The sequence below is a fragment of the Mirounga leonina genome, unplaced genomic scaffold (assembly GCF_011800145.1).
Source record: "Mirounga leonina isolate KUSES-001 unplaced genomic scaffold, KU_Mleo_1.0 Mir_94, whole genome shotgun sequence".
Taxonomy (NCBI): domain Eukaryota; kingdom Metazoa; phylum Chordata; class Mammalia; order Carnivora; family Phocidae; genus Mirounga; species Mirounga leonina.
In genome coordinates, this window is record NW_023270855.1 from 56,254,347 (window position 1) to 56,388,401 (window position 134,055).

The 134,055-nt window shown below is 60.1% G+C and overlaps 8 protein-coding genes across 17 annotated transcripts in view; 4 read left to right on the plus strand and 4 right to left on the minus strand.

Moving 5' to 3' along the window:
- The first annotated feature begins 6,419 nt into the window (after positions 1–6,419).
- Positions 6,420–56,594, plus strand: PIP5K1C (phosphatidylinositol-4-phosphate 5-kinase type 1 gamma). Of its 4 annotated transcripts, XM_034997445.1 has the most exons (19): positions 6,420–6,538; positions 28,613–28,644; positions 30,130–30,222; positions 31,315–31,445; positions 32,151–32,268; positions 35,228–35,380; positions 36,663–36,962; positions 37,576–37,781; positions 39,445–39,528; positions 41,000–41,048; positions 42,949–43,033; positions 44,721–44,882; positions 45,673–45,811; positions 45,925–45,957; positions 47,120–47,224; positions 49,482–49,596; positions 50,898–50,975; positions 53,601–53,684; positions 53,879–56,594. In XM_034997445.1, the coding sequence occupies exons 1-19, from the start codon at positions 6,445–6,447 to the stop codon at positions 53,879–53,881; spliced, it is 2,064 nt and encodes a 687-aa protein (XP_034853336.1). In that variant the 5' UTR covers positions 6,420–6,444; the 3' UTR covers positions 53,882–56,594. The 4 variants fall into 4 exon arrangements, with proteins under 4 accessions (XP_034853336.1, XP_034853337.1, XP_034853339.1 ...); XM_034997446.1 differs by lacking the exon at positions 50,898–50,975; XM_034997448.1 differs by lacking the exons at positions 50,898–50,975; positions 53,601–53,684.
- A 1,522-nt stretch (positions 56,595–58,116) lies between these two features.
- Positions 58,117–71,843, plus strand: CACTIN (cactin, spliceosome C complex subunit). Its single transcript, XM_034997437.1, has 10 exons — positions 58,117–58,324; positions 60,801–61,272; positions 64,011–64,106; positions 64,610–64,755; positions 65,648–65,810; positions 65,894–66,008; positions 69,403–69,595; positions 70,169–70,291; positions 70,424–70,707; positions 71,021–71,843. The coding sequence occupies exons 1-10, from the start codon at positions 58,158–58,160 to the stop codon at positions 71,509–71,511; spliced, it is 2,250 nt and encodes a 749-aa protein (XP_034853328.1). The 5' UTR covers positions 58,117–58,157; the 3' UTR covers positions 71,512–71,843.
- Positions 71,844–72,365: 522 nt separating this feature from the next.
- Positions 72,366–86,508, plus strand: TBXA2R (thromboxane A2 receptor). Of its 2 annotated transcripts, none has more exons than XM_034997495.1 (3): positions 72,366–72,499; positions 80,470–81,338; positions 85,705–86,508. In XM_034997495.1, the coding sequence occupies exons 2-3, from the start codon at positions 80,553–80,555 to the stop codon at positions 85,948–85,950; spliced, it is 1,032 nt and encodes a 343-aa protein (XP_034853386.1). In that variant the 5' UTR covers positions 72,366–72,499; positions 80,470–80,552; the 3' UTR covers positions 85,951–86,508. The 2 variants fall into 2 exon arrangements, with proteins under 2 accessions (XP_034853386.1, XP_034853385.1); XM_034997494.1 differs by lacking the exon at positions 72,366–72,499 and adding an exon at positions 76,005–76,562.
- Positions 86,509–86,692: 184 nt separating this feature from the next.
- On the minus strand, positions 86,693–94,526 carry GIPC3 (GIPC PDZ domain containing family member 3). Of its 2 annotated transcripts, XM_034997436.1 has the most exons (6): positions 94,302–94,526; positions 93,273–93,458; positions 92,955–93,135; positions 91,109–91,221; positions 90,770–90,851; positions 90,406–90,640 (listed from the first exon to the last, which is right to left on the minus strand). In XM_034997436.1, the coding sequence occupies exons 1-6, from the start codon at positions 94,524–94,526 to the stop codon at positions 90,489–90,491; spliced, it is 939 nt and encodes a 312-aa protein (XP_034853327.1). In that variant the 3' UTR covers positions 90,406–90,488. The 2 variants fall into 2 exon arrangements, with proteins under 2 accessions (XP_034853326.1, XP_034853327.1); XM_034997435.1 differs by lacking the exon at positions 94,302–94,526 and having other exon boundaries at positions 86,693–90,640; positions 90,757–90,851; positions 93,273–93,642.
- A 2,906-nt stretch (positions 94,527–97,432) lies between these two features.
- Positions 97,433–102,886, minus strand: HMG20B (high mobility group 20B). 2 transcript variants are annotated; one of them, XM_034997497.1, is made up of 10 exons: positions 102,813–102,886; positions 102,477–102,532; positions 102,024–102,132; positions 101,332–101,535; positions 100,602–100,722; positions 100,216–100,259; positions 99,873–99,945; positions 99,364–99,579; positions 98,665–98,797; positions 97,433–98,112 (listed from the first exon to the last, which is right to left on the minus strand). In XM_034997497.1, exons 2-10 carry the CDS (start codon positions 102,512–102,514, stop codon positions 98,100–98,102), a joined length of 951 nt encoding a protein of 316 aa, XP_034853388.1. In that variant the 5' UTR covers positions 102,515–102,532; positions 102,813–102,886; the 3' UTR covers positions 97,433–98,099. The 2 variants fall into 2 exon arrangements, with proteins under 2 accessions (XP_034853388.1, XP_034853387.1); XM_034997496.1 differs by having other exon boundaries at positions 100,216–100,262.
- A 9,028-nt stretch (positions 102,887–111,914) lies between these two features.
- MFSD12 (major facilitator superfamily domain containing 12) lies at positions 111,915–122,685 on the plus strand. Of its 3 annotated transcripts, XM_034997471.1 has the most exons (10): positions 111,915–112,216; positions 116,239–116,449; positions 118,107–118,245; positions 118,339–118,521; positions 118,718–118,810; positions 118,891–118,983; positions 119,451–119,621; positions 119,697–119,791; positions 120,566–120,696; positions 120,803–121,022. In XM_034997471.1, the coding sequence occupies exons 1-10, from the start codon at positions 111,919–111,921 to the stop codon at positions 120,823–120,825; spliced, it is 1,437 nt and encodes a 478-aa protein (XP_034853362.1). In that variant the 5' UTR covers positions 111,915–111,918; the 3' UTR covers positions 120,826–121,022. The 3 variants fall into 3 exon arrangements, with proteins under 3 accessions (XP_034853362.1, XP_034853363.1, XP_034853361.1); XM_034997472.1 differs by lacking the exon at positions 120,803–121,022 and having other exon boundaries at positions 120,498–120,586; XM_034997470.1 differs by lacking the exons at positions 119,451–119,621; positions 119,697–119,791 and having other exon boundaries at positions 120,803–122,685.
- Positions 121,420–124,588, minus strand: CUNH19orf71 (chromosome unknown C19orf71 homolog). The gene is made up of 4 exons (XM_034997605.1): positions 124,187–124,588; positions 121,915–122,153; positions 121,694–121,819; positions 121,420–121,598 (listed from the first exon to the last, which is right to left on the minus strand). The coding sequence occupies exons 1-4, from the start codon at positions 124,267–124,269 to the stop codon at positions 121,420–121,422; spliced, it is 627 nt and encodes a 208-aa protein (XP_034853496.1). The 5' UTR covers positions 124,270–124,588.
- A 1,463-nt stretch (positions 124,589–126,051) lies between these two features.
- FZR1 (fizzy and cell division cycle 20 related 1) overlaps positions 126,052–134,055 on the minus strand; it is a 21,002-nt gene continuing 12,998 nt past the window's right edge. Inside the window, exons 3-14 of one of the 2 annotated variants that reach the window (XM_034997468.1) lie at positions 133,008–133,133; positions 132,838–132,901; positions 132,627–132,754; positions 132,092–132,174; positions 131,527–131,710; positions 130,754–130,819; positions 130,167–130,269; positions 129,887–130,071; positions 129,540–129,773; positions 129,169–129,273; positions 128,475–128,576; positions 126,052–128,078 (exon numbers count right to left, since the gene is read on the minus strand). In XM_034997468.1, the coding sequence (XP_034853359.1) occupies positions 128,037–128,078; positions 128,475–128,576; positions 129,169–129,273; positions 129,540–129,773; positions 129,887–130,071; positions 130,167–130,269; positions 130,754–130,819; positions 131,527–131,710; positions 132,092–132,174; positions 132,627–132,754; positions 132,838–132,901; positions 133,008–133,133 (1,422 nt within the window). In that variant the 3' untranslated portion in view covers positions 126,052–128,036. The remainder of the gene's footprint in view (positions 128,079–128,474; positions 128,577–129,168; positions 129,274–129,539; positions 129,774–129,886; positions 130,072–130,166; positions 130,270–130,753; positions 130,820–131,526; positions 131,711–132,091; positions 132,175–132,626; positions 132,755–132,837; positions 132,902–133,007; positions 133,134–134,055) is intronic. The other variant, XM_034997469.1, reaches the window with a different exon arrangement.

The following is a 134,055-nucleotide window of genomic DNA, read 5'->3' on the forward strand; positions in this document are numbered from 1 at the left end:
TTCCTCTACCAAAACTCAAGCCCACAGGAGCAGGGGATCTTCGTTGGTCTGGTTCCCTGCTGAATCACCAAGGCCCGGAAGGACACCCAGCACACAGTAGGCGCTCCTTAATTCAAGTTCACTCCCTGGGCAGCCCCTCCTCCCAGCGGCGTCTCTGGCTAAGCTCAGCCCATTCCAAAGGGTGTCAGGCTCCTCCCTGAGCAAACACTGCCCGTCTGGCACGAGGCCAGGCTGAGGAGGAAGAACAGGAACCCAAACTGGCCTCAGCGGACTTTCGCCAGAACTCGGGGACATGCAGAAGCCCTGCACCATGGAGGAAGGACTTTTACAAGATGCTGAGCTCAGAGTGTTGGGTGGGGGTGGGCAGGGGCAGTCCCCAGACCTCCTGCTCTCCTATCTGCCTGACATCCCTACTTTACTGTGCAGCTCTAGGCAAGTAGCTGCCCCTCTCTGAGCCCGAGTGCAACCTCTGTCTAACAGGAAGGCGGATGGGACATTGCAACCAGCTTGTCATTCTGAGTTCTGGTTTGGGGTGGGACCGTTTACCCCAACGCCCCATGACTGAGATTTGATTACTCACACCCTCCTTTGCTGCTCTCAGCCGCCCTGGGTCATGCTGACTCGAATTGTACCCATTTTACAGAGTGGAAAATTGAGGTTTTGATAGGCAAAGTGGCTGGCACCTAGATCTATCTGACTCTGTGGGTTTTCTCTCCAAATCCCAGGCAGGTGGGATCCGACAGTCAAGATATATCCCCTTCCAACCCCACAGACTCCAGATTTGAAGTCTCTCCACTCCCTGGGAGTGACCCCCAATTCCAGACCAGCTATATACCCCAAGACTCATATGCCTGTGCCTCCCTGGCCCCAGAGGGCCCTCTCCGTCCCAGACAAAGAGACTTGAGGTGCAATCGGACACCTGGCTGGCCAGGAAGCTCTCTTTGTCTTGCACTTTGGGAAGCAAATGACCCAGAAAAAACTCTTTCCACCCCAGCCTGTCCTCTGTAGGTTCTGGGTTTCCTTTGCCCTGGGGACCATCCAGCACCTTGCCCACAGGAGGCTCTGCACACCGCCCCCCCTTCTTACTTTTCTCCATTGGCAAGTTTTAGTCAGAGAAGGAACAAGTGAGATAAGCCCAGCGGGACCCCTCCCCGGCACCCTGCAGGTCCCAGCAGTGGGCGGAGGTGGGTGCCACTGCCTGGAAACTTTGGGAGTCTCTTCAGAAGCTCCAGGAGGAGCTCCCTTGCCTGCCACCTCCCTACCCGGGCCTCCCCTGCTTGGTTTTGGGGGATCAGAGACCAGCCGGTGCCTCCTCTGCCTCCCTGGCACCACCTGGGCCAACAATGATCCTTTTAAGTCTCTGGCTCTGGCGTCCTGGGCAGGTTGCCAGGGGGTGATAACTGCCAGCCAGATAATCCCTTAGAAACTATGTCAAATGCCCACGCAGAGTGTCAGTTTCCTGCTTTCCGGGCAGTAGAGGGGAGGTGATGGGGGTCCCAGGACCCTGTGGCCAGGGAGCTCGGTCTGAGCAGAGCAGGGTGGGGGGGAGGGTGTGTGCTTACCTGTCTAGGAGGCGGGGTGGCCTCTGGGCAGGCGGCAGGAGCCAGGGCTTGGGTGCCCGCCTGGCATGGGGGTGGGGAGGGGCCCTGCGATTTGAGCTCTGTCCTCCCCACTTGGTTCCCCAACTTTTCCTCCCTCGTGGAGGCAGCAGTTCTGTCCCGAGGCAGGTGGAACCAGCAGGACGAGGTGCACAAGGCCAGTGAGAGACCAGCAGCTGGTTGGGTGTGTGGCTTTGTCGCAAGGTGCTCTCACGTGGGAGCAGCTGGCCTTAACCCCTGCTTGCCCAGAGGCCAGGGATGCCGAGTGATTGCCTTGCTCACGCTGCTGCCCGTGAGGCCCTGGCATCGGCGTGGGGACTGGAACCCACAGGCGGGTCCTCGGGAAAACACCTCCTGGCTCCCCTTCTCACGGCCCTCCTTGAATCTGGGACTGACGAGCCCTTCCAGCAAGCGCGCCATCCCACAGATTACCGCAGAGCTGGCTCCTTCCCACCAGACAGATCTGAGCACAAATTCTGCTCCTTGGCTACCAACTCACCTGCTTGGATTCCTATGCTAGGAGTGTCCAGCCGTTTCCCTGCTGGGCAGCTTTGGGCATGCCACGAGTCTCTTCAGTTTCCTCAGCTGAAAAATGGCAAAAACACCAGCCCCAGCTTCCTAGGCCTGTTTCAGAAGTTGGATAAATGAATGGATGTCTGGAAACTGCTTATGGAACCATGCTGGGTACACAGTAGGTCCACACCCTCTAGCCACTACCCATCCACAGGTTGGAAAGACTAGGGTATGGGTAAGTGTAAGACACACGTCAGGTTGGGGCACCGGGTGGCTCAGTTGGTTAAGCGACTGCCTTCGGCTCAGGTCATGATCCTGGAGTCCCTGGATCAAGTCCCGCATCGGGCTCCCTGCTCGGCAGGGAGTCTGCTTCTCCCTCTGCCCCTCACCCTGCTCATGTGTTCTCTCTCTCTCAAATAAATAAATAAAATCTTTTTTAAAAATTGCTGGGCGCCTGGGTGGCTCAGTTGGTTGAGCGACTGCCTTCGGCTCAGGTCATGATCCTGGAGTCCCGGGATCGAGTCCCACATCGGGCTCCCTGCTCGGCAGGGAGTCTGCTTCTCCCTCTGACCCTCCCCCCTCTCATGTACTCTCTCTCGCTCTCTCAAATAAATAAATAAATAAACTTAAAAAAAAGACACATGTCGGGTTTGGAAGGCTCGGCATGCAAAGAAGAACGTAAAATAACTGGTTATTTTTAATACTGATTCCATGTTGAAATGATCGTATTTGGATGTTTTGGGTTAGACGACACATATTGTCAAAATTAATCTTACCTGTTCATTTTTCACTCTTCAAAATGTGGTCACTAGGAAATTTAAAATGACATTTTAAGTTTTAAATTTAAATTGGCTTGCGTGATAGTTCTGATGGACAACGAGGAGCAGGTGCTTAATGCATACTAATGCGTTATCTGTGGAGCCCGCCTTTATGGACCACTTTCCTCATAGTTGTATCGCATCTGTGTTGTTTTCCAAGTATTTATTAGCACCTGAAACTGCCTTGTGTCTTGTGCCTGTTTATGTCTTTTCCAGAATGTCGCCTCACTGAGGTTAGGGATTTTTGTCTTGCTCATTCCTGTGTCCCCGCGGCCTGGAACAGTACCTGGTACACAGTAGGTTGCTCAATAAATATTTGTGGCATGAATGAATAGATGAATGAATGAATGAATTATGGGGAGGGGGATGGAGGGATGCATGAGTCCCTACCTGCAGCATCTGCCACTAATGGTAACAGCCATGGCGGGGGAGGGGTGCAGGAAACCAGGTAACCTGCCCCAGCGGGGGAGCCTCAGTTTCCCAGCCTGCAAAATGGGAACCCAGGGGCAGGAACCTGAGAGGATGAAGTAAGAGAATCAGAAGTTGCGACCGCACCCTGTGACCGGCCTGGATCCCTGCGCCTCCTCTCCTTTCCCTGCCCAAGCTTTCCTGCCTCCCACAACACAAGTTTGGGGTTGTTTTACCCAATAATGCGCGCACTCTAAAGGGTCAAGTTGTCATTTAGGTTGGCTAAAATCAGCAGTACCATTGCCACCCCACAAGTTCTCCCTTCCCAGAGGCACCCCCTCTTTAGCATCTTTTAACTGATTATTTTGACCTTCACTTCCGCATGTCTAAATAAGACCTGTTTTGCCACTTTTTGGTTTTTTCAGCCTTAGTATTGACTTCCCTCCAGGAGACATTCAGAATCAACCTGAAAGTTGATTTTCCTTTTTTTTGATTTGGCTCCTTTCCATGATCCTTATGATTGGCCCAGCCCCAAGTCCTTCTCCAGTTGGAGTCAATAGTTGTCAAATTCAAGCATCTGAACCGCCTGGAGTAGGGTGCCCGGGGTTGGGGGGTGTTCCTTGAAATTACAGATTATAGGTCCCACCCGTGGACTGTTTGATACAGGAAGTCTGAGGCTGCCTGAGAATCTGCATTTCTAACAAGCTGCTAGGTGAAGCTGCTGCTTAAGCAAGGACCACACTTTGAGAACCGTCTCTCTAATTTTTCAAAATAGATTTAAAATGAGGGGTGCCCAGCTGGCTCAGTCAGTGGAGCGTGTGACTCTTGATCTCGGGATTGTGAGTTTGAGCCCCATGTTGGGTGTAGTGATTACTTAAAAAAATAAAATCTTAAAAAAAAAAAACCAGATTCAAGATGATTCAGGAGATCTATCCATGGCATGTGTCCAAAGGGCTCTTCCTGGAGGCTTTTTGTTATTGTTGTTTTAAACGGTGGTAAAATGCACACAACATAAAATTTACCACTCTCACCACCTCTAAGTGCACAGCTCAGCGGCATGAAGCACACTCACACCGTCCTGCGACCGCCCCCACCCTCCGTCTCCAGAACTTTCCATCTCCCCACACGGAGACTCTGTCCCCACGAAGCACGGACTCCCCACCCCCACCCTCCATCTCCAGAACTTTCCATCTCCCCACATGGAGACTCTGTCCCCACGAAGCACGGACTCCCCACCCCCTGCTCCAGCCCTGGCTCCCACTGTCTCCTCTCTGTCTCTGTGCACGGGACTAGTCTGGGGACCTCCTGGGAGTGGGGTCCTGCGGGATGTGTCCTTCTGGGTCTGGCTCTTCTCGCTGAGCCCAGTGTCCTCGGGGTCCCTCCGAGTCGTGGCAGGTGTCAGGGTCCCTTCCTTTCTGAGGCAGAATAACATTGCAGTGTGTGAATGGACCACACTGTGTTTATCCTTCATCCTTTGATTCCCTTAAGTCTTTGGGCTGCAGTCTGGGTTGGTTCTCTTCTGATAGAAGCTGGGGATTCCTTTTGCCACATCCTGAGTCCTGTTCTCCATCCTTCCCTTTCTTGATTTGTCTCCTTGTTTTGACGGAAAACATTTCAGAAACATCTTTCTAACCTCTGGGTGTGGCTGTGACCTGCTCCATCTTCCTGATTCCCCATCATTCCATTACCAAGCACCCCAGAGCCCAGTCTCCCACCTACTTTGCCAGCACCCCAGACAGTGATGAGGGACCATGTCTCCGAGTCAGACAGGCCTGGGTGAAAATATCCTAGGTCTGTCCCTCACCACGTGGGTACCCAGACTCCTCCACTCACCCCCCAGCAGAAATCGTTAGTCATGAACAAAACACATATAATACCAGCATTTATTACCCCCGAATCATGATCTCAGAATTAGTAAACACCTAGCCATATCATTAATAAATTCACCATTAAACTTTAATGACAATATGAACACAGTAATTCTTAACACTGTACGTAAATATTCGCAGCATGATTCTTTGTGATTTCCAGTAAGTGACTTCAACGTTCTGAGATACTGTTTTCTTTGTGTGTAAAACGGAAATGATAATAGTCCCCATCTGGTTGATCAATACTGTCAAATATTTATTTTCTTCTAGGCGTTATGTTTTATATTAGGTACTGGGAAAGTATTAGTAGTAAAAAAAAAAAAAAAGGCAAACAAGAAATAGATCCCTGACTTATGGAGAGATTGCTGGGAGGCTTTTGCATCTAGCCTGACATTTTAATTACATTGTTACTTATAACTTACTTTCCATTGTATTATACATAGTGTTTTATATTATATATGACACTCATAATTATATACCAACATTATCTATTATAACATCATACTTTTTCTAGCAATGATATTAGTATGCCTATATCGTAATAACACATATTTTATATCCTGTGCCTATTAGTACAAATCAAATTTTTTTAAAGATTTTATTTATTTATTTGAGAGAGAGAATGAGAGAGAGAGAGAGAGCACATGAGAGGGGGGAGGGTCAGAGGGAGAAGCAGACTCCCCGCCGAGCAGGGAGCCCGATGCGGGACTCGATCCCGGGACTCCAGGACCATGACCTGAGCCGAAGGCAGTCGCTTAACCAACTGAGCCACCCAGGCACCCAGTGCAAATCAAATTTATTTTGACTTATTCCATCACTTATTACGTCATTATAACGACTACTTATGACAAAGCACATACCATAAGTAAGTGTCATCTGCAACATGATGTTAAGTAGCTGATTAACTGTAGACAGCGCTTGGGTTTACCACGTGTGACTGTATTCTAGCAAGAGGATTAGACGACGCGCATGGAGCCGCCCTTCCACCCCCTGGGCGCGAGGGGGCGCTCGAGACGCGGGGACGCACGCAGGCCCGCCCCCGAGCCCCGGCCGGCGGCGCGCGCGCGCGGTGCGCCGGCGCACGCTGGCCCCGCCTCCGGGCCCGCCCCCCGCTCCCCGGGCCCGGCCCCCTCCCTGCGCCCTCCAGCCGGCGGCGGTTGTTGTTCGGCGGCGGCGGCCGCAGCTCGGGTGCAGCCTCCGGCCGGCCGCCCGCCCGCCCGCCGGTCCGCGCGCGCGGCCATGGAGCTGGAGGTGCCGGAGGAGGCGGGGAGCGCCGAGGCGGGGGCCGTGACCTCGGAGGCGGCCTGGGCCGCGGAGAGCGGGGCGGCGGCAGGTAACGGTGCCGGACCTCCCTCCCTCCCCGCTCCCCGAGTGGGCCCGCCCGGCCTCCCCCGGCCGCGGCCCAGTGGAGCCGCCCGGGCGCCGGAGGGGCGCCGGGACCCGCCGCGGGGAGGCCGGAACGTTCCACTCGGGGGCGCTCGCGGGGGGGGATGGGACACAGCGGGCGGGGGGCTCGCGGGGGCGCCGCCCTGCCCGGGGGCTCCGGGGGCGCGTGCGGGGCCCGGGTCTGGGAGGCCGTGGGGCGAGCACCCCCTTCGGAGGCGTGCGAGGAACGCGGATCCTCACCTCGGGGCGGGGCGGGGCGGGGGGCTGAGGCCACGCGGTGGGTGGGCGCGCTGCCTGCGGCTGAGGGCGCCTGGGGACGGCATCCCACCCAGTCTTGTTGGGGGTGGGGAGCTGCTCTCCGAGTGTGGGACGGTGCAGCACCCCGTTCTGGTGAGCGGCCATGCTTCTGAGATAGGCATGGCCGGGGAGGTGACACTGTCCCAGATGTGCCTCCGCCTTCCTGCGCCGGCCGCCTTGCTGGGGTCAGCTTCTTGGGATTCCCCCCTGTGGGCCCATCTGGGTGGAGAAGGGCAGGAGTGGCGGGGGGCGGGGGGCGGGGGGTCTTTGAGGCATCTGGGCCAGCCTCCTGACTATCCCATCTCTCTTCGTGGGGGTCACCAGCCCCGGCTTCTAGTGCACTGGCCATTCATTGCCGTTCTGGGCCTCAGTTTACCTCCTTGTGACAGGAGGGGATTGAGGACATGACATCTCGCCATGCTTTCAGGGCCAGGGCTCTCTCTGCAGGCAGGTGGGGGGAAAAGAGTCACCCCCCTCCCAGCCTTGTCCCTGGACACTGGAGGGCGACTGTTGGTGTGTAGGGCACTGTTTCCTCCCTCGCCCTCCGGAACAGCAGGTGTGAGGAGCGACGTGGCCTTCTCCTCCAAGCTTCCTTCTGGGTCACATTCTCAAGCTTCCAAGCAGAAGTTTCCGGATCTGCAGGATCCTCTGCTCTCACCAGGCAGCCCTCGCTAGCAGAGGCCCTGCAGACACCCACACGGACATCCGTCCTCCTTCTCCCCCAGGCCTCCTGAAGCTTCCTTGGCAGGCGGGATATGCTGTGTGGCTGAGGGGGGGCGGGGGGTGGGCGAAATGTCTGGAGAGAGAGCACTGGGGCCAGCGAGAGTCCCCCCCACCCCCTGCCCCGGGCTCTGAAAGGCTCCCGCCGCTTCTGTCCCTACTGCCATCTGGAAGCGCTCGGTAGATTACCTGCTTCCTTTGACCATCCGGTTGCCTCGCCCTTGTTCTTGGCTGGGGATTGGTGCCCTGGCCTGGCTAGCCCTAGACGTGGTTCCGGGACCCAGCCACCCTCCTTTATCAGACCCCTGACCTCCACCATCAGCCCTCCAAGTGGGGCTGGTCAGAGACAAAACAGCCCAAGACTCAGTGACCACAAGAAAGCCGCATAGCAAACATTTATTTTATTAGGGGCTCAGTGAGCCAGATGAGGGCAGATAAGGTCCCAGGCCCAGCAGCAGCTGGGTCTAAGCATGGGGACCTGGAAGATAAGGGGCCAGCCCCGACTGCCTGTCACCAAAATCCGCAGAAGTCTGACTCCCCTGGGAAATCGTTTAGCTCACTCACTCTAAAATTAAGAGCGGCTGCTCCCTTTCCAAACTCCTTTCTCCTGATGTAAATCCTAAGTTTGGGTGAAAACCGTCCAGGCTTGTCGTGCTGCTCATAGAAATGTAGAAATCCATAAACACGTCTGCTTATTTTTTGCCAAGATGGTTCCGTGCCCCACCAGGGGCTCTCTGCCTCGGCGCTATTGACGTTTTGAGCTGGAAAATTCTGTTCTGGAGGTAGCTTCCTGGGCACTGGAGGGGGCTGAGCAGCATCCCTGGCCCCGGCCGTTCAATGCCAGGAGCACCGCCCCTGAGTTGTGATGACCATCAATGTCCCCAGACATCTCCAGGGTTTCCTGGAGACACAGTCACCCTAGATGAGAACCTTTGGTCTCACTCTGTTATTCCATAATTTGGGTTGCTTTTTATCTGCAATAATCTGAACTTCCCAGCCCCTTGTTGGTATCAATTACTTTCTTCAGAGAGAGAGAGTACGGGGCCATGGTTAAGAGGGGGCAAAGCCCAGTTATACTGCCTGGGTTCCACTCAGTTGCTGTGTGACTTTGAAGGGCAAATGCCTTGACTTTTCTGAGCCTCTGTAGCCCCATCTGTAAAATGGGGTGATGTGTATACCTGCTTGGGGCTGGCTACGATGAGCCTCACCTGAGTTAGTGAGCGTCAGCATGTTGAGAGTGCTTGAGGAAAGACAGCCCGTTTTAGGCACCAGCCATTACTAGTTCAACCAGCCTCCTGCTGAGGACCATTCTGGCTGCTTCTGGAATCCACCTTTTGCTGTTACCAGCGATGCTGTGGTAAACATCCTTGAACATGGCCCCTAACTGTGGCCCTTTAACTTCTAGCAGTTGAAGTCCCTGCTTTGGAATGGCTGGGCCATGGTGAGCCGCTTGAAAATTGTTATCTGATGATGCCTCCTGGCTTTCCAGAAAGGTCTGGCGGGGGCTGAGAGAGACCCTCGCCACAGTGTTGCCAGCTCTGAATGTTACCAGCCTCCTTAGTTTTGGCTAGTGTGATGGAGGTGAAATGATGTCTTGGTGTTTAGAATCTGGTTACTTTAAATGCCCTGATCTTTGCTCCCGAGGCCTGGTCCAGAAAGGGCCGGATGGAGTTCTCCGCTGGCTTTTGGGGGCTTGGATGCATTCACGGGGTCAACTGTTGGGACCTGTGATCTGCCTGTGGGCTTTTGGCCTGAGCTGTGGTCTGGTTTTCTGAGCCATTTCCCTCCTGTCCTTCCGACTTGCATGATATCACAGAACAGTTGGCTTCATTCCCAGCCCCCTCCAGCCCCCTCCCACATCTAATCTGGTGGCAGATTATGCTGGTTTTGTCTTCAGAATGGACCCAGAGTCTGCCTACTTCTTCCCGTATTCTCTGCCCCACCTGGTCTAGCCCCATCATCCATCGCTGGCCTGGTACCCCGTCTCTTCCTTGCTCCCTACAGCTCATTCCAGAAGGCTCCCATTAAAAACTGACTTAGGTCCCACCCTTCTCTGCCCATAGCCCTCCAGGGCACCCACCTCCCTGGACGACCTGCTCTCCCCTCCTCCCTCTTTCCCCCTCGCCCACTCTGCTCTGGCCACACAGGCTCCTTTGCTGTTTCTCCCACCCACCAGGCGTGGTCCTGCCCCAGGGCCTTTGCACATGTGCTCTCTGTCTAGAACATTCATCCTTCATATCTGTGTTGTTTGCTTCCTTAGCTCTTTCAAGTTTTTGCTCAAATATCTCCTTCCCAGTGAGGCCTCCCCCAACGTTGCAGGAGGCCTGAAGAATGGAAAGGAAGATGGCGCCGCCCAGGCAAAGACCTGGTGCACTTGAAAAACAGCAGGGGCCCACGGGGCTGTGGTGGGACATTGTCTTCGGAGGCCTCCTCGGTAGTTGTGGGCTAGTGGTCCCTCCCCCCCTTGTTGCCTGTCAGCCGTGTCCCTTGGAGGCAGAAAGCTCCCAGTTGGAATTCTGCCCTGGATGCTTCTTGGCAGTGTGACACTTTTACCTCTGACGGTTCAGTCCCCTCCACGGAGAGGCCTTGGGAGCTAGACTGCTCGGTTCACATCGCAGGTGCATCCTTGGCCAGCTAGGGGGACACGCCGCCTCAGTGTCTCCATCTGTGAGATGGGTCTGATGCGTGTACCTGTCTCATGGGGCTCCATCAAGTGGACGGACTTGCAAGCCCTGAGAAGCGCCCCTGGCAGGTAGCCAGCTCCATGTGGGTGCTGGGAGTTTCCCTCCTCAGAGGGACAGGTGAGTTCCAGGGGGCCACATGTGGTCTGCTGTTTCTGTGCAGAACCTGGAACAGTTACGGGTCTACTATCAGACTCCGGGTACACAAGGACACGCGGGTGCTTCTTACTTTGTCCTCGAACAGTGCTCATTAAACCTTGATCACGCACCTGCCGTGGACCAGCGGGGGTTCTAGGTGCAGTGACCTGGGCCACTCCCTCGCGGCTTTCATGGCGAACAAGTAAACAGATAGGATCAGGGGTCGGCAGCCTGGACCTCTGGGGCCAAGGCCCATCCGTCCCCAGTTTCTGTCAATGAAGTTTTATTCCCACACCGCCACACCCACCCACTCACATGTTGTCTGTGACGACTTTTGCTTGTAGACCTTATGGTCTGCAGAGTCAGAAATACTCACGGTCTTGTGCTTTACGGAAAATGTTTGCCATCCCCTGAGGAGAGCGTGCTGGTCAGTGGTGAGTGCGTAGTGGGGAAAGGAACAGTCGTGGTGATGCCAGTGCAGGGCTGGCTGCAGCTGGGGTGGTCAGGGAGGAATGCAGCCGTGGGTTGAGTGTGCCAGGCAGAGGGATTAGCCTGTGCAAAGGCCCTGAGGTAGGAACAAGCTTGATTCATTTGATCCAAGGAAACAAAGTCCGTGTTTTGGGGGACCCTGAAACAGGCAGGGCCAGTCATGTGGGGCTGTGGCGGGGGGGCCCTGGCGCAGTACTCTGGCCGGTTGGTAGGGAAGGAGCTTCCCACGGCAGGTGGCAGGTGAGCTGTGCTGAGCCAGGCTGGGGGCCTGAATGGAGGCTGTGGGGGTTGAGGAGGGTGAGGGAGCCGCGGAACCCAGGAGGGATCGGTCTGTGCCCTGGAGCTGGTGGGGGGGCGGTGGGGAGGGCCCGGGAAGGAGCAAGTTCCAGCAGGCTCATGCTGATGTAGGAGGGGCAGCCTGGGTCTTGACCCGGGGCTGACCCTGCCTTGCCACAGACACTGTGCCTCTGAGCAGGTGAAGTTCCTGCTCCCCATCTCGGCCCCTCTCAAGGTGAGGGCAGCGAGGTCCCAAGGATTCAGGGGACAGGAGCAGGGCGAGGCCTGCGGCCGCAGGGTAATGCTCACTGAATGACGGCCCTGTGACGTTGGCTCCGGGGATCTCGGGCTCCCAGGCCTTTCTGCCCACATCGCCTGCCACTGTGACTGAGCCTCGTGTCACCAATCATGACAAGGCCGGTTGAGACCCCACTGGGGATTGCCTGCCGTTGCCAGCTGGACTGCCTGCGTGTGGGGATTAGAGATGTGGGGGATTAGCCACGGGGCCCTGCACCCGCTCCTCCACCAAGCCACCCTGGAGGGCTTCGGGTCCAGCCCGAGGGGCCCCACGTGCTCGAGCCAGTGTGAAGGCATTTTGGCTTCGGTTGGAAAAAGGAACCCCCAACATTTTGTCACAGTTGCTTTCTGTCTTGTGTGTGCACCATGCACACATTTCTTGGCCTTTATTCTGGATGCGTGGGGGTTGCCGTTGAAGGTTTAAGGAAGTGGGGTGCAGTTCGGGCATTTGTGTATGAAGGACACCCCGAGGTGCGCTTGGGCTAGTCAGTCCCCTTCTCGTTGCTCATCCCCATTCCCACATTTAATAATATTCACATCTCAGAACTCCCTTTGTTTTCTGGGAACTGGGTAGTTGTATCTTTCCCATATCCAGTTGGTCTCTCAGGTCTTTTTCTTATTTATTTGTGGAACCTCTTTATATATCCTGAAAGGTTTTTGTTTTTGTTTTTAATTTATGACATAGCGTGAGTAGTCTTTTCCTATCTTCTCTTAAAACGGTAATTAATGCCAGGCAGGTATCTTTCTATTTATGTGGTCAAATTTATCAATCTCTCCTTTTATGGTTTCTCAGTTTGGTGTCACGGATGGAAAAGTGTTCCCTGTTCTGAGGTTATAATTTTTCTAGTACCTCTGTAGTTTCACTTAAAAAAAAAATCCTTCAAAGTCTTGCTATATTTGGAATTTATCCTCACACAAGGTGTTAAGAGAGTTTACTGTTCCATGTTTTTCCAGGTGGCTCAGGGTTGTCCCAACTCCACTTTCTGGATAATCTGCTTTCCTCCCCGATTTGAGATGCCACCTTCATCACATACCAGATTCCTGCACGTGGCTGGTCTATTTCTGGACTTTCTATTCTGTCCCACTCATCTGCCTGGTTCTTGCAGCAGGCAAGTCTGTAACTACAAGTAATAACATGTTTCCTTTAAAAAAACAACAATCAGACCTGTGGTCAGGAGGAAGGGAAGATTTCTGTTTCCTGCTCTCTGTTTCTAGGAGCAGATAACCACCATTCCAGGTGGTTTTCCGTGTTCATACCTACCTTTTCTTTTTTAACATCTTACTTTGAAAATTTTCAAGCCTGCAGGAAAAGTTGCAGGCTTACTGCAGCATTCGGCCCTTAGCCGAGATTCACCAGCTGCTGACAGGCATTTCACCACGTGATGTTATCTTTTTACTGAACGTGTATTATCGTGTGTGTGTGTGTTTGTGTGAGGGGGAGAGAGAGAGAGAGAGAGAGGTGCTGCGGGTCATTGCGAGTCAGCTGCAGACATGATGCCCCTGTCCTAATACGTGGGTGTAGCCGGTTCCCCATGATTCCCAGCAGTTCTGTCCCGTGAAGTCTCCACGAACACGGAGTTCGCGAATATGAAACAGGCCTCCTGCAGGAACACAGGGTTAGGTCCCCGTGAGCCTCTGGTCTCGACATTTTCAACATGGAATTTGTGTCACGTGTGTGTGTGTTTCTATTTAGACTCTTTGTAAACTATGTATCGTTGATTCACTAACACTGAACTCAGGGCAGCCGGCGGAAGCTGGTCTAACGTGTGTTTTTTTTTTTTTTTTTAAAGATTTTATTTATTTATTTAGTTGAGAGAGAGAGACTGAGAGAGAGCACATGAGAGGGGGGAGGGTCGGGAGGGTCAGAGGGAGAAGCAGACTCCCTGCCGAGCAGGGAGCCCGATGCGGGACTCGATCCCGGGACTCCAGGATCATGACCTGAGGCGAAGGCAGTCGCTTAACCAACTGAGCCACCCAGGCGCCCTAACGTGTTTTCTGAGGCGCATCACGCACAGCCTTCTAGGCTCAGGAGCCCCAGACCATGGCAGCTCTACACTCGGGGGCCGCTGTGGACACTGAAAATCACCGACAGAAAGCACAGACATTTAAAACGTGTCCCCTCAGTAGGCCATGGAAAGGGCCCTTATCTGTAGTACAAGAAAGAGAGACCCGAAGGCCGAGTGACCTCTGCTGGACACATGGGCGGGAGGTGACAGATTTTTCACTCCCCTGGTGTGTCTATGGGTGACCTCGGAAGGCTCAGGAGTATTGATTTGGGGCTGCAGATGGCCAGTGGGTAAATTTGCAGGTAAGGGATCTGCAAATAAGGAGCAACTATGTATCCTATAAGCAAGGATATTCTCTTTGCTAAGTGTGGGGATCAAGTTTAAGAAGTTTAAATCCGGTCCGCAGTCAGGATTCACGTTTTATCAGTTAATCCAAAATTGTCCTGGATGGCAGTCTTTGTCCCCTCGCTAGGATTCAGTCCGGGATCACACTCAGACCTGGGGCAGCAGGTCTCCCAGGGCCCCGACTAGACAAGACTTCCTCCCAGGCAGACGTGCGCTCTGTGGACCCGGCCCCACCACCTGAGGCCTTCCACCTGAGCTGTTGTGAGTGAGCCACCCCCTGCTCCAGTCCCTTCAGTGCTGGCCCTCTGCCTGCCTCTTCAGGAAGCCCACCTGATGCTCTCCAGCCTCAGGCCCTGGACTTTGGTGGGAGGCCTGCGTCTGGCATGGACATGTGTGTAACCGTGTTTGTGGCGAGGGTGGTGAAAGTTCTGGAATCTCCTTTCTCTTTTTCTTGAATGCTTGGACTTTGGAAAACTGTCTACTGGCCTAAGGCCTGCTAAGTTCTGGATTAATGGCCTCCCTCCCCCCCGTCCTTTGCAAGGCTTCCTGTTTACCACTCTGGAAACGCGCATTTGCTTTGTGCTGTGAGATTGAGATGGGGGGAGTAGGACAGATCTCAGGATTAGGGAGGAAGGGTAGGCTGCTGGTCAGGGCTCTGCCCCCGGAGACTGCCCCCTGCCTCCATTCTCGGCACCCCCAGGTGTACCTTCCCCTCCAGCCACACCAAACCCTTTCTTTGCTGTTCCACAAAGGCATCCCATCTTGTTCCCACAGGACCTTTGCATGTGCTCTCTCCTCCTTAGAATGCCTTCGCCCTTCACCTCCCTCATTGGGTCCGTCCGTGTGGTAGTTTGTGTGGGCACCTCGCTCTTCTTCCTGGCTGAGTGACGTTCTGTAATATGGATAGAGCGTGTTTTGTGTCTCCATTTGTCTGTTGACGGACACTGGATTGTTTCCACTTTTTGTCTGTTGTGGATAGTGTGTCCACGAACATGCTCAGGCAGGTTTTTGTGTGGATGGATGTTGTCATTTCTTTTGGGTGGACACCCAGGAGTGGAAGTGCCGGGTCGTGTGGAGACTCTAAGTTTAACCTTTTGAAGAACTGCCAGACTTATCCGCAGCAGCTGCCCCACTTTCCATTCCCACCAGCCGTGCCTGAGGGCTCTGATTTTCCTCCATCCTGGACATTACTCGCTCCTGTGTGTCTCTTTGACTCTGGCTGTCCCAGTGGGCATGAAGTGCTCTCACTGTGGTTTTGATCTGTGTTTCCCTGACCGATCAGTGATGTGGAGCATCTTTTCATGGGCTTGTTGGCTGTTTGTACATCTTTTGTGAAGACATGTCATGTTCAGACCCTTTGCTCATTTTTCATTTGAGTTATTTTTTTTTATTGAATCGTAAGTGTTCTTTATGTATTCTAGATACTATTCCCTTCTCAGATCTGTGATTTGCAAATATTTTCTCCCATGCTGTAGGTTGTCTCTTCACTTTCTTGGTGGTGTCCTTTGATGTGCAAACATTAAAAAATATATATTTATTTATTTATTTTTAAAGTAGGCCCTATGCCCAACGTGGGGCTTGAATTCACGACCCCAAGATCAAGAATCGCATGCTCCACCAACTGAGCCAGCCAGGCGCCCCAAAGTACAAACGTTTTTAATTTTGAGTAAGTCCAGTTTATTTTCCCTTGGTTGCTGGTGCTTCAGTTGTCATATGCAAGAAACCATGGCCTGACCCAACGTGATGAAGACTTAGGCCTATTTTCTTCTGAGAGCTTTATTGTTGCATCTGTTACGTTGGTTTAGATTTCTCCTGCGTTTTGAGTCACTTCTGCATATGGTGTGAAATAGGGTCCAACTTCATTCTCTGTGCGTGGAAATCCAGTTGTCCCAGCGCCGTTTGCTGAGACTCTTCTTTCCCCTTGGAGTGGTCTTGGCAACCTTGTCAAAATCTGTGGACTGTGGACGTGTACGTTTACTTCTGGTTCTCACTGACGTATTCTGGACCACTCCCTGATGTCTCTGTCTGTCTTTATATGCCAGGACCACACTATCTCGGTTACTGTGGCTTTGTAGTCAGTTTTGAAATGGGGAAATGTGAGAGGCACCTGGGTGGTTCAGTAGGTTCAGCGTCTGACTCGGTTTTGGCTCAGGTCATGATCTTGGGTTCAGGGTCGTGAGATCAAGCCCTCCGTGCTCAGCGGGGAGTTGGCTTGAGGTTCTTTCTCTCCTTCTGCCCCTCCCCCCTCATTCTCTCTTTCTCTTTAAAATAAATAAATAAATCTTTAAAAAAAGAAATGGGGAAATGTGAATTTTCTAACCCTGTTCTGCATTTTATACTTTAACGTATTCAGTTTGGCTTGGCTCTTAGTTCCTATCAGTGTAGCTCAGAGCCACCATATTCTTTTATTTTATTTTTTTCCAAAGATTTTATTTATTTGACAGAGAGATAGTGAGAGAGGGAACACAAGTAGGGGGAGAGGGAGAGGGAGAAGCAGGCTTCTCATCGAGCAGGGAGCCCGATGCGGGGCTCGATCCCAGGACGCTGGGATCATGACCTGAGCCAAAGGCAGACGCTTAACGACTGAGCCACTCAGGCGCCCCCACCATGTTCTTTTAAACCCATATAATATGCCACTCTGCACACGCTAGTCACTCATTCCTGTTGCTCATCAGCTCGTTATTGAGCACTTAAGGGGGAAGTGCCAGGCCTGGGGGAAGCCCGTCGCCAGGGGAGCCCAGAAGGAGCACAGGAAGAGGCCAGCACCCAGGGGTCAAGGATTCCCACCTTCTCCCGCTCTCTTGAGCTGCACGGGTGGCATGGATATTCATTCAGCAAATGGATCAGACTCCAGCCCTGGCCTGGCCTCCAGTCGTAGCAGGGGCCAAGGTGGATCCCGGGCTTGCCTCCAGGAAACCCCCAGTCTGGAAGTGGCTGGAGACAGACCTTCATCTTAACAGGCCACACGTGGGTCCTCACAGTGACAATGGCAGCAAGGCCTGTCCCATCCCTGTCCTCATCTCCTTACTCTGTTCCAGCCACTGGGGCCTCTGTGCTGATTCCCCAACTCTGCAGGCACAGTCCTGCCCCAGGACCTTTGCACTGGGTCCTCCTTCTGCCTGGGAGGCTCTGCTGGCTCTAGCATGGCTGGTTCTTCCCCATCTCCTTCCCTCCGTGTGCTTGTGGCTCAGGCTGGAGCCTGACTGCCCGGAATCACATTCATCCATTCCCACTTTTTCCTGGGTAACCTCAGGCCAGTGACCTGACTTGGCCTCTCAGAGCCTCGGCTAAATGTAGGTAGCCATAGTACCAACCTCACAGGGCTGTGGGGAGGGTTTGATGAATCACATGTAGGTGCACCAGATGGTGCTGGCCCCACATTCAGCAGAAGTCAGCTCTTTGTTACTGTGTCCACGTTCCTGCTACTTTCTAGCCGGTCGCTGGAGCTGACTGGAGCGTCAGAGTTGGTGGCTCAGTGGTTAGCGACAAAAAGCAGGCTGTGCCTGGAGGCTCCTGCTCCCCCATTTGCCTCCTGAGCCAAGCCCTTAGTACCCTGGGCCCCAGACCTTGTCGTGACTCCCGTTGTCACCACCAGGGAGAAGGGAGCAGGTGCTGGTGGCCCTGTCCCGTGCCCGGCACAGGCCTCCCTGAGCCGTAGCGGTGAAGCAAGACGTGACTCCTGCCTCAGGAGGCTCCTGGCCTCTAAGAGAGCAGCCCCTGGAGGACCAAAGGCACAAAGAGAAGGTTTGAACTGAGCAGGGGTAGGAGTTATGATAGGGGGTTGGAGAATGGGTTAGGGAGCCGTCTCAGCCAGGCGTGCAGGGAGGGTCTCTCTGAGGAGACTTTTGATCCAGGCCTGAAAGGTGAAATGGGGAAGAGCATCCTAATCAGGGAAGTGTGTGCAAAGGTCCTGGGGCAGGACTGTGCCTGGCACATGTGAAGAACAGTGAGGAAGCCGTGTGGCAGGAGTGCAGTGAGTAAGGGCACAAAAGGTGGAGGGGAGGGCAGGGAGGCCTTCTGTGTAGAAAGCCCCCAACCCACTGTCCTTATCTGTGCTCAGGGGCCATGTGGAAACCCCAACCATATCAGGTAGCTATTGCTGTGAAATAAATTACCCCAAAATGTAGTGGCTTTAGACAGTGGCACATGTTTACTATCTCATGGTGTCTGTGTGTCCGGAACCCGGGGGTGGCTGACTGGGGGGTTGCGGCACGGGGTCTCGGGGTGTCTGTGTGTCCGGAACTCGGGGGTGGCCGAGCTGGGGGGTTCCGGCGTGGGGTCTCAGATCACGGTGTCTGTGTGTCCGGAACCTGGGGGTGGCCAAGCTGGGGGGTTGCGGCGTGGGGTCTCAGGGTGGCTGGGTGTCTGGAACCCGGGGGGGGCCGGGCTGGGGGGGGGGGTGGTGGCGGGGGCTCTCTGCTCGGGGTGTGTGTGTCCGGAACCCGGGGGTGGCTGAGCTGGGTGGCTTCAGTGCAGGGTCTCAGATCAGGGTGCAGGCAAGCCTCCTGCCTCATCTGAAGGCTCGACCCGGGCTGGAGGAGCCGCTCCTGAGCTGCTCTCTCATGTGGCTGGTGGCAGTTGTCCTCGGTTTCCCAGGCCACTTACGTGTCCTCACAACATGGTGACCACTTGTCCCCCAGAGAGCAATCCAAGAGCAAGGGAACACGGTAGTGTCTGACCTGTGTCGGAACTCACACGCTCTCACTTCAGCCGTACCCCATTGGTCATACCCACAGCTGCTGCAGAAGCATGTGGATACCAGGGGGCCCAGCCCACCGGAGCCCATCCTGGAGGCTGGCCACCCCAGCGGGCAGCTCGCTTGGCTTCGGAGCCTCCCTCTCTCATCTGCAGAATGGGGCCGTTGTGGCCCTCTCCCCACAGGGTGGAATGCAGCACCAGCGAGAGCTTGAGCTGAGCAGCCAGCCCATGCCTGACGCAGAGGGACCCTCGAGGGGCAGGGGCCCCTGTGGTAATCCCAGAGCCCAGCGGGCGTCAGGGGCCTGGTTCCAGCCTGGCTCTCCGCCAGCTTACTGGCCCTGCCCCACTCAGCCTCCATGTAAAACAAATCCAGCCCCCTGGGATTCTGGAAGCCTAGACACGCCCTGCTGGGTAGGCTGGCCCACATTGGGAATTTACTGCCGTGTTGAGAGAACGCCCAGCCCCAGGTTCCCACCGTCCGCCTAGAGCCTGACGGGCAGACACCTGCATGAGTGACGAGCCCCGGGCCGAGGGGGGCCTCGGTGGCTCCTGGCATTTTAGAATTCAAGTGCAGTATTGCATACCAGCCCTGGCTTCCGGGGAGTAAAAATATATCTGGGAAGAAAACTGGGCCAAGAAACCTCACACGTTGGTCCTGAGACAGCGCATGATCTTCCATCGGGCACCTGCTGGGGCGGGGCTCCTGTGCTCCTGCCCTCCTGTCCTCAGATCTGGCTCGTCCACAGGCCCCTTCCCCTGTGGAGGTCTGCAGTTGCATGTCCAGCGATGGCCACCTGGTGTCCCTTGACGAGCCCCCATCCCCCACACCTAGGCAGAGTGCTGCTGGCTCCCGGGTTGGGTGGGGAGCCAGGCCTCAGGCTCCTGACCTGCAGGGCCCTGCCCTGGGACTCTATAGGGGACAGTCAGGCACCTGCGGGGGCAGGGGGTGTGCTGGGAGGACAGCAGCACTGACAGGTGGCCCCCAGGTGCAGCCACACTTGCAGCTCATCACACCTCTTCCGTTAGGTCAGGGCTTGGCAAGCTTGCTGTGAAGGGCCGGATGGTCTCCGTTGTAAGTGTTCAGTTCGGCCATTGTAGTGCAAAAGCCATGGTAGAGAGTCATACATGAGTGGGCGTGGCTATGTGTCAGTAAAACTTTATTTATAAAACAGACTGTGGGTTTGGTCTGCAGGGCACAGTTGGCTGGCCTGAGTTATATTACCAAATCTCTCTCTCTCTCTCTCTCAAATAAAATCTTTTAAAGTTGGGGGGAGGTGCCTGGGTGGCTCAGTTAAGTGTCTGACTCCTGGTTTTGGCTCAGGTCGTGATCTCAGGGTTTAAGATCGAGCCCTGTGTCAGCTCCATGCTCAGCGGGGAGCCTGCTTCTCCCTCTGCCTCTGCCCCTCCCTCTGCTCATGAGCGCTCTCGCTCACTCTCTGTATCTGTCTCAAATGAATAAATAAAATCTTTAAAAAAATATCCCTCTCCACACACACCTTTGTTCTTCCAGCGGTGTGAGTTAGGCTGCTGTCTGAACATAAAATACCCTAATCCCACTTCTTTGAGCCTCAGTTTCCCTCTCTGAAGAAGAGAGATGAGAGGCATTGCCCAGCACAGACCTGGTGGGAAGCTCATGGCCTTGCTTCGCATTCAGCCCTTCATCAGATGTCCAGGTCAGGGACCATGTGAGAGCTCCATTCCCCATGCTCTTCCCCTGAGGCTTCCTCCTCCACGCAGCCCTCCAGGATTTCTCCGCAATGCGCACTGAGGTCGGCTCTGTGCCTGGGAGCTGGTATGGGGGTCACTGAGGGAGACGGGGAAGTGGCCTGTCCTCCAGAGCTCTCAGTGGAGCCAAGAGCGCTCTGAAGGTGGCGTGGCGTGGGTTCCAGAGGGAGCTGCCAGGAGAGGCTAGACCTGGAATCCCTGGGGTCCCAGGATGGGCTGGGGAAGGCATCCACTGAGCAGAGAGGAGGCGGGGAGGAGATGTGCCTGGCCCAGGGCCCACGGTGTGAAGGAACCTGAGCAGCAGAGGACCCGACAGGCTGGGCGGGGGGATGGACACTGGCGGGTGACCGCTCATGTGCTAGGTCTGGGCCCCAGTATCCGAATCCATGAAAGAGGAGCAGTCTCCGTCTGCCCCTGTGATGGTGTGGGTGACCCCGCGCAGAGCGAACACCGCATGCCGCGAGCTCGGCAGAGCTGGTGCCGGCTCGGAGAGCGCAGGGCCAGGAGCGTCTGTGCCTGGAGCAGTGAGGCAGAGTGAAAGTCAGCAAATGCAGGGGGAGCGGTATGGAGCTCTCATGCTGGGCCCAATACACAGGGTGGTGGTGGGGGTCACACAGGTGACCATATGGCTGCAGGACATGGGGCCGGGTGCTTGGGAGCACCGTCGGGAGCAGCAACTCGGCCTGGGGGGTCCGGGAAAGCCGCAGAAGGGCTTGGCGAGGAAGTTCCCGGTTGCTCGTGAGGACAGGTCAGCTTGGGCTGTGTTGAGCCAACCTGGGAGCCAGCCCTTGTGGGCGGAGTGAGTCTGCGGGGTCTCTGGGACCCTGTGCAGCTCTGCTGCCTTGAACTGGCCCAGACCTCTGAGCCTCAGTCTCACCAGCTGTACAGTGGGTCCAGTGACCGTTGGCTTCCACGAGTGTTAGAGGTTGGATGTGGCTTTCAGGACGCCAGCCCCGCACTGGGAATGTGTGCATGCGGTAGCTTTTTGCTGCGGGGAACTGCAAGCAAAAGCAAAAGTAGACGGGATAGTACAGTTAGATACGTTTTTTATCCTGCAATGTTTTAAATACCTAGAAAATACTGACACCCACATCCTACCCGCCCCCCTGTCATCCCACACACGCCCACAGCGGCTCCGGAGTCCGTCCCCCCACCGCACACCCCCACGGCGGCTCGGGAGTCTGTCCTGGGCACTGTGGACACAGGGCCAGGTCATTCTGTGGGGGCCTCCTCAGCACTCTGGGGGGCCGAGCAGCATCCTGGGCCCCACCCCCTCCATGCCAGGAGGCCCCCAGGCGTGACAACCACAGACATCCCCAGATGGGGCAGGGCTGCCCTGGGTGAGAGCCACCTTTATGTCACTCCCCTCCACCCTAGTCACTGTCCCTGCCTCCGGGCCTCCACTGGTCCTTCACGGGAGACATTTGCTGACCCCTGACTGAAGAGAGAAACAAGAAAAGATCTGTTTAACCTGCTGGTGTCTTTTATGTTGTGTTGTGCTTTTCTGGGTGCCTAAAATCTTTTGTTACTAGGCATCATGTTTAGACAATGCCAGACCGTCCATAGCATTTCATCCCACAGCAGGGCCCAGCAAGCAGGAAATGCTCAATGCTCACAGTTTGGAATGAGCGAGGGAGGGAGGGAAGGAACAGAATATTCTTTGGGAAATTGGTTGTTAAGGAAAATTTGTAATTCCTTCTCTGACACCATTCACTGTTCCAGGGGGCTCAGAGTGAAAAATGCAAACCTTCTCTTTTCTTGTCTTAGTGCACTGGCCGGTGTCCCCACGGTAGTGGAGGCTCTCGGCTGCACTCCTCTTGCGGGGAGCGTCGCGTATTTGCCGTGGGTTTTCGCTTTATTCTGTTTTCAATCAAAGCAGTTCTTCTCCCCCATCAGCCCATTTCTGTTTGTTTCTCTAGTTTCTAATAGTTTTCAGACATGAAATTTGTGTTGAATTTTGTCGAATGCCTTTCTGGATTCTGCGATGTGATCATAGGGTTTTTTTCACTTTCGACCTGGGTGTCTTCAACCCCGTTTCGCTGCCTGTGGAATGGTGGTCGCGGAATAAGATCGTTAAGTCAGGTGCTGCCTGGCCCCTCTGGCCTCCGTGTGGGGGACGGCGTGACCTGGGCCGCTTTTACCCTCACTTTGCAGCACTGCCTGCCAGAAGGAGTGGAGCCTGGAGAACGTTCTGGGTGGTGCGCATCGTTGGGCAGTGGTTTTGCAGCTAAAGGGATTCATTTTTGAGATGTGTTCACATACCATAAAATTCACTCTCTTGGGGGCGCCTGGGTGGCTCAGTCGGTTGAGCGTCCGACTCTTGATTTGGCTCAGGTCAGGATCTCAGGGACGTGGGATCGAGCCCCACGTGGGGCTCCGTGCTCAGCAGAGAGTCCACTTGGGATTCTCTCTCCCTGTGCCCCTCCCCCAGCTCATGCGCTCTCTTGCTCTCTTTTTCTGTCTAAACTAAATAAATAAATCTTAAAAAAAAATTCACCCTCTTAAAGTACACGATTCTGTGGGTTTTACTACATTTGCTATGTTGTGCCGCCATCACCACTGTCTAGTTGGAGAACATTCCGTCACCCCAAAGGAAACCCTGTCCCCATCAGTGGTCACTCCCCGTCCCCCCAGCCCCCGGCCCCCATGAGCCCCCTTCCCATCCGCGGACGAGCCTGCTCCGGACGTGTCACCCACGTGGACTCACACCCCGCGTGGCCTTGCGTGTCCAGGTCCCTCCCTGAGCGTCCCCGCCCCCATCAACGGTCACTCCCCACCTTCTCCCCCGCCCCCGCCCCCTGAGCCCCCTCCCATCCGCGGATGAGCCTGTTCCGGACGTGTCACCCACGTGACTCACACCCTGCGTGGCTTCTGTGTCTGGTTCCCTCCCTGAGCATCGTGGGCTCGGGGTCCGTCCCCAGGGCAGCGCGTGTCTGCACCTCATTATTTGTATGATTGAATAATCCAGGCTTTGAATATATTTAGTGCTTTTTTGAAAGTAAAGAATTTAAGGTGGACAGAGGAGTTAAAGCTCTATTTCCTTCCTCCGTCCCCGAAGAAGTCCCTGGTAATAGATCCTTACGTTCCTTCTAGAAACGCTCTCCACATGTCGCCGTGGTACCTGCTTCCGTCAGCTGTACTGGTCACAGACCGCCCAGAGCTGGGTGCTTGAGAAAACGGCTGCGTGTTCGCTTGCGATTCTGCCCCTGGCCCGGCTTCGGCTGGCAGTCCTTCTGCGGCTTCGCCTGGGGTCAGTCACACAGCCGTGGTCAGCAGGCGGCACGAAACCCAAGAGGCTCCCACACCCTGGTCCCGCACCTCAGCCGGGGACTGCCCGCCTGTCTCCGGAGCCCAGGGCTCAGGGTTCCCGGAGGGCGGAATCGGAGGCTGCCAGCCTTGCCCGCGCCCTGCGGTCCCCTCGGCGTCCCCTCGGCGGCACTCTGCAGCTCAGAGCGTCACGTGGCCGCAGAGAACTGGCCGTCTTCACTCGGCCACGGGAGCCTTTCTTCCTGTTTGGAGAGAGGATTTGCAGGTGCGGCTCCTGAGCGTCCTGGCGGGCCAAGGCTGGGGCTGAGGGTTAGCACTGCCCCCCAGGGGTTCCCAGCGTCTTCGCAGGCTGCCCGCAGGGCTCTGCCCCGGAGGCCTGTGCCGCGGGAGGCCCAGGGCAGCGCGAGCATCCCAGCTGATCAGGGAAGTGTGTGCAGCTGGGCCTCAGCACCACTTCCTGGCTTCTCGGGGCTGCTGGCCCTGTCTGCCATGGCCTAGTGCTTTCTTGCTGGCTCTGAGTCACGGGGAGCCGGCGCTCTTCCTGGGCCCCAGGCAGTCCTGCTCTGGGCAGGGGCCCCACCCTGCATGGAGCTGACAGGCCTCATGCCCCTCGTGTCCGGTGGGGAGTCTCTGCACGCAGAGAGCCCTGAAGGTGTCTGTCAGGGGGTGACTGAGCAGACCTGCTCTCCCGGTAGTGGGAGAGACATAACACGGAGGCACCGGGTGCTGCCGACTGCCTGGGAGACCCAGAAGGCCAAGGAGGTGAGGAGAGTGACCTCAGAGGGGCTGTTTTGGGCGAAGTGGTTGGAGGACACCTAAGAGGGGGTGACCTTTGAGCCAGGTCTTGGATGAAGCGAGTTAGCAAACCCTGCAAGTGTCTCGGGAGTGGTGTTTTGGGGGGGCAACCTGTGCAAAGGTCCTGGGGCAGGGCCCTGCTTGGCATGTTGGAGGAACAGCGAGGAAGCCTGTGCGGCTGGAGCAGAGTGGGGGAGAGGGAGGAGGGGAGGGCAGATAGGGGACAGGGGCAGGTCCTGCAGGGCTTGGGGACCTCTGGACTTGGGCTTTTCCCCCAGGGAGGAGGGAGTCCTGGAGGGCTATGGGCGGAGCAGGGCGGGACCTGACTGGGGTGATCACGGGCGCCCTCTGGTGGCCACTGCGGGAAGAACGGACTGGGGTGAGGGCGGGACCAGGGACCAGGGTGGAGGGGACTGTGCTGGTCCAGGTGACGGGCCGAGAGGGCCGGGGGCAGTGGGCAGATTTTGGACGGATTGTAAAGGTACGGTGGCTGATTCTGCTGAAAGACAGATGGTAGGGCTCCTCCCTGGGTCCTGGGCACCCACAGTCCTTCCTGAGCCCCGCCCTCCCTCAGTTTCCACGTCAAACAAATGTGGAGGAGCAGCTCCTGCTGAAGCTCACATGCGTGCAGAGGGGAGAGGAAAGGGTGTCTGTCTGTCCATCCGTCAGTCAGTCAACAAACACTGGTAGGTGCCTGCTAAGGGCAGGTCCAGCCCTGAGGGAGGAGGCCCTCTCCTGTGGGTAGGACAGATGTTGGTGTCATTGCCGCCCGGAGGGACAGGACAGGGTCTGCAGGGTGGGGCAGCAGTCCGATGGTGGTGCGGGGTGGTGGGCTAGGGAGGGGGAGCCCAGCTCTGGAGCCCTGGCTTTGGTCACCCACAGGGGCACAGAGCAGAGGAAAGCTGCTCAGAGAGGTGAAGGGACTTCCCTGAGGTCACACAGTGGTGGGCTGCAGGGGCTAGCTCAGAGGTCAGGGAGCAGGGGAGGCAGGGGATGGCCCCCTCACCCCAAACGGTCTGGGCCCTGGCCACCCCCTGCCTTCCGCCCAGCGGCTGGCACAGCTGTGCCCCGCCTGGGGCAGGTCTTGGCCCAGTGTGAAACACTCTCTCCCTCCCCAGGCTATTTTTAAAACTTAATTTCCTCAAAAATGGGGTGGCTCATTCAGAAGAGAATGGGTCACGTCTTGGGCTGGGAGGAGCTCGTCGTGGCGTGGCCTCCTTGGGCCTGGTCTGGCTGGTGGGAGCATAGGGCAGGGCCACGGGACCTCCACAGCCCACCCGCCCTGAGCAGCCCTCACCCTCTGAAGATGCACGAAGGCCCTCGAGGGCCCGGGGCCACGGTGTTTGAGGGAGCAAGGGGGTCGCTCCCGGGCATCATGCCGCGGCCTCTTCTGGCACGGAGCCCAGGGTATTCCAGGTGGGAGGACGCATCTCTCCCTTTTATTAGCCAGCGTGTGAGTTGGGCAGGAGGAGTGTGGCTGTTGCAGGGACGCTGGGCACGAAGCAGGTGACCTTGAGGGGTCCCAGGGCAGGGCAGACCCGGGCAGGACCTCATATCAGAGGCTGGTGTTGGTGTGGCCCGAGCACGCAGGGTGAGTGGGGCTGGGAGCCGCCAGGCTGCCCCCGACAAGCTGGGAGAACTGGGAAGCTGGTGGAACTGTTTGTGGGGGGAGGCCTGGACCTCGGGGCTGGGCCTGTTCGGGCAGAGAGCCCCAGGGTGAAGGGCTGGGGGCTGCAGAGGTCACAGGTAGGCACGGTTGGGTGGGCTTCGGGCCCAGCGGCCCCAGGCTGGCCAGGAAGGAGAATGCCAGGGGCCCCCAAGCCAGGTCTAGAATGTTCTGTCTACTCTACCGCCGGCCTCTTTCCTTCTCTCTTCTTCCTCCCCCCACACCCCAGACGTAAAACCAACAAATGTTATGTCAGCTTCCCAGCATCTTCTGCTACCTGCTTGCTCAGGCCAAGCCTCAGGATGGGCCCAGGTTCATCCCTGAGGCCAGGGCGCCCAGGTTGGGAGGTCCCACACCCACACCCGTCTGTGGGTGGGCGCCTAGGGCCTTGGGCAAGTGACCAGTGTTGGCTCTGACCTCTGGCTGGGGTGTCCTCTGGTGGGCCCTGCGGCCATGACCCTGGCATCGGCCAGTCACCCACCCAGCCCGTTTCCCTGCCTGGACCATCGCCGGCATCTGGCTGAGGCACAGGGCAGTGGTGGTTACGGCTGAAAGAGGACACCCGTCCCCCACCCTGCCGACCCCAGCCTTACCCACGGCTCACAGTCCTCTTGGGTTCGTTTTTTCCATAAGTATGATTCATACACCATAATTCACAATTTTAAGCTTACAATTTAGTTTTTCATGTATTCACGATGTGGTGCACATGACCACACTGATTCTAGAACATTCTCATCTCCCTAAAGGAAACCCCATTCCCATTAGCAGTCACTCCCCAGTCCCAGCCTCTGGCCCTATCTGGTGTTAGAAGTGGAGCAGGTCCCTCCTCTGCTGGGCTGAGACGGAACCCGGACCCTCACCTGGGACTCCCACTCCCCCGGCCCCGTGGTGCCTCCCCCGATGTCCAGGCTGGATCCTCGGGCCTCTTCCCTCCCCAGCCGCTCCCTTCCCGGGCAGCCTTGTCCACTCTTAGCCCCCGCCCGTCTATGGCAGGACGACGCCCACAGCCCTGTCTCCAGATGGGCCCTCCCCTGAGCTCCAGACTTGGGGGTCCAGCTGATCCTGGAGGTCTCTTTGCGGGGGGCTCCCGGGCATCTCACACTCAGCTCGACCACGCTGCACCCGACTGTCCCCACACCTGCTCCTGCCTTGTCGCTGATCTCGGCTGAGGCCACTCTGTCCTCTGTTAATTGTTCCGGTCAGGATCCTTAGTCATTCTTGACTCCCTTCTTCATTTTGCCTCCAGTGAGCAGAGCCTCTAGCTGTCCTAGGCACCTGTCCTAACTTCAGACCTCTCCGGAATCTGCCCACCCCTCTCCCTCCTCTGCCTCCACCTGGTCCAGCCCATCATTTCCCACCGGGACCAGAACCACCAGAACTGTCCCCTCCACCCTCGTCCCAGGCTGCGGCCTTCACTACCCCTCCCCCGTCCATCCTCCCCGCAGCGGCCACCAGAGGGCGCCTGTGAACAGTCGAGTCAGGTTGGCCCACCTCTGCCCACAGCCCTCCAGGACTCCCACCTCCCTGGGTCCCACCTCCTGACCCTGACCCCTCCCCCAGGTCATCCTCCTGGCACCCACTCCCCTGTGCAGGCCCTTCTCTGGCCCCCACCCCGACTGTGAGCCCTTGAGGGTGAAGGCCGTGTCTGCCCTGGTCTCGCCTGTCTTCCCGCCAGCCTGACGCATGGTAGACCCCAGTGTATGGGCTTGTTACATCTGTGATGGAGCACCACAGCTCCGCCTGAAACCACACACGTTTGTTAGCACACGCTGGCGGTCACAAGCCTAAAATGGGTCTCACTGGGCTATAAACCCTGGCGCAGGCAGGGCTGATCCCCCTGGGGCCCCCGGGAGACCCGGCTCTGGCTTCTTCCTGGCCCGCGGCCCCTCCTCCATCCTCACCCCCAGCAGCACGGGGTCCGCCCATCTCTGGGACTCCCACCCTCTGCCTCCCTCTTGTGTGGGCCTCGTGAGGACGCCGGGCCCCTGGGAACCCAGGGTCACCCCCTCCTCGGGGGCCTTGACTTGCCCACCCCTGCAAAGCCCGTCTTCTGCAGGGGGCAGGGCATATCTGCCGTCCACACTCATTGGACAGATAATCCACAGCAGAAGCCTGCGTTCCGGGTGAGGATGCTAAGGCTCAGAGAGGTCAGTCAGTGGTTGGCCTTCTCATGGGGAGCTGGGATTGGAGGGAAGGATCCTGAGAGACAAAAACCACCTGCTCCCTCACTGTGAGCCTCTTTCCATGGTGAGCAGCTCTCCCTGGGGACTGTGTGGACAGGAGCCAGGGAGTCGTGGCTCCAGCCCCGGGCACCTGGCCCCTTCCCACTGACCCCATGCGTTGCCTGATTTCCCCTCGGCCTGAGCATCTCCTGGTTAAGCCCTGCTCCCTCCCGCGGGCGTAGACGGCACTTTGTCAATTCAGTCAGTCGTTTGCCGCTGGGGACCTGACGTCTTTGGGGTCAGTGGTGGGTCAGCATCCTTGCCCACTTCCCACCCCGGGTCCTCAAGTCCCTCCGTAGGGGCGCAGGGAGCTGAGTGAGGTCGCAGGCACCTGCGTGCAGCGAAGGCAGGGTGGGCTGCCCCGTCTCCAGGCTGAAGCCTCTCCCTTCTCTCCTGCAGGCTTGGCCCAGAAGAAGATGGTCCCGACGGAGGTGAGTGTCCTATGGCTCTGGGCAGCTCACTGTGCCTCCCTGGGCCCCTCCCTCAGTCCTGCCGGCATCCTGAGTTTCAGGGAGGGGAGCGGGTGGGAAGAGCAAGGACCGGCCTGGACAGCGAGGGACAGAGGGACAGGAGACTGAGGGGCCGGAGAGGTGGGACGGAAGCCAGGCAAGTGTGGGTCCCTGGGGAGTTCCCAGGAGGAGGGGGACCGGGTCAGATGCTGCCGCAGGGCAGTGCCCAGTGCGTGATGAGTAGCACCTTCGTGCAGCACCCCGGGTCCCCACACACCTGCCCATGTCTGCCCATCGTGTTCCAGAGAGCTTCCCCGGGGGGGTGGGGCCCTCGTGCCGCGCCTCCACGCTCCGTGTGGGCCCCGGGCTGCCCTCCCGCTCGCTCCGGTAGCGCAGGTGGGGGTCGGCACTGTCCCTGGTCCTGAAAGGGTCTGCGGGAGCGTGTCTGTGAGCCCCGCGTTCCAGGAGCCCAGGTGTGGCGTCCCTGTGCCTGCGCTGGCCGCCCGGCCCCAGGCGTGCGTGTGCCCTGGATGCCACCACCACGTGGGGCCCTTGTGGGGAGGGCTTTCCTGGAGGGTGTCCGGCCACACGGCAGTGGGGAGTCAGCGAGGGGTGCGGAGCAGGGGTGGTGCCTTCTGATTGCTGGGGAGAGCCCGCCCCCTGGTGGCCAGTGTGCAGAACGCACGGCAGCCGAGCTGAGGGGAGAGGGCTGGTGGGGCATTGGAGGGCTGCCCGGACCCCTGCGTGGGGCAGTGAGGCCGTGTGGGTCTGGCTGGTCTGAGCACCCTCAGCTGGAGGCTGGAAGGGCTGCACGGACTCTGTGGATGGTGGCGGGTGTGCGGGAGATGTTTGAATGTCTGGGACAGTCTGGCCCTGGGAGGGGCACCAGCTCCCTCTGCTGGCCGGCCTGGGCCTCGAGCCGGGGCCCCTTCCGCCACTTCCTCACACAAGTTTGTCACGCCTGCCGTGGCTGTCCCCCTGGAGGACCCAGGCCAGGGGGACCTCTCCCCTCAGTTCACAGTCATTCCAGCCCAGGGGTCTCAGCCGGCGACTCCGCCCAAGGGGACACTGTGTGATGTCTGGGGACATCTGTGGTTGTCATGACGGGGAAGGCTGCGCCGAGGGGTGGGGGCCATAGGGAATGACCCAGCCCAGTGTCAGCCGTGCCAGGGGAGCCCCCTGAAACTAGGGTCCTGCTCCCCATGCACACAGGAGGGCTGTAAGTGCCGACCTCCCTGCTTTCCTCGAGGAGCCAGAAGAAGGGTGTGGGCCCTTCTGGATGTGCAGGGTTGGACCGTGTGGCCCCTGCGGGTGACAGGCCACCTGCTCTGCCCTGGAGCCCGCCTCTGCCCCACGTGCCTTGTCACGACACTGTGACTCAGCCCGTCTGGTCAGGATTTCCAGAGAACTCTGGGCCAGCGGTGCCTCCTTGCTGATTTTCAGTGCTTCCTGCTTCCTTCTCTGCAGGCCCCATTGATGACTGGACAGCCGGGTCCTGGCCACGGGAAGAAGTTGGGTCATCGGGGCGTGGACGCCTCTGGCGAAACCACCTACAAGAAGGTTCTCTTCTGCCCTTAGCTGGCTGGGGTGGGGCTTCCAGCCGTCCTGGGCCCCCACAGGCTCGGGCATGCTCTGTGTCTGTGGTTGGCTGGAGGCAGATGCTCTCAGGACAGGCCCCTCCATGCAGGCCCCCAGTCCCAGCGAGGTCCTGGACGCCTGTCGCGGACATCACAGGCGTCCCCGGCACCCCTGGCCGAGCCCCGGCTCCTCCAGCCTTGCTGGCTCCTGGGAGGAACAGGGAGATGCAGTTCTCCTTCCTTCCTTTGGAAAGCGGGGCTGAGCTGATGGGAAGCCCGAATGAGGCCAGGCCAGGCACTGTGTGGGGAGCACTTCCTAACGTAGCAGCTGGCTGAGAGGTCATGGGTGCACCGTGTAATTCACCCTTTCCAAGTTAGGTGGTTCCTAGCGTGTTCACAGTATGTCCAGCTATCCCCACGGTCAGTTTTAGAATATGTCCATGAGCCCAGAATTACGCCCCGTCCCCATTCGCTGTCACTCCCATCCTCTCCTTCTTAAATGGGGGCAGGCTTCAGCCCAGGCAGCTTAGGCCATATGATGCCTGGCAGCCCCAGGATGGCCGGTACCGCCATCTCCATGCCCAACTATGGGTGGGGAAACTGAGGCACGGAGCAGCGGTGTCGCCCGCCCAGTGTGACAATGCAAATCACCGGGAGAGTGGGTAGAAGGAACCTGGGGTTACAGAAATGAAGTTCAGGTGTCATTATGCAAATTTATGTGCCCCCCCCCAAAGAAAATCCTGACAGTAGACAGACCCCAGCTGAGTCGGGACAGTTTTGAGAAGTTGGAACCTTCTAGAACCTTGATGGAAAACAGGCCTGGGGACTGCACAAGGTGGGGTTGGAGTCTCAGGCCACTTCCTTGCTGTGTGGTTGTGTGAGCTCAGTGACAAACCAGAGGCCAACAGGTCTGTGACAAGTACTGGGCAGGCACCCCGGGGCCCTGTGATGTTGACGGGTCACAGGGTCAAGCTGCAGGCTGGACATGTGCCCCGACCTCCTGCCCTGGGGGGCTTCTCCTTTTGCCTGTCACCCTGGGGGCCAAGGGTCTTGATGCAGCTGGGTTTTCCCGCAGACCACCTCCTCCACCCTGAAGGGGGCCATTCAGCTGGGTATCGGCTACACTGTGGGCAATCTGAGCTCCAAGCCAGAGCGTGACGTGCTCATGCAAGACTTCTACGTCGTGGAGAGCATCTTCTTCCCCAGGTAGGCCCAGGCCCTGTGCCACGGAGCTGCTGTTGGGTGCCCGACAGCCTTGCTGTTCTCCGAGTTCCCTTCTCTGCTGGAAATGGCACAGGCCTCTCCTGCCATGTTGGCTTGGAGGTCTTACCTCGTATCAGTCACGCTATTGGTTGTTTGCCGAATCAGATAGATGTAGTATAACAGCAATTTTAAGAAAACGTAAAGTTTCTTTTTCTCTCACGTGAAGAGCACTGCTTGGCAATCCAGTGAGGCAGCTCCCTGGTGTTGGGGGTCCCATGTTCCTTCTAGTGGCTCCGCCATCCTCATGTGCAGCTCATCCAGCCAGTGCTGTCAGGTGGCTGCCTGGGATCCTGCCATCACATCTGCGTTCCACCCGCAGGAGGGAAAGGAGAAGGGGAGCACAGGACCGCTAAGGGCAGGACCTGGAAATGACGTGTGTTGTTTCTGCCCTGCCCGTGGCTCATTGGCTGAGCAGTCACGTGACCACACCTAGCTGCCAGAGAGGCGGGAGTGGACGTTGGGACACGCCCGAGACCGGCCACGCCCTTTGGCCCCGGAGAGCCCAGGGGTTGCCCACCGAGGGACGGCCTGGGAGCTCAGCTGCTGGGCGCTGCCCTGGGCAGGTTGTGCCGCTGGGGGCCGCGGGGAGTGGGAGAGGCGCCCAGAGTCGCCGTCCCTCACCGGCCTCCCTCCCTCCCTGCTCCACAGCGAAGGCAGCAACCTCACCCCCGCCCACCACTTCCAGGACTTCAGGTTCAAGACCTACGCCCCCGTCGCCTTCCGCTACTTCCGGGAGCTCTTCGGGATCCGGCCGGATGATTACTTGGTAAGAGCCGTGGTCGGTCGGCTAGTGCCGCGGGTCAAGTTGCCAGAGACACGTGTGTCTGCTTCCTCGTGGTTTCTGTGGGTCGGGAATTCGGGGGCCACTCGGCCGGCTTCTTTGCCCAGCGTGGTGGTGGAGGGTGGGCTGGGGCCGGAGCCTCGGGGACCAGCCCGGGGGACGGTCAGCTTCCGAGCCCATGTCATTGGCGGGACCCTGTTCCTTGCCCGGGGGCTCTTCCTCGGAGCGTGAATGAGAGGACTGTCCTGTCACCTCTGCCACATCGCAGGTCCCGCCTCCATGCGAGGGGAGGTGGGTCGTGGGGACCAGCTCAGCGCGTCCCCTCCAGTTCTCCCCTCTGGTGGAGTCTTAGTCTCTCAAATCAGAAAAATCAAAACCTAGGCCTACCCTCTGATCTCACAGCGCATGAGTGGGGTCCTGAGAGTTAGAGCGCGTGGGCAGACGGGGATCGGTCTGCACTTCCGGGTGGTCTGGTGGCTGTTTGGCGACTTTGTATTCGGGAAGGCTTAGCCCTTGCACGAGAGCACGTCCGTAGCCGGCGGATCTATTCCACCCTACCCTGCCACCGTCTGCCGTCCCTGGGGCCGTGGTCCTGCTAATTCTCACCCGCAGTGACTCGTTTCCCTGTGTGCTGGGAGGTCCGGCTGCGCGCGCCCACTTGGTCCACGGAGCCCTGTGCCCTCAGCCGTGGCCGTGTCCTTCCACAGGGAAGTAGCTCTCGCTCCGGCCAGGGGTTCTCCAGCTGTCCGGGTGCCCCTTGCCAAGGCCAAGGCCAGGTCCTCTGACCACAGCATCTGTGGCGGGCTTCACGGCTTCCCTCTCTGACCTTCCCTGGGGTCCTGCAACCTTATCGGAGTGAGGACAGCCTGATGGTTCTAGAGTGGAAACAACCCTGGGGAGACCTCGATTTTAGGTCTCGTGGGAAGAATGGACGCCTGTGGTATTAGCCGAAGCAGTGGCGATATGGCCTCAGGCCCCTTAGCTGGCGTGTGCTGGCCCCAGAGTGGACACACGGAGATGGCCGAGGTCCTGTCTCGGCCTCGAGTGGGTGCTCAGCAGGTGTCCTCTGTCCTCTTAAGACCCTCCTTGATGCCATGGCAGGGTGACGAGGCCCCCCAGAACCGAGAGGCCCTCCCGTGGCAGGGCTGGGGAACTCGGACGCGGCTGGATTGTCCCCGCTTGTCAGCTCTGCCCCCTCGGGGTTCCTCTTTCTTCCCCAGGGGTCCCTGGGGGGCCAGGGGCACCGCCTTGGCCTCCAGAGACTTCCCTGGTCCTGAGTTTTGTGGGGGCGCGCCCACTGTCCCTGTTTGTGAGGGCCCTGGGCTGTCCTGTGTTAGCTTCAGCTTGGCAGTGGGGGGGTTCTGGGGGGGGGGCACGGGTAGGGTGGGGGCTGCAGTCAGTTGACCTCAGACCACATGTGCCCCCCTGGGCTCTGAGGAAGAAGGGGCACACCTGGGGTTGTCTGCCGGTGACCCCACCCCGGCGGCTGGTCACCCGGCCGGGAGCTCTGTGCATGTCACTGCTTCTCCCTTGGCAGCCCGGGCCCCGTGAGGCCTGACCCCATACGTGAGGGCAGCTGCTGCTAGCCATGTGGTTCTGGGACATTCTCTGCTCATAGACTTCTTTTGTACAAAGCCACACACTCCCCGTCCACCGCTCGTTTCTCTCCGCACTCTCCCCCTCTCCTGCTAGCTGGGCTCGGCTGTAGTGCTGGGGGGGGTAGCTGTGGGCTCTGGAGGCCATGGGCCCCGGCCCCCACGGGGTCCCTGCCCGCCCCTTGCTGCTGTCCTAGGAGCAGGCGGGAGGTGAGGAGGGAGAGCACGGGCAGCCTGGGCGTGGGCCTCTGTGTTTCCGTGGGTATTGGTGGCTCGTGGCTGTGGGTGGGCAGCCCTCGTGGCACCCCCGGGAGAGGGGGCATCCCTGCCCCTCACCTGTGTTCCCCCTCCCCTGCCACCTGCCAGCCCCTGTGTTACACTTCAGCAACCCACAGGGTCATTCAGCAAACATTTGCTCAGCACTTACCGTGTGGCGGGCTGGCACCCTCAGTCCAGTGGGGGACATGCTGTGGCCTCATCCATGCTGTATACCAGTGGTACTCAGGACTCTGGGGGCTGCAGGGGACAGAAACCCAACGCAGACAGCCTTAGTCCTGAAAAGCACTTCACTGGCTTGCTAGCTGAAAAGGCCTGGGGAGAGCACCCTGCAGGGCCTAGCTTTCCACGCTAGGCTGGGCACTGTCCGAGGTGCTGGGACCCTCCGTGAACAAAACCCGTAGAAATCCCTGCATCCACAGAAGGTCTCGTCTGTCGGTGGGGAGGGCGTGTGGGGCTGCTGGGTAGCAAGCATGGAGGTGAAGCAGAGCTCAATGGGAAGAGAGGTGGGGGTGCCAGGTGCCAGGGTGGGGGCTGCTCCCCCGAGATGGAGGTCCCCCTCTCTCTGCTGTTCTGGTGCGTGGCCTCCGTACTAAAGGTCACCTTCTGGCCCAGAATAGCGATTGGGGTTCCAGCTCTCACATCATCGTTCCAGGTGGAAAGACAGGGGATGGAGAGAAGGGCACAAACTCAAGGGGCACCAGCTTTTGTCACCTATTTAGGGAGACAGAAGCTTCTGTAGACGGCTCGGGAGCCAGAGTTGACTGTTGTGACCTCACCTAGCTGTGGGGGCGTTGGGAAGGGAGCGGTGGCCAGATGTGTCAGGGCCCCAACACAGCTGGGAGTCTGTTACTAACAGGAGAGGGACTGGGCCCTAGGAGATCAGCACCCAGGCTGCTGGTTAGCCCGGGTTCGAATCTGTGCTGTGTGGCCTCGGGCACGACAGTCTCCCTCTCTGAGCCTGTTTCTTCATCTGTAAAAGGACGCTGACAGTGACCTGTTCCAGAGTTGCCCACTAGCTGCTGGGCCCGTGGGGTGTCAGCGACCCACCTGCCCACTCACTGCCCCCCCAGTACTCGCTGTGCAACGAGCCACTGATCGAGCTGTCCAACCCTGGCGCCAGCGGCTCCCTGTTCTACGTCACCAGTGACGACGAGTTCATCATCAAGACGGTGATGCACAAGGAGGCCGAGTTCCTGCAGAAGCTGCTGCCCGGCTACTACATGGTGAGGGGCCCTTCCCTGCAGCGCGCCCCCTCCCGGGGCTCGCAGTCCTCCCCGCCCCCAGCTCCTCCCCTTCCCCCAGCTCCTCCCCTTCCGGGGCTCGGCTCGAGGGGCAGGAGCCCCCGGGCACCACCCCGCCTCCGGCACGCCCTGGAGAGCCTTGCTGGATCACTGAACCTCACCCTCAGGGTGCCCCTCACGTGGTGCCCTCTGCACACGGCAGGCAGGAATGGCCATCTGGGCCCGAGTGGCCTTCCCCGGGCGGGGTGGGGCGTGGGGGCCTGGGGGGCTGGGCACCCGCTCCACCCTCCCTGCCCATCCCTGCCCCCGCCAACACCCCTGAGTCACGGATCCCAGAAATCGTGTCTCGTGGGCTCGTGTCTTGGTAGCTGGTGACTCAGGCGTGGGGGAGGGGGGCCGGGCCACCAGCTGGCGTGGGGATCTTCCCGTTCCCCATGTGACTCACCACTTGAAAGGGCACGACAGACTCCTGGGCGGAGGTGGACGCGGGAGCCTCACACTTCCGTCCCCCAGCCAGCCAGGGTCCTGCTGCTGGCACTGACGGGGGTGGACTCCACCTGAGTGCCCACCTGCCCTGCTGAGCCTGACCTGGCACTGGCGGGGGTGGGCGGGGCATTTCTGGGCAGCTCTGCATGGATCGTGACCCATCTGCACTTGGGGCGTCTCATCCTAGCGCATGATGCTTGGGTGGGCCCCCGGCTCCCCTGGGTCGGTGGTCGGCAGCCTCTCCCTGCCCAGCTCAGCCCTGCTGTTGCAGCAGGAAGGCCCCCGCGGGCCTCGAGGGAGAGGGCAGGCGTGGCCCAGCGCCAGGGACCCTTCACTCACTGACACTGAAATGCGAACTTCACGAATCCTTATGTGTCACAAGATGCTAGTTTTCTGCTTTTTCCCCCCGTTTTAATAACGTAAAGCCGTTCTTAGTTTGCGGCCGGCTACATGAAAACAAGCAAGTGGTTGCACTTGGCCTTCCAGCCAGAGTTTGCTGGTCCTTGCCCTGGACGGTGTCTGGAGGCCGGGCCCCCATGTCACCCCAGGGCGGGCAGGTGGACAGCTGGTCTGGCCCTGACACCTCACCGTGGACCTCCTGGAGCATCTCATCTCGGGGGAGACAGATCCCGGCTCACATCAGGATGCTGGGAGGGCAGAGTGAGGGCCGGCCCGGGAGGGAGGTGGTCAGGGAGGGCTTCCCGAGGGCGGCTCCTGGGCAGAGCGTGGTGGCCGCAGTGGCCACTCCTCTGACCCTGTCCCCTCCCCCGCCCCCCAGAACCTCAACCAGAACCCGAGGACGCTGTTGCCCAAGTTCTATGGGCTGTACTGCGTGCAGTCAGGCGGCAAGAACATCCGCGTGGTGGTCATGAACAATATCCTGCCGCGCGTCGTCAAGATGCACCTCAAGTTTGACCTCAAGGGCTCCACGTACAAGCGGCGGGCCAGCAAGAAGGAGAAGGAGAAGAGCATCCCCACCTACAAGGACCTGGACTTCATCCAGGACATGCCCGAGGGGCTTCTGCTCGACGCAGACACCTTCTCTGCGCTCGTCAAGACGCTGCAGAGGGACTGCCTGGTGAGGCCGTGGTGCCCACGCCGACCCCCGTGCACAGGAGGGCCCGGGGCCGAGTGCGGGGGGCCCAGGGGCCCTCGTCCCTCTGAGCCTCCGTCATCCCCTCTGTAACACGGGGACACTGGAGGAAGCGAGCGCCGTGTGAGCTCCAGATCCATGGCCCATCTTGTCGGCGTGTCCTTGTCGTCTCCCCCACCCCTGCAGCCTGGGGGGTGTCGTGCCTGCTCCTCTGGAGATGAGGGGCATCCCAGGCCTTCCAGAGCTCTCTGCTCCATCCTCTGGTCCTTCGGCCCACCACCCCTGGCTCCCAGGCCTCCCCCAGACCTCTCAGGACCTGCTTCCCTGAGCCCAGGTGTCAGAGCCCTTGGGGCCAGGAGGGGTCCTGGGCTCCCCAGCTGTCGCCAGGCAGGCAGAAGCTCTGTTGGGAGGAAGGAAACGCCCTGTCCCAGCCCCAGCCCCTTGGTCTCCTGACCACGTGTGAAACGGGGGTTAGGACAGGCCCCCGTGGGGCTGTGGGGACTGAGTGGGCACAGACCCAGACGCAGCTTGGGGGCGCACCGGGCTGGGTGTGAGAAGGGGGACGGAGATCGTGATCTCTTGGCCCCACCTCCGGCAGGTGCTGGAGAGCTTCAAGATCATGGACTACAGCCTGCTCCTGGGCGTGCACAACATCGACCAGCAGGAGCGCGAGCGGCAGGCCGAGGGCGCCCAGAGCACCGCGGACGAGAAGCGGCCGCTAGGGCAGAAGGCGCTCTACTCCACGGCCATGGAGTCCATCCAGGGCGGGGCTGCACGCGGGGAGGCCATCGAGTCGGATGACACGTAGGTGGCACGGGGCCAGTGGGGCTTCCGGCTTGTCCGCCCGTATCCCTTGCCAGGTGTGAGGCAGGCGGGGCTGGGGGTTTGGCCAGGAGGGCAGGAGACCATCTGCGGCCGCTTCCTGGTTTGCACTAGAGTGGTAGCGCCTGCCCGCCAGACCCCACGAGGGTCACACGGGTGGACACACAGAATCCCGGCTCGTGTGTGATGACCAGGGCCTTCTGGATTAATCTGCCAGCGGATTGAGGCCGTTGGCCATCTGTGTGGGAAACGCAGGTGTTCGCTCCTCCCACTGGAGCCCCAGACGGGCTCAGGCACCACCATCCGCAGCGAAGCCGGAAAGGTGCTGAAGGTGGTGGTGGTGCCGGACCCAGAGCCCCCGGGAGAACAGGCTGCCGTGATGGAGGACGGGGTCCTAGGCTCAGAGACAGCGGGCTGACCCGGTCCTGCCGCGGGGGCTCGAAGTTTGGTGGGGAGACAGACTCATGGGGCGCCCCCTCCCACCCTCCCTGCACTGCGGACACCAGGCCGGGTTGTTCTCTGTGGGGGCGTCCTGGGCCCTGGGGGGCCGAGCAGCATCCCTGGCCCCCACCCACTCGATGCCAGGAGACCCCCCAGTCGTGAGGACCACAAATGTCCCCGGACATTGTCCAGTGCTTGTAGAAGGCAGTCCGGTGGGAACTGTGCCGAGATTGACTTTTTTTTTTTTTAAGATTTTGTTTGTTTATTTGAGAGAGAGAGAATGAGAGAGAGAGAGAAAGCACATGAGAGGGGGGAGGGTCAGAGGGAGAAGCAGACTCCCTGCCGAGCAGGGAGCCCGATGCGGGACTCGATCCAGGGACTCCAGGATCATGACCTGAGCCGAAGGCAGTCGCTTAACCAACTGAGCCACCCAGGCGCCCGAGATTGACTTCTTGTCACCACACACTGACCTGTTGGGAAGCAGGACGGCGGGGAGAGGTGGCTGGGGGGGGGGTAATGACCTCCCCTCATCCGCTGGGGAAATGGGCTCAGAGGTGGAAGCAGCTGTCCTGGGTGCACGGCCAGCTGGTGAGGCCGAGGCTTGCCCCTGGCCTGGCCACCACACGAGGCCAGCAGCTGCGGGGGCCAGGGAAGGAGCAGCCCCAGCCTCCACCAGGCAGACGCGGGAGCCGCAAAGGCCTGGTGCGGCTGGCCCGACCTCCCACCGTCTTGGTGTTTGTAGGGTCCGCGCGGGGCCTGGCAGGGGATGGCGGGGTGCGCAGGTGAGCCCAGCACCTGAGTGCCGTGAGTGCTGTGAGCAGAGCCTGCGGGGGCCTGGGCCTGGCGGCTCTGGGGTCGTTGGTGACCTGAGGACAGTCGCTGCCTTGTGTGACCTCACTAACCGTGCTGGGCTGGGCACGGGTGGGCCTGGGGCCGAGTGAAGCCACTAACTCCCCAGACGGCACCCAGAAGCCCTGGTGGCCCTGCCCGGGCTGAGCGTGTGCATGGGCGTGCATGGGGGCATGTGGGTGCTGGGCCCTTCGGCCGCCTCCGGCTTCGAGTGGAGTGCCCAAGAGGAGTGGAGAGCGGCCCGGTCCCAGCCGCGCCGCCACCTGCAGGGAGCATGTGGGCGGGGGCTCCTGGCAGGGCAGTCGTGGGGCGCTGCTGGTGGGGCGCTGAAGGCGCTCGCCCCCTCTCTCCCCAGGATGGGCGGGATTCCCGCCGTGAACGGCCGAGGGGAGCGTCTGCTGCTGCATATCGGCATCATTGATATTCTGCAGTCCTACAGGTGGGAGCCCGCCCCGCCTCCCTCTCCTCTCCTCCCCCATCTCCCCCCGCCCGCCTCCCCCCTCCCCAGACGCACCCCCGTGCTCACAGCAGCAGTGTGCCCTCTGCTGTCAAGACTCCCTTAGTCCCAGCCCCCCTGTCCCCCCCGCCAAAGGCTCCCAACTGGCTGCCCGGCCCTAAAGGGAGGCATTTGGTCCCCAACCTGGTGACGCCACCTTCATCAGGATTTGTGCTAGGAACATGGTGAGAGCTCCCGTCGGACAGAGGCTGAGGCTGGCCTGGGGCCTGGGGGTGGGCGCGGTGTCGCCAGCTCATCTTCCATCCGGCCCAGTCTGTTGAGCACCTACTGTGTGCCAAGCGCTGGGCTAAACAGAGCAAGACAGAAGCACCCCATGGCCAGGAGGCACGACATCCCTGGACAGCTCATCCGGTGGGCAGGAATAAACGCTCGGGGCTGGAGCCATGTGTTGTGTGGTCTCGAGTGTGGCAGAGCCCAAGGAACAGATACTCAGGCCTTACCCGCAGCTTAGAGCTGCGGTGTCGGCAACCCTGGTGCCCATGCTTGTCCTTTACGAGGTTTCGGCAGTGAGCGTGTCTTAATCGTTAGTGTTTTGTCCTGAGAGTCCTGTATGTTCCTCATGCACGGTCCGGACAGGACGGAGAGGGCACTGTGGGCATGGCGGTCCCCACTTCCCGTCTACCCTCTCAGGAAGCCCACTGGGCACTGGGTGATTTCTTCTTGCGTCTTTCTTTCCCAAATACAAAACTCAGCTCCTGCTCGTCAGACGCTAATATTCGCAGCCTGTTTCCCTACCTGAGGGCAAACCTGCTACAGGGATGTCTCTCTTGATTTAAAGCAGGATAAGAAGCCTTTGAAACAGCGAACCAGGGTTTCTGCAGAGACTAAGCCGAGGCAAGGAGGGTGGGCCAGCACGTATCAGGCAACGACAAGCTCATCCAGGGGCTGGGGGTGTCATAAGCGGGTGTGTGCTGAGGAGAGGACCCTCCCCCACTGCGGACTAGGGGGTGTCCAGGAAGGCTGCCTGGAGGAGGCACCATTGTCCCCAACCCAGGTGTGCAAGGGCCTAGTTAGAGCCACAGTGCTGGGCAGTAATTCCAGTTGAGAGGACCAGGGCTCAGCTTAGGCCATGACAACAGGGGAAGGATGTACTCTGGGAGGTGCTGGCCGTGAGCCCCCACAGGGGTCAAGCACCGTGGCCTTTTCAGTTCCTCCAAGAGTAGCCGTGGTAGAGCTGCCAGCAGGCCGGGAGGGGGACAAAGGGGACAGGAAGAGGGAGGTGGCCTCTGGCTGGTGCAGCAGGTAGCCTCAGTTCCTCTAGACCGGGGCTCCCCCACCCACTCGGTGCCAGGAGCACCCCCAGTCGTGATGACCACAAATGTCCCCAGACATGGCCCAGTGTCTCCTGGACCCGAAAGTTTGGCAGGTGTTCAGTTCTTTCTTCTCTCTGAAGGTTCATCAAGAAGCTGGAACATACTTGGAAGGCTCTCGTCCATGATGGGGTGAGCAGCGTTCATTTGTTCATTAGTCTATAAACGTAATGATCTCCCGGGGCCGTGACGAGAGACGTGTTCCCTCCTTCCTGGAGTCACCATCTAATGAGGGCAGCCCTGTGATCCGGCAGTCACAGGCCAGGGGGTCAGGGTCAAGACGGGAAAGCACAGGCAGCTGGCTGTAGGCTCTCTAGTGAGGGGTCTGATCTCCACTGGTGAGGGGTACAGAAAGGCTTCTTGGAGGAGAGGACCCCCAAGCTGAGTTGGAAGGATCCCCAAGGACAGCCTGACCAGGAAAGTCAGGGGCCAGCTAGGCAAAGAATGTGCTGGAAATGTGCTGCGATATGGAGGGGGTCATATGGGTCCAACTGCGCAGCACTGACCCATTGCCGCGAGGGGTGTGGCTTGCTCCAAGACGTCTCCTTTGCTTGAGAATAGCTTGGAATGTGCTTCTTCCTGTCAACGCTGCCAAATATATTCTTTCCAAATATAAAAGACTGTGAGGACCAACTGTTGGGGAGCCACAGCCCACCTGGGGGCCCCAGGCAGCCCTGGTCCAGCTGTGCTGATGAGCTGGCTGGGGCCTCAGATGCATGCCTCCCCTCCCATGGCCCCCTTCAGACCAATTCTTACTAAAGCGCTAAGGGCTCTCTGCGTTCACATAGTCTGTAAGAGCCCCTGACACCCCTCAGAGTGTTTGGAGGGTTCACATGGAAGCTTCCAGAAAGTGCACCAAGAAGGTCCAGGGGGCAGCCAGTCAGCAGGAAGCCCTTTCGTGGTGTTAGAAAGCCGTGGCAGACGGGAGAGTTGCCAGGTCCTGGTGAGGCCACTTGTAATCTCCAAAGTAAGCTTTGGCTCAGCTCCTGGGGGCCCAGATGTTGATCAAAGTAACCATACAGGCATGAGCAGTCTGGGGCAGGTAGGGTGGCCCGTGGGGTAGAAGCCCAGGTTCTTGTGGGCATGGCCCTCGGCCCCCAGCCCAGGTGGCTGGCCCCCCACAGCACTCCAGACAGAGGAGAGGGCGGAAACTCTGTCCCTCCCTTGGCTCCCATGCCCTCCGCCAGAACATGGTCCTGTGGTCACGCCTTGTTGCAGTGAGGATGGGAAATGTAGTTTGCATTCTGGGGGCTGTGTGTCCCCACGGGTTCTGTTACATTACAGCAGGCGGAGGACCCGGGCCATGTCTGGGGACGTCTGTGGTCATCACCCCTGGGGGAGCTCCTGGCACCGAGGGGGTGGGGGAGGGACGCTGCTCAGCCTCCCAGTGCCCAGGATGGTGTCCGCCGTGCCGAGGGGAGACTGCCATAGAAGGCGAGGCCCCTGGACCGTGGGGAGTAGCGAGTCCCCGCCTTTAGGGACCCAACATCGCAGGAACACCAAGGGTGCTGGGCCCCCTCCCATACGGACAGCACGCGTAGCCCCGTCCAGCCTCCCTGTCGCACAGATGAGGAAACAGCTCTGAGAGAGGCCGTGCGTTGCCCGGGGTCACCATCCGGTGAGCGCTGCCTGGCTCCCAGTCAACACCAGCTGCTCTTGTCCCCAGAGCAGGTGTAGCTGAGTGCCACCAAACGTTACTTACAGTACAGATGTGCAGCCGTCCTTCTCTGAGCCCTGCTTTAGAGAACTCTTCTGGTTTCCTAATTTTGATATTTATTCGTTTACTCCTTTGAATTGCTGTTTGAGTCACGAGGTTCAAAGGATTAAAAATACAGATGGGTTTATAATGAAGGAATGTCCCTCCCAGGCCCCTCCCTACCAGTTATGTCCTTCCTGCCCGCCCTGTGCCACGGACCCATCTCCCTGTCCCACTGCCGCTGTGTGGCCCGGGCTGACCTGCGGGACACGGGGGGCGCTGGTGGTGCGGCGGCACTCAGCCCTTGTTGCCTGCGGGCCCCGCTTCTCTCCCCAGGACACTGTGTCTGTCCACCGGCCCAGCTTCTACGCGGAACGCTTCTTCAAGTTCATGAGCAACACGGTCTTCCGGAAGAATTCCTGTGAGCTTCCCAGGCCCTCTGGGCAGGAGGGCCCCGGGGGTGCTGAGCGGGGAAGTGGGGTTGCCAAGAGCGGGGTAAACCCAGAGCCCCTCCTCCTGCCACGTGGCCATCCATGGGCCTCGGTCAGGGTCTTGGTCCAGAGAACGGGAGTCAGGACGCCACTGTCTTGGGGCCCAGCACGGGGCCTAGAGCACGCTGTCCGAGCTTCAGTTCGGGCTCCACTGCGTCCTGCCTGTGCGACCTCAAGCGGGGTCGCCCTGCTCCATGCTTCAGTTTCCCCATCTGTACAGAGCTGTGAGGGCAAGATGTGTTTACACACACAAGAGGTGCATTCGGCCCTGCATCTGTCCTCAAGGGGGGCCACCTGCAGCCTCGTGTCCTCACCAAGGAAACACGGCCTTGGCGGACACGGAGGCAGCCGGGTATCAGCCAGACCGGGCATTGTCAAGGAGGGCACAGGACAAACAGAGGCAGCCCTGGGTGGCCTCGGGAGGTCCCCTGTCTGTGCTGGGCCTCAAGTCCCAGACCCTGGTGCACACCCCGGGGCCAGGACCCCACATGCTGCCTGGAAGGGTCTTTGTCCCCACGTGTCTGTCTGCCACCTGCACCCTGTTCCCTGTGCGCCCAGAAGGCAGCGTGCTTGGTCACTCCGTGTCCCCAGCGTCTAGCCTGGGGCTCAGCACACAGTAGGTGTTCAGTTAGTGTCATTCGTGGGAATGGTCTCAGTGTGCACCTTATTCTCCGGGCTCCACACCGCAGGAGGTGGGTCCACAGAGGCAGCAGGGGCAGGCAGACCCACTGCCCGGCGTGCAACATGCTCTCCCAGACTGGGCCAGGCCTGTGTGGGCGGCGACCCAGCCTGGTCACCCAGAGCCGGCTCGTGGAGCCAGCGCGACTCCACATTCCCTGACATTGAGCCAGTAGCTTGAAGTCGATGGCAGTGGGATTATTTACATGGTGGAAATTGGCAAACACCACAATTCTGGGCTTTGTCTCCTGAGAGCGACTTGTTCATCTTTATCAGCATACCACTTCTTAGAACCTTTCCCGGGGCATCATTCTCACTGGTCCAGAGGGGATGCCAGCCTCCAGGGACCGGAGGGCTGCTTACGAGGCGAACTGAGCACCTACTGTATGCTGGGTGTTGTGCTAGCCATCCTGGGGGCAGAGTTCACAGGAAGAGCAGGGAGGACATGGTGATGGTCGCCGACAGGCGAGGCTGGGTGCAGAGGGCACCATGGGGTCACCCGCCTTGTCTGACCCTGTTGCTGCAGATGAGGATGCTAGGGTTCAGAGGGGCTGACCCTCATTTCCCAGGCCACTCATCCTGGATCGGAGCCAGGCCCTTGGTGCTGAGCCTCACATGGCCCAAGGCCTCTGGTTCCTTGTCTCAAAGTGGAGGCCATGGCCAAGGTGGGCTGCAACAAAGGGGGCTCCTGGGACCTCCGGAGGCAGAGCTGGGTAGAAAGCAGGACAGGGTTTTCTTTGCAAAGAATATTGCTTCTTGCCCAGGCTTGAGGGCCGGGCTGAAGGCCAGGCAACGGGGGCTGTGTGTGCAGGTGGCAAGCCTCAAGCGGGGCCGACCAGACTACTGAGCAAAGGAGGGATAGGGGCTGGTGCGGCCCTGCCTCGGTGCTGCCACGGGGCCCCCAGGCTGCCCCAAGCGCCAGTCTCCCTCTCTCCGCAGCCCTGAAATCCTCGCCGTCCAAGAAGGGCCGTGGTGCCTTGCTGGCCGTCAAGCCCCTGGGGCCCACAGCTGCCTTCTCGGCCAGCCAGATCCCCAGCGAGCGGGAGGACGCACAGTACGACCTCCGGGGGGCCCGCAGCTACCCCACACTGGAGGATGAAGGTGACCAGGCAGGCTGGGGAGTGGGTGCTTTGGTGACAGGAGAGAGAAGGGGGCTCCTGGGGAAAGGTGATGTCCCTGGGGGGCTGAGAGGGGAGGGCATACAGGGAGCAACCCAGTGTAAGGAAGGGTTTCCTGAAACTGGCGACCTGGGTGGGAGGGGCCTGGGTCACAGTCACCCCCCATCCCAGCCCAAGGTCTGCAGCCGTCCTGGGAGGGGGAGCAGCTGGGACTGCCACAGGGAGAGCTGAGCAGAGAAGGTGCCACCCGAAGAGGTGACCCACCCATCACCAGATGTCCAGAGACCTAGAGGAAGGAAGCACTTGATGGGGTTGGGCATGATGTTTTGGAAGGTCCCTCCCAGTTCCCAAGGTTAAAGAGTCCAAGATTACAGGCAGGGAGGGGTTGGGGAGGGGGGAATAGCATCCAGGAAGGGAGAAACTGCAGGTGCAAAGGCTCTGGGGCAGAACAGGGCCTGGTATGTTGGAGGGACAGCAGGAGGCCTGTGTGGTTGGAGAAAAGTCAGGGGGCGGGGGAGAGAGGAAGCGGGCGGGTTGGCAGGACTTGTGGGCCTGAGGAGGGTTTGGATCTCAGTTTGAGACTAGGGGGCTATTGGAAGCCTTTGTGCCGAGGGTAAATTCGAACGTATTTGCCCTCTTAAAGCTGCTGAGCAGAATGGAGTGTTGGGTGGCAGGTGGGGCGGGGGCCTGGATTGCTGAAGGTGAGCCAAGCTGCAAGTGGAGTCAGAGGCCTGGAAGGCCTGCCGCAGGTGCCCACAGCCCTCTCCCCACAGGTCGGCCCGACCTCCTGCCCTGCACGCCGCCATCTTTTGAGGAGGCCACCACCGCCTCCATCGCTACTACCCTGTCCTCCACGTCTCTCTCCATCCCGGAGCGATCTCCCTCGGAGACGTCCGAGCAGCCGCGGTACCGGTGAGGGGCCTGGGCTGTCTCCTTCAGCGAGGCGGGGGCGGGGGGCACATCCGCAGGAGGGGTGGGGTGGGCGGCCTCCCCCGCCCCCATCCACCTGCTTGGTCTCTCTGCAGGCGGCGCACACAGTCTTCGGGACAGGATGGCCGGTGAGCTGAGACCCCAGCTTCCCCCCCAGCCGCCCCGCCCGTCGGGGCTCCCTGCAAGGCCCCACCCTTCCCCCCTCCCCCTCTTGCACCCCCTGCGCTTTCCCACCCAGAGCTCCGCCTCTCTGACCACTTTCATGGGCACGGATTTAAGTTAGGCTCTCGAACTGCACAGAATCTTGAGTCACTTTGTACTCTTCTCCACACACAGACCCCGGGGGCAGGCAGAAGATCCTTCCACCTGCGTGCTGATCCTTTTTTCTTTTTATTAAATATTTTTATTCTAAGAGGTACAAAAGAGAATATAGTGAGACACCTCCCCCTGCCACATGCCCCTTCCCCTCCCTGGGAGCAACCCCTGGACGGGTTTTTTCCTCTTTCTAGAAATATTTTATGAATATACAAGAAAATAAACCTCCGGGCCTGTTTCTGCCTTTTGTCTTGCCACCAGCCCAGCTCGGTGCCCCTTGCTTGGCGCACTCAGCAGATACAGGTCATCTGTGAGCAGGTGGAGCGCCTGCGGGCTTCCTTCCGTCTGACAGAATAGCCTGCCCTTGGGGCTCTTCAGTTGTTGCCAACTCGACCACAGTGAATAGGCCTTGTTGCCTCCCTTAGTGTTGGGGCAATTATTACTGCCATTTGAAAAAAAAACAAAACCTTACAGCGTAAAACACATTGGGCAGAATGCACTTCCCTCTGTCCTGCTGCCTGCTCCAGCCTCAGCGGCCTTTCTGCTCCCTAGTGCTGCCATCCGGAGTGTGCATGCCGGGCTGCCGGAATGTTCTGACCCTCTGACAGCAGGGGCCTGGACCTTTGAAACCCCTGGAACCACCCCACCCCCAGGCCAGTGCCCAGCCACCCCCAGGAGGGTGGGCAGGATCCAGGCCACCATTCACACATGCCCCTCCTGGTACCAGAGTCACAGGATGGCCCCAGGTGGGCAGCCTTTGCCCCCTTGCAGACCCCAGGTGGGCATGACCGCCCGAGGGACCAGGAGTGAGCTGGGCCAGCTTAGGGCACTGGTCAGATGGCACCCAGAGAGAGCACCCCATGGAGACTCCCAGCAGGGCTGGAGATTTGCGCTGGCCTGGAGCTTGGCTGGTGCCCCTGGGGGGGCAGAGTTAGGGTGAGGAGAGAGTGAGGTGCAGCTTCCCACTGCCTCCAGGCCTCAGGAGGAGACACACGCGGAGGAGGACCTGCAGCAGATCACGGTGCAGGTGGAGCCCGCGTGCAGCGTGGAGATCGTGGTCCCCAAAGAGGAGGACACGGGGTGAGTGTCCTATTGCCAGACTGGCGCGCGTGCGTCTGCTTTGATCTCATTGGCTGAGCGCGGTCACGTGGCCAGCTGGCAGCAAGGCAGGCTGGGGAATGTAGTCCACGTTCTGGGCAGGGAGTGGGGGATGGGGGAGGCTGGGAATGGGGCCTCCCACTGGAAAGGTGGGGATGCAGGCCGTGGGAACCAGGCAGTCTGCGCAGGGGCCGCTGGGGGCCGGGATGCTGCCTCATCAGGGCCTCTGATCTGCGGCAGAGCTGCAAGTGATGTGTCAGTCCCGGCGTTCTCACGCACTGTGGCCCGGATCCCCCGGCTTGCGGGAGGGGGCTTTGCGGTCTGGACGCAGTCCCCTTTCCCAGCTGTGTTGTGTTCCTGTGTCACTCACTTCCACTCGTCCTTAATGCCTTCCTTCCAACTTCTGGTTGGTCTCCGTGCGTGGTCCTTCCTTTCCGGCGGAGGTCGAACGTTCGGGCTCCTTTTTTGCTCCAGCTGCTGTCCTCGGCCCTGCGCTCCGGCCGTGTTCGTGGGTTCAGTGGGAGGCAGGTCTTTTATACCGGCTCTTTGATATAGAGCAGTGGCCTTCAGCCTCTGGGGACACCTGCGCTTGTGACCCTGGGGGCTCCTGGCGCCGAGGGCGTGGGGCGAGCGACGCGCTCCCACCAGCGCCCGGGACCCCCGCAGAGAACTGTCTAGCCCCACCCGCCATGGTGCCACGGGGGAGAGACCCTGCTCTAGGGTTTATTTACAGGTGTCTCTCAACTTCCCAGGATTTGAAGACCTGTTTACGTGTTCAGTACTTATGTCTATTTTTATTCAGTTACAAGTTCAAGAAAGTGGCCTTTAAAAGTGGATGTATATTTTATTTTTTTAAAGGATTTTACTTATTTGACAGAGAGAGACACAGCGAGAGAGGGAACACAAGCAGGGGGAGTGGGAGAGGGAGAAGCAGGCTTCCCGCGGAGCAGGGAGCCCGATGTGGGGCTCGATCCCAGGACCCTGGGATCATGACCTGAGCCGAAGGCAGACGCTTAACGACTGAGCCACCCAGGCGCCCCTAAAAATGGATGTATATTTTAAAAACAGATCAAAGCCTTCACGGTCAAATACAAAATTCATTTTTTTTAAAGATTTTATTTGAGAGAGAGAACAAGCTGGGGGGAGGGGCAGAGGGAGAAGCAGGCTCCCCACTGAGCAGGGAGCCCAATGTGGGGCTCGATCACAGGACCCTGGGATCACGGCACTTAACCAACTGAGCCACCCAGGCACCCCAAAATTCATTTTTAATGTCAGTGGGCGTGTGGGAGAAACCTGTGTTCTCTGTTGAGGGATGGAACATTCAGACCTGGCCATGTCCAGTGTATTGATCTGTTGCTTTACATCCTTACTTGTTGGTCCCATTTGGTCTGTTTGGTTCTGTGTTTGCATTGTTATCAAATTTTTCTTGCTCCTCTTGTGATTTCTCCTTTACATGCTTTTAAAATTTCTCTTCTATCTCAAGACACCTTACTTAGTGGTAATACACACACCCCCAGCCTGCACTTTGCCATCAAGAATTACATCACAGATACGCAGATGCACGTGCAGTGTGACCCATCTTTCAGTCTTTGCCCCCAAAACAGCCCACCCTCCCACGCGGCTGGAGATCCAGCTCTCTGTGGTTACAGGTGCCCCCCCATTTCGGAGCTGGGCATTTTGCTCATGAGATGGAAGTTGTACCCCAATCACCCAGCCACCAGCTGAGGCCTAGGCCTCGCCTCACCTTCCATCTGGAGCCTGTTTCCTGTCTGTAACTCAGGACAGCAGCAGCCCCCGCCCCAGGGGAGAGTTGCTGGGTGAATTCATGCCAGGCTCTTGAAAGGGCCTGGCACATAGTAAGTACTCAGTGAAGATTACAGAGGTTCTGACCCCAACATGGGGGTGGGTGCCAGGTGTCCCTACTTTACAGATGAGGATACTGAGGCTTAACGATGGGAAAGGACCTTCAGGGTCACCCAGGGGGTGAGTGGTGAGGTGCACCTGCCCACCTGTGTGTGCGCTTGAGCCGGGGTGGGTAAGGGCTCTCCTGTTAGTGGGTGGGCAAATCCTCCCCACCCTTGCCTCAGAGGTATTTGGGGGTGGGGGTTTGTTTTATTCGGCTTCCTGAGTCTTTTGTCTCTGTGATGACCTGATGAGAGGACGGGAGGTGAGCTGGGGCTGGGGCCACGGGTGCTGTCCAGAGCCCCACCTGAGGACTCCTGTGTCGGCGTGTCCCCAGGGTGGAGGCTTCCCCAGCCACTGCCGCTGCCGAAGCAGAAACCACCAGCCAGGCCTCGGAGCCCGCCAGCCAGGCCTCGGATGAGGAGGATGCACCTGCCACGGACATCTACTTTGTAAGTCCCCTGCAGCTCCTTCTGTTGCCTGGTCCTCGACCAGACACACACGCTCATGCACACACACCCACGCACACTCACAAGGACACTCATGTGGACACAGTGCTCTCACTGGTCAACACTCACATCCATGTACTCTTGCACGACCAGTGTGCTCTCACACGCATTCACACTCACACGCTCCCATGGCGTGGGAGCACCCTGCCCCTCGGCATCCAGGCCAGGCCACTCTAAGGGTAGGGAACTGCCCTGTCCCTCCTCCCCAGGCCTCGTGACCACCACCAGGCCACCGGGCAAGGCCCAGGCCCTAGCCATGCCACCGCATCTCCCTAGGAAAGATCTGGAGTCCTTAAGCTCTGAGCCCCCTTGGGCCCCCCTTGGTCCTGGGCAGATCCGGGGCCAGCCACCGAGGGCTGCAAACTGTGTGGATCTTCTCCCGCTGGGTGGCGGGCACAGCTAGGTGGGTTCTGTTCTCGAGGAGGCCAGGGGATTGTGTGCTTCCCACTGCCATCCTCACTGGCCGAGGACTCATGGCTGCTCCCTAATGGGGCAGGGTCTGTCGGAGCAGGAAGGGGCCCTGCCGCAGGGACCCGGGACCTGTCTTCCAGAGCAGGGGGTCACCTCCCCCCTTGCATCTCCCACAGACACAGGTTAGCTGGGCTGGGAGCCTGGGTGAGGTGGGTGCGGGGTGGCCAAGGAGCCTTCAGAGTCCTGTCCAGTGACCACCCCCCACCCCCCACCCCCGGACAGTGGGTATTGAGGCTGCCTTCCTCGGGCAGCCGTATTCAGTGGTCAAATGGCCTTATGCAATGAAGGGGACTGCCTGTCCTCCTCCCAGGCCTCAGTCTTGTCTCTGCCCCCATGGCCAGTGAGCTGGGGGCCCGCAGCCATGGCTGCCTTATATACCACCACCCTGCTGTCTGTCTTGGGGCCTCTGTCTGGCCTGGAGAAGTAACAGGCGCATGCACTGTGTGTGTGTCCCCACACCCGCCGTCAGCTCCCCGTCCCTGGGCGCTTGGTTTGTGTCCCATCCTGTGGATCAGTGTGTGAGGCGGCCCCAGGGGGCCATGTCCTATGTGTGCGTCTGGGTCTTGACACCTGAGTGGGCGGCCAGGCCCTGCGGGCAGCAGAGAACGTAGGCAGACCGCAGTGGGATCCCACCACCCCGAAACTCACCTCCTGCTTGGCCATCGGCTTTCCTGCCCCTGCCCAGCGCCCTCCCCACCTAACCACCCGCCAGATTCCTGTTGCCTCATCCTGTCCTCTGTTTGCTTCCTCCCCCGCCCGCCCGGCCCGCCCAGTTCACCGATGGGAGGTACTGGATTTACTCTCCCCGGCATCGCCGACTGCGGGCCGTGACGCTGAGCTCCTCAGGGACTGTAAGTGACCACAGCAGGTGTCCAGGGAGCCCAGCCCCTGGTCCACCACCCTGGGCAGCAGGGAGCCACAGGTCCTGGCTGTCCCTCGTCCTCTGAGAAGGGACTTGGGGAAAGAATCACTATGACTGAGGCTGGTCATGTGTCCCCCAGTGATGTCACTTAGGTCCCTCTGAGATGGGCATTGCTAGGCCTGGAGGCTCACAGCCAGGGCTAAGGGCACTTGGTTGCAGTGGTGGGGTCGGCATCTGACCCTAGCCCCTGGCTGCCTCTGCCCCTCTCCCCAGCCTGCCTGAGTCAGGGACAAGTCGGTGGACACTTGTCCTGTATTCAGACCTGGCTGCTGATGGCTCCCCTAGGGGCGTCTGCCCTGTAGAAGTAGGCAGTCATGTGGGTCAGCAAAGCCAGGCTCTTAACTGCAGGAGAGAGGAGATGTATTTCCATACCCACTTCACAGTGGAGAAACCAAGGTCTCGGCTCCCCAGAAAGCCCATAAGAGGGCATGGTTTAGATAAAATCTGGGTGCAAATTCCCAAGCAGCTCCTGTGTCTAGTAGATGCTTATCTATCTATTGTGTTTGGGATGCTGTGTGGATATCATGTAACAGTGGTATTCTCAGGACCTATTATTGTCCTCATGAGCAATAAGTGAGGGGCCCAGAGAGGCCAAGTAACCTGCCCAGAGCCATACAGCACTCAAGCAGGCGGAACAGGTTGAAATCCTGAAGCAGAAGTTTCTGTTCTCAAGATGAGTCCCCTCGGAGGCTCACACCCCCAGCCCCAGATGCCTCTGAGCGTCACTGGGTGTCCAGCTCTGCCGAGCAAACCCAAGAAGTGGAAACCACTTCCCCAGACATTCCCACCGTGCTGTGTCCTGCTGAGACAGGGATGCCACATCCTTAAAATGATCCAAGAGCTGAGGACACACAGCAGGCCCTGAGGGCCCCCCACCAGGGGAACAATTTGTAAAGGCTGCCTGCAGAGGGGTTGACCCCAGGGTGTGGGGAGGTGGGAGAAGGAAGGGTGGGCTCCGTAGAGGGCACAGCGGAAGCTGGTGGGGGGCACATAGGAGCAGAGGGAGCAACAAGTATGAAGGCTAGGTGAATGGGAGCAGACCCTAGGGCCTGCAGTACTGGGGAGGATGTGTCCTTGGCCCCACTTTAGTGGGGTCATCGCCGGGTTCTGGGTCCTGCTGCCCGTGATCCCTCCCTCCGCCGGGACCAGCTCCTTGCAGAGTTCAGGTGGAGACCCTCTTGTCCCACGTTCTTGTCCCGTGGCTCTGAACATGGGATGTAGCTGCCCCGTGTTGGACACTGGGCACAAGCAGCCCCAGACAGATCCTGCCCCCGGACTTCTGGGCAGGCTGGGGTTTTTGTGCGCTGTGACTACTAAGCAGTGAGCAGGGCCTGTGCGCCATTGTACCAGTCCGTCTGCTGAGGATGACCTTCAAGGGGTGTGTGGCCCTGGGCCAGGTGCTCAGACCAGAATGAGCGGCCCGTGGTGCCCAGTGGGCCAAGTGCCTCCTGCGGGTGCCACGGTCTGGCCGGTGAGGGCAGGTTCTGCAGCGAGAGCTGTAGGAGGGGCAGGGAGGAGTGGGCACAGAGGTGGGGAGAGGCAGTGGGGGCCCCAAGGGGCAGCGAGGGCAGAGGGGCCTGCATTCACCCGGAGAGCACAGAGGCCGCATGCTGGCGCTTGTTCTTCACCAGGCTCTGAAGAAGCCAGCCCTGCAGAGGCGAGGCTGGTTGTAGAGAAGGGGCAGCCCGACCGAAGAGGGGCAGGTCTGGGGGCTCGTTGGGTTGTGGCCTCCGTAGGTTTAGCCAGGGCAGGTGCCTGCTGAGGCCCCGTGCTCCGAGCAGAGGCCAGGCAACGGGCTAGGTCCACAAGCGCTGAAGACTGGGAGGTGGGGGTCTGCGGGAAAGAGGAGGAAGAAAGAGAAGAAGGGGGCTGCGGGGGTTCTTGTGGTGAGAACAGACCCAGGAGGGACCGGTGTGGGTGCTGGAAGAACGTGCGCCCCCCCGAGTCTGACCCAGAATGGGGACCCCTTCCCTGACACCCCTGGAGGAAAAGCAGCCCACCTTCTGGCTGGGCCTCTGTTGTTTGCTCTCTGGGTGCCCCGGGCCTCGGTCTCACCTGGGCACGAGGAAATGGGCTCCACCCTGCGCCCCCCAGGGCACTCACCACCCAGGACCCCACTCCGGCTGGCGGCCCCGGTGGCCACACAGCAGGCTGGACCTGAGGCTGGGGTGCTGCCGGGCGCCCCGGGAGGCCCGAGCAGGAGGCCCGAGCAGGAGGCCCGGACGAACAAGAGGGCGGGGCAGGGGGAGGGGACAGCAAGCAAACCCCGCCCCGCCCCCTCCCGCTCCGCTGTACCGGGCCCCGCCTGCACTCCGCGCCCCGCTTCCTGCCGCCTACCCCGCGCTGCCGCCGCTCAGCCCCGCCGGCCCCACAGCCGTCCAGGTTCGGGGAGCGCCCGTCAGGGGGAGGGCCGCGGGGGCTGAGCCGCCTACTCGTCGTCCGCGTTGGGGTCCGCCTCCTTTATTTCTGTTTCTTCCTTCCTCCTCTCGCCTCTCGCGCCTCCTCGCACCCCTGCTCTTCTGCGCGCTCCCTGCACGTGCGCCCGCCCGCCCAGCCCACCGATGAGAGGAGCTGGGTGTACTCCCCGCTTCACTATAGCGCGCACGCCCACCCAGCCTCCGACGGCGAGAGCGACACAGTAAGTGCGCCCGCGGCTCGCCACGCCCTGGGCCGGGGCCTCGGGCCGCGCGCCCCGCCCCACCTGCCCGGGGACCGGCCGGGGACACGGAGGCCGGGGGCGGGCGGGGGCGGGGCAGCGGCGGGGCCGGCCCCGCAGGTGGGGGTGCCGCCCGGCCCCGCCGCTGCCCTCACCCGCCCCCTTGCCTTCCGCAGTAACTTCTATGCACTCACCGCCCTGGAGCCGAGCGCCCGCCGCCGCCGCCCTGGCTGCTTGGCGGAGGCACTGCCCGCCCGCCGGACCGGTCCGCCGCCGGCCGCCGCCGCTCCTGTCAACTACCTATGACTGTGAACCTCCCTGAGTGTCCGATCACGTATTTATTTTGGGTCCTTACTCTTTGCACAAAGACGGCAGCACAGGTGTGCTTTTTTAGAAAAAGATTAAAAAAAAAAAAAAAAAGACGTGTTGGAAAAACGAAGAAAGTCCACTCCACTGCACTTTGTAGTTCTTTGCTGTGCTTGCATGTGTCTCCCTGAGGGAACAAGGCCTGTTGGCTCCCGGGACCTGTGCCCCCATGGCCTGGTCACCCCGGCTGAGATCCACACTCCGAGGTTCTGCCGCTCTCCACTTGGACGGGGTGCCCCCGCGCCCGCAGGCACTCTGGGCTCAGGCACTGGACATCCGTCCTTGGAGATGGCCGACCAGTGGTCTGGGGGCGGCTTTCCACCTCCCCCACCCCCCCACCCCGATGTTTTCAATCACCTCACCTGCCAGGTGACTCGGGAGCAGGAATGGCCAGGAGGCCACCCCTCTCCATGGAGCTCAGGACTGTGGGCCTCTCTGTCCTCCCCACGCGGCCCGCTCTGTATCTCGCAGAGAGGGCCTAAGGCCTAAGTGAAGGGAGATGCGCTGGGCCCTCAGGCCGTGGGACTTCCAGAGAGCGGGTCCTGCAGCAGGGGCCCTCCCACGGTCAAGCTGCTCTGCTGTCCAGTAAGAGATCCCCCTCCAGGACCGGGAAGGGCTTTCTTTTTCTTTTAAGATGGTGACGTGTAAACAACTAAAGAATAGGAGACAAAGTTCTTCGTGAAAAACAAAATAAATTTTGGGGGTTTGTCGTCTTCAGCAGGAGCAGCCCCCCCCCCCCCCGGGCTCAGAGACCCCACTGGGTCCAGAGGGGACTATGGGAGCCGCTGGCATGGCAGGGTCTGTCCTGCCCCCACAGAAATGCCCTCCCACCTCTTGAGAGGTGGAACAGCGGGGATGGTTTTCCCCTGCCCGCTCTGCCCCCCACCCCCCATGGCTTGCTTGCTTGGGAGGAGCTAGGAGCTGGCTTGGAGCAGAAGCTACACCTGGAAGAATTTCTCCCAGCCCTTGCCTTCCTGGCGGAGAACCCACTGATCCAGGAGTTTGATTTTCCGAGTCCCTCATCTGGGTCCCTCACCTGCTGTCATCTCCCCTCACACGGCTCACTTCGTGCGCCTGGAGGGAGCCTGTTGGACTGGCTGCTGTCTGTCCAGGGCGGCCAGGGACGCGCCAGCATGCAGCCCGGGTAAGGCAGCAGTGAGAGGATCCATCAGAACAAGCCCTGTGGGTGTCCCAGATCAGAAGCAAAATGATGTCTTCTCCTTGTTGCCCTAGAGGGCTTTGTCCAGACGGCAGGAGGTGTCCTCACCTGGATTTTAGATGAGCGTCTGTCTGCAAGTGCCCTGGCTGCATGCCATGAGTCGCCAGTCCATCCCTACCCCTTCCTGCCGAGGAGGTGGCAGCTGAGCAAGAGGTGCATCTCAGGTCTTGAAGACTAACAGGGACGACTGTGTCACCCAAAAGCCGGCATTGGAGTCCCTGCCCAGGCCCCCAAAGGCCGGATGTTCAGGCACGTTGTGAGTTCTGTGGGGATGGCCAGAGCAGCATGCACAGTCCTGGAGCAGTGCGCCCCATGTCCAGGGCATCCTCAGCCACTTGGAGCTTTAGGAGCAAGGAGGGGAGCTCTGCTGGTCCCCTCGGGCTTTCCTCAGTGAATCATGGAACAAAGGCATCGCTTGGATGCTAACTTGTGAGAGAAATTTGCAAGCCTCCTGGATATCATGACGTTTCTGTTTTTGTGTTAGGTCGCTGAGACCCCTTTGGAGACCTGTTTTGTGTTGGTTGCATTCTTTGTCCCTTTTCAGAGAACTGTCACGTGGATGCTAACGTGGTCTGCAGACTGTGCCGATGGGAGTTGTTTGCTTATTATTTGGGGGGCCAGGGGCGGGAAGGCAAGACTTTATTTATAATGTGTAGCAAATTCGTGGCCTTTCCAAGGCCCCCCCACCCCCAGAGGAAGGCCCTGGACCCACCCAGCTGTTGCCGACCCCCAGCATAGAAATCGAAATTCCTTCATGGCGATACCCTGTCTCCCTTGTGGCTCATCTCTGATGGCTGCGGCCGCTGAGAGCCGAAAGCCTGGGCACTGTCTGGATGGCTGAGCTGTGAAAATGAAAGACATTTCCCGAGACTGACAAGGTGCAGCTTCCCGAGAGCCCCTGCCAGCCTCCCTCCTCCAACCTCCCCTCGCCCCTCCCTCCACCACTTGGCTCAGTGCAATACTCCCCTTCCGGTGGGGTCCCTTGCCATGGTACTGTCGCTGCAGCCCCTCGGTCCATGCCCTGGGCCAGCGCCTTCCACCGCCTTTTCTCTGGTGGCTCAGTTGCATCGCCTGTCCCCCCCACCCACCCCCATGTCGTTTTTATGGTCGAACTGATTTCAAAACAATGAAACTGCAAACCTTGTGTGTCTTAATTCTCTCTGGGGGTTCCGTGTGCTCAGCCCCCATGGTCTGAGGTGTGACAATCCAGAGCGCGGCCTCATCGGGCACAGAATGCCGTCTCTCTCAAACCCAGAGCCGTGGGCACATCTGTAACTGTGCAGACCTGCTGGCCCTGGATAACATATGCAGCCTCGGGCCCCCTCCCCGCCACCCCTCCTTCTTTTTATGTTGAAGAGTTCTCTCTAATAAAATCGGGTAATAAGCATCAGCTCTCTTTCTCTTTGCCTCTGTGTGTTCCCGGGGTCTGCTTGGGAATTTAAGGACTGACTTTGAATGAGGGCAGAAAGAAACCTTGGTTGTATTTAAAATAACAACAGGACCCAATGCCTTAATAGCTGTGGCCTCCTTCGGGTTCCAGTTGAGTTCAGAAAACTTTTAAAAATTTCTGACATCAGTGCAGCCCAGCTCAAAAGAACAAACACTCCCCAAAGTTTGTATTGGTTCTGCCAGAGTTGCTCAAATTGGGTAATGCATGGACCCCTTTTAAGAGGAAAGCATTTCTCCAGGATTCCCAACTGGAGAGACGCTGCTTTGGAAATAAGATCCCATCCGTAAGCAGGCCCTTGGAAACCCGTTTTCATCATGATGCAGAACCACGCAGCTCATTTATAGACTCGCAGATGAGATGATCTGGAATGTGCTTACCATCCCATCCAAAGATGAGTATGCGCATACTCTCAAAGATACATCTGCGTTTTGACAATCACAGGGCCAGCCCCCTCACGTTTTATCCACATCTGCTGATGAGCTGGCTTGTTATCAGGGGTGGTGGGAGATGGTCTTCGGAAATTCCTCCGTGCCACCAGCCCCACCCTGTGCCTTGGCACCAAGCAGAGCGTGCAAAGCTAGCATTCAGGATGAGGTCGTGAAGTTGTATGTTAAACATTTGAAGAGCTTAAACTAGAACATGAAGTACCATCCTCTGGGGTGGGCTGGGGGAGCTTGGAGCAGAGACTTCGGGGTCTTCCAGCCCTACCTGCTGTAGTCCTTCCTGGCCCCCTGCCCAGCAGGGGCTCCACCTAACAACCAGCGCCCTTGCCCCTCTCTCCCTGCTCAAAACCCTCCCGTGACTCCCCAGCATCCACAGAACAAAGCTGCACGACCCAGTTCAGATCCCAGCTCCATGTTGCCTCGCTGGGGCTGGGGGGTGGGGGGGCTTTATTAAAGTGATTTACCATCTCTGAGTCTGAGCTCGCAGCTTCCGCGCCCGCACCGGCCCAGAGACCTCGCCCGCGCGGCTCACCTCCCTTTGGCCCCGCCCTGAGGCCCCGCCTCCTCCTGTTCCCGCCTTCTGGGCCCAACCCACGCCGGCTCCACTTCCCCTGGGTCCCGCCTCCCCAGGCTCCGCCCCACTTGCTGTTCCTGGTTCGGTCTTGCTCCGCCCACAGTCCCTAGGCCCCTCCCACCAAGGCGCGAGGACCCATATAGAGCTGTCCCTAGCACTGCCTAAAGGGCGAGCCCACAGCCCTGGAGACGAAAGCCTGGCCGGAGTCCGTCATACGGGCCACGTTTGAGGGCAGTGGAGAGGTTACGGGGCGTCGGAGCCCCTGCGGGGTGGGGCAGCGAGATGGGTTTCCTTCTCCCGGCTCAGGCGCGGACGGGGCAGCCCGGCGCGCGCCGCAGAGGAGGAAGGCCCCCGGCGCAGGCCCCGGATATTTGTGTCAGCGCTGCCGCCACGGTCTCAGCTGATGGGTCGGGATACACGCTCGCGCTCGCGGTCGGCAGGTCGCAGGGGCCGCAGGCAACGGAGCGGGAGTCGGAGCCGAAGTCGGAGCGGGAGCCATGGGCGGCGAAACCGCCGGCGCCGGGACGACGAAGTACGGCGCAGGCGGAGGCGGCAGAGCCGGGAGCGCAGGTGGGGTCGCTGCGTGAACGGCGCTGGGGATCCGGCTCCCGCCCTCGGGGAGCCAGAGATCCTCGAATTAGTCAGAGAGGGCTTCCTGGAGAAGGAGACGTCCGAGTGCGAGTCGCAGTTAGGCAGCGAAAAGGAAAGAGAGAGGCGCTCCAGGCAGGGCACCTGGTGGTTGGAGGGACAGTGAAGGAGCGCAGTGAGCGAGGCGGGGCGGAGGGGAAGTGGGAGAGGAGGTCGGGGCGGTAAGAAGAGACCGGATCGTGCAGTTTCGTGTACCGTGGTGAAGGGAGGGAAGGAGGAAGCCTTGGGAGGATTTTGAGTGATGTAGTCTGGCTTACTTTGTGGAACTTCCTCCGGTTTTCGCGTGGGAAAGGGACTGAGGAGGTTGGCAGGAGTGACAACAGGGAGGAGGAGGATGGTACGGTTGTCTAGGCAACCGATGGTGGTGGCTTTCAGAGAGGGAGGCAGTGGGAGGCACAGTGGGGAAAGATTTGAGAGGGATTTCCTAAGGAGGGGGGACAGCACCTGCTATTGGAAGTGGGTGTCAGAGGAAAGAACGGTTGGTGACAGGTGGCAGGCCTGGGTTGACTCCTAGGACCTGGGTCTCAGCTTCCCCGAGGCCCACAGTTGTGTCCTTTTGGAAATGGGACACCTGTCTAGGCTTGGCTTGAGTCTGTTCCAGCACAAAGGGACCAGGCGGTGCCAGGGACTGACTTTCAGACCTAGGTCCCAATGCTGACTCAGCCCCTAACTGGCTGTGACCCTCAGGCCAGTCCCTGCCCCACTGTGGTCGAAGTTTGCTCCTCTGTGTACTCACGACCTCCCTGGGGCTTCTCCCAGCATGCCTTGTCTCCCATCCTGTTGGCCTGTTCACAGCGTGGCCACGGTGGCTGTAGTCGGACGTGGCTCATTGCCCTCTACATTTGAGAAAGTGGTTTTTCTTTTTTAAGTCTCATAAGATCATTGCAACCCAGGACTTCCAAGAAGTTATAAGAGGGAGAACGGAAATAACGCAGACGTGGTTTAACCAGGGCTTGGCAGCCTGCAGCCCAGGAGCCAAGAATGCTTTTTACATGTTGTTTTAAAGATTTTATTCATTTATGAGAGAGAGCACACCGGCGCGCATGCCTGAGCAGTGGGAAGGGGCAGAAGCAGGCTTCCCGCTGAGCAGGGACCCCCCCCCCCGCCCTCCATTCGGGACTTGGTCCCAGGACCCTGAGATCATGACCTGAGCTCAAAGCAGATGCCTAATGACTGAGCCACCAGGTGCCCCTGGTTTTTACATTTTTAGTTGGTGAGGGGAAAAGTCAGAAGAGGAATAGTATTTCAGGACATGTGAAAATGTTATGAGATAACTCGAATACATTCAAGTTTTGGTGTGCAAAAGTAAAAGCTTATCGGGACCCAGCCGTGCCCATTCATTCCTGTCTGTCCAGAGCTACTTTTGCTCTGCAACGGCGGAGTGGTAGGCCTGTGTCCTCGACCGTCTGGCTCTTTACAGAGAAAGTTTGCTGGCTCTGGTGTGAGCCCCTGGTGTTGCTGTTTTCCGCATTGGTTCATGTACAGCAGTACATTTTATTGTTGTCATCTGTGCATCTTTTATATTTGCTGTCTCCTAATATTTGAATTACGATAATCAGCCATCCCGGATAAGTAATTCGAATTGGCACTGTTAATGAAAATTTGGTCAAATGTGTAGTCTGCATACAGACACTCCAAAATAATTGGTTTTCATGGTGTAGACTTTTTGACGTGAGCTTAATAGGTGGAGCATTTAACAGAATAAAGAGACTTGGTTGTTCCTCTACACGTTCAAAGGCCCCTGACCATTAACAAATCTATCCCTGCGGCTCGTGCATTCCATTCCCTGATCACAGTGTTTTTGCCTGGTTTTCAGTCCTGCCAGTCTTACTCCTGTTCACTCTTGCCCATCCTGTGGGACCAGTTTAAACAGCACCTTCTCCTATAAGCTCCCTCTTGTCACCTTGGACAGATCAGGTCCTCTGGTTTCTACACTTAGAGTTCCTCCACCATCAGGACCCAGCCCACCTCCCTGCCCTCACTCCTTCCCTCACTCCCCTTTGTTCACACTTTTCCGGCCACATGGGCCTCCTGCTGCTTCTTGAACATGCCAGGTAAATTCCTGCCCCAGGGCCTTTGCTCTTGCTGTGCTCTCTTCGTGGATTACTCTCTCCCTGTAGCATCCTTCCCAACTTCCTCCAGAGTTGCCTCCTCAGATCTCCATCTCCTCATGCTAAGTCACTCTTCTTTTTGACTTCTGGCACTATCTAGTGTCATGCTGCATGTTTATTTGTTGATGTGAGCCTCCCAAAGGCAGGGACCGTCCGTATCACTGCTGGTCACTGCCATGTCCCCAGAACCTAGAACAGCGCCTGGCACAGCAGGTACTCAGGAAATGTCTGTCACACAAAGGACTGACTGGCAGGCAGTAAGCAGACCTTTGTGATTCCCTCTGCAGGTCGGATTCGGAGGAAGAAAGGTGGCAGCGGCGAAGGAGGCAGAGCCCGAGCCCGCTGCCACCACGCTGGCGCTCACAGGACCGGTCCTCGCAGTCCGACTCGGAGGAGGAGCGGCAGCGGGGCCGATGGGCCCACCAGCGGCGGACACGCTCTTGGTCCCCGGGCTCCTCGGCTTCCAGCTCGGCCTCCCCAGAGCGCCCCCAGAGCCCTCGGGAGGCGGCGGCAGCCCTGAGCCAACAGCAGAGCTTGCAGGAGCGGCTGCGGCTGCGGGAGGAGCGGAAGCAGCAGGAGGAGCTGATGAAGGCCTTCGAGACCCCCGAGGAGAAGCGGGCCCGGCGGCTGGCCAAGAAGGAGGCCAAGGAGCGGAAAAAGCGGGAGAAGATGGGCTGGGGGGAGGAGTACATGGGCTACACCAACACTGACAACCCGTTCGGCGACAACAACCTCCTGGGCACCTTCATCTGGAACAAGGTGAGCCTGTTGCCGCCCTCGGCACGTGGTGCGCGTCCTTGGCAGATTCTTCCTGCCTTTCTCGTGGTTTTGTTTTACGTGCCTTTTACGATTTCTGCTTCAAGAGACGTGGTTGAGCACGCACAGCACGCGTTCCCAGGTGGTGCTTTGCTGCTGAGAGTTGATTTTCGACGTGCGCACGTGCACGCACCCCGGTGTGTGGTAGCTTTTACCGCGTAAGCGTTCCTGCCGTGTAAAATTTCAGGCGCTCTGCCCAAAACACCGGGCTAAGCTCCAACGTGACTGGAGAGCGGGTTCTCTGCGTCACACGCCCAAGACAGGTGCTCAGTCGTCTCAGTGCTGACGTCTCACACACGGGTCACATACCCGGCCAGTGGCGGCCTTGCGCACAGGACTTAAAGACACAGATTTTGTCGCCCAGTTTTGGAGGTCAGATGTCGACAGAGTCCCGCTCCCTCCGGAGGCTCTAGAGGAGAGTGCCCTCCTGCCTCCTGCAGCTTCTGGTGGCTGCTGGGGACCCTTGGCTCTTGGTTGCTTCACCCCAACCCCTGCCTCTGTTGTCATCTTCACGTGGCCATTTTGCCTGTGTGTCCCCTTTCTGTCTTGTAAGGACATCGGTCATTGGTTCAGAGCCCAGCCTCACCCCATGTGAGCTCATCTTAACCCATTACATCTGCAGAGACCCTGTTTCCACGTAAAATCCCCTTCCCAGGTTCCACGGTTGGGAAGGTGACATATTTTTTCGAAGGACATGGTTTAACCGTAACACAGCGCCTGTCTGTTGTGGGGAGGCAGGTGGCCTGGGGTGGCGGGAGCAGGCTGGCACAGTCGGATGTCGTGGCGTCTGCCACTCACCACGTGCACTCCAGGCCTTTGTCTAGAACCCACTGGCCCATGCCACCTTGGGGCCTTGGTACTCACCGTTCCTCCGCCTGGAACACTCCCCACTTCTTTCCATGGCTGCTGCTTTCTCACTCCTTTAGCTCTCAGCTGACCTGGTCTCTCTCCTAAGAGCCTTGTTGCCCCCCCCCCCCCCCCCCCGGAGTCCCGCAGGTCCTGGCACTGCGTCTCCCCTCCTAGCACTTCACTGACTCACCTGTCCCGTGCACCTGCCAGTGCCAGGGGCTGTGCGGGCCAGGCGTGCATCAGTGAGCTGGAGAGACAAAGACCCCTGTGCAGCCGGCAGCTTTCTGGGGGAGAGACTGTAAATAAGTAGACTAGCCAAGTGTGCAGAGGAGAGAGGGCAGGCTGGCATCGGGGTGCCATGGCTGTGGTTTGAAACAAGCAGGTCTAGAAAGGTCTTGTTGCAAAGCGGACCTCTAAACAGAGGCTCTGATTCATGATGTGCGATTCCTGCCAGACTGAACTCCACAGGGCACACTCTGTCCCCAGAGCCTGGTGCACGGTCGGCACTCGGTAGCGTCGAATGAACGAGTTCGGGGTGGTTTGTACACACATGAGCTTGGGCATTTCCCCAACAAGTCTTTCTTGGAGCGCACGCTGGCTTTGGGAATTTGCCCCACGGGAGGGCTTCGTCAGCCCCTCCGGGGATAAGCACTTGGGGGCTCAACCCCAGCTCAGCCTCTGAAGCCTCTCTAGACAGGCCCACAGTTTGGGCAGCATCGCATGTCTGTCCCCTTGTCCCAGGGCCGCCGGCTGGCAGCGTGGACAGTCACGATGCGGACCGCTAACACGCTTCATGCCGGGCATCGTTCAGAGTGCTCTCCGCACGTCGACTCTCCCTAACACAGCCTGGTCAGCTCGGGCCACTGAGTTGCTCACCCAGGGTCTCCCCGCTCATGAATGGCAGAGCTGTGATTGGCTCCTCATCTGTGCCCTCAGTTGCTGTTCTGTGTGGCCGTAGGTGACAAGTACAGTCACTATTAATATGTGTGGAGGCAGCCCAGGCTGAGGCGGGGGAGGCCAAGGAGCGGCCCGGGCATCCAGGCGTGGCCCCAAGCCGGGCAGGCCTGTGTCCTGCCGGAGGCACGTTCTGGGCACTGGGAGAATCCGTGCACAGCCCTCGCAGCCGGGGGAGCACTCATCAGAAGTGCAGGCTTAGCGCCCAGCTCAGGCAGTGATTGTGAGGGGATATTGGAGGGCTTGAGGGGTCTCCAGCCCCGTACCTCGAGCACCCTCCATCAGGTGAGGACACAGACGGGGAAGAATCGCATTCGCTGTGTCTTGTTCTGCTCCAGGGGTCTGTGAGCATGGGGACCTCATAGCGACCCCAGGCAAGTGTGCTTTCTGAGTCTGTCTCTCCTTCCGTCGCTGTCCTGCCTCTGCCCACATGGAGTGGGCATCTGACCAGTGGGCATCTGAGGGCTTAAACCTCACAGAGCTGGCCCAGCGAGGCTTCTGCGTAAACGAGGGCAGTGGGTCCCATGAGAGGTGCTCCCGTGAATGACACTCGGGAGCCCCCATGGCGGGTGGCTGCCTCCCCTCTGCATGTTAGTGTACATCCCACCCGTGCTGGAGGCTGGTCCGAAGCATCGCATTCTATCACTTTAGGTCTGGGAATACTAAGGGGGCCGCGTCTTCAGTGGAAGTCAGTGAGGTGTGGCCGTGGGCAGATCCCTTCTTTCGGTCTCGTGGTCTTATCTTCAAAAACACCGCTCAGCCTGGTGGATCTCGATCTGGATCTTGCGGAGGGGTGCCTGGAACACCCTTGGCAGGTGGTGCCTGGGAAGGTGGGAGGGAGCATCTCTGCTCAGTGGGTGTGTGCTTGGCCCTTCCAGGCCCTGGAAAAGAAGGGCATCAGCCACCTGGAGGAGAAGGAGCTGAAGGAGCGGAACAAGAGAATCCAAGAGGACAATCGCCTGGAGCTGCAGAAGGTGGGGTTGCCCCTGGCCTGCCTACATGGGGTCAGGAGGCCTTCCCTTGTGAGGGCCTAAAGGCTCACCCTGGCTTATGTCAAGGGAGACCTGATTGGCTTACACAGAAAGTGCAGGGGAATTGGCTTCAGGCACAGCTGGATGCAGGGGTTCGGGCAGTGCCTCCAGCAAGCTGTCTCCCTCCACCTCTTGGTTCTGCTGACCTCTGGGTCAGACACTCTCAGATACTTCCTTCAAGATGACCAAAATGACCCTGGCTGCTGCAGGCTGCTGTGTTTCGAGCAGAAAGAATGCCCCTCTGTCCTAGGGTCTGTCCGAGGCCTTGAGCTTCCCTGACCAGTCCCAAGTCCGGGGCTGGTGGGCTGGGGGCAGGCCTGGGTTATATCCCACCCCTGACCCCAGGGTGCCCCATGGCCTAGGAGAGTACAGGGCAGGCCCCACGAGACCCCCATCTGGCTGTTAGGGGCTGCCTGTACCCCCCCATCGGCCCCCTGTGCCCCCAGGTGAAGCAGCTGCGGCTGGAGCGGGAGCGGGAGAAAGCCATGCGGGAGCAGGAGCTGGAGATGCTGCAGCGGGAGAAGGAGGCGGAGCACTTCAAGACGTGGGAGGAGCAGGAGGACAACTTCCACCTTCAGCAGGCCAAGCTGCGGTACGTGCTGCCTCCACCACCTGCTGCCCTCCTCCGGGCCCAAGCGCATGGAGCCCTGCCTGCCCCAGGGCCTTTGTACATGCTCTTTCCACTGTCTGGAGCCTTCTGCCCTGGCTGGTGCCCCTTGCCCTTCAGGTTTCCACCCATCACCTCCTCAGGGAGTCCCTCCCTGACCCCCCTTCTGGTGCCAACTCCTGCTGCGTGCACCACTTCCTGTTCGCTTCCTTCCTTGAGCCTGTCTCCCCCATTGAGTCCCGTGTCAGGGAGACATCTGAATGGTCCTTGCTCCGCGTAGTGCTGCTACATGAGCGAGCAGGGTGCTAGACCCCAGGCTGGTATGGTCATCCCTCTCCACCCCCCAGCCCCCAGGAGTGTCTGTTCATCAGGCCCGGTCACAGACAAGGACCCATGAGCGCCTGAGGCCACACAGCAGGCCTCTGAGCCCGAGGTCTGGCTTGTGTGCCCCGGGAGCCCGCTCCTGGCCCCCTCTCTGTCCTGCTGCCTACTGGCCACACCAGCCCCCAGGGGCTCAGACCTGGTTACAGGGCTCCCTTGGGTTGGATCAGCGCTTGACATGTGTCCCCACGGGTGCAGCACTGAGGCTTTGGATCTTCCACCCCAGCAGCCCATCCACTGGGAGGAGGTGGTCTTCTCTGCCTCACTGTGTCCCCCCACCCCGCTCCATTCCCACCTGCTGCTCTTCAGATGCCATGCTTGCCTATGTCTGGGCCTGTGCCTGGTACTCCTCTTCCAGGAAGACTTCTTTGACCACCACCCACTGCAGGCCAGACTGTTCCCCTGGCTCCACACAGGTCACTTCTCCAGGGCATGGTCTTCAGGAGGGGAGGGGGCACACCCTGGGCTCTGACGCCGCTTCCCTGCTCTCTGGCAGCTCCAAGATCCGCATCCGGGATGGGCGAGCCAAGCCCATCGACCTGCTGGCCAAGTACATCAGCGCCGAGGACGATGACCTGGCCGTCGAGATGCACGAGCCGTACACCTTCCTCAACGGCCTCACTGTAGCCGACATGGAGGACCTGCTGGAGGACATCCAGGTACCTCCCGGCCCCACCGCTCGTGTCCGGGCCCCCGGCACAGCCCTCCGCCGCGCTCACCCCTCTGCACTTCCCTCCTCCAGGTGTACATGGAGCTGGAACAGGGCAAGAATGCAGACTTCTGGCGGGACATGACCACCATCACGGAGGATGAGATCGCCAAGCTCCGCAAGCTGGAGGCCTCGGGCAAGGGCCCAGGTAACCCAGGGCTGGGGCCAGGGTAGCCAGAAAGTACCCAGTGTGCTTTTGGGGGCACGTGGCTGGGTCTGCTAGGAGCCGCCTTGGTCCACGTGGCTCCCCAAGGAACCTCGGACTCGCTGCCTGCCTCAGTTTCCCCATCTGGGGTCTCCCTGGCCCTCTGGAGGCCTCTCCGGGAGCCACCAGGGGACAACAGCAAGTGCTCCTGACCCTGAATGGGTCGGGGCTCAGAGCCCGGCAGTGCGCCCACCCGCTTTCTTTAAACACTCGCTCAGCCACGCTCTGCTTTCCTGGGAATGGTGCCAGTGGGGCCTCGTCTGTTTGGGTTTCAGGTTTTTGCTGGAGGTTGGGTGTGTTTGAGTGAGAGCAGGACTGGGGGCTCGGCTCTGCTTGTCTGGGAAGCCCCTGGAGCCCCAGTCTGTCCAACCTGATGCTCTTTATCAATTCATTTTCTTTCCTTGGAGGTGGCCACACACGCGCATAACCTCTGGGGGAATGAGCTCTGGAGCTCAGTTTCTCAGGCTGAGCACTGCAGTTACTGGGCCCCCACCCACTCTGTGTCCGGAGCACCCTCAGTCCTGACAGCCGCAGGTGTCCCCAGACAGCACCTTGTGTCGCCTGGGGGCAGAATCACCCTGGGTGAGAACCACTGTTCTAGAGGCTTAGAACCAATTACATTCCCACCCCTCCACCCCTTAAGGCCACCGCTCAGACAGCGCCCGGCTCCTGTGGGCCTCGTGGGCCTGTCTAGGCCCCGCTTCTCTTAGGCGTGGCAGTGGCCAAGGATACGCGCCCTCCCCCTCCTCCAAGCCTGTCTTACTCAGACGGGGTGGGGGGGCTGGTTTCCTCTTAGGAAAAGGAGGAATGTTTTTCATCATCTTTATAAGTGGTGATTTGTTTTCCTGCATCCTCGTCCTCTTGGCAGGACGTGTCCTGTAGTAAGTTCAGGAGAAAGAAAAGGAAATTCTTTGTTCTCAGAGATGTGTGAGGAGGTATTTCCTTTGGTGGCAGTGGGCTGGGTATAGAACTCCAGTCGGAAGGGCACTGACCGGGGCAGGTGTGGCCCTGGGTGCAGATCCAGGCCGCTAGGCAGCTCGGTGACCTCCTGGGAGCTTGGTTGTCTCTTTTGTCCCCTGGGGATGACAAGATACCTTCAGGAGTGTCAGATGAGAAGAAACGAGTAAATGGTTGTCATGCACACGTGCAGGGCTGTGTGACCAAGGGTCACAGCACTCGGCCACCACCAACCCCAGGCCTCCCCAGGCCTCCAGCTCCCCCGCCGAGGTGGCCGGACTCATCGGAGTGTCCCCTCGGGCCTCTTTCTCCTTGTCCCCGTGCCCTCTGTCCCCCTTGTCCCCCGCCTCACAGGGCTTCCCTTCGCTCTGCTGTGTTGGAGCTCGTCTTTCTATGACCTCACATCTCCCTTTCTTGTGCTTTGTGCCCTCGTGTCGGTGGGACACATTCTCCAGTAATTTCTGGCGAAAAGCAGGAAGTTCTGGGACATCGTGCACTTCAGGAAGTGTGCTTTGCCTCCCCTCTGGCTGGTGGCTGCAGTGCTGGGATAGAACTCCGGGGGCAGGGCATTCTCCTGCAGACACCGAAGACCCCGACCCACCGGCTGGGGAAGAGTGAGGGCCGTCCCGCTGTGTGCCCCCCTTTGCACAGCTCCCCTGCGCCGAGTCCCCGGGCCTCTCTTGCCGTCTGCCCCCATGGTGGGCCCCTTGCTGGTTGCCCCCTTCTGTGGCCGCTTCCTTTCTCCCAGTGATGGCAGAGGCCCCGCTGTCCGCTTTCCCTCCTCACTTGTTACGGCAGGGGTCCCAGCTGGCTCCGGCTACCCTCATAGATGAGCTTGCTTTCCGGCATCTCTTTTTGGCATGATTTCCAAGAGGTCTCGGCTCTCTTGTTCCAGGAGACCTGCAAAGCACCGTGTGTTGTCTTTACAAACTCAATTGGGGTTTTTTTTGGTCTTTCTCTTGTCGGTAACTAGGAACTTGTAACTGTACAATAAGAGTGGGTGTCCGCAGTGGGCCCCCCACTACCATTCCCTGTGGGTCCTCCCCGTGGGGCTGCCCTCTCTCCTGAGCACTGTCCCAGGGAGTGCTCCCGGCAGCTCGGCAGAGCCGCCCCAGCCCCCACCGGGATCCAGCTGGGCCCTGTGCGTTCTGGACCTGGGACCTGACTTTATTCAAACCGTGTGGCAGAGTGTGGCTCGGGTGGGGCCACGCCGGCCGGTGCTGGCTGTGTGGGGTGTGAGTTCTGTGTGTGTGAACGCGGGATGCGGCCCCACGGGCGGGGAGGGGGAGTTGTCGCCGAATTCAGTTTTGGTCCCATGATGTTTCTGTGCTTGTCACAGACTCAGCCAGTCTGAGTCTAGGGCTGCCTGGGATGCTCAGCTGTCTGGCAGAGGGGCTGAGTCTCTAGGTGCTGATTCCAGGGTCCCCACGTTGGTCGGCTAGAGGGACCCTTCGTGACCCTAACTGACCAGCTGCAGCCCTGTGTCCAGCGGGAGGGCTGCCGGAGCCGGTTCTGGAGCAGGACGCGCCTGCCGCCCGCGCACCCCTGCGTTCAGCAGCAGCCGCATACCAGGCTCCCACGGGCCTGGCCCCGTAGCCCAGAGGGAGCATTCAGAAGCCCCACAAGGTCCCCGCCCTGGGGAAGCCACAAATCAGGCTTCCGGGCCAAAGGGAGCAATCCAGGAGGCAAAATGGACAAGGAAGGTCATGTTGCCGGTGGAAAGCAACACGTGTGCACGGGCCTGTGGCAGGGCTTGGTGTGTCTGACGAGCGGAAAGGGAGCTGGTGAGCCAGAGCAGGTCACGCCAGGCGGCACCCAGCCCTGCCCCCGGGGCCTCTCAGTCTGTAGGGGAGGGACGTGGCCGTGGGCCCCAGCTCGTGATGGATGCAGGACAGGGGGACACGCTTGCCTCGGGGCAGCGTCAGGACTCTGCAGAGCCTGGAAATGAGCAGCCCTCCTTACTGGGGGAAGAGCCAGGCCCAGAAACGGTGAACCGCTTAACCAAGGTCATACAGCCGAGATTGGCAGAGCAGGATCTGGATTCCCGAGAGTCTGGCTGTCCAGCGATCCCTCCTTCCTCTTCCGACGCGGTGGGGGTGGCAGGCCGGGCATGCCAGGCTGGGGTGCTCAGACTTGGCCCAAGGGTCAGAGTGGGGAGACGCTGGAAAACACCCACCCGGCTCCCCCCGGCCCAGAGTCAGAACCATCCCAACTAGGGTCCGTGGCCTGGTGCCCCCTTCACGTGTGTTAGGATCCAGCCAGAGGCAGGGGTGAACCAGAGGCCGGGAGGAGGCAGGACCCCAGGACCAGAGGAGGGGCAGTGTGGGCAAAGGGAAGGGTCAGCACTCTAGTCCCGCGCTGAGCGGCCCGTCCCCTGCAGGTGAGCGGCGAGAGGGGGTCAACGCCTCAGTCAGCTCTGACGTGCAGTCGGTCTTCAAGGGCAAGACATACAGTCAGCTGCAGGTCATCTTCCAGGGCATCGAGGGCAAAATCCGGGCCGGGGGCCCCAACCTGGACATGGGCTACTGGGAGAGCCTCCTGCAGCAGCTCCGCGCCCACATGGCACGCGCCAGGTCAGCCCTGCCCCCGGCCTCTGCAGGACACGGGAGCCGGCTCCTCTGTGACCTCGGGGAGCCTCTGCCCCCTGGAGCTGGGGTCCCGGGCAGCGGGCAGGGCCTCTGGGGGGTCAGCAGGCATCACGGCGGGCCCTGAGGCCGCCTCTCTCCCTCCCACCCCGCATCCTCTGTGTACAAATTCTCAGCGTGTTTGGCCGCGCTGTGTAAACACAGCCCCTCTCTGCCGCTAACTGCAGAGTTGTCGCTAAGTTTATTCTCGCCTGCCTGCGTCCTGCTCAGCCCAGCTTGGGGGCTCCCGTGGCACACGAGGCCCCGGTGTGGGGACCCACCCTTCCCAACCGTGGAGTGCTGCTCCCGGCAGGGTCTGTGACCGAGTCCCATGTTTCTCGGTGCTGAAGCCTGGCCCTTGGCAGCCCCCGTCCCCCGCAACCGTAGGCCTCTGCAGGGCCCCAGGCAGCCCCCCCGTCCTCCACAGGGGCCCCTTGCTGCTCCCCAGGACCCTCGCCAAGAACGGGTGTCAGGACGAGGGCTTGGCGGGGAGGGCGGGGTGACCTCCAGCCCGTGTTCCAGGCTCCGAGAGCGGCACCAGGACGTGCTGCGGCAGAAGCTGTACAAGCTGAAGCAGGAGCAGGGCGTGGAGAGTGAGCCTCTGTTTCCCATCCTCAAGCAGGAGCCCCCGTCCCCTGGCCACAGGTAGGCCGCCTCCCGTCCCCCTCCGCAGCCCTAGCCAAGGACCTTCTAGGGGCCCCGGGCCGCCCTCCCCCCACGCCCCACCCCATCCCGCTGCCGCCGGCCAGGCCCAGTCCAGCCCTCTCCCCTCCGCAGCCTGGAACCCGAGGACCCAGTGCCCACCCCACCCGGGCCCTCGTCGGAGGGCGGCTCCGGGGAGCCTGAGGCAGAAGGGGCGGCGCCTGCAGAGGGCGAGGCGGATGGGGAGGCCGTGCTCATGGAGGAGGACCTGATCCAGCAGAGCCTGGACGACTACGACGCCGGCAAGTACAGCCCCCGGCTGCTCACGGCCCACGAGCTGCCGCTGGACGCCCACGTGCTGGAGCCGGACGAGGACCTGCAGCGTCTGCAGCTGTCGCGGCAGCAGCTCCAGGTCACAGGTGCGGGCGTGGGGACCTGCTCCGGCCTCCCGAGAGGCCCTGCTGGGGGCCACCCACAGGTCTCTAACCACCAGGCCCTCTGGCCGCTCGCCAGGGGACACGGGCTCTTTGGTGCCCACCCAGGGGACACTCGGAGATGGCCAGCACCGGGCCGGGGCAGGCCGTGTTGGGACCGGGCCCACCTCTCCATCTGCCCCTGGAAGTGGGCGGGGGGGGGGGGGGGGGGCCCCGGGGGGGGGGGGGTCGGCTCGGTGTGGTGGGGGGGAGCCGAGGCCCAGGGCCGCCGCGCCGGCTCACGCAGCCCCGCCTGCAGGTGACGCCAGCGAGAGCGCCGAGGACATCTTCTTCCGGCGGGCCAAGGAGGGCATGGGCCAGGACGAGGCGCAGTTCAGCGTGGAGATGCCGCTGACGGGCAAGGCCTACCTGTGGGCCGACAAGTACCGTCCACGCAAGCCGCGCTTCTTCAACCGCGTGCACACGGGCTTCGAGTGGAACAAGTACAACCAGACGCACTACGACTTCGACAACCCGCCGCCCAAGATCGTGCAGGGCTACAAGTTCAACATCTTCTACCCCGACCTCATCGACAAGCGCTCCACGCCCGAGTACTTCCTGGAGGCATGTGCCGACAACAAGGACTTCGCCACCCTGCGCTTCCACGCGGGGCCGCCCTACGAGGACATCGCCTTCAAGATCGTCAACCGCGAGTGGGAGTACTCCCACCGCCACGGCTTCCGCTGCCAGTTCGCCAACGGCATCTTCCAGCTCTGGTTCCACTTCAAGCGTTATCGCTACCGCCGGTGACGGCCGGGCCCCCTCCCGGGCCGCCTGCCAGCCCTCGCAGCGGCCGGTGGGGCCGGCGGCCTCCCCTGGCCTTCCCGTCGCCCAGACCCGCTTTCCCTGTTGCGGACAGGGGAGGGGGGCCACCGGAGAAGCTGCCCCGTCGCGCTGACAGGGCAGGGTGCCAGGCTTTTGAGGCACAGGGATCCGAGCCCAGGGCGGCTGCGGGAACCCCACCCCGGCCCTCGCCCAGGCTGGCCTGGTGCTGCTGTGGGTCAGTCTCCGCCCGCTGGGTGGGCACGGAAGACCCGTCTGCCACCGGGTCCAGCAGCCAGGGGCCACAGAGACGTTCTCTGCGTGCGGCAGCGGCGCCCCCACCCGACCCGGGTGCCCCCCCACGTTGGGACAGCTGCGCTCCTGGAGACTGCCTCCCAGCCGGCCCGAAGCTGCGCTCGCGTCCCCGCGTGTGGCCGAGCTCGGCTGTGGGGCTGACAAGTGCGGCCACCACCCACTCACACGCTGCCCCAGAAACGTTGCTTCCGACGCCTGTTCCAGACACGTTTCCAGCCTGAAGGGGCAAGACCCCCGGCGCCGGCTTCTCCAGCGGCCACAGCCACAGCCACACGCCCTGTTCCGTCTGGGAGTGTTTTAGGTTGTTTCTCTAAAATGAATTTTTTTAGGTGGGGGGAAATATCTTATTTTCATTTAATTGGTCTACTCATGAAGTTGCATGTTTTTTTAATAAACACTTTATTTTAGAATACTTCTAGAGTTTCAGAAATGCTGCACAGTCTGGAGCCCCAGGCCCCGCCGCCACAGGCGTTGTTTCCATCTTGCGTGGGCAGAGCACACACGTCACAACCAGGGTGAGGAGACCTTTAATGACAGCACTTAAGAACAGCGGTGGCCCCTCAGGAAGCTCCCCGCTGCCCGCAGCTGTCCTTGTCTTTGCCCACCCGTGGCTTCACCTCCCCCCGGAGTGCCTGACCGGCTCGAGCGTGGATGCTGGGAGGTGAGGAGCTGCTCTCCCAGGCCAGGGGATGGTGGGCTGTGGTCGTCACGCTGGGGGCGGGGGCGGGGGTGGAGGGTCTCCGGGCCAGGAGCGGGGCGCGGGTGCTACTCGGCCCCCCCACGGTGCGCAGGCTGCCCTCATGACCGAGGACCATCCGGCCCAGCGTCCATGGCCAAGACCGTCCCCGGGCCACTGGTCGCCCCAACCCTGTCTTAATGCTACCCCAGGAGCGCCTGGCAGAGCCCAGGCCTCTCCTCCATCCTGCCCCACCTCACACATGCACACGGCAGCAGGGCTGGGCCACTCAGCAGGGAGGTGGGTCTGGTCAAGGGGCCCCGGAGCTGCGAGCTGGGGACGTAAGCTGGCCCACCCACACCAGCCTGGTGCAGGCCGGGCGGCACACGGAGCACATCCGGCCCCTTCACCACCCCTGACGGACATCACTAATTCATCACTGACTGCCAGGGCGACCTTCGTATCTTGCATGTATCTAAGCAGTTGGTACCCGGTGATTCCTGGCCCACTCCACTGTCCTGCGCACAGGGCAGGCCCCTGGGCACAGGGCTGAGTCTGGGGCACACCCAGGAGGCATTTCGGCCCTAGCCTGCCGCTTGGTCACAGGCTGGGTAAAGCACTGCCCTGTCGTCCCAGCGTGGCTGTGTGTCCACGCACCATCCGGCTCTACGCAACAGTGTCTGTGTCCGTTTGGGGGTACTGAGGCTTGCTGAAGCCACATCTTCAAGCCTAGAAAGTGCTGCTCAGGGTTAGATTCTCCGGCTGGGAGAATCCCACCTCCCAGGTCACCACCCACTGTCCCAGCCTCAGTTTCTCCACCTGCTCCCAGGAGAGTCCGAATTCCTCCATCTCCTTGGCAGTCCCAACAGGGTGTGGACCCCAAGGGAGACAGCTGCACCAGGAGGGGAAACAAAGTGACTTTCCGGGTGCATGTTTAAGCCAGGAGCCCTGGTCTGGAGGGAGGAGGGCTGGGCCCAGACACCCCCAGACCAAGGGGTCAGGGAGGCATTGGGGCTAGGGGTCCCCCAAAGTCACACGGAAGGCTTCCCAGAGATGGGCGCGGGAGCCGGACTGGGCTAGGCAGCAGGGCTGCTGGGCAGAGGACAAGGCAGCAGGTGCTCCCGGGGCAGGGGCCCCGCGGGGTGACTGCAAGCGCAGCAGCTGGACTCTTCCCAGGACCCTGGGGAGCTGCAGAGGGTGGATGATCTGGATGGGGCTGTGAGCTGGGCGTCAGGGGGACCCTTCAGGCCGACTGGAGGCACCGCAGCCACCCAGCCGCCCCTTGGTCCCCACCCTGGCCCAGGGCCCACCCAGTGCCTTAAGCTGCCCCCAACCCCCACCCCATCCTTTTCCTGCCCTTGGCTGTGGAGGCTAAGAATAGATCCTCCCTGCCTGGCCCCCACCGGAAACCAGCCCTGGGGGGCGCATCCTGAGCCTGGCCTCTGTTCCCACCATCTGGCCTCCCTAGCCTCCCTAGCTGACTGGGGCGGGGTTGGGGAGGGAGGCCCGGAGGTGGTGGAAGCCAGAGCTGTGTGCAAATCCCACCCACACGTGGCCTTGGATGCCTCATTTCCTCCCTCTGGACCTCCGATTCCCCTTCTTCTTTTTTTTTTTTTTTTAAGATTTTATGTTTTTAAGTTACATCCACACCTAATGTGGGGCTGGAAGTCACAACCCTGAGATCAAGAGTCGTGTGCTCTACCGACTGAGCCGGCCAGGCGCCCCTCAGGCTCCCCATCTTCCCCCCCCCCCCCTTCCACTGCCTTGCAGAGTTGCGGTGCTGCCCAGACTCCGTGCAGGTCGAGTGCCCCTCTCTGACGCCTGCTGTGGCCGTTTCCCAGAAAGGACCCTGTCCTTGTTATCTCGGGCAGAGGAAGTGGGAAGGGAGCAGCGTCCCTCAAGTCCCCCCCGACATCTGTAGCCCCAGCTCCACATCCTCTTTCCACCACATCTGCCTTCCTTGCAATTCCCCAAAGCCTCACGCTCCCTCTCCTCCCCAAAGTTTTAAATGTAATTTCTGCCACAACCATATCTCTCTGACCCAGGGGACTCTTATTCATCCTACAAAGCCCCAGTTCTCATACCTTCTTCCCTCAGGATGCCTTCCTGGCTCACCTCTGGGCCGCCCTAAGCCCTGTCACTTCCTCTGGCCCCAGGCTGACCACAGGGGACTGGACTCTGTCCAGCTCTTTCTCCAGCGGGAAGGCATCTTCAAGGGCAGATCTGATGCAGAATTGTCCACCACATGGACCAGGACACAGAGTTGCTCTTGAAGAGGGTTGGGGGTAGCAGGACTGCTTGGGAGAGCACGGCTTTACAAAGGAGGGGGTCTTAGAGCCAGGACTCTGCCAGATGCATAAGAGTTGGGGAGACCCCTTAGCAAGGAGGAGAAGTTAGGGTTAACCACCAGATCCTCAGCGCCTCAGACAATGGAATAGGACAGGGGAGGGGCCGCCTGGAAGGACACAGGGTGTGTGCTAAGGCCCGGAGGCTGGAAGGATGGTAGGGTGGGGAGCCAGAAAAGGGGTATTAGGACACGCAGGATGGGGGGAGGGGGCAGAAGCACGTCCTCCTCACTCAGAGCCAGACCTCCTATGTCCTTCCCAGGCCCCCGGGGACTGGGTGGGGCAGGGTCAAGGCCAAACCAGCTAGTCCTGGCCCACTGCAGGCCCTAACTTAGGGCCAGTGAGGCCCAGGGTCACCCCTTCACTCCAAAATCCTGCCCTCCATGCGGCTTCAGAGGCTGAGCTCAGGCCTGTGGACCCTGTTCGCCCACCTGAGGCCCAACCTCACTTTCTTCCAGCGCAGTGCAGCCTCTGGGGGCTTTTGCTCCAGCCGCGCCCAGCCTGGTCACCCCCTGCTTTTGTGGCTGATGAGACCCTGGCCCAGAGCCCTGGGTCTGGGGGTCTTCAAGGATGCCAGCCCTGCCTGGGAGCCCTTTGCCAAGCCCCGCTCCCAGTTCCCTGGGCTCACCCTCACTCCCTCCCAGGGTGACTGGCCTGGGATTCCTTCTCCATCCGTCACAGGGGTTAGGGATGGAGGGGGATGGGGGACCGACCTCCTCACCCCCCTGCAGGGGGCTCTGTAGGGGCTTGCCTTCTCCAGCTCCACTGCCATCTTCAAGCCTTTGTCCTCACAGGACCCTCACCCTGGGACGCCAGATCCTCCACCACGGCCAGTGGACCTGCTCTGGGAAAGCCTGTCTCGGCAGGATGCCCACAAAGCTGCTCCCTGAGAGTGTTGGCGCCCCTCCCCTCTAAACAGACCTGCATTGATTGGGTACCTAATTGTGTGCCAGGCCCCAGCCCACCAGGTTCACCAGCTTGGAGCCCTGGGCCCCTTGGGTGGGGGTCTGGGCGCCTAGGGGGCTGATTCCGCCCGCGGGCTCCGTCCCGCCCCTGCCGGCCTTGGGTGCTGCCCAGATGGTGAATAATGCGGGGCCGGGAGGCGGGAGCGCAAACAGGGGGCCCGGCTCAGGCGGGTCCGGGGCCGAAGGCTCCCGAGTGGGCGGGCGCCGGCCACCCGCATCCCTGTCCCTGAGCCCAGGGGGACGCGCCCACCCCTCCCCCAGGCGGCTGCGCGAGTTCCCGGGAGGGCTGGGGGGTACCCACTGACCCCCATCAACCAGGCCGTGCCAGAGGGGCGTGGCCAGTGCAGGGGGCGGGGCCGGTAGAGACGGACGAGAGACAGAGAGACAAGGACAGGGCGCGGGCTGCGGAGCGGAGCCCCCGGCTTGGGCTATTTTTAGCCCCCTCGGACCCCCCCTTCCGGGCCGCGAAGGCTCGTCGCCCCTCCTCCAGCCCCAGAGCACCTCGCGCACCCCAGCGTCCAGAGCTGCCGTGCCCTCCGTCTGTTCCCTCTGAGGACGTGGCAGCGCCGGGGTCCTCTGGGCGGCCCGCCCCTGGCCGTGACTCGGTTTCCCCGGGGGCCCCGGGAGGCCGGACCGCCCCACTCCCCGCTCCGCCCTCCCAGGCCTGGGCCCGGCGCCCGCCCGCGGGGCTCCGTGACAGGGGCGGCCCCAGCGCGTCCCACCGATCATCGTGTCCAGGTGAGGCTGGGCCCCCAGGTTAGGGGCGGGGCGTGAGAGCGGGCAGGGTGTGTCCCGCGGTGGCCCGCCCTGCTGTGGGTGTGTCCCCCTGGGCCGGTCCCGCGGCCCGGTGCTGGGTGTCCCGGGTGTCGTCGTCGAGAGCGGGTCTGTGTCCGCAGGGGGCGGTTGCGCCCCCCGCTGTCCGCCCTGGGCCCGTCCCAGTGTGGCTGAGGACGTGCTGCGTGTGCGGTTCCCTGGCTGGGCGCTGGGCTGCTCGGCTTTGATGTGGCAGGAAGGGTGCGAGGCGCTGGGTGTGGTCGTGAGCAAGTGTATGCGTGCACATGCAATGGTGGGTCTCAGCACAAGTCCGGACGATCTAACTCGCTGTCCCTCCGAAACCACGGCCAAGGGCTCCGGGGCCTGTCCCTCACCCCACACCCGCCCTCCTGTGCAGCCCCCCTGCCAGCCGAGTGGTGAGCCCTGAGGGCACCCATTGTACGGATAGGGAAACGGAGGCTCACAGGGGTCCCCTGAGTCAGGGCCGAGGCGGGGCTCAGACCTGGTTGGGCTGACTGTGGAGGCCCCACTCTGCACCCTCTGAGGTGGCGGCCGGGTCGGTGTCACAAACAGGAAAAGTTCCCGGAAATTAAGCCTTGTGGGCTGGTGAGGGGAGGCAGAGGCAGGCCTGGGGACTGACAGGGGCCCTGCCCCTAGGTGTGTGTCTCCGCGGGCGTCTGTGGGCCTCCGCCGTGGGCCTGCGAGGAAGCATCAGGCTGGCCTGGCCCCTGCAGCTTCGTGCCAAAGGGCGGCGGCGGTCACTTGGCCAGCGTTCACAGGACTCAGCAGATGTGCTGGGGGCCGCCGCGGGGCTGCCCCCCATGCACACGGCCAGCCAGGAGATAAGCCCAGAGCGCGCCAGGAGCCGGGGGCGCCGCGGAGGCAGAGGCTCAGTGGGAGCAGGTCAGGCCTGGGGAGGCCAGCCAGAATGCCAGCAGGCGACTTAGTGTCCCCGTTGTCTGCATTTCGCAGAGTGGGCACACTGAGGCTTGGCGGTGGCAGATCAGGGGCTCCAGTCCGAGTTTGTGGGAGCTCAGCGTCGCCCCTGCGGGGAGTCTGGGTGGGCCTGGAGACAGGCGGCCTCGCAAGCCAGGGGATGGAGTGTTGAGCGGGAGACGGACGTGTTGAGAGATGGCTGGCTCCCCAGAGCGGGAGGAGGAGAGCGGGGCCAGTGGTGACCAACAGGCAGAGGAGGGGCCTGGCACTTGGGAACCAGAGATCACATTCCACGGGGTGGGGCTGGGCTTGGGAGGGCTCGGACTGGAGGGTGTCTGTGCCTCTGAGGCAGGATGGAACCCCCCATGGCCCAGCCTCACCCAGGAGGGCTGATGAGAACTGAGTGTCACACATCCTCCAGGAAGGAGCCAGGAGCTGAGACCCAGGTTCTGGATCCCAGGACTCAGCCACATTCCCATCAAAGTTCTGGAACCTCGGCTCCTTGGAATTCTGGACTCGAGGCCTCCTGGGTTCCAGAACCAGGAGCTCATTGGAAGGACCAGAGCCCTGGTCCTTCAAAGCCCAAACCTCCCTGCTCTTGGGCCATGGAAGCCTGGGTTTGTCCAGCAAATCTGGGGTGGGATTCTGGGACCCGTGCCTCCCATGAGGCACAGAGAGGGAGATGGATTCCCCCTGAGGGCCACACAGGGCTGATTCTGGACCTCACGCTATGTTGACAGTCCCCTGCAGGGTGAGGGCCCTGCCATCCCTCCCAGCCAATTTGGGAGGGGATAGGAGGCCTTGCCAGGGGCCCCTACAGGCCTAGCCCGTGTGCCAGGGAACTTGAGACGACCGCTATCACCTGAACCTGGGGTGGGGTGTGGGTGGGACTGGAAACTACGGGCGTGGCCAGAGGGAGTCATGCAAGTTTCCAGCCTCCCCTGGAGCCAAGGGCTCTGGGTCACAGGTTTGTTCCCAGACAGGGGAGGCATGAGGCGGGCTCAGAGTGTGTGACCCTCGGCGAATGAGAAGTGCATGAGCTCCCACACAGGGTTGGGGCCGTGAGCCCTAGGAGGAGCTGGTGGTCACTCCAGGCTGAGGTCGGGGCAGTGGCCCAAGCACAGCCCAAGTCCCCAGGAAGTTTCAGAAACAGTGCATACCAGCTCTCGAGGGAGAGGGTGCCCGGGCCTAGAGGAATCCAAATGCAGGCCAAATCTGTGATGGCACAGAGCATGCCACTGCTCTGCGGTGGAGGGTAAGATAGAGGTCACCGTGGACCCCACGCAGCTGCCCGCCTCTCTCCGGGCCTCGTTTTCTCACTCCAGGCCCCACCCCGCCCAAGGGGCAGTGGCTTTGGCTCTCGGCCTGGGAGCACAGCTCAGTGCAGTTGTCAGGGGCTGGATAATTTATGAGGAGCGATAAGGAGCCGCTGAGCAGAGGGGCCAGGCCAAGCATCGGTTAGCAAGATGGGGAGCGAGGGCCAGCGTGATGGGAGCGCCCACAGAGGGCTAAGCCCTGTACTCAGCTTAGCTCATTCCCATCATCCGCCCCATTTTACAGAAAGGAAACTGGAGCTCACAGCAGGGCCAGTGAGAGGGTTCGTGGCAAGGCCCGGATTCAAATCTGACCAGACCCGCTTTTTAGAAAATTCTGTCCCTTGGAGAAAATTCCAGTGATGGCGACCCTCCACACCCACGGCCCCCATCCTCCCTCTGACTAGCAGGCCTACGAATCATTTACACACACTTACCCACAAGGCCTGGATTTGCATCTCAGATCAACTCAGGCCAGGATGCGGGACTTGGACCCCCTCTGCCAAATGGGGGCCGTAGTAGGAGCTTTCTGAGCTCTAAGTGCCTGGCACCTGCGTCCTGCCCACGCCCGCCCACCTGTGCCCGCTCGGCCCTCCCCCCGGGGCAGCCTCACTGGCCACACAGGGACACCTGCGGTGTGGACGCAGGGCAGGAGGCCAGGAACCCACCAGCTAGGCCCCAGCCCACCCCCTGATGGCCTCTCTGGTGTGTCCTTCTCGGGCACTGGGAGCTGTTCTCTGAATGGTCGCTCCTTTTATTTCTACGTGACATCCCCACAACTGGTCTATCTGTCCACACTCGCGGCAGCTGGGCCCCAGCATCTCCAGTGTCCTTCCACAGCCCCACAGGGTAACAGGTCTCTCTTGCTGCCATTTATAGCTCGTCCCAGGGGAATCTGTCACTCCAAATGAGCTGGGGTTTTTCTGTTGTTGTTCCCAGAATGGAACTGGACTTCTGGGTTTATTTCTCATTATAAAAACAATGCCATGAAAACGGGGGAGGGGGGGCGGGGAAGAATACACACGATCCCAACATGGGCAAGGCAGCATCTTCCAAAAAGGCTGAAGGTGTCGGGCCTCCCACGTCTATGTGGCGCAATCGTGACCCGGAGGCTGACCTTAGAGCCAGTGTGAGAGCCCGTGACCTCTGGCCGCCCGCCCGCCGCCCTCCTCACCTTGGACGTATCCCATCTCCCAGCGGCTGAAATCTGTCCTGGATTCTGCAGTCGGCCAAGGGCTCAGCTGGGTGACAAGCGGGGCCATGGAGCCCAGAGAGAAGAAATCATTTGCCTGGGATCACGCAGGGGGTGCCAGGACTGTGGTTCCAGCCCAGAGTTTCTTGGTTCTTCTCTGTGACCCAGAAAAGACCCTGGGTGTTCTCTGGGGGGCCATGGAGCAGACAGCGCAGGTCCTCACCCTTGTGGGTCACTGAGTCCAGGGCAGGACAGAGCTGGAGGCAGTAGAAGTAGTAATACTGAGTGCGGAGTGAGATGAGTCAGGACAGGCTTCTTCAAAGAGGGGATATTTGAACTGGGCCGTTGAAGATGGTGTAGGAGTTCGCCAGGCCCACTCCGATAAAAATACACAATGAATCACCAGCAGATCTTTTCTCTGCTCCCCCAGGTGTGCCTGAGCCAGCGCCAGTTCTCCCCACCTGCAGCCCCAGCCCGATGGGGTGGTGACCCTCCCCTCCCCGCTCCAGCGCCATGTGGCCCAACCGCACTTCCCTGGGGCCCTGTTTCCGGCCAACCAACATCACGCTGGAAGAGCGGCGCCTGATCGCCTCTCCCTGGTTTGCCGCCTCCTTCTGCCTGGTGGGCCTGGCGTCCAACCTGCTGGCCCTGAGCGTGCTGGCGGGTGCGCGGCAGGGCAGTTCACACGCCCGGTCCTCCTTCCTCACCTTCCTCTGCGGCCTGGTGCTCACCGACTTCATGGGGCTGCTGGTCACCGGCGTGATCGTGGTGTCCCAGCACGCCATCCTCTTCGACTGGCACGCGGTGGACCCCAGCTGCCGCCTCTGCCAGTTCATGGGCGTCATCATGGTCTTCTTCGGCCTCTGCCCGTTGTTGCTGGGGGCAGCCATGGCCTCGGAGCGCTACCTGGGCATCACCCGGCCTTTCTCGCGCCCCACGGTGGCCTCGCAGCGCCGGGCCTGGGCCACGGTGGGGCTGGTGTGGGCGTCGGCGCTGGCGCTGGGCCTGCTGCCCCTGTTGGGTGTGGGCCGTTACACAGTGCAGTACCCCGGCTCCTGGTGCTTCCTCACGCTCGGCGCCCAGCCCGGGGATGTGGCCTTCGGCCTGCTGTTCACGCTCCTCGGCAGCTTCTCGGTCGGGCTGTCCTTCCTGCTCAACACTATCAGCGTGGCCACTCTCTGCCACGTCTACCATGGGCAGGAGGCCGCCCAGCAACGCCCGCGGGACTGCGAGGTCGAGATGATGGCTCAGCTCATGGGCATCATGGTGGTGGCCAGCTTCTGCTGGATGCCGCTGCTGGTGAGTGGCAGGTGGGGGCTCTGCTCGGGGCTCCTGCCACCCTTGGTGACTGGGCTCCAGCTCATCCACAGTGGGTTTATTTATTTATTTTTAAAGATTTTACTTATTTGAAAGAGAGAGAGCGCAAGCAGGGGGAGGGGGAGAGGGAGAGGGAGAAGCAGACTCCCCGCTGAGCAGGGAGCCCGACGCGGGGCTCGATCCCAGGACCCTGAGATCATGACCTGAACCGAAGGCAGACGCTTAACCGACTGAGCCTCCCAGGCGCCCCTCCACAAGGGATTTAAACCCTCAGGTTCTCCTCTACCCAAGAAAACATGGGCACAGACCCGTGTTCGAATGTCCTTCCTTGAGGAGCTCGTGAACAAGACACAGATGACCTCCAAACTGGGCGGCAGGGCTGGGATGCCCGGGGAGGGACTCCAAGGTTCTATCGGGTATCGGAGAAAGTCTTCCAGAGAAGGGGCATTGGGGCTGGGGTTTTGAAGGATACACAGGAGTTTACCTATGAAACAAAACCAAGGAAGGCATTCTAGGTAGTATCACTGAATCATCAAACATTTCCTGAGTCTACTTTGTGCCTAGTTCTAGGCCGAAACCCACTCTGCCCAGATTTTCCGAGTCAGGAGAGCTTGGCTGAAGTCCTTCCACTGATTAGTGTAGTTAGCCATTTGGGGTGGCTATTTTTCCATTTCTGATTCGATCAGGACACGTCTGGAGTCTGAAGTCAGACACTCGGTTTCCAGCCCATGTCCAACAAGGACTTTGCTGCATGACTCTGGCTCTGGGCTCCCCTCCTCCAGCCTTGGTGTCTGATCATGGGGATTAAAAAGGTGTCTGCCCTTCCGAGTGATGGTGAACTCATTAATCATCTGCTCCTTCCACAAACATTTCATGAGTGACCCCTATGTTCCAGGCTCTGGTCTAGACACTGAGGACGCAGCAGAGAACAGAAGTGACAGAGATCCTTCCAGGAGCTCTTGCCAGTGGGGAAGGCAGACCATAAATATAGCCTATGGATGCAGGAAGCGGTAATTAGTAGGAAGTGAAAAGAACTAGAACAAAAACCAGATCTGCAGGGGTGGCAGGTGGGTTCAGTTGGAGGAGCATGCGACTCTTCAGCTCGGGGTTATGAGTTCGAGCCCCCCGTTGGGTGTAGAAATGACTTAAAAATAAAATCTTAAAAAAAAAAAAACCCCTGCAAAAAGAGAGATCAAAAATTTGTTGTTTTGCTTTTGCTCTGGGTTTTTTGTTTTGCTAAGAATTTTTTACAAACGTTAAGTGGTCAGAGAGAAAGTGCAAAGAAGCATCATATTTTGATATTTTGTGACACGTGACAAGGACATGGAATTCAGATTTCCACATCCAGAAATAAAGTCCTGTTAGAACACAGCCACACCCATGTGCTTCCTTGTCGCTTTGAGACTGCACGGCCCTTGAAGAAAAAGTGTACCACCAAAGGGGCCCCAAGAGTCATTTCACGATTCAGGGAGATTCTACCTTGGATGCCTTCCTGGGTTTTATCTAGCAGTGAAACTCCTACCCATGCTTCAGAGCCCCAGCTCCAATGGTTCAGAGCAGAACAGGGCCCATTCTGGGCGTCCTAAGAGACTGGGGCAGATCATGGTCAGGGACTTCTCGGTGAAGGTGACATTTGAGCAAAGACATGGTGGAGGTGAGGAAGTGAACTGTGTGTGGAGATCTGGGGGTGGGAGCATTCCAGGAAGAGGGCACAGCACATGCAAAGGCCCTGGGGCAGGACCCTGCCTGGCATATTGGAAGATCAATGAGGAGGAGCAGAGTAGGTGAGGGAGAGAGAGGGAGGAGGGGAGGGTGGGGAGGGGATAGGTCGTGCGGGGCCTAGGGGACCGCAGGGAGGATGTGGGCTTTTCCACCCAGGAAGTGGGAGCCCTGGAGGACTGTGGGCAGAGGAGGGTGGGACCTGACTCAGGTGCTGCCCAATAAATATTAAGAGTAATAATAATAGGGGTGCCTGGGTGGCTCAGTCGGTTGAGCGTCTGCCTTCGGCTCAGGTCATGATCCCAGGGTCCTGGGATCGAGCCCGCATCGGGCTTCCTGCTCCTCGGGGAGCCTGCTTCTCCCTCTCCCTCTGCCTGCCGCTCCCCCTGCTTGTGCTCTCTCTGTCAATATAAATAAATAAAAGTCTTAAAAAAAAAAAAGAGTAATAATAATAATAAGTGAATATGTAAATACCCTCAGATCCATGAGAACAGGCCTGGGAAGGGCACCCCAAGGACAGGACAAGAGCACATTTGCCAGCCAGAAGCAGCATTCTGTGGCTGTGGCCCCCGTGGGAACCCATCGGTGCCAGCAGCTGGGACCCACCCCAGGAACCGGCTCCTTCCCTCCCCTGGAGATGCACACGCCTGTCACCTCACAAGGACCCTGACCTCCAGCAGACTCGTCCATGCTGCTGCACATCGCTCTCCTCCCTGCCCCCCAGGGACGCCCAGAATGGGCTCTGTCCTGCTCTGAACCATTGGAGCTGGGGCTTTGAAGCATGAATAGGAGTTTACTCACCAAGCATAAGGGAGAAGGCGTCCCCTCCCTTAGGTAGAAGCGCTGAATCACTAAAAAAAACCCTGAGTCCCCTTTGTGGGCAAACTTTTCCATAAAGGGCCATATGGTAAATATTTTTATTTTATTTATTTTTTTTTTAAAGATTTTTATTTATTTATTTGACAGAGAGCGAGAGAGCGAGAGCAGGAACACAAGCAGGGGGAGTGGGAGAGGGAGAAGCAGGCTTCCCGCCGAGCAGGGAGCCCGACGCGGGGCTCGATCCCAGGACCCCGGGATCATGACCTGAGCCGAAGGCGGACGCTTAACGACTGAGCCACCCAGGCGTCCCCACACTCAAGTACTTTTTTTTTTTTTTTAAGATTTTTATTTATTTGTCAGAGAGAGAGCGGGCACAAGCAGGGGGAGCAGCAGAGGGAGAGGGAGTAGCAGACTTCCCGCTGAGCAGGGAGCCTGATGCGGGGCCTGACCCCAGGACCCTGGGATCATGACCTGAGCCGAAGGCAGACGCTGAACGACTGAGCCACCCAGGCACCCCTAAAAAGATCTTATTTTTAACTAATCTCTACGCCCAACGTGGGGTTTGAACTCACAACCCCAAGATCAAGAATTGCACAGTCCACCGACTAAGCCAGCCAGGTGCCCCAACATGAATATAATTTCACCATAATAATTTATTTTAATATAATACTTTAACACAATATGAATTATAATTATACTTGACAATATAAAATTTAATTATAGTTATAAAATATACATTATAACTATCACATTGTTATTGTATTATAATTCATATTTAATTATATAAATTATATAGTTATAATGGTAATATTATATAATTTTTAATATATAGCTCCAGTATATTACAATAATGATAATTAACAATATATTAATTGTTAAATAATTAATTTCTTACATAATATTTGTAAATAACATATGACATATGCCATACTAAACATAAATTTCAAAAGTAATAAAAATAATGAATAATTCAATATACAAATGTAATACAGAATTATTTAATATAAAACCATGTCATAAAATTATATAAAATATAAGTTTTAATATAATATAAAATTATTTAAAATAAAACATATAGGGCGCCTGGGTGGCTCAATCGGTTGACTATCTGCCTTCGGCTCAGGTCACGATCCTGGGATCCTGGGATCGAGTCCCGCATCGGGCTCCCTGCTCTGAGGGGACCCTGCCTCTCCCTCTGCCTCTCTCTCTCTCTCTCATGAATAAATAAATAAAATCTTTAAAAAAAAAATAAAACATAGAATATAAAAATTAAATATTTAGTGTGCAATTGAATAGTATAGTTTTTTTTTTAAGAGTTTATTTATTTATTATTTGAGAGAGAGAATGAGAGAGAGAGAGAGAGCATGAGAGGGGTAGTCAGAGGGAGAAGCAGACTCCCTGCCGAGCAGGGAGCCCGATGCGGGACTCGATCCCGGGACTCCAGGATCATGACCTGAGCCGAAGGCAGTCGCTTAACCGACTGAGCCACCCAGGCGCCCCTGAATAGTATATAGTTTTATATTGTAAAATGTTTATAAATGGTAACGTGTTTAAGAGGATAATAACGCGGGCAGTGACTCACCTGCCCACACCTGTGAGTCTTCTTTCCCACCGTGTTTACCTGCCCCCAGGACATGGGCAGGAAAACTGCGCTATTTTCCAGCCACATCAACAGAAGCTCAGAGAGGTTGGGCAGCCCTCCCCAGGTCACACAGCAAGGCAGTGAGAGAAGTCCCCCCAATCTCGGCGGTGGGGGGGGTGTCTCGCAGGGGCTGCGGGGGCCCCGGCTAACTGCTCTGACCCCCGGCAGGTCTTCATCGCTCAAACGGTGCTGCGCAGCCCTCCCACCATGAGCCCCACGGGGCAGCTGTCCCGAGCCACCGAGCAGCAGCTGCTCATTTACCTGCGTGTGGCCACCTGGAACCAGATCCTCGACCCCTGGGTGTACATCCTGTTCCGCAGGGCCGTGATCCGGCGCCTCCACCCTCGCCTCAGCGCCAGGCCCAGGTCGCTGTCCCTGCAGCCACAGCTCACCCAGAGACGCACAGTGCAGTAGAGCCCAAGGGGGCGGCCGCACGGAAACTGCCCCCCAGCCGGCGCGTCCCTCCTGAGATCTCCCTCCTCCTTGACGGTCACAGCTGCCTGTTATGGGGTTCCAGGAGCTGGGAGTATCAGAAGGACCAAGCTTTTGAACGGCAGGATCGTGGGCTGTCCTCCATCAGCGTTGGGGACTCCCCAACTCTTCCCCATCCCCCTGCCCACCCCAGGAAGGGTGGGCAGGCATGTTGGGGGGGGTGTGAGGAAACGAGACTTGCAAACCTCCCCTTCCAGAAATCCTCTGGGAATGGGGGACTCCGAACCCTGACTTTGACCTGCTTCCTGGGGTACAGTTGATCCCCTTGGACACCCCAACCCGAGAAGCCTCTGCTTAGGAAATACTGAATGTGCACAGTCAACACACCCCCTCTCTTGCCAAAATATATCTTGGCCCCCCAGCCTTACTTTCGTTTGGGTCTGGGAGTCATCAGTCTTTAAAGTTGGCGCATCAGATCGCTGTTCCACCGTGTGCCCACGGCCAGCAGCTGGAGCAGAGCTGGGGGGGCGGGGGGCGGGGCAGAGGGGGGACCTGTTTTTTTTTTTTAAGATTTTATTGATTTATTTGACAGAGAGGGAGGCGGCGAGAGAGGGAACACAAGCAGGGGGAGTGGGAGAGGGAGAAGCAGGCTTCCCGCCGAGCAGGGAGCCCGATGCGGGGCTCGATCCCAGGACCCCGGGATCATGACCTGAGCTGAAGGCAGACGCCCAATGACTGAGCCACCCAGGCACCCCTGGGGGTACCTGTTTTTTTCACTCAACGCTTCAGACTCCAGCGCCTTGAGCAAACAGCACCTGGCCCATAGTAGGTGCTCAATAAACATCAGTTGAAGGAACAGGTGATTGAGCCTTTGCAGGGCGCCTATATCACTTAGTAAAGGGCTTGGCACACAGCAGCCACTTAGGAAGCATCCAGTGTGGTCATCTGTGCCCCCTAAACTCTCATGCCTGCCCCTTCCTCTGCCTTCCCATGAACTCCCCCAAAAATGACACACCCAGCTGCAAGGAGAGGTGCCTTTATTCCCCATGAGCCCTCGAGGTACATGAGGACAAGATTGCCTCCTGCCCCCCATTTCTCCACCTCCTGCCCACATGCCCCCTCCACACACACACCCAGCTTTCCACTCCACAGACCTAGGATCTGCTTACACCTCCCAGAGCCAGGCCCAAGTGAAACTAAAGCCCCTGTTTCCACTCTCCCTACTCCCCCCACCCCTACCTGCTGGGGGAATGAGGTCACCTGCTGCTTCCAGGGGACCCAGGCTGGGAGGGGCCAGAGACAGGATGGGGGGATCTTGGAAGCCAAAACTGTGTCACCCTCAAGCTACAGCTCCCCTTGGTGGGGGAGGGGCTCTGACCCCCAAGGAGCAGGCCCTGACTCCTTGAGCGTGTGGGAGGGGACAGGCCTCTGGGCTAGGGATTCAGGGGTCTGGGAATGCAGGAGGACTGCCCTGGGGGCAGAACTAGAGATGACAGATATGGTGGGTGGGGTGGACTTCCGGGGTCCTAGCTGGGGCTTGGGGAAGAGGACCGGTTTCTGGGGGGCTGACGGGATCTGTGGCTGTGGGGCCAGGTGGGAAGTTGGTGAGCTTCGGCCCAGGCCAGTGTTGGCCTGCGTTCCATGTACCAGATCATGGGGCTGGGGCTGCGGCTGAGAGACTGTGCTAGGGCCCAGAGTCGGAGCTCTGCGTGGTGGGCCTAGGGGCTGATGTTGGGCTGGGCGAGTGAGATCAGCCTCGGTTCTAGAGTCAAGGCGAGGGGTCTGTAGGTGGAGCCCATTTCTAGAGCTGAGCTGGATCTTTGAGCTGGTCTGGGTTCTGGAGCTGGACTGGGTTCCAGAATAAGGTTGGGTTCTGGAACTAAGGTAAGTTCCAGAGCTGGGCTGAGTTCTTGAACTGCTCTGGGTTCCAGACTTGGGCTGGATCTCAGGGCTGAGCTGAATCCGAGAGCTGGGCTGGGTTCTGGAGCTGAGCTGGGCTCCAGAGCTGGGCTGAATTCTTGCACTGGGCTGGGTCTCTGAGGTGGGCTGGGCTCCAGAGTTGAGCTGCGTTCCAGAACTGATCAGGGTTCTGGAGCTGGGTTGGGTTTCAGAGCTGAGCTGCATCTCAGAGCTGAGGCAGGTCTCAGAAGTAAACTGGGTTCTCGAGCTTAGCTGGGCTCCAGAGCTGGGTTGAATTCTTACACTGCTCTGGATCCCAGAGCTGGGCAGGGTCTTGGAGCTGAGCTGGGTTCCAGAACTAGTCTGGGTTCTGGAGCTGGGTTGAGTTCCAGTAAGAGGCTGGATTCTAGAGCTGAGGTGAGTTCCAGAGCTGGGCTGCATTCTTGAACTAGGCTGGCTTCCAGAGATGGGCTGTGTCTCAGAGCTGAACTGAATCCTGCGACTGAGCTGGGTCTCAGAGTTGAGCCAGGTCTCAGGGCTAGACCGAGTTCTGGAGCTAAGGTGGGCTCTAGAGCTGGGTTGAATTCTTACACTGCTCTGGGTCCCAGAGCTGGGCTGAGTCTTGGAGCTGAGCTGGGTTCCAGAAGTGGTCTGGGTTTTAGAGCTGGACTGGGTTCCAGAAACAGGCTGGGTTCTGGAACTAAGGTAAGTTTCAGAGCTGGGCTGAGTTCTTGAACTGCTCTGAGTTCCAGGCTTGGGCTGGGTCACAGGGCTGAGCTGAATCCTGGAGGTGGGCTGAATGCTTGCACTGGGCTCAGTCTCTGAGGTGGGCTGGGTCTCAGGTCTGAGCTGCGTTCCAGAACTGATCAGGGTTCTAGAGCCGGGTTGGGTTTCAGAAACAGGCTGGGTTTTAGAATCACTCTGGGTTTCCAAGTTGGGCTGTGTCTCAGGGCTGGAGTGAATCGTGGAGCTGGGCTGGGTTCCAGAGATGGAGTGAATTCTCGAACTTATCTGGGCTCCAGAGCTTGGCTGAGTTCCAGAGCTGGTCTGCTTCCCAAAGTCCGGCTGAATACCAGAGCTGCCTTGGGCTGTGGCTTGGAGCTGGTATCTAGAACTTGGTAGGGTTTCCGAGATGAGCTGAGTTCCAGAAGTTGACTGAGCTCCTGGACAAGTCTGGGTCCTGGAGCTGGGCCTGCTTTCAGAGCTAGACAGATTTGCGGAGATTACGTCTGTTGCTGCATTGGTCTGGGTCCCAAGGCTAGACTGGATTCCAGAGTTTAGCTGGGTTCTTGAACTCAGTGGGGTCTCAGCAACTGACTGTGTTTGGGAGCTGGATGGGATTTCAGACCCAGTCTGTGCTTCAGAATTGAGCTGAGTTCTGCAGCTGGGTGGAGTGCCTGAGCTGGACCGAGCTCTGGAAATTGCCCAGGTCTTAAAATTGTTCTGGGTCCCAGAGTTAGATGGCATTCTAGAGCTGGTCTGTGTTCTGCAGTGAGAGCGGGGCTCGGCATCAGGCTTAGCTCTGGAGGCAGGCCTTGCCTCAGAAATGGATGGGGTTCCAGAGCTTGTCTGAATTCTGGAGATGGGCCTGGTTGTAGCACCAGGGTGGGGTCTAGAACTGGACTCAGTCTCTGAGCTGGACTCATCACTGGAACCGGACCAGGCCCCAGGATGGGGGTGGGTACTTGAGTGCAGTTGGGTTTTAGAGCAGGGCTGGGATCTGGGTCTGGACTGAGCTGCAGCATGCATCTGGGCTCGTGAGCAGGGTTGGGTTTGGGAGCCATCTTCCAGTCCTGAACTGGTGTGGCTACTGTTGCTGGACTGTTTCTGGAGTCTGAGCTGGGCTCCAGAATTAATGGGAGTTCCTGAGCTAGACTGGGTGTCTAGGTATGGCTGAGTCATGGGGTTGTCTTGAGTTCCAACATCAGACTGAGTTTTATGGAAGGGCTTGGTCATAGATCTGGGCTGGCTTCCAGAACTGGGACTGATCTCAGAGCTGGGCTGTGTCTTAAAACTTATCTGGGATCCAGACCTTAACTTGATTTCGGAGCTTGGTTTAGCTTCAGAGCTGTCTTGGGTTCTAGGAAAGGTCTGGGTTTTGGAGCTGGGTTGGGTCTCAGAACTAAATTGCATTCTAGCAATGAACTTTGTCTCAGGGTTGGCCTGGGGTCTAGAACAGGGCTTGGTCTCAGAGCTAGGCTTAGTCTCAGAACTGAGCTTGGTTCTAGAGCAAGACTTGACCTCAGAGCTGGGCTTGGTCTCAGAACTGGTAGGGGTTCTAAAGGTGAACTTGGTCTCAGAGCTGGCCTGGGGTCTGGAGGGGGGCTGAGGTTTTGAGCTGGATTGGGTCTCAAAAGTGGATTGGGTTCCAGAGATAAACTCAGCCTCAGAGCTAGCCTGGAGTCTAGAGTAGGGCTTGGCCTCAGAGCTGGGATTGGTCTTGAAATTGGTAGGGGTTCTGGAGGTAAACTCGGTCCCAGAGCTGGCCTGGGCTCTAGAGCGAGGATGGGTCTCAGACCTGGGCTGGGCTCTGGTGCAGAGGTGGGCTTCGGGAACTGGCCAGGAGGGCTGGGGCAGGGGGCTGGGCTCTGGGCTGGGGCTGCGCTCGGCCCCAGGGCAGACTAGCCACAGGCCTCCCTGGCCTCGCCTATGGCGGCCCACACCTCCACCACAAACTCGTCCGGGAAGGCGAACTCGCCCAAGACGGAATCTAAACGGTGTGCAAACTCCTGGACGCTCAGCGTCTTCTTGGAGGTGTCCACCATGGTGGATGCTGCAGGCCAAGCAGGAGGGAAGGCTGGTGAGGGTGCTCCTTGGGCCGTGACTTCCTCCTGGGGCCTCTGACTCCTCCCTGTGGGCTGTCCTCCCCCCAGGGTCCACCCAGCTTACCCTGGCCCCTTACCCAGCTCTGGGTCCCGAATGCCCATGTAACTCTCCAGCAGGTCATCCACCCTCCGTGATGCTTCCTCCTCAAATTTGCTGGGCTGGGGCGGGGAACAGCAGAGGGTCAGAAGTCTGGGATCCCTCCAGCCCAGCCCCTCCGCAGGCCCCACCCCTGCGGTGAGAGCGGAGCGGAGAGTCAGCACTCTGTGCCAGCACTCCCATCCTGCCTTGCATGGAGGACCCATTTTGCGGGTAGGGGAGCCGGCTGGACAAAGGAGAGGGTCTTACCCAAGGTCCCACTGAGTCAGCTGAATGCTCCGTGTAAGAGCGCCTGAAGACTCCCTTCCCCTTCACTCACCACTTCCTCCACTGAGGCAGACCCCCCAGAACGAAGACGCAGGGTCTCCCTCCCACTGGTCACCTTCGGTTCCATGGGGCATTTGCTGCCCCTGCTCCTCTGGGCGATCATATCTGGAGGGGACAGAGCGGGGGAGGGGCATGTGTTCTGGGCGGATCCACATCTGCGTAAGCCTCAGAGGTTACCAGCTGAGCCTTTCTAGAATCTTCTTATCCTTCAAAGCCCCCTTATGTCCATGGGTGAATCTTCAGAGACCCAGCTTGAGAATCCCCCCGAATCACCCTCCTCTTTTTTATTTATTTTTATTTTTTAATGTTTTTTAAATAATCTACTCCCAGCATGGGGCTCGAATTCACGACCCTGAAACCAAGAGTCACGTGTTCCCGGACTGAGCAGGCCAGACGTCCCCGTCCCTCCTGCTTTGTTTTGTTTTGTTTTGTTTTTGAAGATTTTATTTATTTATTTGACAGAGAGAGACACAGCGAGAGAGGGAACACAAGCAGGGGGAGTGGGAGAGCGAGAAGCAGGCTTCCTGCCGAGCAGGGAACCCCATGTGGGGCTCGATCCCAGGACCCCGGGATCATGACCTGAGCCAAAGGCAGACGCTTAACGACTGAGCCAGCCAGACACCCTTGTCCCTCCTGTTTTTAAAATGACTCTCTCTAGAAGGGACTGCTTGAGATCCTCCTGTAGCCAGAGGGTCAATCTAGAAAAGACTTTGTCTAGAATTCAGTCCTAACGTTTGGGCATGGCTCTTGGAGTCCATTGCTCTGCTAAAGGGCAGATCTGGAACCCCACCCTGTCCCATTCTCCCTGGGACCTCCCTCCAGATGTCCCCGGGAGTTTCTAGAACCTCTTGCTGGAGAACAGCACTACTCAAAGGGCCAGTCCATAATTAAATAAGAGAGTGGTGCCGGAATGGAAAGCGACAGGCTGGTTCCTTCCTTGAGAAAGTCGTGCTGTAAAAAAACGACCTGCTGCTAAACAGGATGGTCTACATTCTAAAGCAGAGGTTCTCAACCCCGGGGCAGGGGTGGGTGATTTTGCCCCCAGGTGACATTGATGATATCTGGAGACAGTTTGGTTGTTACGACCTGATGGCTGCCATTGGCATCTGCTGGCTCAAAGCCAGGGGCGCTGCTCAGCATCCTATGGTGCACAGGATGGTCCGCACTGCAGAGATGAGTTGGCCCATATATCACTACTGCTGAGGTGGAGAAACCGTCCTCGAGAGCAAGTCCCTTGTCTCATGCACGGACAGGTCACAGACTTCTCTTTGAAAAGCACCATTCTCAGGGTGCCTGGGTGGCTCAGGAGGTGAAGCATCTGCCTTGGGCTCAGGTCATGATCTCAGGGTCCTGGGATCGAGTCCTGCATTGGGCTCCCTGCTCAGCGGGGAGTCTGCTTCTCCCTCTGCCACTCCCCACCCCTCGTTCTCTCTCTCTCTCAAATAAATGAAATGTTTTTTTTAAAGCACCATTCTAGAACTCACTTGGAAAAACATTCTCTAAAATCATAGCCTAAAAGCAGTACTTTAAAAGCTCCTAGCCAGGTTACAAAATAGGTCCAGACACCTCCTCATCCTATCCCCATCTTTCCAAACTCCCCTGCCCCCATCCCTGGATTGACTCTAACAATCTAGAAACTACCTACCCATTCCTGACACCGTGCCAGAAGCCCCCTGTCATGTCACCAGAGGCGTCTAGAACCTTCCATCCTGTCCCATTCCCCTCACCCCCCCATGCTCCCATCCTCCACTGTGTTCACTGGGCATCCAGAGAACCCGCTTCTGGAAGAGCTCCTCACCACCACCCCACCTGCCCCCTGGACCCCAGGTGGCCCTCACCGAAGGCTCTCTTGGGCTGCACCAGGCGCAGGGTGAAGGGCTGGGACTTGGGCAGCTCCCGAAGCATCTTGGCTACCTCGTAGTGGCGACAGCCCACGATGGAGTGGTCGTTGATGGCCTCAATGCTGTCGCCCACGCACACAGCCTGGATCCGGTTGATGATGCTGCCCTCCTTGATCCTCTGCAGGGACCCAGAGTCACTCACGAGGCCACCCCAGCCACCCTCCTCGGCTTCCCAGAGCCCAGGTTAACCAGACGGGGCAGTGGCTCATCCCAGGTCCCCGAGCACGCAGGTAGTCACCCGCCCTCCGGGGGCACCTTGATGAAGGCGTAGCCGGCCCCATTGTCCGTGATGGTCAGTCCCAGGGCATCTTCGGTCTTAGTGACCTCCACCTCCTTGGTCTCGCCGCGCACGTGAGCAAAGATAAAGTCCTCCAACCCTATCTGGCCGCCCAGGAGTTTCTGCATGTCCACTTTGTGGCTGTTTAGGGTACAGAATAAGATCTGTCCCAAGGGGAGGGGGAGCGCAGAATTAATGACAGCGCTCATCACCCTCTGTCTGTGCAGAACAACCAGGGTGATGGGTTCAGGAGCCTGAGAGGGAAACCGAGGCACAAGGAGGCATGAAACTGGCCTGGTTACCCAGCCACCAGGATCCCAGTCCACCAGAAAACGCGGGGCATGGGACCCTCAGAATGGGGTCGGGTACAAGAAGGAGTCTGAGACCCTCAGGATGGGGAGCAGGGAGCTGTGGGCAGGAAGAGACCCCTCCCTCACCCCTAAGACTTTCAGTTTTAACCCGTTGGTGCCCTGACATCCCAGACCAACTTGTTCAGTCGATTCTGAATCTGCTGGCGCCCCCTGGGGGCTACGAGTCGTACAGCCCAGCAGCCCAGGCCCTGACCCCGGCCCCCCCCCCCCCCCCCCGCCCCCGCCCCCCCCCCCCCCCCCCCCCCCCCCCCCCCCGGGCCTCGGACTTCGCACCTGGAAGGGGGCTGCCTGGAACCCCAGCCCCCAGCCGCGCCCAGGAACCACAGAGGCGCTTACCCGAGGGCTGGGATCCACTGTTATCTGGTTCAGCGCAGTGGGTTCCTGGACAAGCTAAGGATCCACTCACCCTAACCCGGGCTCCCCTTTTGCGCAGGGCCTGCGAAGAGGTTCTCTGGGGTATGGGCACCCCAGGATCTGATGGGTGTGTCTCTGAGATCTGGTGATCGGATCCCCTCCATCCGAGGAGGGGGGATCCGGGGCCCCCAGTCCCGGGTTCCAGGCTCCACCCCTATCCCGGGTCAGATGGGTGGGCCTCTGGCGCCGGGAGGGGTGGAGCGGGGGTTCGGGGGTCCTCACCTCTGTGGGCGCGATCCCGAAGGCCTCGGCGATCTTGGCGTAGAGCTCGCGGACGTTGGTAAAGCCCTCGATCTTGCCCGTGGGGCTGCCGTGCGCCAGCTGCGTGCGGAAGACCAGGCGCGGACGGGCGCGGGGCGCGGCTGGGGGCTCCGCGGGCGAGGGCGGGGGCGCGGACGGGCGCGGGGCCTCGGCACCCCGGGTCTCTTGGGCCGCGGCGCTCTCCATGGCAGGAGGAGCTGGGCCACCCCGGCCACCGCCACAGCCGTCGCCGCCGGATCCGCCGCTTCCTGCAGCCTCCCCTCCCCCGGCCCAGGGCGTGACAGCCGAGCCGCTGGGGTAAGGGGATCCGGGAATCCGAGCCGCCCGGGAAGGCGACACCGCGGGCTGCGGAGGGGGGTCTGGCCCCAGGTGTCCCGGCCCTGCCAGGGCCAGCCAGCTGCGCGCTCCTGGGGGACGCCGGGCAGTCCCCCAGGGGCCTGAGCTGCAGACTGGGGAAAAACAGGGATCACCAATGAGGACATAAACAGCTGAGCGTGAGGAGCGCTCACTGTCTGCTAGGCGCGCTCATTTAATCCTTGCAACAACCCTAGAAGGGGGCAGGACAGCCATACCCTGTCCCTGCTTCGACACATCCTTCCAGTGCTCAGTCCTTCCCGGGGAGGTAAAAGCCCAAGTCCACCCTGAGGCCCACCAGGCCCTGCACAACATGCCCCGTCCCCCCCACCACCACCCTACCCTCCTCCCCATCTCCCCCTCGCTCCTGCTACTCCAGCCATACCGGCCTCTTTGCCTTTTCTCTAATGCCAGGCTGGGTCCTGCCCCAGGGCCTTTGCACATGCTGTTCTTTCTGCCTGAAAGCCATCTCCCAAGTCAACCACCTGGTTTCCTCCCTCACCTCCCTCAGCTACTTGCTCAAATGTTGCCTCCTCCTTCCACCTCTCAATCTCTTTTCCCGGATTTTTCTCCCTGGTATCAAGCACTACCTGATAGATCAGCTGTTTACTTACTCATCTTGTATCCTGACTGTCCCCACCACTAGAATGTTAGCTGCAGGAGGGCAGGGGTTCTGGTCTCTTTTTCCCCCTGCCGTATCCCGGTGCCCCGTGCCTGGCAGACAGCAGGCACTCAGGCAATCTTTGGCGAGGAAATGAATGAACCCCCAGGTTACAGATGAAGAAGGGAAGGAGGCTGTGGGCACCAGGAAGCATCTGTAAGAATCCCCTGGGACCACAGCACGGAGGCATCCAACAACAAGAATTTCGGCTCTTATAATAAACAGCAATGGAATGCCATATAGTGGTGCAAAAGAGGGGCCTCCCGCCTTGGGAGAATCTCAGAAACCAAGCGTTAATGGAAAAAGGCAAGTTGCAGAAAGCTTTGGACACTGTTAAGAAAATGTGTCAAGTTTAAAAGCCCGCAAAACACGACACACATTATGACATGGATGAGCCTTGAACACACGACGCCCAGGGAGGGAACCAGACACGGAAGGCCACACGGGGTGTGAGTCCACGTGGGTGACACGCCCAGAACAGGCTCATCCACGGACGGGAAGTGGGTTTGTTTCTGTCAGGGGCTGAAGGAGGTGGGAGGGGCAGTGACTGCTAAGGGGTACAAGGCTTCTCTTTGGGGTGACGGAAGTGTTCTGGAATTAGATTGTGCTGATGGTTGCACAAGTTCGTAAATATACTAGAAACCAGAGAACTGTACATTTTAAAAACCTTTAAGAACTGGGGCGCCTGGGTGGCTCAGTCGTTAAGCGTCTGCCTTCGGCTCAGGTCATGATCCCAGGGTCCTGGGATCGAGCCCCACATCGGGCTCCCTGCTCCGCGGGAAGCCTGCTTCTCCCTCTCCCACTCCCCCTGCTTGTGTTCCCTCTCTCGCTGTGTCTCTTTCTGTCAAATAAATAAAAATCTTTAAAAAAAAAAACCTTTAAGAACTGAACAAGAAAACCAAACCCTGTCAAAACGGTACTCTTCTAGGAAGACATACTTACGTGCTACAGTAGATAAAGACTTGCCTGATAAACTCCAAATTTGGGATGGGGGTACCTGTGCCGGGGGGGGGGGACAAGGGACCTGGGGTGGGGAGGTGACAGTATCTGGTTGTGTTTGTCTCCCGGGGCAGCCATAACAAAGGCCCACAACCTGGGGGGCTTAAAACAACAGGGATTTACTCTCTCTGTTGGGGGGGGGCCCGAAGTGTGACATCAGCTTGTCAGCAAGACCACGCTCCCTCTGAGACCTCGGCAGAGCCCCTCCCTGCCTGTCCTAGCTTCTGGTGGTGGCTGGCACTCCTCGGCGCTTTCTGGCAGCTTGCATTGTTCCCATTTCTGCCTCTGTGGTCACATGGCTGTCTCCTGTGTCTGTGTCCGAATCTTTATCTTCTTATAAGGACACCAGTCATATTGGATCAGGGGCCCACCCTACTCTGCGATGACCTCATCCTAACTAATTATATCTGCAATGACCCTATTTCCAAATAAGGTCACATGCTGAGGACTGGGGTTTAGGGCTTCAGCGTATCTTTTGAGGGGACATGATTCAACCTGATACAGGCATTTGTCTAATTGTTCTCCCCCAATTTTAAGATGTCTTAAATATTGCATTACACAAAAAGTCTCAGAGAGGATTCCTCAGTCAGGCAAGCGCAGAATCCCCCTAGGAGCAGCAATTCCATTCCTGGGAGGTAGTTTGCAGAAGTGAAAGCAGGTGTTCAAACACCTGTCACACACTATACACAGCAGGACTCAAAGGAGCCGGAAGGTGTAAACGACCAAAATGTCCATCAACGGGTGAAGGGATAAACAAAATGTGGTCCGTCCACATATTGGAATATTATTCGGTCACGAAAAAGAGGAAGGGACCCACACGCACGGCCCTGGGAATGGACCCCGAGCCCACGACGCTCAGGGAGGGAACCAGACACGGAAGGCCACGCGGGGTGTGAGTCCACGGGGGTGACACGTCCGGAACAGGCTCATCTGCAGACAGGAAGGGGGCTCATGGAGGCCGGGGGCTTGGGGAGGGCAGGCCTGGGACGCCCAGCAGGGGCATCTTGGGGGCCCTGGGCACATCTTCTAGCCCACCTCCCACCCCACCCCCCCAAAAAAACATTCACAGGCTTGGAAATTCAAATTCCACTTTTTTTACTTAAAAAGTCCAGATTGAGCAAAGGTAGAGGATGCCTCTGCAAGGGTCCCTCATCTGGATGAGGGAGGGGAGGGTCAGTACCAGCCCCCCCAATTCTGGGGTGCAGGAATCTGAGGGCCACAGAGGGCCCCGCCCCAAGTATGAGAGCATGTCCCTGCAGCGTGCCTGCCTGGGGCGGGGGGGGGCACCTGTGGTGAGCACCTGCTGGGGGTCCCAGCGGGTCGGGGGTGGGGTTTTCTACCTTGTCCCTGGGCCGGTCCTCGAGATCCGGTGTAGCAGGTATAACCGTCCCCACCCTGGGCGTGCCAGTGGCTGTGGGTCCCCTTGTGTCCTGGGTTCCGCAGCCCCTGTGCGGCTCCCACGTCCCTGTAGTGTGATGTGCAAGGGGAGCAGGCCTTGCTGGGCCTTGGGGCTCCGGGTTCTAGGCGTGTCATGTACAGCAGGTGATTTTTCTGGGTTCAGGGTGCTGGGGGAATTGAAAGCTAGAGGGATGCTGTAGCAATTTAATTTTAGGGGGGCTGGAGCCCCCAAGGTGCAGGATTGGGCATGGCCCCAAAAGGTGGACCCCCAATCCTCCTCCATGGGGTGGAGAAGGGGCCATGACCAAAGCTTGGTCTTCTCTGGATCCGTGGGGCGGCGGACACCCTCATAGGTGCTCACTGTGACAGGAGAGAAGGGGGGGACTCGTGATGGGGAACCCCCATCTTTTATCAGCCCTGACCCCCAGGATGGGGATCACCATAGGCCACCAACCCTCAGTTCTTCCAAACAGATGCCATGGTGGGGGCCAGGAGTCCATCCCACCTAGCCAGGACAGCTGGAAGCCACCCAGAAAAACCCACGAGCAGCTGGGGGGACGTTCTCGCCCCCCCAGTGGATCCCACCGGCCAAGAGGGATTGGCATTTCCCGCCCAGCAGCATTCATAAAGTCCCCGATCTGATCGGCGCCCCCCAGCGGTCTGGCCACTGGTCGCCTGTATCAAATAAGCCCCACCTGGTAGATCCCGTGTGGGCGGTGGCCTCGGAATAAGATCCCGCAGCCGGATCCCACCCGGCAGCGCCCAGACTCCGGGACCCCCGTCGGAGGCCGAAATCCAGTCATTTCCGCGGGGCCCAAGGCAGGTCTAGCCTCAGGCAGCCCCTCCAACCCCCAGGCAGGGAGGCCCCATCGGGCCGAGCAGAGCCCGGGGGCGACCCGCCCCGTCACACACCTGGCGACCTGGGCCAGGATCTCCTTGATGCGGACGATGAGCTTCTCGTGCTGGGCGGGGTCGCGCTCGATGGCGCCGTGCAGCCGAGCCATGTAGAAGTCCAGAGTGCCGAGAGTGGGCGTCTCGCCCGTGCCTGGAGAGGACAGGGACCGGTCACCGGAGCCCAGCGGGGGAGTCGATGCGGCCGGGGCCCCACAGGAGCAGAGGTCAGAGGGCGGGGGGGGTCTCCAAGGGCAGGGTCCCGGGGAGGGGGCCAGAGGCGCGGCGCGTCGGGGGGGTCGGGTGGGGGATCGGGACGTCTAGACCCGGAAAAGGCAAGGTCAGCTGTGGGCGGGGGGCATTAGACGGAAAGTGGTGAGGGCGAGGCCGTGGGCGGAGGGGGGCTTACAAACTGGGGAGGAGGAAGTAGCCAAGGTCAGCTGAGGCCAGAGCGCGAAAGGCCGGAGGGGAGGGGGGGTCGCGGGCAGGGGTCAGCGAGGGCGGGCGCGTGCTCTGCTCACGAGAGGGAGGAGTCATTCGGTGCAGGAGTCGCACGGCCGGGGGCGGGGCTGGCGGGGTTTCTGGGCTAGGGGCTCAAGGCGGTAGGGGTCCAGGCTCGACGCGGCTGGGGGCGGGGCCAGGAGGTGGAGCCGGCGGGGCGGAGCCCGCCAGGGACGGGGCGGGGCGGGGGCGGGGCCCGACGGGGCGGGGCCTCCGCACCCGGCACCGGCAGCGAGGCGAAGCTGGCGGTGAGCGCCTGGCGCACGGCCTGGAGCTGCTGCTGCAGCGCCAGCGTCCGCCGCTCCTCCAGCGCCAGCTCCTGCTCCAGGCGCTCCCGCGCGCTGCTCATGCTCTGCGTGTGCCTCTGCAGCACGGCGTTCTGCTCCTCGAAGGCCACGTTCATCTTGCGCAGGCGCCGCAGCTCTGCCTCCCGCGCTGCAGCGGGGGGGAGCCGATCAGAGCCTGGAGCTTCCTCCCTGCCCGCTGCTGGGCCTCTGCCTTAGCTGTGTCCCCCCCCCCCCGACCCCGACCCCCAGGCCGGCTGTCACTGCTCTGCCTCCAGCCCCACACCTCGGTTCGGCTCCGGAGGGTCCGGGGAGGTGGGCGCCTGTGCTTTTTTGAGTGGGTGGTCCGTTCCCCCACCGGCCACCTCCCCCGGCCTTGGCACCCTTTTGGCCCACACACTCTCCCAACACCCACTTCCCCAAGAACCCCTGGTCAGTGCTCACCTTTGTTTTGGTCCAAGAACTCTTCAGTGAAGATGGGGACGTCAAAGGTGGAGAAGCCATCACAGTCCCCACCCTGGGACGACAGGACAAGATGACGAATTTTGGGAGGGGGGGGCAGCCAAAACCCCTCTGGGACGTCCCTCAAGCTTGGGAGGGATTCCTCTGGCCACCTGGGTCGAAGTCCTTTTCCCAACATTCCCACGATGTGGCTGCCCCACTCTGCTTGCACACTTGGAGGAGGGGCACTCCCTTCCTCCCATGAGAGTTGGTCTGGCTCAGCCAGGGCTTAAAGACCTCCAGACCTTTCTCGCCCAGCCATGGTCCTTGGAGCAGGAGTACTTACCTTGTGTCCATTCAAGAGGGTATTCATGAGCCCAGAGCCCGAGTCTTCTGGTGGGGAAGGAGGGCAGGATCAATCAGCCTGGCAGGTCTCCTCTGAGCCCACATATTGCTTTGCGAGTGCCGCCCTCCCCCCACCCCGCCCCGCCTAGCATACCCTTCCCCCCCTAGTTAGCCCTGCTCGTCCTGGGGCAGGCTCCTGCCTAGGCCCCCCAGTGTCCGTGTGCCCCCATGTCAGCGCTGCTCAGCCCTGCCCACTCACAGCTGTCCGCTTAGGTGTCTCTCATCTTCATGGGACCCGGAGTCCCATGGAGGACGGTGGGTGGTCTGCCCAGGGTCACCTGTCTCAGAGCCCGCACCCAGCTGCCTGGGGGCTGGGTCCCTTCCCACCTTTCTTGATCTTCTTTTCCTGGATCTTCTCCGAGCACATCTTGTAGGCTTCTGACTGCTGGTACGCGCGCAGCTCCTTCATGTATTGCTGCTTCTCCCGCTCGGCCTCATCCAGGTACCGCTGGTGGGGGCAGCGGAAGGCTTGGCCCAGCCCAGGGGCAGGGGCGGCAGGCCTCCACGGCCAACACCCCATCTCCATCACTCAGCTCACTATGCCCCCACCTTCCCGTAGCTCCCTATTGTCCTCGGAGACAAAACCCGCCTCCTCGGCCTCCTGCTCAGGGCACTCCCCACCCCCCCCACCCCCCGCCCAAACTCCGCCGCTATAAACCTCTCCCTGTTGTCTCCAGGCTGGGCTGCCCTCCTGCACCCATTTCGCTTGTTGAAATACCACTTAGAGGGCGCAAACTAGTGGTGTGTTTCGTTTCCTTGATATTTTTGCAATTTTAATTACCAGGATTTGAAAATCGGAAGGTATCACATAAAAATCCAGCCCCCACCCCTACATCTTTACACCTATCCATGTTGGTTATTAAGTGTTACGTCGATTCTTGCCTATTGCTACCCTCCCCTCGCTTCAGCCTGCTGGGGAGAGCTCATGGGTGATCAGTTCTCCAGGCGGAAGCAAGGACCCTCCACATTCTGTCCTTTGGGGCATGTGGCTGCAGGGCAGTGTCCGAGTGGGTCGGGGCAAGGTCAGTGGTCCTGGGCCAGCCCCCTCCGTCCACACCTGCTTCTCCGCCGGCTGCAGCTTGCTCCACTCGGCACCCAGCATCTTGGTGATCTCGGGAAAGGGCAGATCTGGGTGGCGTGTGCGAATCTGCTCACGCCGCTCGTTCAGGAAGCGCACGTAGCCCGTGACCGGTGCCTTGGGCCCATTTGGCAGGATCTTCTTCCGCTTCTTGCCCTTGGGCCAGCCACGCTTCTTCACGGGCTGTGAAACCGTACGCGCCGTTGGGAGGGGCCTGGGGGGCTGGGGCAGGCTAGAGGGATGGGCGGGGCCGACCCAGGAGACAGGGACTGGAAGGCCTGTAGGTACGGCCTGGTCAAGGGGCAGGATTGGGAGAGGGCGGGGTTCGGAGGTCCCGGGCACTTGGCATCTGGGATGGGGCTCGCTTGTGGGCGTGGTCTCTGGGATGGGCGTAGCTTCTATGCTGGACGAAAGGCCCACTGGACGACGGGAAGGTACCTCCCACAGGGCAGTGGGCGGAGCTGGTATTGGGCGATGGGCGGGGCCTGGTTTAGTGGCTGTGGATCTCTTGGGGGCGTGGCATGTGGCACGGGGCGGGGCCTCAGCTTCGGAAGAAAATCTGGACTGTGGGCGGAGCCACAGCGAATTCAAATCTAGCCCGGGGTGGAGCTTCCAGGCTATGGGCGAGCCCCATAACCTCCCCCACCACAGCGCAGGGACTCGGGACTCACCTCCTCCTCGTGGGAACCCTTCTCGCCGGCCCGGGGGCCCTCGCCGCGCTCTTGCTTGACAGCCACCACGAAGCCCCCATGCTGTCCCGGAGCCTTGCCGCCCGCCGGCCTGGAGCCATGGGACGCCAGGGTCACCCCCATCCTCACCTTCATCCCCGACCGCGGAGCTGGCACGGAGGGGGCCTGAGTCCTGGGAGCAGGGGTCTGCGGGGGTCATTATCCACGGGACGGGGAAGGAGCACTCGGGGGGCCGGTAGGGACCCCTGGGAGGCACTGAGCCGGGGAGTTGGGGGGAAAGAGGCCGGTGGGGACGCAAGGGGGAGGTCCTGCCCCAGCTGTGTGGGGGGAGTCAAGACCCTGCGGGGCGAGGGGCGAGGGGCCAGGAGCTCCGCAGGGCGGGCGGGAGCTGGGCTGCAGCCCCAAGTGGGCTGGGGGAGGGGATGTCTCACTCACGCGGCGACCGCGCCGGGCTGCTTGGAGCCGTGGGACATGGCCGCTCCCGGCCCCACCTGGAAGGCAGACGCGTGGCCGAGTGAGGGGCGCCCGAGCCGCCGATGGGGTGGCCCGGCGGGGGAGCCCCGGAATGCCGGGCCCGGGGTGTTTGGAGGGGCCGGATCCAGGGGCGGGGAGGCCCTCGAGGGCGGGCGCCCCAGGGATCCTTTGTTGGGCGATCGCCCCCCGGAAGGGCCGGGCCCACCCTCCTCCGGTCCGGGAGGGGCCCCTCCCCGGCCCCAGGACCCCCGCGCCCCCACCCCCTCGCAGGGCCCGGAGTTCCGCGGCTGTTTTCACCTCCAAAGAAACTTTCCCGGACCTCTCCGCTGCTGCGACGCTCCAACCAACCGCCCCGAGCCCGCCCCTGCCGCTCGCCCCGCCCCCGGCATGCTAATACGGCCTCCGCGAGCTGTCGGATTGGGTGCAGTGTTTCCCTGGGGCGTGACCATGCAGATGAAGGTTGGCGCGCCGGTCGGCGATTGGCTGGGACAACCGGGGCCGCGTGGGAGGTGGATAGGGAAGGCTGCGGGCGGGTGCGTCAAGTTCGGCTGCGCTCGGCTGCTCTCGGGACCAATCAGGGCGCTTTGAGGCCTTGCCGGGCGGAGCCCCTTAAAGGGCCAGTAGGCGCGGCTCGGACTCCTCCTCTCCGGGTGAAGGCGAGACCGCCCGCCCCTGCGGGATCCCGGGACCTGCAGGGCCAGATCGGGCGCCTCCCTAGTTGCCATGGAGACGGCGGCCGGTTGCTAGGAAAGGGGGTTAAGGTCCTTCCCCGCAGTGTCTTCCTCTCCCGCCCCAGGACAGGGTGGGACCTGTCTTAGCCTCTTGCAAACCAGGCGGGGAAGTTAGCCATCCATTCACTGAACTTAGGGCCCCCGGCCTCCCGCTGTGCCTAGTCCTGCAGCGAGCCGGCAGGGGCTGCTCTCCCCCTGGGGGCTCAGCTTTCCCTCCTGTGCAATGGGGACCTTGCACGATGTTTAGGACCAGGAGGCTGGGATGCTGCGAAGCTGAGGTCCAGAACTGGGCTGAAAGCATTTGGAAAGAGGAACTGAGACAGGAAGGCTGCAAAGACCTCGTGAAGGTGGAGGGGCAGGAGGCTCTGCTCTGGGATTTGCCCCCCCACCCCCACGCGGCAGCGTGGTCTTATGGCCTGAGCTGGGACTCCCCCTACTCCCAGGGTGACAGTTGTGGTCACTGAATGCTCACGATCTCTTATTAGACCCCAAACAACTGGCCCACATCGCCACACTGCCATCTCCCTTCCCTGCTTCCTTGATGTTCCTCAAATACAAATACGTCCATTTCACTTACCCCTTCCCACGGCCTTTGCACCTGGTGTGCCCTTTCCTCCTGATTATCTGCTGGCTCACTGCTTGATCTCCTTCAGGTCTTTGCTCAAATGTCACCTTCTCAATGAGGTTTCCCCCATACACCGTCTTATTTTTTCTCCATATGTTAGTTTCCCCTGTTAAAGAACAAAAAAAAAAATTTTTTTTTTTTTGTTTTAAGTTTTCTTTATTTAAGTAATCTCTACTCCCAGTGTGGGGCTTGAACTCACCACCCTGAGATCAAGAATCGCATGCTCTATGACTGAGCCAGCCAGGCGCCCCTAAAGACCAAAATTTTAATGGAGTGAATTTGAAGACCTAATGGGCTTTGTTAAGGGATTCATGGATGGGGCAGCATCCCATCTAGCAAGTAGAGGTAAGCTCCAAAGGATCCTACAAAATGGAAGCTTATATAGGAAGCAAGAAGGGGCAAGGACATTCTTACCAAGAGAAGAGAAAGGATTGTGCCTCCTTGCAAGGTCACTTTCCCTTAGCAGGGGGAAGAGCAGGAGGTCGTCTTATGCACATTCTCTCATGTTCCTTTGGGGCAGAGAGGGAAAGTTCCTGACTGACCCATTAATACCTTTCTGGGGGAGGGGTGCCTGGGTGGCTCAGTCATTAAGCGTCTGCCTTCGGCTCAGGTCATGATCCCAGGGTCCTGGGATCGAGCCCCGCCTCGGGCTCCCTGCTCTGCGGGAAGCTTGCTTCTCTCTCTCTCCCTCTACTACTCCCCCCTGCTTGTATTCTCTCACTCTCTCTGTCGAATAAAATAAAGTCTTAAAAAAAAAAAAGATTCTGGGGGAGGTTGAAGCTGCCGTTAGGTTGGTATTAAGCTCCACTTTGGTGACGTGGCCTAAGTGGCTCTTTTATTGGCCTGTGGTTTTTAATACTTTTTTTTTTTAGATTTTATTTATTTATTTGACAGAGAGACACACAGCAAGAGAGGGAACACAAGCAGGGGGAGTGGGAGAGGGAGAAGCAGGCTTTCCACCGGGCAGGAAGCCTGATGCGGGGCTCGATCCAAAAACCCTGGGATCATGACCTGAGCCAAAAGCAGACGCTTGACGACTGAGCCACCCCGGCACCCCATCGCGTTAAAGCACCTAGAACAGTGCCTCTAGGAGCTGCTCAATCCCTATCTGTTGAATATACAAATGAGTGCATACAGTAAATATCTCAGAGGCAAGTGCTTTGGAAAACAGCCAAGCAGTTCCTCAAAACATTAAACATGAAATTACCATGTGATCCAGAAATCCCACTCCTAGAGATAGGCCCAAGAGAATCAAGAACACATGTCCACGCAGGAATTTGCACATGAACGTTTACAGCAGCACGATTCACAATGGCCGATAAGTAGAAACAACCCAAATGCCCATCTGTTGGTTAACAGATAGACAAAATGTGGTCCATTCATCTAATAGAATATTAGCGGCCATAAAAAGGAATAAATTAGGGGCACCTGGCTGGCTCAGTCGGAATAGCCTGTGACTCTTGATCTCTGGGTCGTGATTTCGAGCCCCACGTTAGGTATAGAGATTAAGATAAACTTAAAAAAAGAAAAAGGAATAAATTGCTGATTCATGCTACAACAGGGGTGAACCTTGAAAACATGATGCTCAGTGAAAGATGCCAGTCACAAAAGACTACAAGTGTGTGGCTCCATTCATATGAAATGTCCAGAACAGGCAAATCCATAGAGACAGTAAGTTAGTGGTTGCCTGGGGCTGGGGAATTAGTGGGGATGGGGAATGGGGAGACACTGCTCAGGGGCACAGAGTTTCTTTTTGAGTGATCAAAATGTCCTAAAATTAGACTGCAGTGATGGTTGCATAACTGTAAATATACTGAAAACCTCAGGGGAGCCTGGGCGGCTCAGTCGGTTAAGCGTCTGCCTTCTGCTCAGGTCATGATCCGGTGGGATGGAGTCCTGCGTCAGGCTCCTTGCTCAGCGGGGAGTCTGTTTCTCCCTCTCCCTCTGCCCTCCCCCCAGCTTGTTTTCTTTCTCTCTCTCAAATAAATAAATAAAATCTTTAAAAAAACCCCTCAGAATTGCACACTTTAGATGGGTGCATTGTATGTGAATTAAATTTCAATAAACCTGTTCCCCTAAGAGGCAGCCCAGGGCTGAGTAAGATGAGCATGCCTTGGAATCATGACAGACCCGGATTCCAGACCCTGCTCTGTTGCTTCATGGGACACACCACCCTTGCCTCTGATCTGTTAAAAATAATATAGGTAAGAAGTCTAAGCGAGAAGTTGGGGGAAGCCCCGCCCTCCAAGCCCCGCCTCTTTGGCTTGATTGACAAGGTGTTGCGCTAGAAACTGTCCTCCTAAGGAACCACACAAGGAATTCAGAGTCTTCCTGTGCATCAAAAAGAGAGGAACTGTTTTGAGATTGACTTTTTAAAAAATACTTTACTTATTTCCTTTAGAGAGAGAGCGAGAGCCCGAGCAGGGAGGAGCAGAGGGAGAGGGAGACAATCTCTAACAGACTCCGCACAGGGCGGGGAGCCGGAAGCGGGGCTCGATCCCAGGACCCCAAGATTATGACCTGAGCCAAAACCAAGAGTCCCATACTTAACCGACTGAGCTACCCAGGCGCCCCTGGGGTTGATTTTGAAAGCAGTTTGCAGCTCTTTGGCATCAAGAAAAATATCTTGCGGCATGGATATTCTCTAGAAAGAATAAAAGTGTCTTCCGTCCAATTCATGCAGTCCATAAACACCCACAGCCCCAAACAAGCAACATATAGAAGCAGCATTTATACTATCTGACTTTACATCCTTCGTGCATTTATTTAACAGCAGATCCTTTCTGCCCCGAAGCTATAAATCATTTTTTTCTCTCTCTCTTTTTTTTTTTCCAAGTAGGCTCCACACCCACTGTGGGGCTTGAACTCATGACCCCAAGATCAAGAGTCACCAGCTGCACTGACTGAACCAGCCAGGCGTCCCTTGTTTTTTCTTAGCAACATAAAGTTCTCTCAATACCTAGCCCTCAGTAAGGGCGCCTGGGTGGCTCGGTTATGTGTCCAACTCGTGGTTTCAGCTTCGGTCATGATCTCAGGGTCATGAGATTGAGCCCCGCAAAGGGCTCCGCACTCAGCATAGAGTCTGCTTGGATTTCTCCCTTTCCCTCTCCCTCTGCCCCCTCTCCCCAATCACGTGATCTCTCTCTCTCTCTCAAATAAATCAATAAAATCTTTAAAAAAAAAAATACCTAGCCCTCAATAAAACCAGGAACCACAGCTGTCTAAAGTCGTAAATTTCGTTTTAGTTTCTTTGCATTCATTTCTGTGCCTCACTTGGAAATTTGTCCAGTAGGAAGCCTGGTACGGAGTCCCAATTTGCAGTCCCAGAAGTACAAGATCCATTAAGGATGGCTTAAACTTCTGTTTCTGAAATGAACGTTATTTTGCAAATATTGTGCAAATTCATTTCATTTGTATAAAATCAGTGTAGGTAAGGCCACGGTACGCGCACCATATTCCCCATCACCAGCTTGGTAACACTTCTTACTAAGGCTTTTTCTACGTGCACACACATGCACGCACACGCGCGCACGGACGCGCATGCACACGCACGCACTATATCAGTCCCCTAGGGCTGCTCAAACAAAGCACCGCAAGCCCGGGCCTTAAACAGCGGAAGCGTATGGCGCCGCAGTTCTGGGGCTTAGAAGTCCAACAACAAGGACTCGATCAGAGCTGGTTCCTTCTGCGGTCCTGAGGGAGAGTCAGCCCCAGGCTCTCCCAGCTCCTGGGGGTCGCCGGCCATGCTGGGTGTTCCTTGACTTGCCCAAGCGTCACCCCGATATTTCTGCCTTCATCATCCCTCGGTTTCTCCGTGTGTGTGTGTCCAGCTTTCGCTTTTTATTGGGTCCACAGGGGACTGCTCCAGCGTGACATCATCTTAACTCCCCACCTCTGCAATGACCCTATTTCCAAATAAGGTTGCATTCGAAGGTCCTGGGTGTTAGGGCTGTCACCTACTTGGTGGGAGGGGAGGTTGCAGGGAAGGGGACACAACGTGAAGCACAACACACACACAAACGCAGTGGTCACAGCTGCCCGAAAGAAGGGGTGCGGGGGCGGGGGCCTCAGGCCTCTGAGGAGGAGGCAGCCCCGGCTGCTGTGGGACCTGCAGAAGGTCAGGGAGGTGGCCCCAAGCCCTAGATGTGTGACTTGAGCAATTTACCGAAACTGTCTGTGCCTCAGTCTGCCGCTCCACAAAGTGGGACGATGACTATGTCTGCCTTCAGGAGGTTGTCGCGAGGGTTTAATGAGCTTAATTCATGGTCTCCCTTAGAACTGGGGTCAATGCCACCGGAAGCGGTAGCTGGTTTGGTCCGGGAAGCTGCAGACCCTGTTACAGAGAATTTTCTAGTACAGTGGCTGCCACCCAGGGTAGTTCAGGGGACACTGGACCATGCCCAGAAACATGTTTGGTTGTGACGACTTGCTGGGGGGGGGTGCCCCTGGCTTCTACTGGGTGGAGGCCAGGGGTGCTGCGATGCACAGGACAGCCCCCGACCACAGCGAATGATCTGGTGCCTGTGCAGTCCCAATCCTCACCTGCCTCATTTCCCTTAGGCCACCCTGTGACCCTATTCAGCAGTGCCACTGTCACACCCATTTCACAGAAAGGGAAACTGAGGCTTGGGGGCTGGCCTGAGACTGCCTGGTTTGATCTTGGCTGTGGGCCCCCCACAGCCACCCTGGGATCTAAGGAAGTTCCTGGTTGTTTCCCAGTTTCTAGGAATCCTCCCTCCCCTTCCATCCACCCCGCCTCTCCTCCCCCTCCACCACTCCTAGTCATCCAGAGCCCCTGGAGAGGAGATCAAAGCGAACCCTCCCTTCCTACCTGCAGCTGGACTGGGGCCACCAGGACACCCGATCTCCAGCAGGGGGTGGGGGGCAGCTGGGACGCTCTGGGGACATCAGAGGCTCGGATCTCACTGGACCCCAAGCCTGTCTCTATCCTATCCCGAGGGCAGGGCATTCATCCCTCCTTTCTCACATCCTTCAGGCAAGACCGTCTCTGATCTTCCCCGCAAATCTCACACGGGCTCTTATGGGGGCATGTGTGCTCTGCACTAGGTTCCCAACCCCTGTAGCCAAGGCCTGCTTTGGAATAGACGCCCCCCATGGCCACCCCCATCCGACTTTTTATCTGACTCTCCCAGCTCCTCTCAAAACCCTCCCATGGCTCCCCAGTGATCTGGAGGTAACGTCCAGACTCTGCCTGCCATTCAATCAGCCCTCCCATGTCTAACCCCTCCAGCACCAGCACCAACCACAGAGGGGCCGGCTCTGCCCCTGCTTCAGACGAGGGGCTTCAGAATTTTGGGGCTCCTGCACTGTTCAGCATGAGGCCAGATCCGCTGAATGAGTGAGTCCAGGAAGGAAGGAGGGAAGGACACAGCTCAGAGGCAGCTCCCTGCCAGGGTCCGCCTTGTTCTTGCCTTCCCCCCACCCCCACCCCCGCGTCCAGGCCAGGAAATATTCACTGGCTCCCACCGGCAGGAAAACCCAGAGATATGTTGGTGTTTCTGCTAAACGCCCCCGCTCCCTGTGCTGGGTCTGCTCGAGGGATGCTCCCTGTGGGTTCCTGACCCACACAGGAGGCTGGTAAGAGTAAACACCGGGCACCTTTTCTCTTCAGGTGGGCCCTCCCCTGTCCGAGAATAAAGAACTCAAAGATGCTGCAGATCACGCGGGGAGCCCAGTTTGGATCCTGAATCTGCCTCTTGTTAGATGTGTGCCCTCTGGCAAGGGACTTCTCTAAGAGCCTGTTTTCTCTGTAAAATGGGCAAGAAGTAGTGTAAGATCCCCTAGGGATGTGGGATGAAAGGAGAGGAGAAATGTAAATACAAAGCTTAGGTGAGGGGCGCCCGGCTGACTCAGACGTGGAGCGTGTGACTCTTGATCTTGCGTGACTCTTGATCTCAGGGTCGTGAGTTCAAGCCCAACCTTGGGGGTAGAGATGATTTAAATCAATAAATAAGAACTTTTTAAAAAAAGATTTTTTTTTGACAGAGAGTGTATATAGGCAGGGGAAGCAGCAGGCAGAGGCAGAGGGAGAAGCAGACTCCCGCTGAACAGGGAGCCCAACGTAGGGCTCGATCCCAGGACCCCGGGATCCTGACCTGACCCGAAGGCAGACGCTTAACTGTCTGAGCCACCCAGGCACCCCAATAAATAAGAACTTTAAAAAAATGTTAAAGAAACTTAGGCAAGTATTTTTAAATGTCGTGTAAGGCTGAGTCAAGAATTTCTTTAAATCACTTTCATTGCCCCGGAGAAACAGAAGGAGCATGCCCGGCAGGGAGGAAAGAATTGAGATTCTTGTCTCTCCTTATCTCCTCCAAAGCTGTGACCCCTTATCTCCCCGCTCCCCAGCTAGGTTATCTCGAGTCCCCATTACCCCACCCACATCCAGTTTTCAGGCTCTTTTCCATAAAAAAATGGGTATTGGGGTGGGTGGTCTGCATCAGTGTGGAGTTCTGAGCTAGGACCCCCTTGGGGTGCCGGAGCCTCTGGTTTGTCAGTGGGTTCCTGTCTCCCAGTTTCTGTCTGCAGTTTTGAATCTCTGCCTCCATGCCCACCATACAATCATTGGACAGATATTTCTTGAGCTCCTATGTGCCAGGCATCGGTAGCTGATCCGGTCCCTGCCTTCATGAGGATCATAGTTCAGTGGGGGACACAGTTAAGAGCTGGGGTGGGGGGAGAGCAGATATCGGCCCTGATGGGGGGCAGCCCAGAGTACTGTATGACCAGCAGGGGAGGAGGGGGTGATGAGAAGACTTTCTGGCTGAGACTATTAAGAGCTAACAATTATACAAGATTTTATTTTATTTTATTTTTAAAGGAATCTCACCCAACGTGGGGCTGGAACTCAAGACCCTGAGATCAAGAGTCGCACCCTCTATGGGCTGAGCCAGCAGGCGCCCCTATATGACTTTTAGTGTACATTATACTCATTCTAGATCTGGGAAGACTGAAACCCCCCAGAGTTAAAGGACTTGTCCCAGCTGGAACAGCTAGCAGGGAGTGGGGCTGGATTTGGACCGCAAGTTTCTGGCTCCAGAGCGCAGGTGTTTAACCGCGGCTGGAGGAGGCGCGGAGGGGTGGGGGTGGGGGGGACGACTGCACGCAAAGCTTGGGGGAACTTGAAATCGCTTGTGTGGTGACCCGGTCGTGGGAGGACGTTGGAGGAGAGTGGGGAGGGGTTCTGAGCGCAGGCCTCGGGTGGTGTCGCATGCACCTGACTCACTGCGTCCCCGAGCACGCCCTCCCCGCTCTCCGGGCCTGTTTTATCGCGTGTGAAATGGGAGCCACTCGGCCCGCTTCCCTCCCGGCTTGGGTGAGAAAACCCACGTGGGGCATTTGGCAGTCAGCGCTCATTAAATGCCAGCTGGGGTTATTATGATGATTACCCCCATTATTATCCTTAATAACTAATTAATTAGAACTAATGCGTCCTCTCCGCGTGCGACTGGGTCTCTCCGGGCCGGGAAGTTGGGAAGTTACGGGACCCCAAGGAGTGGCGAGCTCAGGCTCAGAATTCTCCCCCATCCCCCACGCCCCCAGCCCACCCCGCAAGCCTCCAGTCCACCCCGTCCTCCCCCCTCCCACACACATTAGGCCTCGTAAAGCTGCGGGCAGGCCAGGGTGGCGCGGGCCAGAAGGCAGGAGTCTGGGTGTGGGCGCCCCTTGCGTCGCCCCCCAGCCGGTGAGCGTCCCGCTAACGCCAAGGTGAGCCGTCGGGCGCTAGGACCGTCCCACCCCGCGGGAGCAGGGCGTGGGGGCCGGACTGGCCCCCCGAGGCCACGCCCCCCTCTGATTATTGGCTCTCGGGCCCCGGCGCGCGGCCCCGATTGGTGGAGGCGGCCGCCAGCCTCCCCGCCCCGCCCCACCCGGGCCTTAATTTGGGGTTTGGGGCCCGGAGGCTGCAGGCGCGCTCGGCGGGGCGGGCTTGGGCGGTGGCGCGGGGAGAGCCGGGCGCGGACGGCTCGCGCGCGGGGGTCGCGTCTGCCGCGCGCCAGGGCGGCCGGCCCGGGTGCGGAGCGCGGCCATGGGCCCGGGGCCCCCGGCGGCCGGAGCGGGGGCGCCGCCGCGGCCCCTGTCGGTGGCCGCGCGGCTGAGCTACGCGGTGGGCCACTTCCTCAACGACCTGTGCGCGTCCATGTGGTTCACCTACCTGCTGCTCTACCTGCACTCGGTGCGCGCCTACAGCTCGCGCGGCGCCGGCCTGCTGCTGCTGCTCGGCCAGGTGGCCGACGGGCTGTGCACGCCCCTCGTGGGCTACGAGGCCGACCGCGCCGCCGGCCGCTGCGTGCGCTGCGGCCCCCGAAAGGCCTGGCACCTGGTCGGTAAGTCGCGGCCGAGCCTCCTCCCTCCGACTGCCTGCCCCGGGGCCTTCCCCTTCTGCCTGCTTGCCTCGGGGCCTGAGCCTCCCCCAACGCACTGTTTGTCCCGGGCCGAGCCCCCCTCCGCTGCTAGGCTGCCTGCCCCGGGGCCTGACGTCGTCTAGCCCACTGCCTGCCTCGGGACCGGAGCCTCCCCCATCTGCCTGCCTGCCCTGGGGCCTGAGCCTACCCCAACGCAGTTTGTCCCTCCACTGCCAGCCTGCCTGCCCCGGGGCCTGACCTCTCCTAGCCCACTGCCTGCCTCGGGGCCTGAGCCTCCCCTCTCTGCCTGCCTGCCTGCCTGCCTGCCTGCCTGCCTGCTCTACGTCCTGAACCTCCTCTATCTGGCTGCTCAGTACCCTTCTATTGCCCCATCCTTGACCTCCTCCATCTGTCTGCTTAACTGCTCTGTACTTCTTCCGTCTGCCACCTGACCACTCATGTGACCCTCCAGTGGCACTTCCCTTTGTCGTTCTGTCTGACCCCCATGGGCACCCTGAACCCTCTCTGGATTGGGTCTGACTGCCTGGTGGCACCTCTGTCAGTCGGCCTGGTCGGCTTGACTTTTTCATTTGTCTGTCTGGGTGACAACTCTGTCCGAGTGAGGGCCAGGCTGCCTGGAGCCCCCTCTGTCAGTCTGTCCCGTTTCTCCAGCGCACTCCTGCCCATCCTCTGCCCCATCATGGGGAACCTGGTGCTTGGGAGGTTTACGGGTGCTGCGCTGGGGAGCTAAGACTTGGGGGCCAGACGGAAGAGGCAGGGGTCTGCGTGTGTCTGGCTGAGGAGGATGGGGTCTGTGGGCCCAACAGGGTCAACCTGTGTCCTGGGGGAGTTGTCAGAACACCTCTGTTGGTGAGGGGAGGAGGCAGGTCCCCCAGGAGCCGGGGTGTCCTGCCCAGTGCACACCCTTGATAAGGCCTGCCTCCTGGCATCCCTTCTCTGCCACCACGGATCCTGGGCCGTGAGATTAGCCCCAGCCACTTTCTCTGCTGTTCTTTCCCTGGCAGAGGTGCCTGCTGCATCCTGGCATTTGGGTTCCGCTGGGCATTTCAGGAGGCAGGCACAGGAATCCTGCCCAATCCTGTGAATTCTGGGTGGCAGCTTTCTAGAAGCTAGGAGGGGCTGACCACTGCCTCCTTGCCCTTGGGAACAGCGGCCGGGGAGGCAAGGATTCGCCCTGGGCCCTGGCGAGTGCTGTTTTTGCAAGGTGCAGCCGATCTCCAAGTGGCCCAAGTGGCCGGATGTCAGGTTTCTCGGGCACTGAGGACACCCAGGCTGCGCTTGGGTCACTTGAGACCATGGCAGCCAGGGAGGGAAGCAGGGGGAGACAGGAGACTCCGACAGACTGGTGATCACCTCATCTGAAAAACAGACGCGAGAGGTGCCCGTCTTTGGGCTGACGTTGGGATTGCTTGCAGAGCTGAGCCCAGTCTTCAATGCAGTTTTGTTCATAATAGATAAACTCATGGACAAACACACAAGACAGCCCCTAGGCCTGACCGGTGACAGAGGTGGGGAGTCTTTTCTCTGGGGCGGGCAGGGGAGACACCCCTGAGGAGACGGAGCCAGCTGTGGGAAGGTAGCTGGGCAGTGGACACTGCATGTGCCCCCAGGCCTGCCTGTGTGCCCCTCTCGTAGGTGGGAGGGTCCACCTGACCCCGGAGGAAGAATCTGAGTCCCCCGGCAGAGGCAGGAGTTAGGCACCTTTGTAAATAAAGAACTGAAGGCTTTGTGTTTATGTAAAACAGGCCTGGGGGATAGGTGTCCCTACGGGACCTCAAGGCCTCCACCTGCACCCCTTCTCTACCTCAGGGTGAGTATGTGGGGAGACCCAGGAGGATCTGTGGAGAGAGAAAACTGGGGCAGCTCCTCTTGGCCTGATAAGGTGGCTTGAGTGAATCACCTTGGAAACAGTGCCCACTTCTCTTTTTTTTGCCCCTGAGCCTGTGGGTGGTGGGTTCACTTTTCCCCTTAGCAGGCCCCCTGGGCTCCCCCGCTCTAGCCCAGAGAGGACCCTTAGAGCCATACATGGATTTTTCCCATGGGGTCCAGGCTGGGGCATGTGGGTGAACTGGGTTTCATAAGGGAGAAGTGGAGCTCTGAAGCTTTGGGGATTTGAAGGATGAATAGGAGTGTGTGTGTGGGGGGGCATTCCAACCCATTGAATCAGCTGTGCAAGGGTGACATAGCCCAGCTTGGAAGCTGCTGAGGCAGGAAGTGGCTGAGAGCCATAGGAGCTCCCACTTTCATAGGTTAACTCCTGGTTCTCATGCTGACTTTGGGAGCTGGGTATTTTCAATGTCTGTACTTTTTGGAAACTGCGGCCCAGGGAGGGGAAGTCACTTGCCTCAAGTCCCCCGGCCAGGCAGCCTCATCCAGGCAATGGTTAACCTGGCCTGGCCAGCTTCAGGGTGGATTCTGGCAAGGGAAGCACATTCTTCTGACCAGAGTCTACATAGTTTGTGCCTGGCCCTGAGGCGGCCCCCGGGGCCCCTAGGCATGAGCTCAGGATGCCCCTCCCAGGCCCCAGTTCCAGAGAAATAGCAAGGAAGGGTGCCTTTGCTTTCATTTCCCCATCCCAGGATGCAGAGTTGGCCCCAGGGTCTACGGCATGAGGTCCTGAGCCTGGAGGGAGGGGGGAAGGCCAGCTGCCAGGCCCAGCAGGGGAGGGTGCTGAGCTGGGCCTGTCCTGGCAGAGGGAAGGAACATGGCTCAGGGCCCAGCGGCTCACACACTGAACCTGTGTCCTCATCTGGAAAGCGGGGAGAATAGGAACACCCGCTTCTTGGGGCTGTAAGTGGATGACATTAGTATAATTATACACTCACCCAAAAGATATGTGCCAGGCTCCGTGCTGGTGGCCAGGGCCCCAGAAATGACCTTGAGAGACCTATTGCCCACCCTCCCAGAGCCCAGTCTCCGCTGGGGGAGGCAGGCAGGAAACAAGCAGAGACAAAAGAATCCCTGTGTGGGCTAAGGCATGTGAGAGGAAAGCCGTGTCCAGATGGACTGTGTCAGCGCAGGGAGGGGACTGCTGGGGACTGCGGTGATCAGGGAAGTGTCAGCACAGGGAGGGGCCTGCTGGGGACTGCAGTGGTCAGGGAGAGCTTTGCTGAGGAGGTGGCATTTGAGTTGAGTCCTGAGGCACGAAAGGATGTGAGGGGAACAGCGGGCACAGCTGGTGCAAAGGCCCTGGGGCAGGACCGAGCCTGGTGTGCTGAGGCTAGGAGGCCTCCTTGTGTGGCTGGAGTGGGGGGGGGGGGGGGGGGGCAGGTCCTGCAGGGCCTGTTGGCTGCCCCCGCGCACTTGGGCTTCTTCTGAGGTATCAGGTAAAGGAAAGACCCCCTCATGAGCTGATAGGGACACTGGGGCTCAGGGAGGGCAGGGTCCACCGTAGCCTCACCCAGCATCACCTGGCCTCCTGACTGCTGGGTGCGCGGTGGGACGCTCGGCAGGAGCTGGGGGGCAAGCCCTGCCAGGAGGCGGGAAAGCAAGCGTGTCTGTGGCGGGCAGCGCTCCAGGGGACGCCGCAGGTGCTCTGTGCTTCTGTTTCCCCACCTGCCACCAAGGGAGCACCCCTGGGGAGCCCGAGGCTAGCAGGGGGAAGCCCCATTCTTGTCCTGTCTTATCACCTGGCCGTAGGTCCTGGCCCTGCTCTTGTACTTGCAGCACGTGACCTTGGGAACACAACAGCCCGTTGTGTGTCTCAGTTTCGCCAGCCCTGGGGGCACATAACCTGAACTGACAGGTGGAGCCCTGGCCCTGCTGCCCTCTTGGGCTGCATGACCTCAGGGGGACCCCAGGGCTCCCTGCCTCGGTTTCGCCATTTGTCACAGGAACTATTCCCCAGGGAAGCCGTGGGCCGCGGACCCCCCCCCCCCCGGTCTGTGACTGTGGAAGGGTCCCCACCAGGTCAGGCCCTGGGAGCCCGGGGCTGGTGTGGGAAGGCCCGTGGTGTGACCTCCCCGCTCTCTGCTCCTCCCCAGGTACCATCTGTGTCCTGCTGTCCTTCCCCTTCATCTTCAGCCCGTGTCTGGGCTGCGGGGCAGCCACGCCCGAGTGGGCCGCCCTCCTCTACTACGCGCCCTTCATCGTGATCTTCCAGTTCGGCTGGGCGGCTACGCAGATTGCCCACCTCAGCCTCATCCCAGAGCTGGCCACCAGCGACCACGAGAAGGTGGAGCTCACGGCCCTCAGGTGCGGCCCCCGTGCGAGCACAGCGGGCCAGGCCGGGAAGCGGCGGCCCTCCCGCGATCGGGCGCGGCTTGGCTGCGCGGCTCTGGGACGGTCGAAGTGTGTTAGTGAGCCGTTGCCGCGTGAACGGCCAGAGCTAGCAGCTTCAGACAGCACGCGCGTATCAGCTCACGGTTTCTGTGGCTTCGGGGTCTGGCTCTGCTTAGCTGTATTTTCTTTTTTCTTCTTTTTGAAAATATTTATTTGAGAGTGGGGGGAGGGGCAGAGGGCGAGGGAGAATCTCAGACTCCGCTCAGCGCGGAGCCTCACACGGGTCTCGATCTCGCGACCCTGAGATCGTGACCTGAGCGGAAGCCAAGAGTTGGATGCTCGACCAACCGAGCCACCCAGGCGCCCCACCACTTAGCTGTACTTTCTGCTCCGTGGTCTCCCCTCAGGGTACTGGTTAGGGCAGGGGTCTCAGCTGAGGCTTAGGTTTTTCTAAGGATTTCCTGATTAGGTCTGGCTCACCCAGGATCATCTCCCTTAATTCCAGCTGCAGAATCCCTTTACCTTCGCCACAAAGTGTTGCCTCAACCTGGGAGTGACATCCCGTGTCCATAGGCCCCCTCCCCCAGGGGAGGGGTTGGACGGGGTGGGACCAGGGCCATCTTAGAATCCCGCCTGCAGGATGCGGCTAGCACTTGGCCTGTTGACTTGCTTGAGGTCCTGACAGACCTTCTGCTGGATAGGATGGTAACAGGAGCATTTATGGAGTGCTTGCTGTGTGCAGGCACATTTCTAGGCCCTTCACGAGGATTACCGTCTTTAATCCCCCTGGCAGTCCCGAGATCTGTCACGTGTCCTTGAGAGGGTCTGAGCAGCGTGCGTCCCCGAGGGACAGCGTGTGCTCGGAAGAGGGTAGAGGCTCGAGCTCCGGGAGGAAGGGCTAGCATGGGTGGTGGCGGCCGGCGTGGCTGGAGCTCAGGGAAGGGCTGCCCACGGGAGGGCGCCTGCGAGGTGTGCACTCCTCCTGCTGTCGTGGAAGCATCTTCACTGCGGCCCAGCCTGGCTTCCTCCCCGCCCTGCCCTTGGGTTCTGCATTCGGGCGTGGGCGCGGCCCCAGTGACAGGGGTTGCCCAGTGCCCAGGGCCCTGAGGGCCCCGAGGGCCCCAGCTGGCGGGTGGCTTGAGAGACCAGGCTCTGGGCCGCCTTCTACCGGCAGGCACGTTCCTGCCAGTCTTGTGGCCTCTCCACTTTGATCTCTGGGGTATTGGTCCCACTCTCACAAAGGGAAACTGAGTCCTGTGTGCGGTCCAGAGGCTCTGCCCCCACACCCCCAGCCCCTGGAGGGGCACCGCTCCGGGGCTACAAGCAGGAGGGGCCCCAGATGCTTCTAGACCAAGGCGCAGGATCTGGGAACCAAGAATCCCAAATCCTGGCTTCTGAGCGTCTCAGGTCTTCCCGGAGTCTCTGTACCCCCGGCCCAGGCAGCTGGGATGTCAGGGTGGAGTCGCGGGTTGGCCGTCAGTCATCACGTAACGGGCAGCAAGGGCTCTGCTGCGGCCACCCAGCGTTTGGTGGCCGAACGCCCCCCCAGCCAGAGATTCCCTGGAGGCCGGAAGCGGCTTTGGCAGCGTGGCCGGCGGCCCCGCGCTGAAGCCCGCCCTGCCCCCGCCAGGTACGCCTTCACCGTGGTGGCCAGCATCACCGTGTACAGTGCCGCCTGGGTGCTGCTCCACCTGCAGGGCTCCCCGAGCTTGGGGGGGGCCCGCAGGGTCACTGACCAGCTGGGCGTCCAAGACGTGCCGGTGTTCCAGGTGAGCGGGGCCCGGCTGGGACACCCCGGTGGCCCGAACCCAGGGCCCGGGCTGAGCGCGCGGCCGCTGACCCCTCCCCTGCCTGGCCTCCAGAACCTCTCCCTGCTGGTGGTGGGAGTCGGGGCCGTCTCTTCGCTGCTGTTCCATCTGGGCACCAGGGAAGGGCGCCGGCCTCGGGCGGAGGAGCCGGACGAGCACAGCCCGCTGCTGGCCCCCACCACCGCCCGGCCCCTGCTGCTCTGGAAGCACTGGCTCCGGGAGCCGGCCTTCTATCAGGTGCGCTGCCGGGGGGCGCGGGGCTGCGGGCGGGGATGGCGGACACGGGGTGGGGGGCACGCAGTCCCTTTGCCGCCCTCCCTCCGTCACTGCTCCCCGCCCCGCCAGCCTGGCGGCCGGTCACCACGAGCGGCTCACGTGGGCCCCCCCAGCCCCCCAACCCCCCAACCCGAGCCTTCGGTTTGCCTGCCCGCAGGTGGGCTTGCTGTACATGAGCACGAGGCTCATCGTGAACCTGTCCCAGACGTACATAGCCATGTATCTCACCTACTCCCTCAACCTGCCCAAGGTGAGCTGGGGGGGCCGGATGGCGCAGGGGGTGGCACGGCCCCGGGGCCCCCTGTGCCCACACCCACTCTGCCCCAACAGAAGTTCATTGCCACCATCCCGCTGGTGATGTACCTCAGCGGTTTCTGCTCCTCCTTCCTCATGAAGCCAGTCAACAAGTGCATCGGGAGGAACGTAAGTGGGCAGGACGGGCGGGGGGGTGGGGGCCCCCACAGCTGAGGACCCCGAGAACTGGTGGCTCCGGACCGTGGCGTCCAGCCTGTGGCAGCCCCGGGTCTGGCTTCCGCGTGGCTCTGGGACTCCGTGCTGCCCGGGGCCGTGGCCGGCGGTGGCCCGGAGCCCTGGAACTCTGCAACTCTGGCCGGTGCAACTAAGGAACTCGACACGTCACCGTGTTTGATTTTAATGGACCTGCGTCTGGCTGCAGCCTGCTCCGTCTCCACGCAGCTCCCCGGGGCTGGCTCGGCGCGCTTAGCACCCCTGGCCCCAGAACCCTCCGAGTCCGAGCTCGGGGTGCCGCAGGGAGGGTCCAGCTGGACCCCGTCCCTGCGGCGGCGGGCAGGGGGTCCGGCCGGCTGAAGACCGGGGAGGGCAGGCGCCACGCAGCGAGGCGGCCCTGATGCCGGCCGGCTCCCCCGCAGCTGACCTACTTCGCGGGCCTCCTGGTGATCCTGGCCTTCGCAGCCTGGGTGGCCCTGGCAGACGGGCTGGGCATGGCCGTCTACGCAGCAGCTGTGCTGCTGGGCACGGGCTGCGCCACCATCCTCGTCACCTCGCTGGCCATGACGGCCGACCTCATCGGCCCCCACACGGTAAGGCTGACGGGCGGGGCGTGCTGGGGGCCGCGGCCGCGCTGCGGCTGCTGACCTCCCCGCTCGTGTACCCAGCACAGCGGAGCCTTCGTGTACGGGGCCATGAGCTTCTCGGATAAAGTGGCCAACGGGCTGGCAGTCATGGCCATCCAGAGCCTGTATCCCTGCTCGTGAGTGCTGTTCATTTATTCGTGTAGTAAGAACGTGCTGTGCGTGCTGAGTGCCAGGCACTGCCCCGGGTCTGGGGGTTCAGCCTGGACGAAGGCCAGCGCACGGGTGGTGCCCGCACACTGGGGAGACCCGCTTGCTCCTGACCTGGGGCACTTGGCGGGCTGTTGTGTGCTGGGGACACAGCATCCAGACGTACTGGGGAAGTAGGAGTGGGCAGGGCCGGGGCAAAGCCAGAATCTGCGTTCAGACCCTCAGAACCTAGGGTTTTGGACCCAGATGGTTCTAGACCACTGGGTGGAGACTTGTAGAAGCCTGGGATCTGGGAACAAAAGCCTGTTCCTCTGTCCTCACTGACCTGGGGGCAATACCAGCCCCTTTAATAAGCACAGAACTGTGTGATCCAAACCAGTGGCAAGGAGGTGGAGAAAACCCCAGTTATGAAGACCTGTCTGGGGCAAGAGGTCAGGGAGGGCTTCCTTGAGGAGGTGACATTGGACCGGAGACCTGTTAGGGAGTTCCAGGCAAATGGGGAGGAACCCCCAGTGTGAAGGTCCTGTGGTAGGACTGGGCTTGGTGTGTTGGAGGAACAGGGGGAGGCCCGTGGGGTTGGAGCAGAGTAAGTGACGGGCAGGGAGGGGATGGGGCAGATGTGGGAGGAGGGTGTGGGTGGTGGAGGGTGACCCCCTGGTTCTGGCTACCCAACAGCTGAGCAGGAGGTCCAGGCTGGAGGGACCTGACAGATGGCAACTCACCTGCTTCTGCCCTCCCCCTAGCTTGGAGATTTGCTGCAGGGCCTGCATGGGCTTCTACCGCTGGGTGATGGTGGCCGCCACCGGCGGGGTGGGCGTGGCCGCCACCCTCTGTCTCTGCAGTCTCCTCATCTGGCCCATCCGCCTGCGGAGCTGTGAGTCCCAGCCACGCCCCACCCCGTGGGCCAGGGGCTGGAGGGCTGGAGGGCTGGAGGGCTGGGCCCCCCTCCACTGATTCCACCCCACCCCTTTCTCCTGCAGGGGACCCTGGAGCCCAGCCCTGATTCCACAGGCGCCACGGTTGCCGTCCTGTGCACATGAACTCTGTATACTCCAGGACCAGCTGAGGCCAGGAGCAGCCCTCCCTTCGTGCCGCCCCCACCTCCCATCCCTACCCCCCCATCCTTGCCTGGCTGTGGGGGCAGGACGCTCAGGATCCCAGACACGGAGCTCAGCGCTCTGGGATCCAGGGGTGCGCCCGGCTCACCCCTCACCCCAGGTTCGGGTGCAGTTTGCTACATGCCGCCAGGTCCCCCGACCACGACGTGGTCACTGAGCCTGATGGGAGCCTCAGGCAGGGGGTAGGGAGGAGCAAGGCCCATGCTCTGTGCCCAGGCCACTGCTGGCCACGAATAAAGAGCCACCCGTGGGTGAGGACTGTGGCCTCAGCTGTGTGCCCAGAGCCCAGAGTGGGGAGAGGGCAGCTGGTATGCCCTGCGTCTGCCTGCCTCTGGCCCAGTTTTGGTCACTGGGGTCTTGGTTGGGGGCTCCCTTGATCTGGCCGCCGGATCACGCAAGGTCCCCGGGGTCCCCAGAGGTGGACAGATGCACGGGGGTGGAGTCCCTGCAGCGGGCGGTGTCGGGCAGCATGAACTTTATCAGTGGGTGGGCGTGTAGACGGATGGGGGCCGCTGGATGGTGGAGGGACAGTAAGGTTCCAGGTCCCATTGCCTGTAGTTCTGCGTGGGGTGGCGCAGGCACCGGGGCGCTGACAGGAACGGCATGTCGTCAGACCCCTGCCACGGCGGCTCCGCCTGGTACCAGTGCCTGTTGACCACTGTGGGGCCAGGACCCAGGTCACCTCCTGTCGCCGGGCACTCTGAGCCCCAGCCGAGGTGGCCTGGCTCTCCCCGATCGCCCCCGCCTTCTCACCGTATTCCTTGCCCCGGCTGGGTCTGTCCGGCCACAGCATGCTCCCCCACCGCGTGCTGGGGGCCCTGCACTGGGCAGGGAGGACAGGGTCGTACCAGGCGGTCTCCCGGAGGCGCTGCATGTAGGCTGTTGGGGGGCGGGTAGGAGGTCATCTGTGGCCCTGGCCATCCCCTTGGGGCTGGCCGGGGCGGGAGGGGGGGCAGGCCAGGCTGAGCACTCACCGGAGGGCATGCTTTGCTCCCGGTGGCTGTGATGTCCATGCCATCGCGTGTAGGCCTCGCGGTATGGGCTGTCCGGAGCCCGTGGGACCGTGTACCAGGCTTCCCGGGACTCGGAGTTGGTCAGGCCGGTGTAGCCCAGCTGACCGGCGGCGTCGTGCCCCATGGGGGCGTACTTCCAGCGCACTGCCTGCCTGGTGGCCGGTGTCCAGCGGGGCCCCTCCACGGACAGGTAGTCGTCGCTGAGGGGGTGAGGGCAGGAGACAGAGGCTGAGTCTGGGGCCCGCCCCTGCCCTCAAATGGGCCTTTTCACCCTCTGCCCTGCATTGCCGGCGTGCACACCCCCGGCCCAGCCTGGCAGAAGAGAGGGGGTGCTAAGCCCTGTAGTCCCCGCCCCTCGAACCCCCCAGGACCCTCATTAAACCTTCCACTATGTCAGCACTTCTGGCCCGTCCCCCAGGGACACGGGGTGCCACTAAGGAGGCAGCTGCAGCCCAGTGCAGGTGGGCGTACAAAGGCCCTGGGGCAGCAGGGAACGGCATAAGGAGCGGGGCTGCAGTGCAGAGATGGAAGTACGCTAACAACGATCAAGGTCGAGGGGCGCCCGGTGGTGCAGTCAGGGGAGCGTGCGACTCAATCTCGGAGTCGTGAGTTTGAGCCTGATGGTGGGTGTGGAAAGGACTCAAAAATAAAATCTTAAAAATTGAATCTCTAGGGCGCCTGGGTGGCTCAGTTGGTTAAGCGACTGCCTTCGGCTCAGGTCATGATCCTGGAGTCCCGGGATCGAGTCCCACATCGGGCTCCCTGCTCGGCAGGGGGTCTGCTTCTCCCTCTGACCCTCTTCCCTCTCATGTGCTCTCTCTCTCATTCTCTCTGTCAAATAAATAAAATCTTTAAAAAAAAAAAAGATTTGAATCTCTATGTGGTACCATTAGAAATGAAAGCAGAAAAAAACCCAAAAGTGGAAGAAACCCCCAAAGCTGCTAAAGCTGCAGGGAAACTTGCTTGGGCAGAAACCTCAAGTGGCCGTTCCTTCCTGAAGGCCTGGTAGTAGCAACACTGCCCGAGAAGAGAAGGACGAGCAGGCGCTTCGCCCCGGTGGTCGGGGGCGCTGTTGACCACAGGCTCTTTCACCTGCACCTTGCACAGCCCAGAGATCACGGAAAACTGGAAATCCACAGGTCTCCTCGAGGGTGGGTGAGCCTGGAAGGTTCTGGGACATCAGTCTCGGGAACCCAACACACACGGAGTTTGCCACGCGCTCAAAGGGGAACTTCACCATCTTGGGTACCCCGCCCTCGTGAAACGAACACTTCTGAACCGTAACGTGCACGGAACTTGTAAAACACAATGACTATGGTCTAACGTAACAATGAGAAGTAGGTCTCTCTCGGTCAAACGTCAGTTTAACAAATGAAGAGCAGCACCTTAGAACTGGAAGAAACCCCCAAGTGAATGCTTGCTTGGTCCGCAGTCCAGAGAGTTCCTGCCCCTGGAAACAGCCAGGGCCGCCGGCCCCTGCACCCGGGTTTCCAGCGCGTGCTGCGCGTCCCCCTTCTGCAGCACAGACGTGCAGTGGGGTGGCCCACGGGCACCTGCCTTCCTACATCTGCACCGTCCCCCGTTACGGTGCACTTCTCCAGGCCACTGCAGTGAAAGGGCCCCCCAGATCCATGCCCACCTGGTATCTCAGAACAACCCCACTGGGAAACAGTCTCAGCAGACACAGTTGCTAAGCTGCGGGCCTGTGGGGCTGGGCTGGCCCTCGTGCGGTGCCTGGTGTCCTTGGAAGGGGGAGCCTGGACACAGAGAAGGCTATGTGACACAGGGGCACAGATCGGGGTGACGTGTCCTCAGAGGGCACCGAGCACTGCCAGAAAGGCACTAAAACGGGGAGGCCTGGGAGAGCTGCTCCCTCAGGCCCCAGGGCCTCTGTACGCCCACCTGCACTGGGCTGCAGCTGCCTCCTTAATGGCACCCCGTGTCCCTGCAGAAGACTCCTGGAGAGACCTGGTCAGTTCTGCGGGCCGTGCCCATGCCCACAGCGGACCCCTCACCTGCGGTGCCCACGCACGCCCTGCTCTGGCCCCAGGTGGGGAGGGGAGTACCAGGTGCAGGTGGGCCAGGAGATACGGGGTGCAGCCAGGTTAGGATGGGGCGAGGGTACAGCACCAACGTGCCTTGACTGAAGAGCAAGTGACACGCAAGAGAAGCCAAACCAAATGCCATCAGGCCCGAAACACAGAGGTGGCGCGTGGCCGTGGCGGGCACTCACCTGTACAGAGGTGCTGGGAAATCTGCTTCGAGGGTCCCCCGGGGGACGTAGGGCCTGGCAGCCTCCCGCCGCAGGGTCTGCATGTCTGCCTCTGGGTCCCCAGGGGCTCATGCCTGGAAGGCCTGTGGGGCCATTGTTGACAGCGACAAAGGCCACCCTTGGTGTCCTGGCAACGGTACTGGCCAGCGCGGGCCCCCATCCAGACAGCTCCCTCCCTCCCCCAGTGGAGGATGGCAGGATGGCAGGGCCAGGCGGGGGGAGGCACGGGGGAGGCACTGGCCGTGAGCCCCGGGCTCCCTGTGCCCGACCCAGGCTCCCACCTCCTCCTCTCTGGGCCCCTCAGAACAGCCCCACGGGCTCTCTGGGCCGTGCCGTCCAGCGCACCCTTCCAGGAGCTCCAGCTGGGACCCCCCCCATTCCCAGCCCTCCCTCCTCACCCCCAGCCCTGCCCCTCTTCTGCTTCTGAGCTACACTCAGAGCAAGACCTGCAGGCATGCGCGCACAGCAGCTCGGTCCACAGTCCGCAACCGCACTGCGGACACACAGACCACGGTCCCCACGCACGGCCCCCGAGCCCACGACGCTCAGGGAGGGAACCAGACACGGAAGGCCACACGGGGTGTGAGTCCATTTATGTGAAACATCCAGAACAGGCACATCCAGGGATGGGAAGGGGGCTCGGGGTGGGGGTGGGGGGAGTGACAGCTGATGGGGATGGGGTTACGGAATGTTCTGGAGCTAGAGACGGCAGCACAACCTCATGAATGTACCAAAAATCACTGAATTACATGCCTTAAGATGGTAAATGGTAATGCATATTTTACCACAGTAACGACAACGGTAGCAAGAACTGGAGATCTGCCTGCCCCCCACTTGCACCTGCTCCTGGCTGCCTGGGCCGCGCCTCCTGGCTCCGTGCCCGGCCCTGCTGCTGGGTCTCACGCAGTCTCCCCACTTCCCTCTCGGTGCACACCCAGGGCTCCCGCTGCCTAGGGGTAGAAGCCCAAGTCGTCCCTGTGGTCCCCAAGGCCCTGCCACCCCTGCCCTGTCCCCTCCCCTGTGCAGCTCCAGAGCCTCCGCAGGGACTGTGCCCTCTGTCCGCACCACCACCCCCACTCCCTGCTCTCTGGGCCCCTGATCACTCGGCTCCGTCCCTGGGTTCACAGGTGCCCCACCCCAGGGCCTGTCGCAGCCACATGCTTCTCACTGTCCACCACAGCTGGGGCCCACGAGGGCAGGCGCTGCGGTCGTCTCTCTGGTCCCCACTGCCCAGGACAGGGCTCCTCACCTGCAGGGAAGGGCCTGGGTGCTGGCCAGCCGTGGGCAGCTGCTCACTGTAGGGGGGGCTCACCCTTCTTCTCCGGAACCCCTGGGGCCCCTGACCTGCCGGGTCCTGCTGGAGTCACCACTCCTCTGGCCTGGGCTGGCTTTCCTCTCCAGCCCCAAGACCCTCTGCTCCCCTTGATCACCTCCAAATCCCCCTCTTCTATGGTCCTCACGGGCGTCCTCAGCCCCCACTCCTGCCGCCCCCCCACGTCCTCCCCTGCGGCCTCCCTGCCCCCCACAGGCCCCTGCCTCACCCCCCCCACTACTACTAAATCGCTTTCCCTTTCCCGCAAAAGCCACATGCAAGGATCAACAGAAACAACTCTTGCCTGCCCCCCACACCCCCAGCCTCCCCTGAGATGCTGGGCCAGCGAGGTCACCCACTGGCCTCAGTTTCCCCATCTGTCAGGTGGAGGGGGCAGCAGCGTGTGCCCCACCTGACAGCTGCTGTGCGGCCCCCTCACCCCTAACACCCCCCCCCCGTCCTCATCTGCTCCTCCGCCCGCGGCCCTCCCTTTACCCCGCCACTCCCGCCCTACTCTCCCCCTTCCAGATGGCAGCCAGGGGGGTGCCTCCTCCCCACAGCAGCCACACCCTAGCTGGGCCACAAGCGCTGGCCACACCCCCGTCCTCGGCCCCAGGGGACCCTGAACTCGGGGTCACCGGCACCTCTTGTAGACTGCCCGTGAGTCTTCTCCATAACCAGCTCAGCCAGGACGAGCTGCCTGCCCCCGTGTGCGACATCTAGACACCCCAGCTGGGGACCAGACAGATGGACAGCCAGCCCTAGCAGTGCATGAACCCACAACTGGTTTAATGACGACGACGCATTTCACAAGAAACAAGGCTCGCTCTGCACCAGGCGCCCCCCGTCCGCTGCCGTGCACTTAGCCCCACGCAGACTCCCGCCCCGCTGTCCCAACTCCCAGGCGCGGGTCCGCCAGGCGGGGGTCCTCCAGGCCGGGGGGCACGGTGTCCCAGGCACAGCCAGCTCCTAGGCTCCGGCAACTGCACAAGGCGAGCGCGTGGCCGAGTCAGGGCTGTTTTCTTAAAAAAACACTCAAACAAAAATAACTCGACCAATCAAAACACACACATCTATGTACACTGTCCCTCGTCCGTCCCGCGGCAGGCAGATGCGGGGCCTGGGGCTGGGGCGGCGGGCTCCCACCGCTCCCCTGGTTCAGGCAGGTTCAGCTCATCGGGAGCGGTAAGCGCTGTCCCCCCCCCGTGGGTAGTGGGTGAGCCACTGCTCCTTCCCCACCAGCCTGAAACTTTGCTGGGACCAACCTACAAGAACACAAACAAGTCCAAAGAAAAGTCACAAGTACATATATACATGTGCACACACATGGCCAACGGAGGGGGGCACAAGGCCAATGGGACCCGGAGGGGCTCTGCTGGACTCCCCCAGCCCAGGCCTGCCCCACCCTGTCCACTCCATCAGCACCCCGTGATCCAGGAGGGGAGGGGAGGGGGAGGGGGAGGACTGCTACTCATGCCCCCGGCCACATGCAGGCCCTCCCTTCCTCCCTCTTGGTCTCCTGGTCTGGAGATGAGGCAGGAGGGAGATGGGCTCACGGGCAGCTGCGGACAGAGCAGAGTGGGTTGGGGGAAGCTCAGGAAGTTTCTGGAGGAACCTACGGGTGCCTCCTCCCCTGGCTGCCCCACGGCAATGGCACAGAGGGACAGGACCCAATGGGGTGGCCTGGGGTAGGGGAAGGGGCTGGGGAGGAGGGGCCAGATGCCCACAGGACCCGGCCCTTAGGGTCGATTCTGCCCTTGGGTCACCCTGACCAGCTGCCCAGCAAGCCACAAGCACCTGAGTCCTGCTTGGGGATAAAACAGGGCCGTGACCCCCGTTAGTAACAAGGACAGTGCGGGGTCAGGGTAAGCACAACACAGAGAGCGGGCCTGTCTCATTTTCCGCAGACAACAAGTCCATCTCGAGATGACCTCCTTCGGCCTGGACACTGCCTGGGGCCCGCTCCTGACGTGGCGCCGTGCCCCCGAGGAAGTCAGCGGCGTGGCTGCCGGGGCAAGGGCGGCGGGACTGGCCACAGAGAAACCTATCAGGTGGCTCTGTCCCTCTGATCCATGGGCCGACCCCAGCCGTCTGCCCAGCCCCATCTGAGCGGCCTGGCGTCCAGCTGTCTGTCCCGTAGGCGTGAGTGGTGATGGCGGTGGTGACGGTGAGCACGTGCTTCTGGGAAGAGCATGCAGCCCCGACGATGAAGCGGCGGACGCAGAGGGAAGCAGGCTGGGTCCCAGGAGGCGTCCATCGTGCTCCGAGCTGAGCAGCCAGACAGATGGTCCCTGCTGGGGCCCGGCCACGTCCCCGCCCCAAACACCGGCTGCCAGGGTTCACAATCAGGCTTTAATGAGAATCTTCAGGATCTCTCCAGGCCCGACTCCCCACCCGCCCCGGCTGTCTCCTCTAGGGACCGCGTGCTGGGGAGGGGAGGGTCCATGCACGCCGATGAGAGGTGGGACTCTTCTGACCCAGACGGTGAGGCCCGAGGCTTTACCGGATCCTGGTGAAGAGGTTGAGGACTGACACGGACTCCTGCAGGGCACACAGGAGGGACTGCTGAGCCCGCAGCCCCTGGGCGACCTCACCTCCCAGTAACCGCGGGCCGCTCGGCCAGGCCATCAGGGCGCTGGGGAAGGAACTTCTGCCTGGAGGGCATGCGAGGCTTTGGGCCAGGGGAGCCTGTGGGCACCTTCCTCAGCACCCCGAGGCGGGGGGTGGGGGAGCCAGGCTCTGAGTGCCTTGTGCCACGCGGCTGGGGCTGTGCGGCGAGGCGGGAGCAGAGACAGAGGGGACATGGGCGTCCCAGAGGAGCCTCCCGGGGAGACCAGAGCCGACGGGGTAAATGGGCTGGTTGGGTGATTGGGGGAGGGGAGCCCCCAGGACAGGCTGAGGGACGCGCGTGGGGGAACATCTGGCTCTGATACCGACCCACTTTACCTTTGTCGAACGGGTTTTGCTAAAGACGTTCCAGAACCTCAGCGTTTCATCCCCAGCACCAGTGACTATGGCCTCTCCATCAGGGGACATGGCCTGCGGAAGGGAGGAGACAGACCCCCCACCCTTGGCCTTATGCCCTGCAGGCAGCCCTACTCGGACAGGGCTGCCGGAATGCAGCCAGGGGCGGGGGACAGGCCCCACCGAGGCCACACGACAGAGCCGTGGTTAGAGCACCCTGGTCAAAACACAAGGCCGCCCCCCACCCGCTGCAAGGAGAAAGAGTCTGTTCTGTAAAATCGGACAAATGATAAGTGGGTTTTAAGCACAAAACATTTTGTTCTGAAAAGAAAAAAAAAAAAGCACATCTGCAGACAGGAGGGGTCCTTCGTCCAAGCCAGAGCACATGGCGATCTGGTGAAACGATCAGAGATCAGCCGAGGGCTCAGACCTGGGTTACCTAGCGAGATCTCTTTCTGTGCATGTCCAAAAACACACAAAAGAGTGGAGGAAGGGTAGGGATTCGGGAAAGCAGACTCCGGGTGGTGGGACAACCTGGCCGTGCAGACAGGAGCCCATCCTGCTGTCCAGGCCTGGAGGCTGCCCGGGCAGGGGGACGCGGAGGCAGGGGCTGCACGGGGGCACAGGACAGTGGTGTTCTTCCAGACCCCGGGCGGGGCAGACTCACCAGGTACAAGACCCTGTAGGAGTGCCCGGTCAGCTTTGCCACCTGGGTCAGGGACGGGTACTTCCAGACCAGGATCTGGTTCTGCGAGTAGCCGTGTGTGCTCACCTGGGGGGTGGAGCGCGCACTGTCGGAACTCAGGCCCCCCTTCTGGGGCCCTGGGGCTCAGACGCAGGTGGTCCGATGCACCCACCCGGGAGCCATCTTGGGCTCGCTGGGCAAGGCGCGGAGGCCACAGGTGACCGCCCTCGCTCCCTGCGAGCCTGTCTGGTGCTCCCCCCACCTCCCGCCTGCGACACCGGGCTCGTCTGCCCCCAGCTCCTCACAGAGGGCCTCTGAAGGCCTTCCAGCCACGAGGAGAGGCGCGCACTCACCAGCTCGTTGGCGTGCTTGGACCAGGCGAGGTTGCACACCTGGGAGCCTGTATCGATGCACTGCAGAGGCTGCCCCGTGAGCGTGTTCCAGAAGCGGATGCAGCGGTCGGCCGTGCCACCACCGGACGCCAGCAGCCCGTGCTGGTGTGGGGACCAGGCGATGGCCTTCACGGCTGCCAAATGCTCCGTGTACTGCTGCACAGGGCTCAGGCTTGAGTGGTTCCAGACCAGCAGCTGCAGGGGCAGCGACGTGAGGCCCCCCGCCGCGGACAGCACCCGCATCGCCCCTGCCCTGCGACGGAAGGGACGACCCGAGGCCGGGAGGGCGGGGGCCCCGGGGCGCCTACCTTGTTGTCGTTGCCCCCCGAGGCGAGGAGCTGGTGGTCCGTGGACCACTTGAGCCCACACACCTCCTGCCGGTGGCCCTGCAGCCGCCGCTCCGACTGCAGGGGCGGGGTCCGGATGTCCCTCTGCAGGATCATGCGGTCCCGGCTCCCAGACGAGAGCTGGTCAGCATTCCAGGCCAGCGCCCCTGGAGGCCGGGCAGAGGGCAAGGGAGGCTGAGTCCTGGCCCCCCCCGCCCCCCCGGGATCACACCTGCCCCCTGGGGCCCAGGTGGCTCCTCACCGACACGAGCCGTGTGTCCTTCCAGCATGGACAGCTTCTTCCCTGCAGCCGCATCCCAGATCTGCACAAAGCCCTTGTGCGTGCCCACGGCCACGAGGTTCCCCTAGAACGAATCGCACGGGGAGAGAGTGGGCATCAGGCCCAGGCGCAGGGCCCTCTCCCTGACTGGCCACCCTGGCTCTCTTCTCCCTCCTCGCTGCAGGGCCTTGCGCACCGAACCCAGGATGAGCTCTGGGGGAAGCATCCCACTTCTCTGCGAGTTCCTTTGGGCCAAGAGGATACCCCTCCTTGGAACCCTCTGGGAAAATGGGTCACACAGACACTCTAGCTGACACATTGAACATCTGTGTGCTTCCACGCGTGGGGGGGGGGCAGTCCGCAGGGGACAAGTCTGAGGAGCCCCATCACTGTAACCCAGGCTGGGGACAGGCAGGGGTGCTGAGGCCACTCCTGCAGCTTAGACGAGTGACCTCCAGGCTGGGGTCTGAAGCCCCCTCAGCACTGGGCAGGGCCCCCACCAGGGAGACCGGGTCAGATGTCCCCAGTGCCAGCCCTGCCCAGCTGGGGGACAGGGCCCGGGTACTGACCCGTTCAGACCAGCCCACAGACGTCACTGAGTCCCCTTCCACTGAGAGGTCGCAGAGCCGGGTCACCTGGGGAGATGGGAAGCAGGCGGTGTGAGCCACGGGCTGCCCGCCGGGCCTCCGAGGCCCTCCCCATCTGTTCCTCCCTCCGTCCGCCCCCAAACCACCGTTCACTTGCTCGGGAACACCTCAGGCCCGCGCGCACTGCTGTCAGTGCTGAGACCCGGGGCAATGTGGCCGGGGTGCTCAGGAGGCTGCACCCCGGGGCGGGGGGGGGGGGGCACACAACAGCATGGGGATTACAGACTGCACAGAGCCTAGGCGGAGGAGCGGGGGGACGGACCAGGGCACCATGCTGCAGGCGGAGGCCACAGACTGCCATGTGCTGAGGGGTGGCCCTTTCTCTGAGGCAGCTTCAGCCTCCTCTGGAACCCACTTGCATTTGGTTTTATTCCCGAAAACAGCCCACCTCAAAGAGCAGTGGGTTCCTGCCCTGCAGGCCCTGAACCCCAGCAGCGACTCCAAGAGATTTACTGCTGAGGCAGGTGTGAGGACCACCACCAAGGACGCGGCCCTCACGGCGGTCCCCAGGCTGTGCTGGGCCTAGACCCCATCCCTCTTCTGCTGACACGGAGGAACTGGGGAGGCTGCGGCCCCCCCGCAGGGAGGGGTAGGCCCTGGGGGCATGCGGCTGGTGCTGCCCTGGACCCTGGGGACTGGCTCAGTCCTGCCTGCTCCCCCCACCCCCCCAACGCACGCTCGCTCAGTGGCGCCACCTGGCTGGTGCAGGCACTCCACAGGTACACGCAGGTCCCCAGCCCCACGCTAAGCACGTTGAGGGATGACCAGTCCACCAGGTTCAGGTAGAAGTCGTCCTGCAGCTCTGGTGCGTCCAGGACCTTGAAGGGGATCTTGGAGATCTTACGGGTAGGTTTCCGTGGCGACCGCAGTAGCTTCTGACTGCAGGGAGGGAGAGCCACCTCGTGATCTCCTCTCCTCCTCTGCAGCCCTAGGAGCACTAGGCTCCCCCCGTTGGGGTCTCCTGCTCATCCCGCCCCGCCTTCTGCCACCCATGTGATCCCAAAGCTACGGGTGACCCAGTGGCCACCAACCTCCCTGAGCTCTGACAGCCACACAATGCCCTCTGCCCGGCACCTCCTCTGGGGAGCCATCCCTGACTCCCGTCTGGGCCCAAGGCCACTGAGCCTGCAGTGCATCCCCAGGGAGGCCCCCTGAGCCACCCCTGCCCCCCTGAGCACAGTTCTCGGACCAGTCTTGGCTCCCAAGCACCGCCTGGCTGCCTGTCCTGCCCTGTCCCAGCCCCCACAGGCTCAGACTCACCTTTTGTTGCTGACAGGGGACAAGGAGTAGGGAGACACATCGTTGCCATCGTCAGGGCTGGAGCGCTTGGTGCTGAGGGAATACTGGAGGCAGGGGAGGGGGACACCTGCTGAGTGGAGCCTCGGCCGAGCTCAGGGACCTCCCGCCCGAAGCCCTGGTGCCCCCGCGCTGCCGGAGGCTGGGCAGGAGGGCAGGGTGTGCACCGAACCCAGGATGAGCTTTGGTGAGAAGCATTCAGAGAAGCCAACCAGGCCTCGGGCCTGAGGCGTCGTCTGGACAGTGACTCGCCCGTGTCGGCCTCCCCGCTGCCCCCCATGGCCACGAGCCCCCTTGGCCATCTCTCAGGAGACCCAAACCAGGCTCCTTCCAACACTGCGCGGGGGCTGCCCCGAGGCTCAGGACCGTGAACTTGGCACCTGGCCCAGCACTGCCTTCGTGGCAGCAGGAGAGCAAAGCCTTGGTTAGAGGCGTGGGGTTAAGCGGCTCCCAGGGTGAGCGCGGGAGGGCAAGTGGGGAGCCGGGCCGGCTGGCTCACCGTGAACAGGCCCTTCTTCTCAGGCGTGGAAGGCTGCAGCCTGCGGTCCTCTGTCTGAGGGTCCTGCACCTTCTCAATGCCGGCTCCCAGCAGCTCGTTCTTCAGCAAGGCGGAGTAGGCCAGGCCGTCTGCAGGCAGGGGGCTCCATGAGGCCAGGCAGGGGCAGGGGGCCGGGATGTGGGGCGCGGGGTGGGGGGGCCTGACTCCTGACCTTTGCCGTTGTCTGAGGTGGCGTCCTTGGCTTTCCGGTTTTGGCTGGGAGACTTCTCATTTTCCTGTGGGAGACGGGGGCAAAGGAGGCAGGGCCAGCTGGAGCTAGCTCCCGGCTCACCGGCCCCCCGGCCCTGGCCCTGCCCCGCTGCCCTCTGGGCAGCCCCTCACATTGATCCTGTGGAAATTCACGCTCCAGTTGGCCCCGGCTCTGGAGGGGATGAAGCGGTCTCCATGCTTGCTGGGGGAGGACACGGGAGAGTTGGCGGGCGTCAGGGTTCGCCGCATCTCTGCCACCTGCAAGGACAGAGGGGCTGGGCTGGTGCTGCGGAGCCCTCAGTGTACAGGGCCGAGGCCAGCTTCCCCTCTCAGACCCTGAGGCCAGGCCTGGCCTGCCTCCCTGCACTCGGCCTCTGGCCGCTGACCCAGAGGATCGAGTTTAGAAATCCGGGTGGCAGAGGTGAGACGGTGAGTGAGCCACGTGCTCGGTCTGGCCTCCCTGGTCCGGGAGGCCGGACACCGGCGAGCGGCAGAGGGCACAGTACAGACCGAAGACCCTGGTCCCTGTGCGCAGAGAGCTGCCGCCCCGTCAGCCCCATCTCCATCAGGCAAGGACGGTCCCCCGTGCAACCGCGAGTCACTCACCAGAACTGGGGAGTGGACGCGGGGGCACGGTTCCCAGAAAACCAGCCCACCCCCCTCGACTGTCCCAGAAATGCCCCCTTTTTAAAAGATTTTATTTATTTATTTGAGACAGAGAGAATGAGAGGGAGAGAGCACATGAGAGGGGGGAGGGTCAGAGGGAGAAGCAGGCCCCCGGCCGAGCAGGAAGCCCGATGCGGGACTCGATCCCGGGACTCCAGGACCATGACCTGAGCCGAAGGCAGTCGCCTAACCGACTGAGCCACCCAGGCGCCCCGAAATGCCCCTTTTTCTATAAGGGATCTGCAGTGGATTGAACTGTGTCTCCCAAAAAGACACATTGAAGTTCTAATCCCTGGGCACCTGGGATGTGACCTTATTCAGACACAGAGTCTTTGCAGGTGTCCTCCGGGTAAGACGAGGCCACGCTGGAGTGGGATGGGCCCCAAATCCACGCTCCGTGTCCTTCTAAGAGTCAGAGATGCCGACATCTCTGAGTGCCGACATGCACAGAGAAGGGGACACGAAGACAAGGCAGAGAAGGGAGTGGTTGCTCTGAAACCAAGGATTGCCGGCC

Coding starts and splice junctions, on each gene's coding strand:
- PIP5K1C (XM_034997445.1), top strand. CDS start 6,445: ATGGAGCTGGAGGTGCCGGAGGAGGCGGGGAGCGCCGAGGCGGGGGCC. Junction 31,446..32,150: donor GAGAGCATCTTCTTCCCCAG/GTAGGCCCAGGC, acceptor CCTGCTCCACAG/CGAAGGCAGCAACCTCACCC. Junction 43,034..44,720: donor GGTCTTCCGGAAGAATTCCT/GTGAGCTTCCCA, acceptor CTCTCTCCGCAG/CCCTGAAATCCTCGCCGTCC.
- CACTIN (XM_034997437.1), top strand. CDS start 58,158: ATGGGTCGGGATACACGCTCGCGCTCGCGGTCGGCAGGTCGCAGGGGC. Junction 66,009..69,402: donor GGCCTCGGGCAAGGGCCCAG/GTAACCCAGGGC, acceptor CGTCCCCTGCAG/GTGAGCGGCGAGAGGGGGTC. Junction 70,292..70,423: donor CCCCCGTCCCCTGGCCACAG/GTAGGCCGCCTC, acceptor TCCCCTCCGCAG/CCTGGAACCCGAGGACCCAG.
- TBXA2R (XM_034997495.1), top strand. CDS start 80,553: ATGTGGCCCAACCGCACTTCCCTGGGGCCCTGTTTCCGGCCAACCAAC. Junction 81,339..85,704: donor TCTGCTGGATGCCGCTGCTG/GTGAGTGGCAGG, acceptor GACCCCCGGCAG/GTCTTCATCGCTCAAACGGT.
- GIPC3 (XM_034997435.1), bottom strand. CDS start 93,503: ATGAGCGCTGTCATTAATTCTGCGCTCCCCCTCCCCTTGGGACAGATC. Junction 93,136..93,272: donor CCGGCTACGCCTTCATCAAG/GTGCCCCCGGAG, acceptor GGGTCCCTGCAG/AGGATCAAGGAGGGCAGCAT. Junction 90,641..90,756: donor GAGCTGGGTAAGGGGCCAGG/GTAAGCTGGGTG, acceptor CTTGGCCTGCAG/CATCCACCATGGTGGACACC.
- HMG20B (XM_034997496.1), bottom strand. CDS start 102,514: ATGTCCCACGGCTCCAAGCAGCCCGGCGCGGTCGCCGC. Junction 101,536..102,023: donor AGGGTTCCCACGAGGAGGAG/GTGAGTCCCGAG, acceptor ACGGTTTCACAG/CCCGTGAAGAAGCGTGGCTG. Junction 98,798..99,363: donor CGCCTCGCTGCCGGTGCCGG/GTGCGGAGGCCC, acceptor TGTCCTCTCCAG/GCACGGGCGAGACGCCCACT.
- MFSD12 (XM_034997470.1), top strand. CDS start 111,919: ATGGGCCCGGGGCCCCCGGCGGCCGGAGCGGGGGCGCCGCCGCGGCCC. Junction 118,246..118,338: donor AAGACGTGCCGGTGTTCCAG/GTGAGCGGGGCC, acceptor CCTGGCCTCCAG/AACCTCTCCCTGCTGGTGGT. Junction 118,522..118,717: donor GGGAGCCGGCCTTCTATCAG/GTGCGCTGCCGG, acceptor GCCTGCCCGCAG/GTGGGCTTGCTGTACATGAG.
- CUNH19orf71 (XM_034997605.1), bottom strand. CDS start 124,269: ATGCAGACCCTGCGGCGGGAGGCTGCCAGGCCCTACGTCCCCCGGGGG. Junction 122,154..124,186: donor TTCCCAGCACCTCTGTACAG/GTGAGTGCCCGC, acceptor TCACCCCCTCAG/CGACGACTACCTGTCCGTGG. Junction 121,820..121,914: donor GGAGCAAAGCATGCCCTCCG/GTGAGTGCTCAG, acceptor GCCCCCCAACAG/CCTACATGCAGCGCCTCCGG.